The 121,896-nt window shown below is 43.8% G+C and overlaps 1 protein-coding gene across 3 annotated transcripts; it reads right to left on the reverse strand.

Moving 5' to 3' along the window:
* Positions 1–60,888: 60,888 nt before the first annotated feature.
* Positions 60,889–113,905, reverse strand: LOC146191939 (uncharacterized). Of its 3 annotated transcripts, none has more exons than XM_084600011.1 (4): positions 113,806–113,905; positions 76,532–76,577; positions 65,529–65,663; positions 60,889–61,179 (listed from the first exon to the last, which is right to left on the reverse strand). In XM_084600011.1, exons 1-4 carry the CDS (start codon positions 113,886–113,888, stop codon positions 61,138–61,140), a joined length of 306 nt encoding a protein of 101 aa, XP_084456137.1. In that variant the 5' UTR covers positions 113,889–113,905; the 3' UTR covers positions 60,889–61,137. The 3 variants fall into 3 exon arrangements, with proteins under 3 accessions (XP_084456137.1, XP_084456139.1, XP_084456138.1); XM_084600013.1 differs by lacking the exon at positions 113,806–113,905 and adding an exon at positions 99,754–99,987; XM_084600012.1 differs by lacking the exon at positions 113,806–113,905 and adding an exon at positions 93,544–93,625.
* Between the last annotated feature and the right edge of the window lie 7,991 nt (positions 113,906–121,896).

Consider the following 121,896-nt stretch of genomic DNA (forward strand, 5'->3'; position numbering starts at 1 on the left):
GTCGCTTAGGGCAACAAGCTGGATTCCAAGGGAAGGAAAGCGTAACAGGGGTCGGCAGAAAATTAGGTGGGCGGATGAGGTCAAGAAGTTCGCAGGGGTCAAGTGGATGCAGCTCGCACAGGACCGGGTAATTGGTGGAATATGGGACGGGCCTTCGACCTGTAGCGGGTATAGCTAGGCTGAGGAGGATGATAATGATAATGATGAAGAGACCCTCTAATTTTCTTAAGTCGAAAGCCTTTAATGGCTCATACTAGGACCATTTTATTAACCTACACCACCTACACTAGTGTAGCAAATCTCCTATACTTCCAATGGTTTTTGCTACACTAGTGTAGCTGGTGTATGTTAAAAAAAAATTACCCTACTGTCGTCGACAAAAGCTGTCCGCGCGAGCGGCAAACCTGATTGGCCGACAGAGACATGACGTCAGCCGCCGCCAAATTCAAAGCGACCAACCAAAAGCCTCATCTTGTATAGCGTTCCTGCCTTCTGCAATCCCACATTTGAACGCGCGCCAAGGAATGTCCCGCGCCAGGCGGGATGCTATACCGTCCAAACGCATAATTGTCGGAGAAAGTGTGACAGATACTGCGTCATTACTTTGCTGTAAAGCAATTATAATTATATGTAGCGCTGCAACGAAAGTTGATAAAAGGCAAACAATGAGAGGCAAATGATAGGAGGGGAAGGGTAGTCTTTCTTCATTCTCCTTTTAAGAGGCATGTGAGACAATCTAGGTTTTTTATTCCTGTTGTGAAGAAGAGGAAGCAATGTAGCGTAGGTTCACAAGTGCGGTTGTTGTTGTGGCTGCAGGAAGACGGGAAACAAAATGCACGGGCCTGCCACTGGCTCTGCAACTGAGCCACCTCCGCTGCCTAGTGCAGACAGAAGAGCGAATAGAGATGAAAGAAAAAGAAGAGGGAGAGAAAAACGCGAGTCGCAACAGCCATTGTCCACCACCGAAGGGGTGGCGGATGCAATGACGGCCTAGAACCGATGAAATATGGTGGCAGGCTAGCCGCCATCGCAAGCTGCGGTGACCTACCTGTCCTAGCCCCATCAGGGCCAGGATCAGCCACTCTCCCCCGTCCTTCCGCAAGTGCGGTCAACATGAACGACGTATACAAAAAGGAAACAACGCAAATTCAGAGCAATAAACTTTATCCGCTAGGATACGCGAGTTAAACCAGCTCCATTGAAAGGTGAAGGTGAACAAACCTAGCACCAATGCGGTCAACGTGAACGACCTATACCAAAAAGGAAACAACGCAAATTCAGAAGAATGTTTTTCCTCTATGTTCGTTCACCTTTCAATGGAGCTGGTTTAACTCGCGTATTTTAGATGAAACAGCTTGAAGTTCTTCCAATTCACCAGTTATGGCCGAGGCCTCTGAGGTTCGCCCATTGCACGGCGACTTAAAAAGGACCAGTCCAGTGATGGTTCAAATTGAGCTGGATGCTATGAAACCACTGCAAAATAATGTGCTGTGCTCATCATTTGCACTCCGCATTTAAGAAGACAGGCTTAATGTGGAAAAACTGCCACACGTCGAGGTCATTCCAGATGAGCGGATTCGCCTCACGACCGCATTTTGACCCCCAAGAGCTGGCTTCTTAGCCGCCTTGGAATTGTCCACGATAACCGATAGCTTCAGCAATTTTCCCTTGCCCATCGAGCGCGCTTGTGGTGGCACATTATGGTAGATATTCTAGTCCAGGATCACATCCTTAATCGCCTGTCTTAAAAAATGAGCTACAAAGCAATGGTTACCCTAGCCAAACATTGTGTGCCCATTAGCTGCATCAATACACTCCTAACACGGCTACTTTAACGGGTTTCCCGCCCGTGGTCTCATTAGGGTGATAAACGATACTTTGAAACATGAAATATATTTCATATCGAATTCATCTTGCAGCAAGAACAACTGCGCCTGTTTACGTGCGCAAAAAGAATAAATGTATGTTCCCTTTAAGAAGCTATTCAAAGTTATACTCCTGACGACCGTCAAGTTATTGTTCAGCCGTACAGAGATCGTTGCAAATAATGCGCTGCATCGAATTCAGATTTTTTTTTAGGTCCTGTATTGATGTCTTATATGCCTTCACTAATAGAAGTGCTGTTAATCTGGAATCATGCCTGTCCTTGTGTTGAAAATATACGATGAATACCTGAAATATTTCTAGCACACGAAGGCTTAGAATCAGTGGGATGAAAACCATTACATACAGTAGAAAACAAATGATGCTCCAGGTCAGAGTATTATATATGAGGAGCTTGGCATTAAAAACCACAAACCCGTGGTCCGTACTGAGCGTTTGTTCCTAGAAGCAATGGTGTCGAAGGTAAAAAAACTGCATTTACAAAGCTTTACAGATGTAGTCTGCCCTAGTAGATGCCTTCTAAAGTACGAGGACATAGTCTAATGTGCATGTGGGGCCGGCTCAAACCTTTGTACTTTTCTATGTGATACACAAAATGAAACATACCGGCCAAAACTTTCCCCATGCCCTCACTGTAGATTTAGCCACTTCAGGAGCCTGTCCGCCATTTTCATAACCCGTTACGCAAGCTCGATCAGCAGATGTCTCAAGGACAGCGTCTTTAGGAACGTCCCAACATTAGTGCCGCCGTTGCAGTCGCCTTGATGAAGCAATTGTTCTCACAATTAGTTTAAGTCTCCTCCATGTTTTAACAAGAATGATGTCAAAGTAAAAATTATGCACTGGAGCGATTTGAGAAGGCGCTTGGTGGACGCAGGCTAATAGCTATGATTTGCCATTGCGATGCCGTTCGCAACTGCGCGCTACAGATAATCGCATTTCCGTTTCGCCCACTAGGTCCCCCCCTAAGACGGTGCCCGTTTTGCTTTTTAAAATAAGCATAGAAATGTGTGGTAATTCTTTATTTTAAATATGTCATTCTTTATTACTTTTCTGTGGAGCTATATTTTTAAGTTAAAATTCCGAAAAAAACATTTGCTTTTCTTTAGGTGTTTCAAAATTTAGACAAAGGTTTCAAACGACAGTGCCGAAACAGAATTATTAAGAAACTCTTCCTCTCACTTCCGATCATTCCATTCTATCTATTCGGTAATGTAATTATTTCATCGGTTTTAGCGTTGAAAAATACGGTTTTTCTTTACGGTACTTTCTTTATGCAGGACTATGGTTGCTGTGCAGACACTATATATATATATATATATATATATATATATATATATATATATATATATATATATATATATATATATATATATATATATATATATATATATATATAGCTGGCTGTTGGCTTCTTCCCTTCATATATATATATATATATATATATATATATATATGAAGGAAAGAAGCCAACAGTCGGCGAGGCCAAGGAAAGCGTTGGGGATGGTATGTTTATGTCATATTTTTTTTTTTTTTTTTAATGTTTACTTCGATAACCACAGAAATATATATATAGTGGCTGCACAGCAACCATAGTCCTGCATAAAGAAAGTACCGTAAAGAAATATATATATATATATATATATATATATATATATATATATATATATATATATATATATATATATATATATATATATACATATATATATATATATATATATCTTTCAGCCCTTCCAAGTATGGCTCGTCTATCCCCTGATTTCGCAATGCCTGCGAAATCAGGTGATGCCTTATGTTCATGATATTTCCCACAACATCAAAAAGGCTGCTGTGAGGCAAGGTGTCAATGTTGTTTTCTCTGCTCCTTGCAAATTTTCAAACCTTTGATCGCGGGCTACATGTGGTAGTAATAGGCCTACCGTGTGTTCGTCGCGACATGATAATTGCTATGTTCCTTGTGCCACATGTGCCATTTATAAGGTTCCATTTACGCGTCAAAAAGTTTACATTGGCCAAACAGGCCGGTGTATCAGTGAAAGGCTGCGAGAGTACCACAACTCTCTGTCACCCACTAACGAAGCAAATTTGTCTCTCCAATGTCAGGAATGCAGTTGCTATTCGCTGTTTTCTAATGTCACTTGGTAGGGGCAAGGGTAAGGTAGAGTGCGAAGTTCTTGAGGCTTATTATATAGGTATGCAAGGCGATAATTGTATTAGCTCCGCATCCACCTCGTTAATGCTCTCACTGGCTCTAGTGCTTTGGTTATCTCGGAAGGGTCGCTGTTTTAGTGCTTTTGTGCTGCGTGTTGGTCATCGAGCTGCACATGCCTTGTTAGGTTTCTTGTGAAATGTGCTCTTTCCAGTAAAGCACAGTTGTTAGTCCAGCTGCCATGTGTGCCTCTTCTTTCTTCGTCCTCGTTCTTTGGCTGGTTTATTATTCTTAAAGAGTTGGAATTGTACATCAAACAACGGATTCGGAAGGTCTTACTCTTCGATTACGAGGGGCGCCTCTAAACCTCTTAACCGATTCATGAAATATATTTCTGATGGTCTCATTTTGCGAAGCAATGTGTTATTCAATACGATTGGTGTCATAAGCAATCTGAATTTATATGAATATGTTTGAGGCACAGTTCTTAAGGTAAGGTCGCGAGGATTAAGCGTAGAAACTGAGCTAATGGCAAGGCACTCAGTCGTTACCTTCTGAAAAAAGGACTGACAGGAAAACAGAGCATCAAGGACGGGCTAGAAGCGTCGGAAAATAATGTTGCTATTCATACAAATGGTGATTAAGTAGGCTACCGTTGAAGATGCTGCTCTCTGTGGTCGTTCCTCAAGAGCATGCGCAGATGAAAATGTCCAAACAATGGAATATATTGTAGTGCGTGATAAACATATCATACAACAATACAGTGCAAAATGTTTCAGTAATTAAAGAAGTCTGCACATATCGTAACACAGCAGATGAAGTATCCGCCCCGTGGGTGCCTGAACTTTTGAACTTAAGAACAAACGTCTCAGAGGACTTCGCTCAGTGGAAAACGTGCACCTGTTTAAAGATGATGACAAACATTTTCTGCAGATATTGTTTAGAGTCGATGAATTTTATATGCGCCGCGTTTGGCCTGACTGAAAAGACGCCATGAAACAGTGGAAATATACCGACTCCCTCTCCCTAAAATGGCAGAGGGGATTCAATCCACTGAAAAAGTGCTGGAATCAGTGTTCTCGTATTCCAAGGGCGTCTTTCTCCTTGAATGCCAGGAAAAAGGTCCAATAACCAAGGTGGCATATCCTTCTGCTCACAATAATCATCTGATAGCTAGCAATTAAGGAAAAATGAAGAGTTATGCTTCGGAAATGGCATGCGGTTTCAACAGGACAACGTACCAATTCACAGATCGGCTGCTGCAATAGCTGCAACTTACTGATTTGGTTTTAAACTGCTTCAAAGCGTACCATATACTTCTTATTTGTCACCCTCGAGCTACCACCTACTCCAACACATAGAAAAATGCCTTCTTGGCAGTTGTTCTTAGGCTTAAGCTGTCATTGTCGCCGTAAATGACTTTTTAGAGGTACAGGATGGAACGTTCTTTCACAGTGGCTTATTTAAACTCTAAGAGCGATGCCAGACATGCGTAACCTTCCAGGAAGGTTATGTCGAGAACTGACTCAAAACGTTCGACCGATGATCACTGCATATCGGTCCGGCCGCAAACTTTTCAGGCGCTTCTCGTGTAAGCAAAACTAATTCATTTCAGGGTAGTGTATGCAAAATATTATAGGTTAAAAATTTTGATTTTATTGGCTTATAGAATAGGACCAAATAAATACTCTCTACAGAGAAAAAATATGAATTGGCATACGTTTTAGGCCAACACAAATATTCACAGAAATATTATGTAAATTAGTGAGAAGAAAACAAGAAGAGAAGCGAAATTGTCTTGAATTTAGATTCATGCAGCGCTATAGCAAAAGCAGGTCTGAAAAGATACATTTCATCTCAGTTTTAATTCTTTAAACAAGCTCAATATTTGGCGTAAAACGTTTTTGTCTACATAGAGTGCTGTACTAATGTCAATCGAGAGACGTCTAAGAGCAAAACGACTCGCAATACTGTTAAGAGCTAGGAATCATTCAGAACATGTCAAGTGCCTTCAGGAAAATGCGTAAATCAGTGCATCTTTTCGACAACGGCGAATACTAGGGTTACAGATAGGTATCTGTCAATAGTCCCCTCGAAATCGAACTCCTAACTTTATATTATTTCGAGTTCGATTCTTCCTCTTCTCTGCAGATATATGAACCAGCATGGGTACTATATTCGCACCGACGTAGCGCGAATATAACCATGGGAGTTCTAGAGCCTAATATACTAAATTCATTTCCGGAAAGACCACTTTTATACATTCGCTATATTGCTGATATTTTCATGATATGGCAGCATGGATCCGAATCACTCCAGTAGTTCTTCTCGCATGTAAATAATTATTCCTGTAGTATCAAATTCACTTATCAGTAGTCGCAATTCAAATTTCACTTTCTTGACACTACTACAGGCGGCCCGGGCTTAGAAGATTATGTAGCCATGATAATGACTACTTAAACGAACTACATTCCTTGAAAGCAACTCGGATTCAGAAAAACTATCCCTATAACTCATTTAATATAGCCCTCGAAAAAGCAACCAATTTAAACCGCAACGATGCGCTCACTAAACGACCAAAGCCCAACACTGAAAGCCAACCTTGTTTTTGCAACGAAATACTCCAATGCCCTTCCAAACATAAACAATATTCTGCGGAACTACCACTCCATGCTAATATGTAATGAACGCCTAAAGAAAATATTCCCGGAGGCACGAAGGGCAACACGCAAACGTAACACAAACGTCAGAGAGATATTCTAGTGCATTCGAAACTCAACAACAAACATGCAACACAACCACATCATCGCTTATTAGCCAGTTCGACAGCCTAAGTCTGACAAACATTAGCGTCTGGTTCTTAAGGTGCCAAATGCTATCCAAATTTCCTTTGGTGAAGTTAGCGTTCGAAGTTCTGTTTGCTTTATTTTGTCTGTAGTAAAAAGTTCGGGAGCAAAATTGCTGACCGCATAAGATATGGAAGATCGCCTTAATTTTTCCCATTTGCCTTACCTATTTCGCAGAATTCATTACATTCTCTCGAATTATTGCCGAAATGCATTAGAAAGCCTCAGAATTGGTTCTTGGAACTTTCCCTGTGACGCCTTGCATTGGTGTTTTGGTGCTGCATAAAAACAGCCTCTTCTATGCTAGGTAACGCAGCTGCGTTTTGTCTCAAATAAATTCTACAATGTTATACGGCTGGTTTCGTGTTTGCTAACGAACCTCAGTTATAAGAAACTAGGCAATTTGTCAATTAATTTTGAAGGCAGCGCGAAGAACGAGGACCAAGAGTAGAAAGACACAACGCGATCGCTTTTTCAGAACTAAACTTTTTTTTTTGGAAAACATGGAATAATACCCATCTCACGAATTTGCCGACCACGGCGGCTGCGTTTCGTTGGAGGCGAAACGAAGCGGCGTATTCCCTCCCTTGTAGAGTCATGACCCAAGAAAATAAAACTGAATGACTAACAGAATTTTGCAAGCGTCTTATAAATATTGTATATCTCACCACCAATCTCGACATCCCGCTCGAATTGATGATCGTGAGAAGTACTTAATGAATATATAAAATTGTGGGTTACATTCAGTGCTCGTAATACAATATATGTGGGCAAATACGGGGCAGCGCATTATTGTTTAAATGTTTTGTTAATTTGCACTCTCTTTGGATCATAAAGTAAATGTCTATCTGCCAACTCGACGCTCATAATATTATACATTTTGAATACGCAACACGAACCTTGGACTGTTCAGATATCAGAGTTACATGCGAACTTGATTGTAGACTTTTCTTTTTTTTTTTATTCGGCTCTTCATAGAGGCCTGGAAGGCTAAAGCCACACTCTGCCGTTAGGTGACCACGGATGCAGGTTATTACATCTTCGTAGCAAACTCCAGTAGTACTACTGTCCTGTAACCTAGACCGAAATTGGCAGACTAAAATTGCGGGCTGCCATAAAAGCTGCTCAGCGTCATTTACGTTCTCTCGGAGCCTTATTCCTTCACATGTATGACATAACTTGGCCGCAAAATTCGTGATACTGCTTTTAAGCTAGGTTTTTTACTCCGAGGTAACTCCTCAGTGCCGACATTTTTGCATTAAGATGAGAGCTAGGAGAAACAAATACTACTAGAAGGGCACGCGTCAATACATTAGGACTTCGTCTGAGCACACTGCAAATAGCTCACAATAAGCCCCCCCCCCCCCCCCCCCCCTAAGGCTCATATTGGCAAGTTGAGGTGGGGAAAACACTATAATACCCATGAGGGCCCTTATAGGGATCAAGCGAGCAAGCCCAAATAGGACTTGCCCCTATTTATCCCATGTGGGAGTAATACATGCGTTGCAAGGGCTAACTGAGTAAATATTCCGACATATTCCTCGTGGGGAACTTCAGGGAAAATGACATGACAATTTGGGCTTTATGTTGTGGGCTCAGCGGCCTGAGTGTTTCTATCCGTGCGCGCTCTTTTTTTGGGTGGCCCAGATGCCATACATATTCGGCTATCTGAGCCGAATGCACGCAGTCTCATTTGTGCGGCGCACACGGGTACAAATTAAGAGAGATCAAGGCATAAGTGGATAGCCCAAGTGAGGCCCTAGTGGGCACGGGTTGTAAATCCCTCATGCGCCTTCATGCGCAGCCCCGATGGGCCCAGCTCTCGCCCTACTTTATAGCCCACTGGGGGCTACTTCCGCACGCTTCGGAAAAAGTTGGTTTTGTTTTCACAAGCATGTAATAAACCATTGAAATCCGGTTGCATTAAGGTTAGTAGGCTGTCAAGTAAGGCTAGCATCGTAAGATTCAAGTTATGATGCATTACTGTTCGAACCACGGTAGTGGTAAGCACCGGCAGAGCATCATTTCTTGGGCCTTCTTAGATTTTGGATAAAAAAGGCAACAGAGAAACAGAGCAGCTGCCTGCGTCAAGCTGCAGAGATTTCTTTCCACTAACAGCAGCGATTTTGGTGGTATTCTTGATTGTCTCAACTGATAATACACCACGGCAACAATGTAAATTTCACCTTACTACGCTGTGTGCAGCAAAGTTTGATTGTCGTTTTTGTTTCTGGCGCTAAGTATTTAATGTTCTGATATTTATGTATTCTAATATGTGCGCAAAATTATAATATGCGAATAAACGTTTTTGTTCAATTTGATGCTGCCACTATAATATATATGCCTTAGAAGTTTTTAAACATAAGCATTCGAATGGTCTTATTTTTTTTTTCAGTGCAAAGAATAGTTGAGCCAGGTAATACGTATTGTGTGAATAAGAGCAATGAGAGACGATACTTTCTTCCTCCTTTGTCTCTAGTTTTAACGCTGTTATTCCCATCAGAGTGCAAAGTGGAGTTGGCAGTTACGAGGGACCCATTGTGCTTTTTTATTCAGAGTCATACGTACACTTAACTGAACCATGACGCGACCCTATCGTCATATATAGAATACCAATGGTAAACCAGCTGCGGTTATTCAAGCAGAATAATACAATATGACGTTGGTAAAGTAGGTGGAGAGGCCTTATTTAATCTGTAGAGTGACCATAACAATCAGGACGATAACGAAAGAAGCAAAAGGCCATGGCCCCCTCCTATAAAATCTTTCTCGTGCTAGATACACTTGGAAGCTGACCATCGGACCTTCTAGCGAACACGGCGTCCCGCTCATCTTCCTCGGGACCTTTAGAGGAATCGGACGCTTGCAAGAGAGCCTCTCACTCAGTGGCATGCCATCAAAACATATCTATTACACAGACCCATCGTTCGCTGACTGAAAACCTGCGACTACATTTGTAGGCTCCCTGCATAGCATGTTACTCTGTGGAGCCTACTCCTGAAACAGAAGCGATGGTGCGAGCCATTTCATCACATTTAGGAAACCGGCACCACCACAGCGCGCAGGGAAATTCCGAGCAACCACGGATATTGCGCCATCATGCTCGCAGACCTAACCAGTTTCCAGCTGCCAAACTAGCACACCCTTTTAAAATTCGTCGCTTGCCACACAACAATGAAAGGCAATAACTTGAATCTGACCCTCGATAACTAAATGGCTTTGGTTAACGTCGTTCCTCCTACGTTGGAAAATTACACCCCCTGAACGACCCGACCTCTTCATGGATCACTGCCTTGTCGTGGCGGAGGTGCTTGCGAAACTCGATGAAGTCGTGAGCTCTGCTGTGTAGGGCCATCCAAGTTAGACAGGTCACGGCAGAGAGCTCTGACTAAATGTGATTCACTGGAGAAGGTAATGGCAACCCACTCCAGTATTTCCTATCAAGAAAACCATATGGCCAGTCACAATAGCATTAATGATATGGCGCCGGAAGACGAGCCCCCCAGGTTGGAAGGCGTCCCACATGTTACTGGGGATGAACAAAGGGAGATTCTTAGTAGCTCCAGGACGAATAAAGTGGCTTGCTAAAGCCAAAAGGACGCTCAGTTGTGGATGTGTCGGGAAGCGACCGGAAAGTCCGATGTTGCAAGGAGATATATCACATAGCAACATGGAATGTAAGATATATGACGCAAGGTAAACTGGATGTCGTCAAGCGAGACATGGACAGATTGAACATCGATATCTTGGGTACCAGCGAGCTCAAGTGGACCGGAATGGGAGAATTTAACTCCGGCGACCATTATGTCTTTTATTGTGGGCACGAATCCAAGAGTAGGAATGGGGTCGCTCTCATAGTAAACAGAAGAATGGGCAAAGCAGTGCTAGGGTACAACCCCAAAAACGACCGAATGATTTCACTTCGGATCCAAGGTCACCCTTTCAACATAACAGTTATCCAAGTCTATGCACCAACCACTACTGCTGAAGAAGCTGACGTTGAGAGATTTTATGCGGACCTGCAATGCCTTTTAGACCACACTTCATCATCTGACGTCGTTTTTCTCATAGGAGACTGGAATGCTAAGGCGGGGAGTGAAGAAATATCCGGAAACAGGCAAGTTCGGTCTTGGTGAGCCAAATGAAGCTGGGCAGAGGCTAGTAGAGTTTTGTCGAGAAAACAAGCTGACCATAGCGAATACTCATTTTCAACAGCACAAGAGGCGCCTGTACACATGGACTTCACCGGAAGGTCTGTACAGGAATCAGATCGATTATATTCTTTGTTGGCAGAGATAGAGAAGCGCTATACAAGCAGTAAAAACAAGGCCTGGGGCCGATTGTGGCACCGATCATCAGCTTCTTGTTGCCAAAATTAAGCTTCGATTGAGGAAAACGCAGAAAACTAGAAGGCCTTTCAGGTATTATCTGGATCAAATTCCATCAGAATATGCTGTGGAAGCGAGGAATCGATTTCTAGTATTAGATGTAGAAGACAGAGAGCCTGAAGAGATGTGGACTGATGTTCGTGATATAAGACAAGAAGTTGCTACTGAGGTAGTTCCAAAGCAAAATAAATGCAAGAAAGCAAACTGGTTATCTGAAGAGGCTTTGCAAATAGCTGAGGAAAGGAGGATGGCAAAGGTTCTGGGAGAAAGAGAAAGATACAAGGTTCTCAATGCGGATTTTCAAAAAATAGCAAGTGGATAAGAATGCCTTCCTGAACATACAGTGCCAAGCAGTTGAGGACAACAGCCAATTAAGGAACACGAGAGCTCTGCATAGAAAATCAAAGATATCAAAGGAAGCTTCTGTGCTAAGCTGGGTGTGATAAAGGACAAACGAGGCAAGGACCTCACCGAAGCCTCAGACATAAAGATGTGGCAGAAATAAACAGAACTGTACAAGAAGGACCCGGATGTGCAAACCCAACATAAGACGGTTGTAATTACTGATCTCGAGCCGGGCATCCTTAAGAGTGAAGTTGAATGGGCTTTAGCAAGCCTTGCTGAGAACAAACCTAGCGGAATTGATGGAATTCCAGCTGAGTTCAAGACCTCAACCATGATGCTGTTAACACTCTGCATACATTATGTCAGAAGATGTGGCCAACCCTGCAGTGGCCACAGGATTGGAGGAGGTCAGCTTACATCCTCATTCCAAAGAAAGGCAGTGCCAAAGATTGTTCCAACTACCGCAATATCGCGCTTATTTCGCATGCTAGCAAGGTGATGTTGAAAATCCTCCAAGGTAGGCTGCAGCAGTATGTGGATCGGGAGCTTCCGGACGTGCAAGCTGAGTTCCGCAAGGGCAGAGGAACTAGAGACCAGATTGCCAACCTTCGCTGGATCATGGAAAAAGCAAGAGAGTTCCAGAAACCCATCTACTTCTGCTTTATTGATTATGCGAAAGCGTTTGACTGCGTAGGCCACAGCAGATTGTGGCAAGCTCTACAAGAGATGGGAGTTCCAATTCACCTCATCTGTCTCCTCAGGAACCTGTATGAAGGGCAAGAGGCCACAGTCAGAACTGGACATGGTCTTACTGATAGTTTCCAATTGAGAAAGGAGTGAGACAAGGCTGCATACTGTCGTCCCGCCTATTTAACCTATATGCTGAGTGCATCATGAGAAAGGCCGGTCTGGACGAGTCTTCAGCTGGAGTGAAGATTGCTGGGAAAGGTACCAACAACCTTAGATATGCGGATGATACCACTTAATTGGCAGAAAGTGAAGTGGAACTCAAGGGACTTCTGATGAGCGTACAAGAACAGAGTGAGAAGTTTGGGCTTAAATTGAACATTACAAAGACAAAGATCATGGTCTTGCCCTATCACGTCCTGGAGCATCAAGGGACAAGAAGTGGAAGCTGTGACAGATTTTCTCTTCTTGGGCTCCAATATTATTCCGAAAGGAGACTGCAGCCATGAAATTAGGAGACGCCTAGTCATGAAATTAGGAGACGCCTGCTTCTGGGAACGTGAGCCATGGCTAGCCTTTACCGCCTAAAAAAGAGCAGAGACATTACACTGCCAACCAAGATTCGTATAACTCGGGCTATGGCCTTTCCAGTTGTGATGTATGGATGCGAGAGTTAGGCTGTGAAGAAGGCTGACCGCCGAAGAATTGACGCGTTTGAATTGTGGTGCTGGCGAAGACTCTTAAGAGTTCCTTGGACTGCCAGAAGATCAAATCAGTCGATATTGTCGACCATAAACCCTGACTGCTCATTGGGGGGTCAAGTTCTAAAGTTAAAGCTCAGCTACTTTGGTCAATTGTTGAGAAGAAAGGAGTCGCTGGAGAAAGATTTGATGTTGAGGAAGGTTGAGGGTCACCGGAGAAGGGGTAGGAAGCGAACGCGATGGTTAGATGGCATCCTCGAGGCGCTGCAGATGAAGTTATGTGATGTTAGGAAGATAGTGAGAGACCGGAAAGCGTGGCGTGACATGGTCCATAGAGTCACGAACAGTCGGACACGACTGAACGACTGAACTGAACGGAACGACCCGATCATTAATTGCAAATACAGGGCACAGGCTCAAGGATGTACGCCACTACAATCTCTTCCTGCCTCTTTCCTTACGCCTCACATGCCACGAATAGCCAACATATAACCAAGGGACGTGGCCACTCCTTGCCACCGACGCCGGCTTGTTCCCGCATCAGTAGTTCACCGCACTATACATTTCACCATGAGTAAAATTACTATGCAGCAAAGAACCTCGCTCGCGGGAGAGCTAGGCTGCTTACACTGCTGTACTTTGCCGATACCTCTGGTCACTTTTTGAAGTCTGCATCGACCTGGTAATAAAGCTTCCACACCGCACCGCCATGAAACCTCTATATCGAGCAGCCTAGGTAGGAAACCCGAACATGTGATGCACAATATGTTCTACCTTCGTTTAGTAATCTAGAAGACACGATGATCTCCTGTATTTATCATAGAAATTTCACAGGAAGTATTCAAGTATGTCTTTTAGGAGCACTCGGAAACTGTATAGAATAAATTATATACTGGTAATATGCATTGAAGTGATGGCATTGCCTGGCTAATTAACACAGAGGAGGACCTGCGAAGCATCTAATGCTATGTACAGTGCCTATCGCACAAGTTTCCGATTAATAGAACAGACGCCCTTTATTTGCTATAGCAATACCGCGCCAGGTCTCGGCCCGTCGCGTCTTCCCGGGAAGGACCACGTTTACCTCGAACAGCCGCGAAGAAGAAGAAGAAGTAGTAGAGGAAGAAGACGAAGAACGCTCGGTCACCGACAGCTAATGCTTTCTCTCCACATTCGGTTCAGCAGCATTGAAACCTTCTCATTTAATGCGGGCTGGTAGCTTATACTCTTAAAGGATATATAAGCTTAAGTGTCCCAATGGTGTAGTACCTTACTGATAGGGCGTTACAGGGGAATAATGTAGCAGGCAAAGAAGCTTTCGCCGTTGCTATCGCAATTCAACTAGAAATAACCAGAGTTAAGCCATGCCAAACTGTTTTCGCAAGCAATCGCTCCAGCTCTATATTCTCACAGTTCAACGCTCGCTCCCTTGGCAAAAGAAAAGAAACAAAAAATAATTGTAAGTAGAATAGGCGAGTCGCAGCTACAGCACCCGCCCCGAAGTTTGCTGTAGCAGCGGCCGTTCCTGAAAAATAACAGTCTTGTGGTGAGCAAGTTCTCGAAACTTTAGGAAATGGGTGCGTGCTCATGTAACAGTTGAATGTCAGTAAATGGCCAACAACACGCGTCGCTAAAACTAGCTACAGCGTCGTTACCACGAAAACACATGGGGAACAAAAAACATAAAATACATTATACACGAACTATTTTAAGCTGTTAAGAATGCATCTTTACAGTGTCATCCGTTCTGCTGGTGTCATGAGCGTAGCATAGTTATCCATCATTAAAGAAAAGAGGCGCTGGGAGGGTGATGAGGAGAAGCTGTCGCATGCTTCCAGGGCTCACTGCATCTTCCACTTGTGACCACTCCGTCACTAATTTCTCGCAAAACTTGCTGAATAGTTTTCGTCTTGCTTTTTCTATCCTTCCTACTGTCATATTGCGCCTGAAATAAGTAATTTTGAGGGGACTAAAGGCGGAATGTACAACTGTCTGACTTTTCAGCGAGTGTTCCAATTGTGCCGTAAGAAAGGGTATGTGTTGGCGGCACATGCTTCTCGGCCGAAATGAAGGCCGTGGCGTTAGGTTCTGCATTCCTAATTCCATGTCTGCTCAGGGATACAAGCAAGCTTTTCAAAAAAAGAAAAGAAAGGTGCTGACTGCTCATATTGTTTTTTGTTATTTTCTAAAATTTGTTTTCGGCGCTAGAGACGAGATATGCGAAAAACTGGCTTGTTCACGTAATCACTTTTTTTTTACAAATCTATGTTTAACATAACTTAAGGATGGTCACACCAAAAGCGAAAAATCAGAAATTTTAAGCAAAACTATGATAGCAGCCAATGAGCTAGACTTAAAGCAAAAACAAAATACATACACCGAAAAGCCACAAATTTATTTACGTGCGACACGTACTTATCGGAGCCGCACTTTCCTACAGGATCTGCTGGCTTCTTTATTTTCATTAAAGCTGAAAATTACTATGCAGGCGTAACATGCTTTCTCCTCATTAACAGTGCATGCATCCGGCTGCATTAAGAACGATTGCAGTGCGGCGCGTGAGCACACAATTTAGCTGGTACAAGGAAAGTTTAGTGTACGTGAAAACGAAAGAGAAACAATAATTGAGTGTTAGAGGGGGAGATGAGGAAGTGGAGTGACACAACGCCGACAGCTTAACTTCGTGCTTTCAGCAGAAAATAGAATCAATGCGCTGCCAGAAATTTCTAAAGTCACTGAACCATACCCTCAAAGAATGCAATCGGCGACTTCGTCAAAGCTTTTGCTGCGACATTATTCTGCATGCATAATAAACACGTTGAGCGCCCGCGAGAGGAACCAAGGTGAAGGCGAAGGTTATAGATTCCTTCACAGTGTTGGCCCATTTCCTGTTTTGCATAATACAGCGGTGTATTATAATGCCCGAGTCATCCTCCCGTAATTGCCTTGTAAAAAACACGCGACCGTGACAACACACTGTGTCCTCGCTCAAAAAGCGACATTTGTTTTGTTCATATTGCAAGCGCGTTATCTGCCTAGCGATATACTTCCACAGGGCATGTAATAGTCCTAATAGCGGGCCCGGCTGGGCTGCCTCAAGGCAAACATATTTACGCCTTTTACTTTTTTCATTGCAAGCCGTATCTTACGTGCGCAAAAACACCTTCGTGTATTAGGCGGTAATGTGAAATGCACCTATCTACAACCCTATTAAAATTCTACATGTTGCGGGCAACCACACTGAAGTTTCAAAGCGACATTTGGCGCCGAGAAATATTAACCTTTCCGTACGCAAGCCTCCCTGATGAAAGCAACGGCGGTTCCTATTGAAGATTGAAAGGACGCTATGCAAGCCCAAAGTGCCTATTTCGAAGCACTCGTGTCCTTTCTTAGTATGCTGCCCCAAGTCCTTTGCTCTCTTGAAGATGTAGACCACACAGCGCTCTAGTCATATTGTAAGCAAGGGTATTGTTTGTGAAAAAATCAGCACTGCTGTATCCTTCTCACCATAGCGTCTTGCTTACAGACCGGGAAGAAAATGAAGCATAAGAAATGCTGCACGCACCTTTCGTATCAAAGTCTTCATTCATTTGCTTTTTTTATTATTACTTCAAACCTGCACGATATGGGTACATTAATTTGCAAATGAGTGTTTGTATACCGCAATTCTAAGAACCATGAGGTGTCGGTTTGCACTGACGAGAGGAAAGCTTTGCTGCAGAATAATCGTAATGCTCATCGAGGTCTTGACTTATGCCCTATGGCTAAGCGGAATTGGCAGGCCCTTGTACGAGTTGAAATAACCCATGTACATTTAGAAAAAAAAAATCGGGTTTTAATTGCTTCTGTGTTATAACCATTTTGTCACGAATAATCAAAGCAAAGTCGCAGTATATTTGCAGGCAGCTCTCTATTTCTGTCAAGATATGAAATTAAGACATTTCGGGGGATCAAATAGATGACGCTGGTACAGGGCCATTTTAAATATAGGGATATAAGAGAAGCCTTTGCCCTGCACTGGGTATAAACATGCTGATAGTAGTGGCAATGATAATGATTCTTCGTATTTGGCAAAGAAAATTCTCCTGCAATTTCTTGCTCAACTTGGGGCTCATTTTGCTGACAAGAATTTATCTTTTTTTGTGTAAGAAGCAACCAGGATTCGTCTCTACCTTTGGTCTTCAACTTGAGGGCTCATATTTGCGGATCTAATTCCAGTCACTGAGACCATATTTCAGTCGAGGTAAGATACAAAAACAGCCTTGTCTTCTGTGCTCTCAGTCAAGGCTAAACAATCCAAGTAGTTTATAAGACAACCTGACACCCTATGAGGTCCTTCAAAACCACCATATCAATTCTGGGTGTTATAAAGTACAACTCAGCGAAGATATTAATGCATTAGTCCGATCATGAAGCTTAGAGAGCACGTACTAAATGATAAAACGTGAATTCTTCTTCTCCCTCTTATTATTCTTCTTGCAGGGGGGTCCACTGGCCACGGACCACGCGACGAGTGGTTAGACCTGGCATAGCATTGCTTTCGCAATAAAAGCTTGAGCCTTGCGAACACAAGCCGTACCGAGATTCGATAACGTATCCAAACCACAAATTGAAAGACAAAGAAAAGGCCTGAGCAAAAAGCATTTCTAGTACGCAAGTCAACCGAAAAATTAAGCAATTATGATAGCCAGAACAACGAGAGGCGCAGCGATGTCTAATTGCAACGCCCCTGCCTCTCCTTCTCCCATCACCATCGCTGCCCTTGAAATCGCTCTTCTAAAACAATGCATACTATTTCCTCACAACTGAATTCGAAATTCAACACTTTCTCACCGAAAGAAGGAGGGAGGCACGAAGGAGGGAAGGCACGATGACTCCTCTGAATGCGTCTAATTCCCGGGTTTTCCCGGGTATTGATATGCCACCATGGCGCTCAGTCCCCTTAGCGCGCCCCCACCCGCTTCCAAAACCTCGTCTTCCTTCCTCATTATTCTTCTGGCAGATTTCTGTGCGGATCTGAAACACGTCCTGCGCCCTGATGTGAGACGTTTCGAAGCTAGAATGATGTCACCTCAATGGTCTCTGATGACAACCGTGATGAAATCGGTACTAACATCTCACTCGTGAATCTTGTCAGTGATGACATTAGATACGAAAACTGATTTCCAGCTTCCCATCAGGGACACCAATAGTGCAGAACAAGGAGGGGTGTGGCAGCGCAGATTTGAATCTTAAACTGTTGCCCACCCTTTGAGTTCAAGTTCTTTCGAATATGCTTCTACTATGCGGCCAGCAACAGACCGCGCTCCACACTACAACCAGTTCCAGCATCTGCATCTATTTCGTATCGTGGTCCCCTTGGTGTTTCTATTTTCGAGATATAAGATCCTTTCACGATTTATACATAGCCAATGGGGCATCTCGTAAAGGAACTATAAGCTTATCTGAGTATCACATCTGAGGTTCACCATTGTTTTTAAAACCAAGATCGTAGTGACAATTTAAAGCAACGTCGAGCCATAAACGGCAACGCAACATTGCTTCTGGGCGCGTTATCTTACGGGGAAGGCGAAGGCGCAAACCAGGGTCCAGTGCTTTGAGCAAGCGGTCGCAAATCTCCCCCTTGTTCCACGCTAAATGTGTGAGCTCCAGGGCCAGGGAGAGGAGCGCACATGTTGCGTGTCTGGATGTCTGTCGTGGGCAGAACAGGCTCCCTTGTCATCCTTGTTGGTTCCATTGATACTGTAGTGTCCTGGCAGCAACTGAAAAATATCATGACCATTTGATTGTTCGCCGTGGTACGGCCGGCGAATCTCTCCAAAGAGTTGGTCATGTGCACATTGCAGGCTTTGAAGGGCTGCTTTAGAATTGGTTAACACTGGCCATATATAAGCCCGTTATACTTAGTGGCACGGGCAGAGACAAATTATTTTCTATTATTTTTGGGGGGCCTCATCATATTATATCTCCAGTCATGTGGATGCTCTTGGCAATGATTTTAACTGCAGCACATATGGCAGCTAGCTCTGCACCAGGTGAAGAAGTCAGGTATGACGTGGTAACCGTTATCAGAATTGACTTTGGCCGGTATTACCACAGACCCCGCGGAACACGTTGCATGACAGAACGATCTGTGTAGACATGTATACGATGTAGGTGTTTGATGTGAAGATAATCCAAAGTCATTTGTTCAAGAGCAGGCCACGACAAATCGGCTTTCTTCGTAATTCCAGCAAAATAAATTTGTGTGCGAGGTCCATTTAGACTCCATGGTGTTACGGCATGGCGAGCTGCAAAGGAATATAGATGTGATGAGTTTCTATATCTCAGGCAAATACGCCTAGTTACTGGAGGGGTTGTTAGATGATGACTGGGGACCCTTGTTATTTCCTGTATATGGGTTGTTATTGTGTCAAAAGCAATAAGTTTCGTAACTGCCCGTTCTCTGGCGACAAGGACAGTCACTTCTGCCAGCATATATTTGCGTTCGCCCGGATGACGTATGCATGGTTTCTCGTTGTCTCTTTTTAGACGCAAAGCTTTTAAGTTGCCGTTTAATCATGATGAAGGGTTTTTGTCACTGTGTTTACACATGCACTCTTTGTATGTTTGCAATGTCACATGATGGTGATACGGAGACGAAATTCGACTCCGAAAAGACTCTAGCTGAACCTGACAACGAGGCAGGCATATCACAGGTAGAGCAGCTGGCCTGCATACAGAGGGTTGTCGAGGGAATGGATATACTTATCTTCCGTCCAGGGATTGCTCAAAATGACCGTATTGACATTTCATTTCTACCTGATTCCTAGCCATTTGGAATTCCCACCCACGCTATATGGCTGCGCCTTCTATGTGTTTATGCAGTAAGTGTAAACAATCCGCCGAACGAGCAAACACCCTTTGGCGTGCTAAACATACTCCACTTACTCCAAGCATATTCCCTCAGATTACCACGACGTGCCACTCATTACCTAAAGAGGCGCTTCTAAGTAAAAGTTGAAAATATCCTCGCCAATACACTTATAAAGCTATATTTTTTTCTATTGGCATGCTATAATCCTTTGTTTTCAGCCTATTATTCTGTCTATGTACTGTGTGTTATTGAATTGTGCTTTTATTAAAAGTAGTTGATTTCATTATGATCATAATTTGTGAAATATCCTTTGTCCTTTTTGATTGCACTCTAATACTTCCGTAGCATCGCGAAAGACATCAAGAGGACAAAAATGATCACTTCTGCCCAGAGGCATATGGTGAGGCCTCGCTGTTGAGAACACCGAGCATAAGGAATATAGGCGCGAACCTACGTCGCGCAAGGGTGCACTCGCACTCCCATATATACTGCACCATTTCGTTCCTTCGCGTCATCCTCCTCCACGGTGTAGCATTTTCCACTGAGGAGCTAAGATAATTGAAACTCGCTTGTCGAAGTCTGCAAGTGGTAGGATTAAACCAGCGATGCTCATTGTTTTTAAAACCGCCTGCAGAGCGCTCCTACACGCGCTAATTTTTACAGCCAGCGCCTGGGGCATTTCAGGTCATCGGGCGAATTTGGAGGGAGGCAGATAACGACATGCATTTCGTTTTGCTCGTAACTGCTACAAAAATCACAAGAACAGCGTTGATAAAGAAGACGTTTAATGAAAAAGAGAGCACTAAGCCATTCTCCGTTAGATCTCCTTCCACACAAGGTTCCGCGCAGATGGTGTCATTCTGCCTAAAATAGGGCTCACTGCAGTAAATAGGACAGCTGCCGAACTCCGCCTTCTAATTAGAGATGGGTAAGGGTCTGGAGAAAGAGGAGGCTGAGCTCCACCATAGGCACCGCCTTTCGTTCAGTACGTCGAAATATCTGCTAGCCACTGAAGGAAAAATCTAATTGCTTCTTAAGCCTTATTCTCGTCTTTCCCCTCGACTCATATATGCCCGTGTCATCAGCGAGCTATGTGCTGCCATTGCAGGCTTTGTTTTTAACACATAGCATTAAACATCCTTTTTAGCAGGAAATCTGGCGTGTTTGTCGGGGTCGGTCTTGTGAGCGAGATATCACGAGAATGGCGCAGGCAGGCGGCAGCTTTCAGCTTAAATGGCCGCGCATTGACTCCCATTACGCCAAACCTAACATGACGCCACAAGCTACGTTTGGCAGGAGCTGCCATATGGGTGAGGGAAATGATATCAGATTCAGCCTGCCAGGCCTGCTGTATCACCTACTAGCGGCAGGCAGAGGCGGCTATGCACGAATCAGACAGGACAAGAGCTGGCGGAAGACCGAACGAAGTTTATTATCGGCCAGTGCACAAGGAACAAGCATAGAGGATGATATCAACCGTGAGTACGAGGCACTCTTGTGACCGACTGCGCCAGGGTGGGCGCTTCGTATCAAACACAACGCGTTTCGCGGCGAGCACTCCCGAAGGATCGCATGACGGCATGGCAGGCAAAATTATACCACGCACTTTCTACGTCGTAGCCAGCGTTCTCAACTTACACCGCAGCTAGGAGCGATGCATTCACGTTACCCTCTGGCAGGTACCTGCACACGGCTTTGTTAAAGCAGGTCTTTATATATGAGGTGGTAGCTTACGTTATCGCGTCATAGCCTTAAAGCCGAGCTTAAGTGTGTCCCATAATTTATTGTCGTCAACGGTTGTTATTACAGTATTCTATTCAAATCGTAATTTTTTTGTTGTAAAGCATTCCAATGAAGAGGTTTTCTTTTTTGTATGTTCACTACGAACAGGCCTAAAAATTTGCTTCCTAGGCTAAGCGCCTTCAGACTAAAGCCCCGTCGTTCAACGTTACGTGAAGAGCACTCCAGGTCACGGCGCTTCCATCCTATCTTGATCTTCGCCACTTGCTGCACCTTTAATTTGCATGGTCACCGAGTCTACTGTTTGTGCGCGTCAGGAAAAACTGGGATTTAGGAATCAACGAAGTGTTATAAAATACTGCTTCAATTTCTAAGAGGGTGTAAACTGTATTACTAAGCAGGACGTTTGAGTTTGGTTGGTTTGGTTGGTTTGTGTTGTTTTAACGTCCTATGGCGACTCAGGCTTTGAGAGACATCGTAGTGGAGGGCTATGGAATTTTATATTTCTTGAGGTGTTTAACGTGCACTCAGATTGCACAGCCACGGCCGCTATATAGAGGCGCACTTGGGTGCGGCCCGTCGCGTCGCCCAGAAGAGCCGTATTGCGCCTAGTTCTCATCGCCACCGCTGCGGCGCCACCGCTCCGGGACGAGTCTGGGCGGAGAGCTGCGCGCAGCGGCCGTGGCTGTGCTTTCATTTCGGCGTCCGCGTGGTCGGCGCTTGCTCAATTTAGGATTATGAGTGGCGTTTCACACATTATGTGATGCTATGTGCAAGTTTGCTATTGGTAAGGTGATAGCGGCAAGTCATCATCACTAGGCTTTTCCAAGTCATTCGTGGTCTTCCGTTTACAACGAGAACGAGGCAGTCGTGTGCTTCGCTGAGTGGGCACCCATTTAGTTGCGTTTCAACCACTGTAATAACATATTAGATATTGCAATCTTGAAATCGGGACATGGTCTGGGGCCATTTATTCAGCGTGCACTTTTCTGGAGACTTACAATTCAGGACGTAGCGTTCAACATTATTGTTCAGCCTGTTCCTCCGTTTTCACTGGAAATAATATTCAAGTGGGTACCATCACCAAAACATACTATCTAACACAAATTGTTACAAAAGAAACAACACAAGACAGCCAGTTTAACGACACGCCCGCAGGCTCAGGCAATTCTTTTCTCGTTTGATTATGAAGCCGCGTGATGCACAGAAGACACGCTAGCTTATTTTACAAGCAAAGAACTTTTCTCGAAAAAGGTTTACGTGCAAGCGTGATTTTTTCCACTGTCTAATTAATGTTGCCTGTCCAGTTTGTCAGCAGTGGTCTCATTAGTTTGGTTAGGTCCTTAGTGTGACTGCGGTCTTCTCTCTCGCAAATCAACTCCGGAAATTGCACAAAATAGGGAAGAAGGGATGAAACTAACATGTTGCATAGCTTGCTGCTTCTTATGACCTGCGGGCACTTCATCACCTTGCTAACAAAGGTGCATGGTGATTTTCAGATACCTTAGGCGTCCATCATCAAGAATTTTGATAAGTCCAGGGTTTTGCGGGAATCACAAGGCACAAAGTTAATAAATGGATGGGGACTAATAAAATAAAATTATTGACACTCTAAAGTAAGCACTAGAAGTTATTTAAACTTTGGTGATATGTAAATAATGAAAACACGGGCAGGCACTGAAAACAGAATAAATAAAAATGTTTCATGAGATTCTGTAAAAATATTCATACTTTCTCTTCAAATGGACGTGCAAGGTAACCAGCCAAGAATGCAATCAGTGCTAACTCTATGTCAGCTGCTAGTTCACACCACGCATGAATGAATCCAAGCTGACTCGAAAACTCTCTCGCAGCAGACGTGATATGGCAGTTGGCAAGGTACGACTTTCATAATCACGAATGCCAAGTTTTATAGCTGCCTATTGTTGATAGGTGCATTTGCAGACTGATGCTTGCAAGTTGCTAACCTGCACAAAGCATGGCAAAATGTGTATAATCTCAGTCGATATATTTTTTTTTTTCGCTAGTGGTACCTTCAATAGTTTCTCCGAGGTGAAAACGGCAGCCCTTGCGTCAACTTTGTCGTTCCCGCCTTTGAATTGCCTTAGGCTGCTAAAAAGCGATACTATAGACCCGCTTTCGGAGCCTGTTTTAGGGCGTATCGGAAGCTGAAAAATAAGATTCGGTTAAATGCAATGCACTAGTAAGGCACACAGAAGGCATTGTTGTAAGATACTTGATGTGATCAAGAAGGTACTTAATTTGCGCCACTGTGGATCTGGTTGTCATGATTGTTGCTTCGTACGTTTGTTTGGTTAGCCTTTGCTTCGACGTGCCTCGCTTGGACCTGAATGTCTTCGATATGGAAAAGTCCAACTCTAACCAAGAGCGTCGCTCGTCATCTAACAAATAGAGCGGCTCCTCTTGGTGTCTCCATGGCTTCACTTATGCGATGTTGGGCAAGGCATACCATTTTGATATCGTCATAAAAGTGATCGTGGCGCAGCTATCTTGAAACACACATGCTTCAGGATGACACGGGGGGTTGTCCAGGAGGAAATGAAGTGTAGCTATAACAAGTGGGGAAAATAAAGCTATTGACCTGCTCACATTAATTTTTTCGAGGTTGTTTGGCTCAACATGAGCCCGCGTGAGTAACTTAACTTGTAATGTGGGGCAGTTCGGGAACACGGAGGGGACAGCTGAAGGAAGCAGGATCTTCAGTTTTATGTTCTTCCTGTAATCGTCATCTGCGAAGTGCAGTGAGTATACCAGTGACTTGTCACTCGACTCCCACCGGCTTCCTTTTCCATCCTAGCCCTCCCGAGATATGTTTTTCAGCCATGCTGCTCGACGTTGTGAATCGCACGGGAACTCATGGTAACCGATCTTTTCTTGCTTTCGTGGTGCACAGCGGCACACAGCAGTTGCCTGGCATGGTGCTGCATACGCTTAGGACGCTGTTGACACAGGCACCGATGACACGCATGCAGAACTATCAAAACCACGCGGTTATGCTGATTAGTCAAAACGATAACACACGCCAACCCAGCCAGCGCGCTCCTTCCGCGTCGTCTGCTCGTCCGTGCCGGCGGCGCCTTGTCCTGGAGTGGTGGCGCCGCCGCGGAGAATGACGGCGGAAACTGTAACTTCTCCCAATACCCGCTTCCCCAGCCATTGAGGCGCGACGCTACGGGCCGCACCAAGTGCGCCTCCATTGAGCGGCCGTGGCACAGCACACGAGAATCTTGCTTTTCGCCTCCATCGAAAAGAGGCGCCGCGGCCGGGATCCGATCCCGCATTTTTGGGTGCAGTATTCGAGCGCCTTAACCACTGCACCACCACGGCGGGGACCACATTGAGGTTTCAACGCTAGAGGAACTTTTGATTTCATTGGATGATTAGGGTCATGTAGCCATCTTGATCATGTTGGTAACTGTAGTATATCAACTAGTATATCAACGGCAGGAATTTTTACAGTGCCAAAGCACTCGGTCTTAGTTGTCAGATCAGGAACAATGCCTGATAAGATCGCTTTGGAAGCCACACCGAAAACCAGCATTTTACTCATGCAATGGCATCTGCTTCTAACCACGCGAGTGGTTTTGCATTTGGTCTTATTGCGCTCTGAAAATGTTAGGCGACACCTATATTCTTTAAACACAAACTTCAGATCTACTTCATACGCCTAGAACTTAGTCTAGTAGTCTGCGCTATTTAAAAAAGGCATACTGATTTCATAAAATATATTTTACTTTGCTGCTAAAGCGTCTTCATAAGAAGGAACATATTTCACTTTGCCTTATTTTTAACTACTATTTGTTTGTGCCCCACGCAATCTGAGAGCAGTTTTTAATTAATTCAGGAGACCTTTTATAAAGGTTAACCGCAGTAAATGCAGACCTGTTGTAGCATATGAAGTAAGTTCAAGGTTCAAATTGGTCCAGAAGACCTTTCCGTAACATGGATACTGCAGCATCCACCTAAACTATTCATATTAATCTTCCCGCATGAAACCGTATATATAGGGAATATGCCAGGTTTACTGATGCCTCCGATTTTTCGAATGAAGGAAACATTTAATAAAATACAAGAATGTAAATAAAAAGAAGATAAAGGAAAAAAATTAGAAAAAAAAGAGACAAAAGAAACAATTAAAGGTATATGGAAACACAACCAATAAAACAGGAAGGTACCACAAGTTGTGCATTTCCTCAAAAGTGGTCTTTAAGAGGAGAAGTACCCTTTTCAGGATAACTTTCTGCTCCGTGTTTGCCAATTGCGCGCTTAGTACGCTGCAGAGACCTCCCCTATGCATGCATACAGTACTGAAGATTAAACTTTCCCGTGTTGCCAGACGTTACTTCCATCATCATCATCATCATTATCATCATCATCATCGTCATCAGCCTGACTATACCCACTGCAGGGCGAAGGCCTCTCCCATATTTCTCCAATTAACCCGGTTCTGTGCTAGCTGCATCGACTTGACCCCTGCGAACTTCTTAACCTCATTCGCTCACCTAACTTTCTGCCGCCCCCTGCTACGCTTTCCTTTCATTGGAATCCAGTTTGTTACTCTAAGCGGGCATCGGTTATCCTCTCTTCGCACTACATGTTCTGCCCATGCCCATTTCTTCTTCTTAATTTCCACTAGAATGTCAGTAACTCGAGTTATTTCTCTGACCCACTCTGCACGCTTCCTATCTCTTAATGTTACCCCTAAAATTTTACGTTCCATAGCCTTCTGAGTTGTCCTCAACTTAAGTAGAACCCTCTTGGTTAGCCTCCACGTTTCAGCCCCATAGGTGAGTACAGGTAAGATGCAACTATTGTATATTTTCCTCTTGAGCGATACTGGTAAGCTGCTAGTCATAATCTGCGAGTGCTTACCAAATGCGTTCCATCCCAATCTCATTATATGCTTTATCAAGTGTGAAATTCTTCCACAAGATTTTTACATACAGTAAATATTTCACCCTCTTGGCTTCAAATCGTTTTCATTTCGAATTGAGAACATGCTTGAGGACTGTATTTTAAGCAGATAGAACAATTATATTAATAGGAACAAACGTAGAATTTTTCTTGGGGGAAAAAAAAGTGATACATGACCTATTTTGTTTTTAAATAAAATTTAGTTGAAGTATATACGAGGTGTGGGTTTATTGAGGAAGCATTAAAGCCTCCTATTCACGACCCTATTCGGCGTATTGTACCAAGCAATACATGCAATATATGCAAAGTGCAGTTAACACATATGTCTAATATATGTCCAAAAACTTCCACTCAATATTAGACAATAAAGTATGACTGAAATTATCTTTCTGAAAGGAAAGGCCTTCAGCACTCAGGCTCGCGTGTAGGCGTTTCACGAAATTGTTTTTCTCTTTATATCATATAAAAACTTTCTGTGCAAATCTTCAATGCAAAACGTCAAATTATTTAACATTTTTCACCAAACGTTTTTCCAAATACTTCTGATTTCATTACTAACCTAGTCAAAGTAGAAACTAGCAATAAACCTCAGACACCATGCTTCATGCATACAACCTTTCGATGCCGAACAAGTTCATGTGGCCCATATTTGTCCGCACTGCACAATGTTAGTTCGGCTGCTGTGCTGTAATCCATCACGAGTAATCGGTTAACAGTTTCATCTCGTCAAGCGGAAAAGGACACACTCCATTGCACTACATTGCTATTGTACACTTGCACATAAATATGTTCAAAAATGGGAAGAACTTAAAGGGGGTTTCAAAGAAAGGTCCCCTTTCCCAGTTCCCTGGCCGATGTTTTGAACTCTCATAGTGTTTCGGCCTCTACGGATAGAAATAGAGTTGACATAGGGCTGAATATAATACAAGGTGGTATAGTACGTAACAGAGGCAATAAGAACTCTACAAAAAAGGACAGTGTGCTGCGGTATGCGGGCTGGAAGTCAGCATAAAAATTCGCTTCTGTGAGTAATCTGCCTGAAGTACTTGTCGCGTGTGCTAAGCTGATTGTTTCTACGAGCACAGAATCGTTCGGACATATGTATCATGACATGCACCTGGCTTGGTCGTGCGAGGGTATTTCGCGTAACAAATGATCGCAACGGTCTTGTTTAGACCTTTTTTGTATTTCTGATAAGAAGTGCGCATCATTGCGCAATCATTTCTTAAAATGCGTCACAACGTAAGCAGATTCCTAGGTTTGTCATGCTACCTGGAAGTGAATATTCGCGTTTTTTTCTTCTTCCCTTTGCTTGCTTATACTAGCCATTTTGTGTAAGGGGAATGCTGTCCCATTAGTTTGATTTTCTGTTCTAGGTAGTAATTGTGTCATGCGTCGTCCATCACAGGGTAAGGAAGAAACTTTCCAAAGTGCAGCTTCGCGCGCTCCCTGACGAGTTAAAGTGACCATCGTATTTGCTGCGGAAAAGTATCACGTGGACATCAAAAGACTCCTGTTTCTCGAAAGATTTTGTTTTTTTTTTACTGTGTTCTGTGGGGATTCACAATCGCCTGCCTCCATTCTAACGGCCGCGTGTAATTAACACGCGTGAATTCACAAGCTGGTAGAGAGGTTGGCCGAGGAGAGGGCACGTGGACCACCCCCCGCCTCGTCCCGGGTCCTGCGGCGGCGACGCTGCCGCAGGCTTTGCTCTTTCCTGCCGGCGTAACCGGGAGACCTCCTTTCCCATTCCGTGTCGAGGCGCGCGCAGTTCATGATTTCCGCCGAGGAGACCACTGCCGTCCCCGAGAATCGCCCACTAACCGTACGCAACGGGATGTGAGCGAGAAGCCGCACCAGTTGAGCAGACTCTTCCTCTCACCTCTTCCGCGTGCTTCCCCCCTTAGGTGGTTTTATTTTACGCTCTTACACTACGTTCGCTCGCTACATGGTGGTTGTATGTGTGCTGTTGATTTGCCGTGTACAACTGCTCCTGGGGCAAATTAAAGCTTGTTCGAGTGCGCAACAACTCGTTTTTGTCCCCTCTGGCCCGAACCTGCTGCAGTGGCGACGTCTCGCGCCGCGAGTTGAGGGTCTCAGCTCTGTCTGCTAGGGCTGGCACGTAGGCGCTAGAAGGCGACTGTAGCGTCTAGACCCCCGTGGTGCATTCTTGCGAGAATTAACCATCACAGTTCCTACAATACTACCGTCAATGTTATTTGTCAGGAAAATGGGACGCAGTGCTTCATGTGCAATATAGTTTCAAGCTTGTGCGCCGGTAATTTCCAATAATTGTTGTTGGCAGCGCACCTAAGTCAGGATGCCATTTTTAGTCGAAAACCTCTGCCAGGCCCGCACGAAGCTGGGACGCCTGTCGTTCTGAAACCTCCGCTTAGCTGCGGCAAAGCTAAGTCTAACGAGCATGCATGGTATTACAAAGCAACGAGTGCCCGTGGAGGACCATTTCACCACTAACGGCACAATATAACGCACCTCAATCATTTACCTGGACCTTTAGCTGCGTGACCAGCTCTAAGACATTTGTCCTGGGTGTTACCCTTTGGCGTTGGAATCGAAAACCCGCATTTTGCGGCAAAGGTGATGAGTCATGGAATATCTGGCCCACTACACTCAGGAAGAAAGGCGCTTCTTAATATAGACCCACCTAGAGAGGTTTGATGATATTAGTATATAGACACTGACTAGTGGCACGCACTAGCTATGTACCTGCATTAACCTTGCGAAAACGAATCAAGGGTTATTACGAACCCTTACTACCGCTCGACTCCCTCTTGTCAGGACAACTAGAAGCAAGAAAAAACAACGGAAAACTGAAGATTCTCAAGCAGGAATTCTCACACGAGACCTGTTTTGCCTGAAGTTTGGTCCTGGTCACGAAAGCATACCGAAAGCGCCCTTCTTGAGTAGCTTGCTGATTGAGTTTTCTGGTAGAGTTGAAACATGAAAAGAGCGGGTGGGTTCGCTAATTTTTCAGGCGCCGCAGTTAACAAGCCTCAAACACTATTCATAGTTGTTCGTTTATAGGTGAACACTTTTATGTGTTTTTATTTAACGGTCTTTGAAACGGTTATACGAGGCGAATGAGCTCCGTCCTGTTATGTTCCTATGTTTGCACTTGAAGCTTATGTACTTCGGATGACTTCGTGCATGCGGCTACGTGGACTCATGTTTATCTGACCCATCCTACAACGCTCTCTCAGAAATACACCTTCATTTATAAATACCGCCGCTTTTCCTGCACAGCGCTTCATTGTTTTGCTTATTTTGCTTACAGTTATCTGTGGTTTAAACTCGTCTTGATGCTTGCATTTGTACTGTTTTCCTTGAAGAGTTTTGTAATTGGTTTTTGGTTCGAAGAGCTGTATGTTTTCATGAGACAACAGAATATTCTTACGCAACGGTATTTCACGGAGCATTTTTACCACTTTGTGAAGAATCACACCATTACTATAAGATTGCCTTGATTTTACTGTCTCCGTCAGGATCATAACCATGATTCGTTCAAAACACCCCATTGATGTTGCCATACTCAGTTTTCGACACTATTTGCTCAAGAATTGCCTTATACATCAACACCATATATATATATATATGTTTTTCTACAGTTCCTAATGCACTCGACTTCTTTTTTTCATTTGGCAAATTTATTTTCTGTATCGTTTTATTCTTTCAACGAGCGTAGCGTATACCTTAGCTTCGGTAGCCTATTGGGTGAGTAAAGGCGCAATATAGTAAAGCAATGGATAGTCTAGATTTCTATGTGAAAACTGTGTACAGCTTACAGTGGTACAGACATTGAAGTGTTCCTTCCATTAAGAAGCGTCTCGCTATGAATGATTTGAATTTGAACATTGCGATCATAACAATGCCATTTCAACACAGTATTCGTCGAAAGCGGACAAAATGAGCATGACCTATATTAAAGGTGCTCTAGGCCGTGCGATTACTACTAAAGGAAAGGTTTAACATCTAGGTTTGAATGCAGGAAAATAATTTTAAAAAGTTGAGCTAAGTACCGAACTCTGGAACCAATTCGATGAACATGCTCATTCCAGTGTCTCGCCTTATTCCACAATTGCCTCACAAATAAATGAAGTTTTGAAAGCTGGACATTCAAAATGGGCTGGATTTCTGCAAAGGGGAAGTAGCAAATCATCATTCTGTTTGAGGGCAATAACTACATTTGCGCAAAAGGTTAAGTTAAGAAGCACAGTAAATAGTTTATACAAAAGAGAAGGAACGGAACAAGAAAAGCAAAAAAGACCGTTAGAATGGATTACCCTGCCAGACTCGTTCAACCATAAGCAAGGTTACTTCATAATACTACATTCATAGAAGCCAAGAAAAAAACTGCCCTCGATCTCGACGGGAAATCACGCATACCCAGGCATATGGCTGTTTTTGCAGTAGTGAATATATAAATCTATATGAATTGAAACAAGCAGGCCTCGCTAAAGAATTTTACGCTTTCAGCTTTTATTGTGAAGGCTTTGAAATATTTTGGTTCGCTTGTCTCGTGGAGCTCTTCATAACAAGCAACTAAAGGATGTGTAACTCGTTTTCATGAATTTACACTTTTGTTTTCAGCTTTCATTGTCACCCTCCGCGCATCATTCCAGACTCAATTGTACAAAACTAAAGTACGATCTTGTGGACTATGCCCGTCATGGGCATGATCCTGTTTCCTTAAAGCTGGTGGCTTCGAAAGATCTTAGAGCCAAACTTTTTACGGTTGGAGAAGGCCAAAGCAGAGAACTATTTTGGGCAATGCAAAAAGTTTTGTTTGCATAGCATTCTTGAAATCCAAGTGGGAGAACCTTTAATGTTACTAATGGCGGAGTGTCGTCTCTGAATAGCATTTGTAGTACTGATACATACGGATCACTAAATACAATTACTGTCACTAGCAGAATGACTAGTACTGAAAATAATACTGCAGTGCAACTATAACCAGCATCCGGAGTAGAATATAGCGACGCTCAGCCGCGGCGCGGGCGCTTCAGCTAGTGTGTCCGCGAATTGGAGAAGCTGAGCAAAACGAAGCTCCAGATATGCGGCCAAATATCTCTCCGACGGCGCCGGCGTGAGGCTACCTTTACTTCGACCTTTGTACACATTTCAGGAGCGCCATAACATTCAGATATTCCGATAGCTATTAGAGTGGCAGCTTACAGCACCTGTTGTACCTCGACAATGTCGTCTGTCTAAAGGTCACCTGAATTATTCATCTAGCGAATGCCTTTGTGCGAATTAACAAGCATTTGATGAATCGGTTTACACCAACGTCGCCGGGACCATGTTGACACTCCGTAGTAGCATCCAGAATTTGGAATTAAATGAGGAAAAAATAAATAGCTTTTACTCTAAATGAGCCACCTGGTGTTTGCTATTTTTGTTGTGTTCAATGTTTGGGGCGCTCTTTATTTGAGACGTGTTTTTTCTGAGCATTTTTGTGCCTAGTTCCTCGCTCCTTTAATGGAAGCTGCTTAATGCTGGACATAAATTGGTTGGGTTCTCCAAAGTAGTAATAACCTGATGAGGAAAAATTTTAACGAAGAATATATAAGTCGAAAATGATTCATAATTCATCAACTCCAGCGCAGTATTCTTCTACCAAGCTTATATTTTTGTGTCCATATGATTGATGGGTAAGTCCTCAATCCCACATGAGTTTTACGTGTGCCGAATAAACGCATTAAACTTACAGCCTGTACGTACAGTGCACTTAGATCCCCTAGAACTGTCGATAATTTTAACGCTAGGGGCATTACAAATTAAGCAAATATAGGCACATGGGAAAAGCAATAGCGAAACAACTGACAAATGTCTAAATGATGACAACATAGAATACCTGGCAAGTTTTATCGGGATGTGTGGCGGAAACAGGCAATCTAAACTATTTTTTTTTTTTAGGATATCAGCATGCAGGAAGTTTAAGACGTATTTCCCACAAATAAAATTAAGGCAGTTGTCAGATATATTTTGCTTATTGAAATCTCCCATCACATCTGAGGAAATGTCTATAATTCATGGTAAAGAAGTGCGACACAGGACGCGGATGACAAAAAAAATACGGCAACACGATAGAAGCGAATATGACGTGTTTCCCGCTTGTTTACTGTGCATACGTATAATAACTAGCCCAAATTCTCACGTTAGAGTAGATTTGTATGCACTTTAAATCACCTCTCGCTTGCATTTTGCTTGCTATAAGGCAATTGAAATCCTTCAAAAAGATGAAGTTCGTTTCAGTTGCACACACAAAGCAGTTCAGCATCAAGCGCAAGTTTCACATATACAGTAACCTGTGCTATTTGAGTCATGAGGACATTGCAGAGAATTCAGTAAAAGTACCCGCCCAAGAATATGCTTATGGGGTATATATCTTTACCTATAAAGGAACTAAATCCTCGTTTGGCTTCATTTTTGTGTTGAATTCATCACAATGGACTCTGCGTGCAAGGAAAGAAAATTTGTACAAGACTTTGAAAGTCCAAATCAGTCTGTAGGGCAGTAGACAGAGTCTAAGAGCAGACTATCTAAAATAATAAGGTGGGCGCATGGTTTGATGATAGACTGCCTAACTCTAATGTAGTGTTCCTGTTTCACCGCCATAATAGGGGCCATGAAAAAAACAACAGACATTGCGGAGTTATTTGCTCTTGTCGGAGCCAGTTACGGTTCACTCCATACTTTGTAGGCCTCTGGAAGTTATCGCACAGGTGCGCAGGGCGCCAAACGGCACAGGGCTTTTTAACCTAAACGCGTAGCGGCAACACCCATTCTACTAGAGTGGGTCAAAATAACGGCCCAAGCAATCCACTCTGCCGATTGTTAATACATATACCTTATGTTTCGTGCCATTTGCTTTTCTTTGCCTTTAAAATTATTTGCTAAGTCTATTTTTTTTTTCCGTTCGCGTACACTTTCCCACCGGTTGTTTCGTTTTCCATGTGTCATTTTGCTCCCTCTAGGGGCGTTCATTTGCTTTTGTATCACATCTTACATTTATTAGGAGGTCTGGCAGCCCGCCGCTTGCAGATTATTAGTAAAGTTGGCAGCACATCTTTGAAAGACACCAAAATGGGAAAAATGAAAATTAAAGGCTTAGCGGTCCAAACGAGGAACCAAAAGGCCTTGGTTAGCTGCTGCACAAAAGATTTACTTTATCGTGTGTCTTCCCCTCACAGCCTTTTTTTTTTCTTAATGGCATTGTTCCTAGCGAGTTGAGAGACACCGAGAATATGACCAGGATTCTGGATTACGCGAGTTGGTCCACTGCTCCAGGAGCGTTAACTGCCTAGTGTAACATCGAGCTTACTTCTGTGACCTACGCGACACAGACTAATGCGCCCTCATGTCAGCGCAGATGACTAATAGAAGTGAGAAATATAATACAGTGAATAGAAGAAGTGAGAAAACACTTTTAGTAGAATGCTTTCAAGAGACAAAAATAGCACACAGTCACCGGTCATTACGGCAACATTAACCAAGCGGAATACCCAAAGCACCCCAACTCGGCGTCTCAAAAACGTCAGTGATTTGAGAGCAGAAATTTTGTTAGGATTTCGTGGCAGCCTGTGCCACGAAGAGTGTACGGTTCGTTCCCTGAATCAAATGTGCGAGCTAAACGACTTCTTTTTGAGAACGCATGTGTGCCAAGTACCGCAGCGAAAGGGTGCGGAGGACAGCGAAAACAAGTTACCAATACTGAAGTAAGGAACAAGAGGTGGAAAGAGGGCGAGAGTCGTGCCTCTGAGGGTCACGGCTGCTTGAGTCAAGACTGGCAAAGAAATTCGACCCACAAGTTTCCCCGAGAGAGCGCAACGCAGCCGACGACGTCTCGTTTCTTTGCCGCCTCGACAAATGGACCCGGGTTCCGGACTTCAGGGACCCTCTTCGCCGCCTCGCAGGACACGGAAGGGTAAAGAACGAACACGACGTTAACGACTGCTCTGTCGAGCTCCCAAGCGGGGCTCGGAAGAGCTTAGCGCGGGATTCGTAAAAAAAAAAAAAAAAAAAAAAATTGCAAAACCGGGCGGGTGAATCGTGCTTCGGGCACGATTTGGAATCCACAATTTCTGTATGTTTTCATATTTCAGTGTTGCAAAGCTTGCCTTAGAACGATGTGCTTGGCAGCGAAAGCGCCCCAAGTCGTGGGTGCGTAAATTTATGGAGCGTTCAAAATGTTTAATCCCTGCCGCTGCTACTGTGGAGGCTGAGAGATTAAGGGCTTCGTTTGGCACTTCCTGAGTGAAAGCTTCGTAATAGGAGAGGAACTGGCAAGTCTTCTCTTGTTCTTCACATCGGCTCTCTCTTCGCACCCGTCGAGAGTATTAGTGCTCCTTTAAGCCGAAGTTTGGTGGTGAATGAGAATATGACGCAGTATTCGAAAGACTTTCCTTCAGAGCAAACTAAAGTTATTTTCGCTGTTTTGTGTTCTTCTGTTCGTTTACTCTAATAATTCTTTAGCAGAATGAAAATAAAAAGTATGCGTTTGCTGAAAAAAAATAAGGAAAACCTCTTTCCGCTCTTCACCAGAAAGAAGTAGCCCTAAGCAACAACAGCATAAAACAAAACGTTTGAGACCAATGCAGCACCCGCACCGAGGGAATGCGAAAGCACTGTTTGTGAAAGAAATAAGAAAAAAAAGAGGGCTCCGGATTGTAACGTAACAATATGACGTAACACCCATGCAAGATGAATACAATGTGACTCCCCTTGGATTTCGACATTACCCAATTGGCTATTTAGACGCCTGATTGGCCTTATAGGCTGTAATTAATTACCTTAATATTCCATATGTACGAACTTTCTTCCCCAGCAAGTTTTTTAGAGCGCAGCTCTTTGGCGCCCGCTCCTGGATTTCGCGACGGCGTCGGACGCGTCGGCCTCGTAACCAGCTCCACCACCCCCCCTTTCATCCCCCCAGTTCGAGCCGGTGCTTCGGCAACCGGAGCCTCGCAAGAAAAAGGGGAGGGGGTACACTCAGCGGCGAACAATGAGGCAGGAGCGCGCGCAGCAACAGGAGAACACGAGAAAAGAAAGGGGGGGGGGGGCGGGGTCGCCGGAGGCAGTGCTAGCAGCGACTGACTGATGCCGCTGACGCGCTAGCGAGTCAAGACAGCGTGACTGCGTAGAACACCGCATACAGCACCGTCGCCGCCATGCAGAAGGAGGAGAAGGGGGTTCCCCCCTCTTCCTGCGTGACGGCGAGGATGCTCTCAGGTTGCCGAGACGCCGGCTCGCTCTCACTCATTTCACTCGCTAGCGGCTTCAGCGGCATCAGTCAGTCGCTGCTATCTGTTCGTCGCGCAACGTTCTTTTGGCCCACGCGCTGCTTCCCGCAACCTCCCGATAACTCAATTGCTCTCTTCATTTTTCCAAACACAAAGCTTCTTTCATGACAGCCAAGAACTGTTAGCGAAATGTTTCTTGAAGGAACACGCGTGGGAAATTAAATAAACTTGTCTGTAATTGTACATACGTCTCTTGCTCGAAATCTTTGCTTCAATTTATCAAAAAAGTGAAACAGCTGATGAGCTGCGCTCAAATTTCGCATTAGGAAGTAACATAATCGTGGGCATTTTTTTTTTTCATTTTCTATCTAGTGCAGTGATTCGTTTTCGTATAACTTGTTTCGTTCGAAAGTAATCCTGCAGGTAAACTTCTGATGACACTAACTTGAGAACCTATCCGACGACTGGTTTACTTAATTGGTTTTAATTGATGAAGCTTATTCTATATGCCCTACATTTTTTCTCCAGAGAGATTTTTTTACCCTATCTATAGTGCAACTATACGTTTTCTTATCACTTGTTTCGTTCGAACAAAATTCCTCCGACAATCTCTTGGTGGCACGGCCTTGACAATATACCAACTTCATGCTTACACATTAACAAAGAAACATCAAACCTTACGTTCAGCGTCCTGCACTTTCAATTTGAAAACGGCCGCTGTCTTCAAAGCGCAATTGTGTCCGACGCATCTATACAGAGTATATAGAAGCACTTTGACATAAACACAGAGACCTGAAGGCGGTTCCTCGTATGACAATGACCACTCAGCTTCCCTGCGTCTTTGTTAGGACTCAATAAGGCTTTGAAGTAAGCGACCTTGTTCATAATAAACATGAACGACCATTATGTGTTTTTTTTAATTTTTTAAAAACTCTAAAGGCAAGGTCAACTATTGTTTTTTTATATTTCGTTGTGAAGTCAGTCAAAACATTCACGACCAAGTAATGCCGAACTCTGTTGGGGCTAAACATCGGATTGTAATATGCAAGATAACGTAGCACCTGACCCGCTAAACTTTACATAGTCACAATGGGTAATAAAAGAAGTGTCATTTAAACATTGTATTGCCCTCTCTAAGACAGGATTCTAGAGACATTATGCAAAAGAAACTACTGACGATGTACTGAAATTATTTCACGCGTACGCTAGCATGTCCTGGACGTAGAAATTGGTTTGAAAAGGGAGACGGTACGAACGGTCATCAGCGTTAACTGCAGGGTGCCTAGTTAGCATGACAAGAGCAGCTAAGGAGGTCACGCTTCGAATTCGCTGCTTACATTGACCTGAGAGAAGCAACTAGGAGAATACGAGCGGGATGGAGCGCATTTGGCAAGTACTCGCGATTACAACTAGCTGCTTACCGGCATCGCTCCAGAGGAAATATACATGTTGCAGGGTGTCCAAGCTAAATTTAGCAAGGTTGACGACTGGGCACGTTGGTATGGGTTCATACTTAACCAGCCAAAAGACGAGACACAGCAAAGAGGAGGACAGGACAAGGCTGGACTATCAACTGAATGTTTATTGATCAGAAGAAAACAACGAAGACTCCTTCCGAAAAGCTCGCGCACAACCCAACCGGTGGAATGGCAGGAAATTGGGAAGAAGATGAAAAAGAAAATTCAAAGAAGTCAAGGCCTAACTGACGACTTTTCTAATAGATCAAATTCCTTACAATGAAGGCTAACCGACGCCTTAGCCACACACTTGTCCTCGGCTTTAGCAATGTAAAATGCTTCAACCAACTCTCTGCAGAGTTGATTACCATTGCTGTAAACTACACCCGTATTATTGAAGTCAGGCACACAAAGGGACGGGTCATGCTCGGACTTACACTCTCGTAATGCCAGAAAAACCACTTTTATACAGCTGCCCGCCATCTGGAGCACCACAGGCATGTTAAAATTTTGTAATTAACTATTCAGTAATTAAGAATTAGTCTCTTACAATAGCTATTGCTTTTAGACAATAAATGCGATTTGCAAAGTTGGAGAGTACCTTCTGAAACCCCATTCCGTTTATTTCCAATAAAATAACAAAGCCTCCCGTGTATCTCTTTTCCCAGATCTAAAGAAAGCCCGCGAAATACAAAAGTATCGGGTGAGTGGCGCATTCGCGTCCTACGATTGTGCTGCTCTCGACTGGGGCTTCAGTGAACAAAATAAGCTGTGGCCTTGGCACCTCGGCTCCGTTGCAGCAGCAGGCCGATACGTCAGTAATGGCCTCTTTATACCCTTCAGGCATTCGGCGACGTGACGGAGCTAGTTGCAGCGAGCTCACGGCGCTAGCTGCAACCATCGCCAATATATCAGCCTACCGCTGGGACTAGGCTGTTGAGTCACGGCCGCAGCTAATTTCGTTCACTCAAACCACGATTCAGAGCAACACAATCGGGCGCTCGAATGCGTTAGTCAAGTGATATTTTTTTGTGTTTCCCGGCCTTTCTTTACAGCTTGGAAAGCGGTCCACCGGAGGCTTTCTTTATTGGCAAAAAAAAAATGAAGTGGGGGTTATAGAATGTGCTCTTCAAGTTTGCTAGTCACAGTTATTCTCTGAAAGCAGTTTTAGTACATTATAAAAAGTATCCTAATTACTAAAATTATATTAATTACTAAGTAGTTCATGGCAAAATAAAGGATTGCCTGAGGCGCAGCAGATGACTGACAGCTCTATACAAGTGGCTTCTCTGGCCTACATCAAATGTTTTATTTTTAACCCTTGGGTAAACGTAACTTGGAACAATGTATAATTATATATAACCGGTGCTCACCTATGGCGCTAAAACGTGGAGACTAACAAAAAGGGTTGTACTTAACTTCAGGACGACACACAGAGCTATACAATGCATGATGGTAGGTGTCACATTATGAGACAGGAAACGTGCTGAGTAAGTCAGATAAATAACTTGAGCTCAGGACATTCTAGTCAAAATCAACAAGACAAAATTGGCAAGGGCAGTATATGTAGTTGCATAGAGATGATAGCCGATTCGATAATAGCTAAGGGAAACAAACTGAATTCCAAGGGAAGGAAAGCATAGCAGGGAGCAGCTGAGAGTTAGGTGGGCGGATGACGTTAGGAAGTTCGCAGGGGTCCAGTGCACTGCAGCTAACACAAGACCGCGTTATTCAGAGGAATATGGGAGAGACCTTCGCCCTGCAGAAGGTGTATTCTTTCTGATGAGGATGTTGATGACTGATGTCGCAATTTACTGACCTTGTCGTTGTTCTCATGGGTCAAATGAGAAGTGGCCCGCAGCATGTTGGCTCATTTTTCGCCGTCTAAATCGATGAACTTCTCCTTTCCGGCGCAGTTGTTTTCTTCTATGCAACTGTTTTTCTGAACGGTGGCCTCGAACAGCCAAAAAAAATGACGAGGGCTCTTGGCGTGCGGCAGTTTAAGCTGAAGTGGTCAAACAAGACAACAAACGGAGGCGACTGCGGAAGTGTACTATACCATGAACAAATAAACAAGTCAGTAACGAAGGATCCGCCGAGGAACGCTGCACACGATGGAAGCGGCGAAGGTGACAGCTTTGCTCGGCAGCCGTAAATCGCCTATAGGGGGGGTCGAAAATTTATACTTCTGCACAGCAGCCGCCATTTGGATGGCAATATCAAAGGGCGCCTTGCCACCGGATGGTGAAGATGCGTAGTTGGGAAGCGGAGGCTAGGTATTCAATCTGACTGGGAGCAGGGGCAGAAGAAAAAGGAAGAGAGTGAGACCTGAAGAAATCGGTTATAAGGTCTATATATCCTCATATGATCTGCTACAAACACACCGCAGGCCACACAAGCTGTAAACAAGGCTCAGACGAGTAGGGCGTAAAAATACGGACGCCTACTCGGCAACAACCGGGTTTTACTCAATCTAAAATAAAATAAAAAAGCTAGGCGACGGAAGAGAAAGTGCTCGTTTTTTTTTTTTTTTTTTTTTTTTAGGATACAGTGTCGAAGACGAGCTCTTCTGCCAGAGTAAAATGGTAGCTGTTGTGGGAAATGGAAGATATGCGAAGTGCTTGCAGTTCTTTACAACATAAAAAAGCGGAAAAAAAATGGCGCGCAAGAGACGAAACGGCTCACAAAAAAGCACGAGGAGGGACGGTTTCTGGGACATCTCCTGGTGCAGAATAACTATCCCATTGCACGCATGAGACATCGAACTGTTCTTCTTTTTTTTTATGCACTGCGGGTAATATTTTAGGGTTTTTCACAGTTGGTACTTCGCCGCATTGTGTGATGTTGCTGAGTTTTCACACCTACGTCGATCGTTCTTTCTTCGAACGATAATTTGCCACTTTACTTGAGAAGTTAATAATTCGATTTTGATATTTTCTTACCCCTATTTGCATTGATCCGCAGACAATTGTGGCGTATGAGAGATTTAGACGTGGAAGGTGGAGGCCTTTTTTGCTGCATGTACTCCCCCGAGCCAACAAACGGTATCGGTGCTAAGACTCGGAACATTCTCCTGTGATGAAAAGAGCTATTGCCTCTATCTCATTGGAATCTGCGCGTCGAACATCATGTCCTCGGAAAATGTGGGATAGTTTTAAAGCTGAGGCTTCAAGACTCTTAGCAGCAGGCTCCTCCCGTCCGGTCTTATGAACAGTTGTGAAACCCTCGTGCAAAAAACTTAAATCCCCCCCCTCCCCTAAAAAAAATTTAACGCCTTTCTTCAAAGCCGATGGCGGTTTCTTATACCGAACAACTTTCCTATCACCATGTGGTGTTTTCAGCAATGAGTAGCTTACAAACCGTTGCCTTCGAATCATTATTTGTTTTGGCGGGGACAAAAACATCCAAGTTACCTGCGCCACGCGAGTCTTATATGTAGAAAATCAGGACATAAATTCAAATCTCGCCCAGCACTTTCCTTTGCGTGAGAGCTCGTGTTGTGCAATATCTGAGAACACCACGATTGAGGGCAAGAACCGAAATAGTAATGCTAGAGGCTTATCATATTATAATGTTCTGTGATATATTGCGTCAATTTTACGTTTCTGTCTGTATACACTGCTGAATGGGAATTTTCTGAATGCGATTTTCAATTATTGCTGCTTGATTTATGTGCCTTTTCTGTCCTTTTTCCTCGCCTGCTCGCCTTGTTTTTTTCTTTATATATGATGTCTGCGAGGTTATAATTCAACGTGATGGTAGCGCTGGGAAACATCTTATGTGTTCAGCTTCTCATCTGTTATTTTTGTAAAACGCTTTTAACCGTCGTTGGCAATATCTGCCACGTAGTGCAAATAGCTCTGTATCTTGTCGTTCTGTGGGCTGGCTGCTCTACGCTCCATCTCAGAGAAGCTGAGAATGTACCCCAACTAAAATGGTTGTCATACCCGCTGCCCACTCCGAGTCTGTTTGCCAGAGACGCCTTATACCAGGACCTTGATTTCTCCACCGCTTTACAGGCTCTTTAATTTAATCGTGTAAACATAGACAGCCAGCTTCATCAGCGGCTGAATGACATCGGGACTAGATGGCGTTGAGTGCGTGCTGCAATGATTCCTGCATAGAGATATAGCTGAACATCACCGACCTCTGTGCTCCCGCTACCGTGGCGACAGTGGGTCATTTCTTAGCAAGTGCCCCCGAACATCAAACGGTGGCACACAAGCAACACCTCAGTAGGCATGCTTACCTCCCTGGCCAAAAACATGGCAAAATAGTTTAGACACATGCGCCCACCTCCGAGGCCTAGCGTTTGCAGCCATCGCAGGTCTGCATCTATAAACATCTCGGCAACTTATACCGAAATGCATATATGTCAGGAAAACTAAGACAACTGCAGTACTTGCAGTGCTAAATATGCAAAATGCTAGTCTGTTCTTCCATCATGATAACGCTCTGTACAAATCGAGTCCTTGCTGAAATAACAGAGATGCGAAGGCAATTTTGTAGGCCACTTTCATATGACCGAAGACGGATTGGACATAGGGTTCAAAAGCATTGGGGTTCACATATTTTATCCTTTCCTAAAGCGACTGCCAATCGTACGCAATTCTTTTAGGCAGTGCTCTGGTCGATGTTAGTATTGCTACTGACATATACTACTTAACCTTAAATTGACTCAGAGCTGCACACCAAGGGAGCCACTTATATGCATCTCAAAAACGGCGCGTCATTTTAACTATGTCTGCTGATTGGTTTCTAAGGTCCTTTAATCAAATGATCTGCCATCATCGACTGAACGTACACTTTAGTTGTTTTGCACTTAATATTTCGGAACAACCACTCGCTTGAAGTGTTATTTAGCTTGATTCCTGTGTTTCAGTACTTTAGCAGAAGCCGCGGCCACTTAAGGAACGCCACAGATTATATGAACGTGTCATTTCACCTTTAATCTTTGTTATTGCCTGGGCAGCAAAGGTATTCCTCCTCTGCTCAGCCATCGGCGACTTAGATTATTTCGGTGAACATTACTTCACAATATAGTTACACAGCATAAAAAACGTTTCCAGGTCGTATTACATTTTCTGTTGTAAATAAAATACCACAAAATACTCAAAAATAGTGAATTAGTTTTTCCAAGAATTAGCGTAGAACAGAGAGCTTGTTGCTCTTTGAGTTAAAACCATTATTCCTAAAACCCGTACATATCTTCATCTCACACCATGCACCAAAAAATAACAATGACGACAGTATACGAGATAAAATTGCCAGAAAATGAAGCAAGTGAACAAACAAAGGATGTGCACTTGACACGGAAGGAAGGCTGAGAAAACTGCGGACTCGGAAGTGTCAAGTATCTCGCGAGCACAGCAAGGCGCGACTCAAAGCACCGAGGCTTCTCGGCTCACACTCTTGGTTAGAGCGTACGAGCTTCCAATTAGGATAAATTAATTATGCATGCAATGAAAGAACTGCGCTCTCAACTCGACAGAGAGCCGCCTAATGAGCTTAAGGGAGCTGCAATTTGCGACCTTCCGCAGCCGGGCTTACGGCTGCTGTCGCTATATTGTGTTAGCAGGTCAGTGGTGGTGCAGCTTACAGCAGTGAATCGAGACTGCTGCCGCATGTGTTATCCAGGATACCTGTAACACACTCTATGCTATGCAATGAACTTTATTCATAGGTATGCGGATAACAATTGCGATTGCTCATAATCAACCAGCTGTTGGCTTTAAACAAAGGATGTAGTCGACTACGACAACGGTTCTCTCTGGCTGGTGCTCTGAACCTGGTCGCGCATTTTCTGAAGTACGGCCCACATTACTTTAGTAAAAAGCCCCGTTAGAATATATAGGCATACTCGAAATAACTTTACCAATTTCGGTGGCTAAATTCAATTTATAAATTAAGAAAATATTCGCTCGCCCTCTGGATACGCACCGATGGTGGCATTCTTGAGACTGAGAAAAATATTATGAATGCCAAGTATTTGCTACTTAAAATGTTCAGCGAGGCAGCGATTATATTTTTAAACCAGCGCGATGGTTGCTTTTGAACAGTGATCTCTTGTGATTACGAACGGCCAGATGTTTCTCCCCGCACGAAACAATACGGCTAAGAGACAAAAAAAAAACTTCATATGCCGTTAGCGCATGACACTATAAACGTGAATTGTCGACAGTGCAATTGACGCGTGGATGCTTTTTGCCCGAGTGAAAGTGGGAAGTGGTTAAAAGGCACCACGGAAACAAAGGCTGGTGAGCTCTTTTTCATGGCTATATAAAACATTCGTATCCGCATTTTGTTCACGGCAAGCAAGTACGTAAATCATAAGCTAAATATTCTTACTGAACTAGTAAAATTTAAAGAACAAAGCAGTACTGCATACAAGGCCACGTAGCACTCAAGAACCTTCAGTATGTTCTGCAAGGCTGGGCCACACCGTACATTTTGCAACCTTGGTGATAGTTAGCAAGGTGACCCGGTATATGTTTTAAGGGAAGGCCGAATACTCTGCGTTGCCTTCTTGAACACGAGGGCAGGGCCTTCAACGATCAAAGCTTGCGGAAATGATCGCTTTGCGTGACTGTCTCCAACTGAGCATTGGTCATTTTTCAGACTATGTTTTCTACCTGACGCCGCGTCGCAAGGTTGTTTTTGTCTAAGGCGCGTTCGCTTCTTTTTTTTTTCATTTTTCTAGTGGCCGCAGTGCACGAAACAGCCTCAGCCAGCCTCCAGAGCACGTTCCCTTTGAGAGTAAGTATAACGGTGCGCAACACGAAAACGGGGAGACCGATTGCAGTCTGTGCGAGCAAATTACAGTCTTCAGACGACAGACCGACATTCGGAATCCATTTCCTCGGAATCACGCGCACGTAAGAACCACACAAAACAAAATGATCACCCGTTTAGACCGGGTCTTCCTCTGACGTGCTCCAAAAATATCCTCCAGTTACGCTAAGCTCGCCCGAGTTTCGTTGTTTTCTGCACCCTATTGTCTATACATGTTTTCTTTCGGAAGTAAGAATTACATAGTAAGGTGGAGAGCGTGAGCTATTGAAATATATTTGATGTATTATTTCAGGAAAATACGGAAAACATTCAAGATGAGGCAAAGAGTGCTCCTTTCTTAGTGCTTGCTCAAACCCTTCGAGAGCCTGCAATTGGTGTGGGCATTTTAGGAAAACGTAGCGCAAAGAAGACAAGGACAAAAAGAGAAGGAAAAACACACGAGCGCTGGTGTGGGCGCCTGTCCTGTGCATCTTTTGTAGACGTTGTTCCTTTGCAAGTAACCTCTCTGATCGTCTACGCGGTACAAGCGAAGGAGCGAACTTTTTTTTTTTTCTTTCTTTTTGCGATCTACATTCCGGTCAATGCATTCTGGAATCTCTAAGTGGTTGTGATCGGTATTACTAAGCCAACGTAAAGGAAGGCATGCAAGGGATTGGGTAGAGAGCCTGCACTCCTGGTCCGGCTTTCTTGTTTCATCTTTCCTTCACGTACTCGTTCTCTCCATTGTCATTGTTCGGGGTTGGTTGGCGTGACTTCGACGTCTGAAGCAAACGGAGTCAAACCTGCACGCACCAACGAAACGGAATCACGAACCCACCACAATGGAATGATCTGTCTGTTCTAGGCCGCATCAAGCATTCATCGAAGGACACGAAAAGGGCATACAACCTTACAGATTGTTTCCCGAACAATTCGTACATCGCACGATAATCGAGTTCTGCAGCAAAGCGGAAATATCTTTTTACCGTTGATAATAGACATTTTTTAAATTTTCCGCTCACTTTTCTTAAACGTGAATGTTTGCGAGAAATATTGCGGCAAAAATTGCTTTTGAATAAGCTTCCTGAATAGCGTCTTGACCTAAAATCATTTTTAGGAGCAACAGCGTACGCCATTTCTTTGTTATATAATGGCAGCGGCGTGGTTTGAAGCATTCCTGTGGCATAGCAAGTCCTTCAATCTGACGCATTGCATTATTTTTTCTGCTTTGCAATAATATTGCTCATGTTGCGACGTTCAGTGCAAACCTTGAGTTCTCTCAGCTGTTCTCGTCGAAAGAGTAAAGTCACTCGTGACCCTAGTCACGTGACAAATCATAGAGGCTGGCACTCTCGTGTTGAGGCTATCATCCACTTATAAGGAATGTATGGATCGAAATGCTAAGACGTACGCATCATTCACGCGTCATAAAGCTAGAAATTGGGCATTATACATAAAGCATGCTTCTCTGAATTCACCACTTATCACCACCCGTACATTACTGGTTAGCGCTAACATTGGCTAGTAAAAGTTTCACCTATTCTATCATTGGGCGCTTGCGTTTCTTCGAACAGATAACGTTTTGTTATCCGTGGTAATGCCAGCACTAATTGTTTTCAACGCATAATACGGCAGAGACGCGAGACTGCTTACGCGTAGAAATAATTCTTGAATTCCTGCGGGGGAGGGGGGGATGTCCTGCAATGAGATTTTCTGCTTGCGTTAAATTCCTCTTTGCAAGGTTTTGGTTTGTCTTCTATGTAGACTGCCCTGCTGCTTGCTGCGTCGTGAAGCCGTGTTTGCCGACACTTGGGTATTAAATTACAAAATTTGACATACATAGCTTGCCGATTCAAACCTGTCGTAACCTACCACTCAACTTGTTTAGAATGTGTATGCATTGTCAACCAATAAATCTTGTGACATCACTTAGAAGAATGTGGGATTACCGATTGCTTTACAGTTTTGATAAGAATGACGACAAAACTTGTGCCACATGGTTAATATACCGTTTTTTTTTTTTTTTTCAACTGGCCATAATTTAAGGAACTGAAACTTGGGGCCACGGCGTGCCCCATGGAAGAGGTAGAATGCGTTGACAACTTCGCTACGGCATGTCATGTTTGCTGCACTGGATCATACTCGCCAAATAAAAAATGATTTCTGAAATTTTTGTGGAACGCTCTACGAGACGCACTGATTTCACGCTGATAGACCATTTCACATCGTTGCTCCGTAGAGCGTTTCCATCACGCAGCTGGTGTGGCTTGAAGCCCATACTGCCGCGCAGTGGTTTTTTGACACTTTTATTCTGATCGCGGCTTCGCTGAGTGCCACGGCGTCAGTACCCAATCTAATCTGGTCAGAAGGCAACGAAACGGAACAGCCATACGTTCTAGCTGCCAAAGCGTTGTGATGTGAAGACTCTTATCAGGCCAACATTGTAAGCTTTGCAAGGCTCGAGCGCTATATTATTTTGATGAATTTTTTGCGTTGGTGTGCAATTTGGAAGACAAGCTTCAATTTAATTGAGACAACGTGGCCACCAAAACAAAATCATTTAAAATAAATAACGCATTCATTCATATGATGAAATAAGCAGAGTACCCTATTGCAAAAACCAACGTCTCCAGTGCGAAACCAGTAAGATTTTCGCGCTGGTTTTGCACTGGATCTGCTGGGCACGCAGGAGGTCTGCGATATTCACTGGAGCAGTAACGGGAAGACGCTGGCTGCACTGGTGCGATGGAAGAAAAACGCTGGGATTAGCCTTTTGACGTTGGGTGTGTCGCTGGCATTCGCGATGCACTGGGAGAAGCGCTGTATGTGCGCTGGGGCCGCACTGGTCCCAGTGCCCCAGGATAGCCGGTGAGGCCAGCGGCGTCAGCCGGAGTGGCATCCCTCAAGGGCCAACAGGGCAGCAGCGTACTTTCAATCGACCATCGGGGGGCATATGAAAAATATGGTTCAAGCAAGCGCTTTTTGCTGCGAAGTCGTTGCTCATTTGTAAGAAAACAAAGGCAGTATCTTTTTTCTAGAGTTTCCATGCTTCGATAGGTCGTTTCGAGCGTCTAAAGAGAGACCACGACCGCCGCGCCTCTATCTCATGACACACTGATGATTAACGCCTAACTAATGCTGAAATTGAATAATGTGGGCTACTATGCATAACCAACTTCACAGCTGATCTTAAGGGCACTCTAACACAATGATTACTGCCAAAATGTTCAATGCGGGCTCAATCGCAAGCGAGTAGCCTGCACCACGGCCCAGTATAAACAGCAGAAAGAAAAACTAAAACGAGGAAGAGAGTAGTTTACCGAGTGATGGGCCCATGAGAGAAAACAACAACAACAGACAGCGCTTGTAATGCATAATATTTGGCGTGTTTCTCAAGCTTCTGCGCTCCTTCTTACTCTGCCTATGAAGCAGCCGAGCCCTCGGTCATCGCAACGCTTCCTTAAATGTTTACATACAAATAAGGTTTAGTTACACGCAATATAGGGTCATCGCTGCTGCGCTTGCCGGTATTGAAGCTTTGTCGCACTATTTTCCTTGAATGTTTGTACTAAAGCTCCCTGTTCGGCGAAAATTACGCCCACGGTAGCAGAGCACCACCGAAGAGCCGTGTTGGTAAATTTGCCAGCGATGTCAAACTCCACATCTAAAATTATTCCAGTGCACAAAATAGCGCGCATAGGCACCCAGAACATTAGCTGCAAGTCGTGAGAGCAGACAGCAAGCTCCAATGATCAAGAAGTTGTAATTGTTAGAGCGACAGCAATGGCCTGTAGACTGCGAAACATGAACCTTATAAATGCGGTCATGACATAAAATGCAGAAATGTTTCAAAGAAATTCAGTTCTCGGCGTGGTCGAGTTTTTTTTTTTTTAGTTAGCGTGCTGAGCTATTGATTGATATGTGCCTAGAGACTGAGTTCGAAGCGCACTTGGTGCCCTAATTTTTTTTGTTTTTACTTTTTTTATGTACCTAACTTGTTTCGTTACTTTTTACTTTTTAATTTTTATCCCACGCCTTTTTTCTCCGGGCGAACAGTGCCGCCAGTGCGGAGCGTCCCAGTATGCAGCGTCCCAGTGCGCCCAGGTTCCAGCGTTATACTAGGACCACAATCAGTTATGGCGCGGGGGCGCTGGGACCCAGTGGCACTGGTTTTTGCAATAGGGTACTATCCCCTGGGGATCGTCAAGCCCCCAATACAGCCCCATGGCTGAAATGAATTTCAACGAAGTTGGCTTTTATACAATGTTGGGCCCTATAAGAAAAAGAGCCTGATATATTTTCTAATAGCACATATGGAATTCTCTGAAGAGAGGTTGGCCTCGGTTGTGAATGGGTGTGGATGAATCCAAGAATTGCATCGTGGATGCTCGGCTTGCTATGTCTGTCACATGGCCTATAAAGGAGGCTGCCCTGTTTTTCATGCCGTTGTTGGGGCTTTTGTAACGATCTCGCCGGCACAAACAAAGAAAAGCCACTGGCTTAATTGTAGATCCACAGGTATTGCATCCTCGCTGCCTTGCGGCAGGTACGTTCACGAATTCTACCAGTGGAGATGGAAGTTCAAACTGCGGGAACGTCGCCGAAACTTCCGTCATATGTGTACAAAATTTCGTAGAAAGACCACACGTCGTTTCAACATCTTCTGCAGCGGAATATCCTTAAGGTTTTGTGCACGCCACCCCACAAAACGTTTTGTACATAACAAACTATTTATTCTGGTGCTTTATATTGATTAGGAAAAGGCATGTGATCTATATTATTCCACATAGCATACGACGCAATGTGAAATTCTTCTTGAAACAAACCTTGTAACGAACCTAATCTGCTATGACACCTTGAAGGAGCACAAATCACAGATGCTCACAGAAAGCCAGAGTAACATTCTTCAGAAAAATTTCTGACGGCTATCGAAGTTGTAAGCGATTACACAAAAGCTGTGGTGGTCGTATATTATGAACCGAACGCATAGATCATGTTGGATGGGCAATGAATAAAACTCAACAAGGCATCCCAGTAAAGCTCAGACCGATGCCGATCGCTCGTTTCTAGGTGTGGAACAAAAGTCGTCAAAATAGATGAGTTTTGTAAGCTGCACGCTATGCGAATGTGTAGCAAGTTTCGTGGAACGAGGCGTGCTTTACAGGCTATCGCGATTGCGTATATGCCCCAATTTTTATGTTTAGTCCAATTAGCGGGTCATTGTGTAATTTCTCTCGCTACTCTTCGGTATCCGATTGCCAGCGAGGGGACGTCAGCTCTATTTTGATACATCCAGAGCATTTATATGAACGTCGAGAAGTGAAAATGGTATGTTACATAAAAGAGACTTCCGAACGCATGAAAGAAAGGGTGACACATATGAACATATATTTCTTTGCTTTTAGGCATCCGGTGACTGAAACGTACTATTAAAAAACGAAAAAGCTTTTGAAGAAAAATTAAAAGCAGTTTCTTAACGAAGCCAGATTATCTGTTCCATAACAGCTTGCGTTGCTCTACTCATATGAGACATACGAAAACAACAAAGCGACATAACACAATTTTATTTTTAAACAAGCTTTGCAATTTACTTTTCCATTTTGGCACAATACACAACGGCCAACACTTTCATCTATGTTGATACTCCCGCTAGCACGTATTTTTTATTGTTCGCGTAGGTTTCGTGACTGGGCTGTTTTCGACGGGCACTAACGACTCATTATCAGAAGTAACTACGTCAGGATACTTCGGTGCTTTTAATTGACTACATTTATAGGCCTCGATTTTGCCGTTGTCCTTCCTCTCTCTTTTATTAAAGTATATGGAGGGGATGGTTGGTTCTGTAAGTAAACCGCAAACACTGAAAGCACAGCAATGTTTTCTAGTGGCTAGTTTTATTTCATTAACCGAAAAAATGCAGCTGGTCTAAAAAGTATTTTTTTGTTTACGCTGTTCTTTTGAGTGCGGCGGACCTATTTTATCCCCAAGCACAGCGAACCACAAGTTTCAGTCAAAAGGCATTTAAAATATAGCAACAAACAATGTCGCATATGATAAAAAATATGGAAAAATAACAAAGTGTTTTATTACTTTGCATTTACTCAAAAAAGATTATCAAATACCAATCCACAGCTGAAAGCTTACTTTGGTGTATGATGTGGCATGCACAGTGTATATAGAAGTTTAGGTATGCGGCACATGCACATTACAGCTTCGTTTCCCGAAGTGGTATGTAGTTTTTAAGCCTTACATTTTTAATGTACCTTTAATCTTCGTTTTTGCCCAACGTGGAATTTACAAGCTCACAGGGTGCATAAGTAAGTGAAGAGAAGCAAAACACCATCAGTTGAATAGCTACTCTAGTAGCGGGCCAGGCTTGATTTCTTTTGGTGTATTGTATTATTGTTGATAAATCGGTTCGAAAAATTTTACATTAATATTATCAACATCGTTCAACTAGCAAATAACTCGTGATTAACATCGCCTTTTTAATTTTCAGCGCTTCGCTTCGTACTATATGAGCTCCTCTATATAGGAATATATTAAGCAGCGACAAGAATAAATACTCATATGGCTTCAAAATGCAAAAATTTCACCTTTTTCTAAATCGATATAAGTGTAAATACGAGCATACCGTGCGATCGCTGCCATCTTTTTGCCCGAAAACCATTCAGTATCTTGTTTAACCAGCCTTAACTGAAGCCAGCCTTCAGTTAAGGTAGGTGCGGGTGCCACCGGCTGCCTGGATTTTCTTGCGTGAATCTTTCTGAGCTGGAATTTACTCAGCGGCCCTGTTTTCTTTGAAGAAAAGTAGAGAGCATGTTCGCGTTTCTTTTCCCTGCGTTAAACACAATTGAACGCAGCAGCAGCTCATGAGAGAGGGTATCTCCAGCAGCATTACTTTCAGTGAGGCCTATATATGTGCCACAGGCTTTGTACCTTTCCTCTTAATAGCGTAGCGTGCAACATCCGCCTCGCTATTAACAGCATGAGTGCGCAACAACATGTCGAGTATTGAGAGCAAGCGCTGGTAACAGGTATTTCCTGCTTCCTTTCTCTTCAACGCTGATTGAAATGTGCTGCCTTGCGTGCTTATGCTATTGCGCTGACGGAAGTGACAATGCTTGCTTGTGTTATCAACTTCAGCTCTCATTAGATGCAGATAAGAAAGCCGGAGAGGACGCTGTTGACGCACATTTGGAGAAGAGTGAAAGCAAGAACTGCAACTTCACTGAATTGGAATTCAGTGGACACTGGAATACCACCAAAACGTGTTGCCCAAAGTAAACAGCTCTTAGAGTAAACATAGGAGAGCTTAGGTGCAGCGCCACTGCTGCTTTAAGACATTCCGTCATATGTTGTTGATGGTGACACTGATTGTTTATTGAAGAAACGCAGTTTCGCCAAGTGCGAATACACAGTACTTATGATGGTGACACTGGTTGTTTATTGAAGAAGCGCAGTTTCGTCAAGTGCGAATACACAGTACCTATAAAAGAGACAGAACTAGTTTTGGAGGTAAATTGTTCTGAATTGAGGTTTTAGTAACCTAGTTAGATTTAGTAGTCCCTTTCCCATAGTAACGTTGGTTCGCTTGTGAAAAAAACATGGCGGTAAATTAGCGCTGCGCGCTCTAGAAAAATAACCTTCAGCCAAAATACATCGAAGAAACTATGTATTTGTGTCGTTTTTGGACTGGCTACGTAATATATCATCATCATCAGCATCATCATTTATTATACCCTTAAAGGCCCCGGGTGGGGTATTACATAAGGGGGGGGGGGGAGGTAACACATAAAGATAACAACCGTTCATGGTCTAAACATAGGTACAAAAAGCGTTTAAGCCGAAAGTGCACCGCGCCAAGAGTTGCTCGCCTCACAAATGCTCCATTCTGCGGTTTCACACAGCTCCATTCCAAGGAAACACAATTCAGCTGCCAGGGGCGCTACGCGACCGCTACCTGTACACAATTCAGGACCTCTGCAGATCTACCTATTTCTATGCAGGCAGGAAAAACTCGTACTGCTCGCTTGTGGACACTCAAAGGCCTTGGGTTGAACCGGATCGGACAAGCACTGCCGGTGTTGACCCTGTGTGTCAGAATGTTGTCCCTTCCCAGGAGCCTCCGTGCAAACTGTATCGAAGAGCCTCAGCGTCCTCTTCATTCTGCATCTTTCGGGTGATACATCATCGCTCACTCTTGGACTTCGTAAAATCAGGCAACCATTATTCATTCATTTATTCATGAGCTCATTATTCATCTCATACCTTACTGATGCCCTAAGGAAATAAATATAGTTACAAAAAAAAAAACCCGACGTTCTCTAAGCTGCGTTGTATGTTTCAGGGCATTAAATAGAAATGTAAGCGAACGTATCAAATTTGAGTTTCTCTACTTGGTGTTAGCAACTTTAGATAATTTTATTATTGGTTCGTATTTTTTGCTTAAGCTTAGATATGTACGTTTCATTGCGCATGACATGCAGGGGGAGTTAGATAACCCATTTCGACTCCACGATCTGCGGGCCAGTCTGGCCAAAATGAAGAAGGGCACTGCGTCGGGCAGGCACAAGGTGGACAACTAGGCCGAGGTGGACAACTAGGCCATTACGCACCTAACTGCCGCAAACTTGCAACCAACAATCCATCCGCGTGCTGGAAATGCGGACAGAAGGGCCACCAAGCAATGTCGTGCCCCGACGTAGACAAAGCAGCTCGCCAGGCGGCATGTGCAATGTCGGAAAGTCGGAATGTCGGAATGTCGCATAGAGGAAGAAGATTTCGATGACTTTGTTGAGCTGAAGAACGGCAAGGATGATTGATTTATAGGAAGGAAAAGGCGCGGTAACTGTCTGCGTGGTGCACGACCTAGAGGAAGAGGAAGCAGAGAAGGTTATTGATCAAAAGAAGGGCAAGAAAATACGGGTGGCGAACGCCGTAGTGCATGCACAGCCTGGAGACGTGATGAATCGGATGCCGGTTTGGAGGGGAAAAATAGGAGGAAAATCATTTTTCGTGCTGCGTGACACTGGTAGCAGTACCGTTGTTGTTAAACGAAGCTTAGTTCAGGAGAGCAATCTGACTTGTGAGAAAAGCCCCTTGAGGCTAATTGACGACTCGAGTCAACTGCTACCGGAGGCTGATTTGTATGTGGAGACGCCATACTACGAAGGAGAACTGACAGCACTTTGCATGGAACGCGATTTGGTGTTGGGCAACATCAAGGGGGCAAAATTTCCTGACGACCTAAATCGAATTTCCGCACGTGTGTGCTGCAGTGAACCTAAACAGATCAAGGGAAGGCGAGGAAAGCAAGACCATGAGAAGCCGGAGGAAAAGCCTCGAGAAAAGAAAAAGAAAATTAAGCAGCACTGCAAAATCTGCATTAGAGTAATGCGAAAGCACGGATGCGGCTGCTGGTTGCTTCTGATTGCTTCTAGTTGCTTATTCACTTCGTTTGCCCATTTTAGTGATGGTAGTTTCAAACTGCGCGCCAATCCCTTCCTATGCCCTTCATTCAGCTATACTTCCGGTTGCGTGACGTCGCAATCTTGACCATACTCCCTACGGCACCCCTTTCTCTCTTTCCGCTTTCACTCCCAACTTCCTCCCTGCCCTTACGCGCGGGTCAGGTGTCCACAGAACAAGTGTGGCAAATAAGCGCCTTTCCTTTCCTGTGAACCAGTTATTTTATTTAAGTACCTAAAGACCTTATTGGCCTAATTATTTTTCGGCAACAACATTACGTCACCTTCCATCGATTGACAGCATTCATTAACCTCTACCACTTCTTAATTACTCACAACTTCTGCGGACACGATTTTGCGGACACGGCCTGCAGACACGGTCTGCGAACAGAAATCTGTAAACATAGCGAAGTAATGCTTTCGCATTAAAAATCAAACACCTGAGGAGGTAATCGAAAAGAAAGAGATGACACAGGAAATTAAGTCAGGAATGCCTAGGCCGTCGTTGATGCAGGTAGTCCAAGTGTTTCTCGAGCTTATGGGGGCGTTTCTGGGGATATTCAATCTTCCAACAAGAGAATACCGGTGCCCAGGAAAGAGCACTACTGCAGTGATTCTTTTTGTGGGTCTGTGCGCGTTGACGCAGGTTCCCGCGTATCCGTCGGTGCTACTGGTTGTAGGCGCATCTATCGGCACCCATTGGTTGTGTGATCTACAGTGACTATCAGACATGCCTTAAGAAATATTTTTAAAATTAAATTGGTTCACAGGAAGGGAAAGGCGCAGTAACTGTCACACTTGCTCTGTGGACACCCGAACCGCGCCGTAAGGGAAGGGAGGAAGGTGGGAATGAAAGTGGAAAGAGAGAAAGAGGAGCCGTAGTGGAGGGCTACGGAGTAATTTAAGAAATATGCAGTAGCCCGATCTAGGAACATGGAAGCACCTCAATTGCTGGAGCCTAGAGCGAAGACAGAATCCCTGACCGACAGACGTTGTTGTGGCTGTAGGCAGAAAGAAAAGAAAATGCACGGGCCTGCTAGTGGCTGTGTAGCTGCGCCCCCTCCGCCACCTGATTGATTTATAGGAAGGGAAAGGCGCGGTAACTGTCTCACTTTTCTGTGGACACCTCAACCGCGCCGTAAGGGAAGGGAGGAAGGTGGGAGTGAAAGTGGGAAGAGAGAAAGAGGAGCCGTAGTGGAGGGCTACGGTGTAATTTCGACCACCTGGGGATCTTTAACATGCGCTGACATCGCACAGCACACGGACGCCTCTTCGTTTCGCCTCCATCGAAACGCAGCCGCCGAGGTCGGGTTCGAACCCAGGTACTTCGGCACAGTAGTCGGGCGTCTTACCACTGCACCACCCCGGCGGGGCGCAGACAGAAGAGAAAATAGAGAAGAAAGAAAAGGAAGAGGGAAAGAAAGACGCGCGCCGCAACACCGGCCGTCGTCCACCACCGAAGCGGTGGCGGGTGCAATGACGGCCTACTACAGATAAAAATTGGGTGGCAGGCTAGGCCCCGCCGCAAGCGGCGGTGACCTACCTGTCCAAGCCCCGTCAGGGAAGTACCCCTAACAGACAGAAGCGTTTCATGCTCTGATAGCAAGTTGGAATAAAGCTCGGAAAAATGATTTAGTTTTGGACTGGAACCTACGAATGAAGACTGTGCTGTGAAAACCTTGTATGTTATGTCTATTGTACGCTGCCACAAGGCGCATCTAGTGTGGATCAAAGTACAATGATCTGAGCTTGAAACTTTTCATGGTTGAGTTCGTGCGACGTGTAAGAGTGCGTCGCAGTGTTGCCGAGTGTCTGCATATGTTGAATGTATCTGGAGTTAAGTGTCATGTTTATGGCTGGCATGTCACTGTGTTATGTGGTGGAAACAGTTGAGTTCTTGACGCTCTTGTTGACCATGATTGTATGTGCGTTATGTGGACATCTGCCCGTGAAGTTTGTGAGCGCCTGATTGTGCGCGCGATGTTCGTGTGTATTGAGAATATTGTAAGACAATATTCTTTAAGGGAGGGGCAGTGTCACGAAATCGGCGCACATTTTTATTAAGCCGGCGCTAAGCAAAGCCCGCCCGCGTGCCGCCGCATCGGTTTCGTCGACATTCGAGAAACGCCTCCTTCCCCGCGCGAGAGAGTGCTTAGGAAGATGCCAGCCGTATCCAGAAATTTCGAGGGAGCCTAACCAATGACGATGCGCGGCGAGAGTAAAAGGGAACGCTTCAACAAGAGAAGCTAGGTGTGTGTGCACGCTAGCCATGGCGCGTTGTCACAAAAGTGGCAGCATTTATATTTTAATAAAGTTGCAATTAACCATATGTAGTATTCTAGAAGAGTTTATTGATATATTTCAGTGTATTCTGTGTGCCTCTGCCTTGTCGGTAATGTCAAGAGCACGCGTACGTGCACGTTCTCCTCGCGGGGTAGTTTCCGCGCAGTTAGAGAAACCCCCTCGCAGTGCGCGAGCGGGGGCGTCCTCCCAGCTTGTTTTGCAAAGCGACCCCTAGCAGGGCCGAAGTTGTTGGCGTACGTGCATCCTCTTTTGGTTTTGACTACAGTGTTCTAGTTGTGACTTACGTTTTTTCATCCGCAACATGGCGGCAATGCAGTGTGGAAGTTGCGGGGCCTACGTGCCCCTTCCTGCGTGTGCACTTGTGCGTGTTTATTTCTACAGACCCTGACTTGGGGAGGGAACTATTGCGTGGGCGTGTCTTACGCATTGTCAACCGAAGGCTAGAAAAGAAGCCTACTCGGACCCAAATTTGCATGTATCTTGATAGTGAGAATTTTGACTGATGTATTTCTAATTGCTAGTTTTTTCATGTACGCTACCTTAACTGTGTTGTTTTAAATGCCTGTAAATGCTTGCGTCGTATCATCCTGTGTAAAAAGCATTGAAGGACTCTGATAATACTGAGAAGATATAGTTGTTTTTCCATCATTGACTTCGTGGCTCTGTTCTCATTCGCAATGCTGAACATAACCGGCTAACGCTGGGTGTCAAAGTTCCAACTACCTTTGCCTCGGTTCGAGAAGGTGTCTCGCACCCCTTCCGGAGCAGTGACAAATTCTGGCGTCCGCGACAGGTACTTTGACGTAACAAGTGAGCGTTGTGGAAGGAGACCGAGCCTCGAATCATGAAGTGATCTCGAAGAGTGACATTTGAAAAGTGTGCATTGCTGATAGATAGTTTTCGGTTTTTTGGTAGTTCTTATGCACCTGTGAACATGGATCTAGATAAATTAGTATCCATTGGTGGACAGTTAGGTCTCTCAGGAGTGGAACTGAGAAAATGGATAGAGGATGAGCAAGCTCGGGAGAGGGAGGAAAGGTCTCTCGCTAGACAAACCGCGGAACAGGAACGCGTGGCAGCAAAAGAGGCTGGTGAACTTGAAGCCAGGCTTCTACAGCTAGGATTAGCTTCGTCAGGCGGGAGATGAATCCGTAGTAAGGGCTGATGGTCGCGACGTAGTAGCGGAACCCAGTTTCCGACTCAATCCCAGCAGAACTCTTGTTTCCTTTGACGAGAGAAAGGACGACTTAATGCCTATATCAGGCGATTTGAGGGCATAGCCAGTAGCCAGAAGTGGCCTGAAGATCAATGGGTGACAGCGTTAAGCACATGGCTAAGCGGTGAGGCGTTGAACGTTTTCGGGCGACTCACGCTGGAAGACGCCTCCGATTACAAGAAGGTGAAGGCGGCGCTCTTGAAGCGTTTCAGATTTACGGCCGAGGGTTTCCGTGAGAAATTCCGGTGTGGCAAACCAGCCGACGGCGGGACAGCCGCACAATACGCAGCGCGTCTAAGCCATTACTTAGACCGCTGGGTGGAGCTGTCCGAAATCCCCCTAGAGTACAAGTCGCTTCGTGAGCTGTTTATTAAGGAGCAATTTCTGAGCAGTTGTCATACAAGCATGTCGCTGTACTTAAAAGAACGAAAGGCAGAAAAATTGCAAGACATGATAAACCTCGCTGATCAATTTTTGGACGCGCAAGGCGGTGTCAACTTAGCGAGAGGAAGGAAAGAAAGCCTGGAGGAAGCGAACAAAGCGGGAGGCGCCGAAAGGAAGGCCGTCGAGAGGGGAGCGTTGAGATGTTATCTCTGCGGCCGGGCGGGACACAATGCCGCGCACTGCCGGAGCAGCGACTTTGCCAACCATATCCCCCACTACTTCAAATGTGGCCGAAGAGGGCACAGAGCGAATGTGTGTCGGCAAGGGGCGCCTGACAAAACCCAGGCAGCCTGTGTGTATTCCCCTTCGAGGGAAACAGAAGAAAACATTTGCGACGGCTACGTTGAGCTCAAGAATGGTAGCCGTATTCAAGTTGTCAGCGCGGTGCGAACGGCGGGACAAAAGTCTTTGATGGAAGGGTTACCCGTAGTTGTGGGAAGTTTGGACGGGAAAACAATCACTGTGTTGCGTGACACCGGTTGCAACACCGCGATTATCCGGAGAGATTTGGTAGCTGAGGACCAGCTAACGGGGAGTAGTAATCCCGTATACCTGGTGGACGGCACAGTGAAAATGCTCCCAGAAGCGCAGGCGCAGGTCCAGACCCCATATTACAGCGCAAATCTCGTAGCACTGTGCATGCAGAATCCAATATATGACCTGATCCTGGGTAATATAAAGGGTGCCAGGGCTCCTGATGATCCCGTTGAAATACTCAAAAGGACCACTTTGGAAACGTATCTGGTAGCCGAAGCCACCGCTGCCGTAGTGACTCGCGCTCACGCCGCAAAGGGGCCTCAGAAGTCCCAGAAACTTTGCACTCCGGACGCTGAAAAACAATTAGGGGACGAAGAAAGCTATGCGGCCGATCAAGAAAATGATCCATCATTGTAATCGTGTTTCACTCAAATCGGAAAGAATTTAAAGTGTCGGGATGGTGAAAGCAGCATCTTGTTCAAGAAGGAATGCGCTCTTTTGTACCGATGCTACACGCAGAAGGACGGACGGCAGGTGCGACAGCCTTCGCTCCCGAACGGCACCGAGAGACGGTGCTCAAGACGGCGCATGACGGCGTAATGGCAGGACACCTGAGGGCAAAGAAAACAAAAGAGCGAATTTTAGAAGAGTTTTTCTGGCCTGGTATCACGGCGGATGTTGAGAGATTTGTGGCATCATGCGATGTCTGTTGCGTACCACACCGAAGGGGAGAGTGCCACGCGTGCCCCTGGGAAAGGCTCCAGTCATTGACACCCCCCATCAATCGGGTTGCCATTGGCATCGTCGGTCCAATCTACCCCCCGCCTAAACCGGGCAACTGAACTTGCTTTTTTAGGTGTTACTTATTGTATAGTGCATGTCCATGCGTTATATCGGCCTGCGTGCCACGTTTTGTTTGTTTTTAGAATATTATTACATAATATTCTGAAAGTGGGGGACCGTGTCACAAAAGTGGAAGCATTTATATTTTCATAATGTTGCAATTACCCATATGTACTATTCTAGAAGAGTTTATTGATATATTTCAGTGTATTCTGTGTGCCTCTGCCTTGTCGGTAATGTCAAGAGCACGCGTACGCGCGCTTTCTTCTCGCGGGGTAGTTTCCGCGCAGTTAGAGAAACCCCCTCGCAGTGCGCGAGCGGGGGCGTCCTCCCAGCTTGTTTTGCAAAGTGACCCCTAGCAGGGCCGAAGTTGTTGGCGTACGTGCATCCTCTTTTGGTTTTGACTACAGTGTTCTAGTTGTGACTTACGCTTTTTCATCCGCAAAATGGCGGCAATGCAGTGTGGAAGTTGCGGGGCCTACGTGCCCCTTCCTGCGTGTGCATTTGTGCGTGTTTATTTCTACGAACCCTGACTTTGGGAGGGAACTATTGCGTAGGCGTGTCTTACGCATTTTCAACCGAAGGCTAGAAAAGAAGCCTACTCGGATCCAACGGCAGTGCGCCTCTCGCCTCCAAGCACTCCGGGCTCCCCGAACCGCCGCCGCATCGCACCACGAAGACTTCGCCCCAGGGCTCCGGAAGGACCATCGCCTTCAAGAGCTCCCCATCTGCGTCGTCTTTGTGAGTGGAGTGCCGCCGCGCTCGTCGGACAATATGCCCGTTTCCTAATTTCTTCTGAACGTTCTCTACACTCGTCTTATCTTGTTTTAAACATCTGTGTTCAATTTGCATGTATCTTGATAGTGAGAATTTCGACTGATGTACTTCTGATTGCTAGTTTTTTCATGTACGCTACCTTAACTGTGTTGTTTTAAATACCTGTAAATACTTGCGTCGTATCATCCTGTGTATAATACTGAGAATATATAATTGTTTTTCCATCATTGACTTCGTGGCTCTGTTCTCATTCGCAACGCTGAACACCGGCTAATGCTGGGTGTCAAAGTTCCAACTACCTTTGCCTCGGTTCGAGAAGGTGTCTCGCACCGCTTCCGGAGCCGTGACACGCGTCTTAACAGACAGACGCGGGGCGCCCTATTTATGAAGCCCGCGTCGCTTGTGTAGTCAGTCAATGATTGCGGCGTGTTCGCAAGTGCTACAGCTGGACTCCCGGGGTTCACACGCTCCTGGCAAGCCCACAGACCTGCGAGGGAGCTGCGCTCGTCTTGCATGGTGCAACATCGTGACTCTCAAGGCGTCGGACTGCAACAGTCCGCTGAACAATTTGGTGCTTGTTTATTTGACTCTCTCGTGTATTGTTCTGTGTTGTAAAGCCTCTGTGTTATTGAATACCTCTTTAGTAGTATGTCTAGCGTTGTTTTCTGTGAACGTCTCGTCTGTGCATTTTTAGTGTTCTTGTTTATTCTTCTGTATCGTCTCTTGCTGTGTATAAAGTATGTTTCGTTTGTTACTTCTGAATCCAACCCTTACTCTGGCTTGAACCGGCGAAAGCTGGGCACGAAGTGGCCACCTCCTTTTGTCACTACAAGGTAGGTGAATTCCGGCTGAGCTTGCCACGCAGGTCGAAGGCATCTCCTTTGGGACCGGAACACTACCCCTCCTTATTCTAAGGGTCTCTGGGAGTGTGCGCACCATTAATTGCGCATCGCGTTAATAATCCTTCAAATTATTAGCTGGTGACAATGGAACAGACCAAGAAAGCCAGAGAATAGGTTTGTTTGAGTGTCAGGATTCGATCTCTAACATCCTTCAAGTCTGCCTGCTGTTGTTGTTGTTGTCCAAATAACTTATGGCACATACCCACAGAGGGGGATCGGCCAAGAATTGGGTAGCAAAGAATATATATATATATATATATATATATATATATATATATATATATATATATATATATATATATATATATATATATATATATATATATATATTTAAATATACTTGCATAAAAAAATGATTTGAAGGGTAGAGGAAAGGAAACAAAACGGGAAATAAGTGAAATATAAAATGAAAAGTGGTAACACTCACGGGAGATTGACGCTATAATTGTAGAACAAGTGATGTTTAAATATTTAGCAAGGCAAACGATTAGAGTCCAGTAAAACATTTTGCATGGCGGTAATAACAGCTCTGTGACTGTGCCCAAGGATGATGGCGCCAAATGATAACAATGTCGGGCTGCTTAAATTAAGGCCAAGCTGTTGCAATGGCCTTTCCATCAACTGTTTTCTCGACGTAGTAAAGCGGCGGCAAAACAATAAAAAGTGATCTAATGTTTCTTGTTCACCGCAAAATGCGCAGACGGGAGGCAGTGCCAAACCAGACCTGTAAAGATAGAAATTTAAAGGTGGGATACGGCATCGCAGGTTTGTTAGTGAAATCTCAAGTTACCGTGAATGACATAATTTTCTATTCCAAGAATAATTTAGATGCAGGTAGTCATCAGATTTTAAAAGATGTCCATTTTTCATATTTAATAGAACGTTTCTTCGAAACCTCGCTGCGGTGATGTACGCGGTCGCCGGAAGGATAGATAATACGGGGCCATTAAGGGACTCTTTTGCCAAATTGTCAGCATATTCATTTAAAGTCACATTGCTGTGGCCTGGTACCCATACCATATGTACAATTTTCAAATGTCTAGGGATCAGGGAGACAAAGGTTTTTACTATTGCAGAATCCGCCGACGAAGAGAGAGATGAACACAAGGATAGAGAGCCGGAAATTACAGCCACTTTAGAAAAAGAGGAGTCTACTTTCCGTAAAGCGAGTACCACCGCCAGAAACTCCGCTTCAAAAATTGGGGTGAAGTCCGGAAGCCGGACAGAAAAAGACCAGTCTAAATGTGGACAATATATAGCCATACCCGCCTTTTCATTACTTTGAGATGCGTCAGTAGCTACAACTAAATTAGCAGAAAAGCTTCTTAAATGATCTTCTAATAATCCGTTTAGAATAACGAATGATAAGTTTTTAGCATTATTCGGGAATATGTCGTCAAAGACAATTTCAATAGATGAACCGATGGTTTGTATGGGAAGAATACTAGGAAGGGAAACATTTAAAAGGTCCAGCAAATTTTTGACCATAACAACCTGCGGGGTGTGAAATTTAGGCCATTGGACATCGAAAAAGGAGGTCGGTTGACAGCAAAAAATAGACATAGATCGGTGAAACTCTGATTCATATATCCTTAAGCACGTCTGAACGGTTACAATTTGTAATCTATATATCAAGGGTGGAATCCGGGCTTCAAGGTAGAGCACATTGTTGGCAACAAATTTTGGAAGTCCAAGACACAACCGAAGCGCTTCTCGCTCCAAGAGAACAAGCGGTCGAATTTTATAAGCTGCTGATGCAGAAAATAAAACTGAACCGAACTCTAAAATTGGACGCACATACATAACATAAATCATTAAAAGGACATCTCTCCGCATTCCAGACCTGGGACGACTAATTCGGCGCAACATGCCCACGGCCCGAGCCCCTTTCGTAGCAATATGGTTAATGTGGGGCTGCCATGAAAGATCATCATCATAAGTGACCCCTAAATACTTTAATGATTTAACCTGTGATATTATTTGCTGCTGATACATTACAGACAGACTTACAGAATCTTTTATATTGAATACGAGGACTGCGCTTTTGTTCACATTTAATGTGAGACGGAAGCCACACAACCAATTCTCAATAGAGTTTTGGTACGTTTGCAAGTTGAGATAAAGTGATTGAATATCCGATGCAGTTGCAAAAAACGCAATATCATCAGCATATACGTAAGTGCGAACGTCATGATTAACTGGTATTGAGCTGAGTAGTATGTTGAAAAGGACTGGTGAAAGGACTGCTCCTTGCGGCACTCCCCTGGCTTGCTTATATCTGCCAGAATGAACGCCATTTAATGCACAGTAAAACTCTCGGTTTTGGAGGAATTCAGATATCCAGGCTACTAAATAATGTGGAAACTGAAGAGATTTTAATTTTTGCAATAGAATGCTATGCTCAACGCTATCATAGGCCTTGCCTATATCTAGCGTTATCAAAGCAGCGTGCATTTTTTGGCGGCGCGCTAAAAGAACTCGACTCTCGAGATCAGCATGCGCATTCCAGATGGAACACTTTTGACGGAAACCAATTTGGCAAGGGCTGAGGATATTTTCTTTATTCATGAATTCCGAAACACGTATAAGTATGGCTCTTTCAATTAATTTTACAATGTTTGATGTTAATGCAATTGGTCTAATATTATCAATGGACAAGGCACCGCCTTTATTCTTAAGTAAAGGAATTATTTTGGCAAGTTTCCATTCTGGGTGTATTCAAGCATGTTTGATGGAATAATTTACTAGCTCTAATAACGTCTCAGGTGACTCGTCAAAAAGAATTTTTAACACTTTTGAAGTTACTTTATCAGGACCAGGAGCAGCGGCTGGTAATCTCATAACTATAGGAGAAAGCTCAGAAACGGAAATTTGAGGATCATAATTAACTGGTTCCATTGGCATTACAGATATCGAGCCCGAAGGTAGTGCAGACGAAAAACGCTTCTCCAGTCCTTTGGCAATTGTTTCAATTGTGTCTATTGCTTCATGGGGATTCAAAATAAAGGAATGTAGATTTTGTGCTTGCGGAATCTTTTTCCGCGAGCGTAAAAAAACAAAAAGAGCAGTTCGATTGCCAGATTTAGAGAGGAAATAAAAATGCTTAGCATCATACTCGTCCTTCGCTTTTGCAACTGTACGTTTAAAAGTAGCTGCAATGAACTTGTAATCCTGCCAGTTTTTCGGGCACTGGTTGTGGAGAAGCTTTTTCCATGCCGCCTTTCTACGTCTGTAATCTCGGGAACAATCAGCATTCCACCAAACAGCTGAAGTATTCCCCTTTGAGCTCCGTACCAAGATCTCAGACTTCTTACGGCAATCCTCAATCACCGAGCATAAGCGTTTTGATTTTTGTTGTTCATCCGTGTTAGTCAATGACTCAAGATTAGAGCGTAACGTTAACTGAAAGTTATTATAGTTGATAAATGACTTCAACTGAGAAGTCGCTGGAGTTACAGGGCGATTAACCTCAAACGCAATCGGTATGTGGTCACTAGAGGTGCCACAATCAAGTGTCGACCAATTATTAACGAAAAGATTGGGAGAGGTAAAAGTTAAATCTAACACAGATTGACAGATTGACTGTGTTTTCTTATGAAAGTGGCCGAACCGAGAATTTCTGCAGTAAAAGTTATTGTTTGTTATCCAATCCCAAAGGCGCTTGCCACAACTATCTGTCTTGTAGCCCCATGACACATGATGCGAATTAAAATCACCAGCCAGAAGAACTGTTTCGACGATTAACTAATAGCAGATCTAGAGGTTTTGTATCTTGTACACCGCTATAGGGAAATAAGCATTCACTAAGGAAAACGGACAGTGCCCTGGAATTGCAAAGTCTAGGGCCAATAACTCACAATCTATAGAATAGCTGGAAAAAAATCTTAGCACTGTGACAGAATTTTGTACAGACAAATATAATTAAACCTGCTCCTTTTGATTGGCGATCTTGTCGGAATGAATGATAATTTTGTAAATAGAAACGCTTTTCGGCTGTTAGCCGAGTTTCTTGCAAAATAATTATGTGTGGATTATATTGAGAAGAAATGTAAACTAAATCTGTTGAAGCTGTTAGAATTGAACGACAGTTCCACTGGATAACTCTTAGTGCCCCTATGATTGCGAAATCTGGGCGGCCGCAACTGCCTGCCCCAAAATATTATCCTTTGGCTTTGATGTATGCTGATGTTTCTTTGATTTTGGTTGGGACCGCGGAGAAGAATGGTTGGACATGGGAGACCCACACCGTTTTAGAATTCTTACATCTGATTCCACCATCTCTGCGTCATTAATGTTTCCATCGTCATCTGGAGGAGCAGCCCTGTGAGGCGAAGCAACAGTAGCGCTTTCAAGCAGTTGAGAGCTTTCAGAGGGCATGTTTGCTATGAAAGGGGCTGTTCCTGATTGCAGGGCTTGCGTTAGCTGAACTGCCAGAACGTTAGAAAAACACTCTGTGACAGTAGCAACTATTCGGTCGACCATTTTAGTTATTGATGCTTCCACTGCAGTCATTATCTCCTTTGAGATTGATGCATCCAGAGGCACACCTGATCGGGCTGACACACCTGCATAACCGTGTAATCGCTCCTTAACTTCTGTTACAGCGTCACGACGCGAACAGCGTTTTATATCTATTACTTCTAGAATTTGCAGCTCCTGTTTTCGAGATGGACACTCCAAGGAGTTTGCAGCGTGGGCTCCACCGCAAAGGCAGCATTTGTCGTTTTGTTGTAAACATGATGACGAATGATGACCATCGCCACATTTGGAACACCGCACGGAGGACTTACAACCACGAGCACTGTGACCATATCGCCAGAAATTAGTGCACTGCAGTGGCTTAGATTCAAGAGGATTCACACGGAAGATCAATGGCCATGCTTTTATCTCTGACGGGCATGAAGTTCCCGCAAATGTGGCAGTCACCGACTCTGTTGGTACCCGCGTATTATTAACCTCTACCACACCAGCCGCCGAAACAAGGTCGAGGGTCTCAGCTGGAGTTAAAGAAGAGTCTACTCCTCGGACCAATCCTTTTGTGCATGCAAGATGAGTAGGGATAAAGCTGCTCACCTGAAGCGATCCAAATGAATTGCATTTAAGCAGGTCCTTCACGCAATTGAGGTCTGGAGATCGGCACAGTATCCCGCCACGGCCAAACTGCCTCACTTCTGTGATCGAGTCAAACAGGGAAGAGATAAAGTGTGCCTGCAAACACACTTTTGTAAGTAGAGATAAACTAATTACAGAAGTCTTACGAATTTCCTGCAACTTCAAAATAATGTAATGATCATTTAATAAAAGATGCTAAGAATGTCTTGTAAACGCACACTTCTTACCATTAGCTATAAGGTTAACAAACACTCCCCATTGCAGAACTTAGAGACACAAGGGCACCTTTAGCAGGAGTGAGAGCTCTCTGTAGCCACAAAGAACAGAGACAAACAACACGTACGTTATTGACTTCCTACGAAGGCGGAAATATTCAAGAGGTACAAAGAGTTGATTACGGCTTATTATTTAAGTTGTCCGTAACAACGGTCGGAGCAAAGAAGCACTGCCCACCTTCTAGATAATCTAGGCGTGCTCCTCCAATATTTCTTACTTGGCTTCAAAAGGAACTGCCGACAATGCACGTCAACACGGTATTCGCCTACGCAGAGAGGGTGGCAGCTGCGAGTCCCGGTGCATCCAGTGAAGTGGCTGCATTCATCGCAAGCGGGCGCTTTGGACGATGCGGAAGTGCCTGAATGAACACAGCTTCCACAATGAAGGGCGGCGCCTCACAAAGTTTTCCAGCAAGGTGTGCAAGGGAGTTTTTGTTGTTCGCCTGCTGAGGCATATTACTAAAGAGCGGAGGACGCTAAGCTTTATTAAGTTTCTACGCGGTAAAGTCGAGGACTATGTCGCAACCTGCTTTGTTGGGACGAGTTAATTCTGAACACTTTGGAAAGACCCATTGGAAACCTCTGCAAGATCCTTTCCATTCACTCTTTCCTAGCTATATAAGTGGTTAAAGTTAGAGATATGCGCGTCCGCAAATTGCCTGTATTGATTACACATTTGATGTTTGAACTTTAAGTGGGCTGTAAGAGAATACATCGTTCATTGCAGCACTTTTCCTTATGTGGTCTTAGCGCAAGTCGGTGTGCTTTATCATCCCGAAATACCGTCAATCTAACGGAATGATTTCCTTGGTGTGAAAGCAGCCGTCTGAGCAAGAAAGAAAAGTGGAATCCCTTTTTAAATTATGTTTACGTCTCTAGAAAATCCGAGTGCTTGCTGGAATCGGTCTCTGTGAAATTCTTTTCTTTCGGGTTTCATTTGCCTTATATTTGAAATGAAAAACACACATCGTTCAAAGGAGGGTTCTTGCCTTTGGCCCTCTTTCTGTGCAATCTAGTTTATATGTTCCATACACACAGCATCAAGACAAATAAAAATGACATCAAATATTAAAGGCTAGCGCACGGCAAATAAGCTGAATGTCGTAAAAAGGTAAATACTGCTAAAGTCGCACAAAGATACTGATGGTCGGAAGGTAAACGCTTGGGGCACTGTAGCACAGTTTCATGCCTGGGGAGTAGCGATGGTTTTAATGTCCTGAGATTAGTGATCGTAGCATGGGATATCGGTGTCATGCATAAGTAATCGTATACCCTAGAAAGCATTTAGCACGTCTCAGTCCTAACTCGACGTGGTCCTTACCGATATTATTTATTAGAACCTCAAGGGCCCCCAGACGGGACATTACATGAGGGGTAAACTATAGCATAAAACTATAATATTAAGCAAACTATAGCATGACATTATAATTGTTAGCAGGCGAGATTTCGACAACACATATGATGGATTTTAGACATAAGCATTTCTTGCAATTGTTTTCTCATTTCTTAAATTTACCACAAAGTAGCAAGTAATTGGTTCACAGGAAGGGAAAGGCACAGTATCTGTCACACTTGTTTCTGCGGACACCTGTACCGCGCCGTACGGGAAGGAAGGAAGGAGGGAAGGTTGGATGCACCCCGGCGGGACCCTTCTTACAGTCGCAACTACTACAACACTTGCCAGAGAAAGTGTGACAGATACGGCGCATTTGCTTTGCTGTAAACCAATTATAATTATAAGTAGTACAGCAATGAATGCCGATAATAGGCAAACAATACCAGACAAATGATGGCAGTTGAAGGATAGGCTTTCGCGATTCTCCTCTTATGAGACATCTAAGAGAGCCTCAAATTTTTTTTTGAGGGGTGGTGGTGGTAGAAACGTTTTATTGCCATTGAACCAACAGTGGGGGCGAAGCCCCCTGCATGGCACTTGGGTGCTCCCTTACTGTGGGAGACACCCTTATAAACCAAAAGAAAGTCCTTGAAAATGCATTCCTCCTCATAGCACTGGAGATAATCCTCCGTTGCTCTTTACTTGAAGTTCTCTTCCTTAGAGACTCCCAGTAGGACTCTGCGACGTTCGGTGATGGGGGATGAGGAAAGGTGGGGCATGTATGAAGGATGTGTATGAAGTGTCCTGGTTTGCCGCAGAGTCTGCATGATGAGGAAAACTGGACTGGGTATCGGGCATTTAGAGTGTAGGGTATGTAGTCGTCCGAGTCTGCAAGCTTCGCCAGTGTACGGCCTGCGCTATGGTGAGAGAGGGGGCGGGGGGTGTATATTCCCTTCGTTTGTCCCAGTAGTAAAGGAGAATATCACGGAAAAAGAAAAGGCGCTCCCCGGCCTGTAGAGAGGGCTCCGTTTTACTAGCCCGGAATGTAAGACCTTGGGCTAGGGAATTAACCTCTTCGTTGCCAGGGAGGCCGGCATGTGCTGGCGTCCAAATGAGGCTTATGGTGTGCCGTGGCTGCCAGAAGCGTAATATGCGAGCAGCGGTGCGGGATATATAGCCGTTGGCATAATTTAGAATCTCAGATTTGGAGCAAGAAATAATTTTTGTGGCAGATGTAGAGATGAGAGCAAGCGCGATGGCTGCCTCCTCTGCTTCTGTAGTAGAATTGGTGATTATAGAGCTGGAGGTAAGCAGCTTTGCTTGATTGTCGGCTACAGCCAGGACCATACTGGAGCCTGAATTATATTCTGCTGCGTCCACGTAGACCACCTCTTGGTCCTCGCTATATTGTCTGTGAAGGGCATGAGCCCTGGCTATTCTGCGGCCCTGGTCTCGCTCAGGGTGCATGTTTTTAGGAATTGGAGGTACAATGAGATTAGAGCGGAGGTTAGGAGAAAGGGGCACAACGTCAATGGGGTGTGTAACTGGGCTTAGGTTTAAGTGGGATAACAAAGTGCGGCCAGCCGCCGAGTTGGATCGGCGGGCTATTTGTGCCGGTAATGTCGCCTCTCTAAGTTCCTCGAAAGTGTTGTGTACACCGAATTTAAGGAGTCGGGCATTAGATGTGCTGGAGGGAAATCGTAGAGCCGTTTTCGTGCAACTTCGTAGGAGCGCGTTCACCCGGTCTCTCTCCTTTTGTTTGAGGGGGAGGTATGAGAGGGCATATGTGGCGCGGCTTATAGTGTAAAGCCGCGTTCAGACTACGTGCGCAAAGCACGTATCGTTCGTAAGGATCGTAAGTGTAAGCGCAAAAAACGTAACGTCACTGTTCAGACTGCTGTCGTATTGAGCGTAAAATGCGCAACGTACGCAGCCAGCGTGGGCGTAAATGTCGGAGGACCCGCGACTTTTACGACTAGCACAGATACGTCTGTTACGCGCGACCAATGCGCACAGCCGTTTCGGTTTTCCCTTTCCGGTCAAGGGGCTTCCGGTCCTCCCAGATTTCGCGCGCAAACCACTAGTAGGCGACATCATCCAACGCTCCTACTCTGCTGCAGTGTCTCGGCTCGCCGGTGTTATTGGTGTTGTGTCGGTGATTGTGTCTGTGTCCGTGATTGTGTCTGTCCGCAGCTTGATCATGTGCAGTGCGGAATCTTCGCTGTGGAATTATCAGCCTCTCATAAAAAAAGTTCTGCAGAGGCCGGCTCTCTACTACGAGTAGCTGAAATCGCACAGAGAGAAGTGCAAAACGATGCCTGGCTGCAAATTGCCAGTGCGCTGAGTCAAAGTAGTAGGTGGTTTATCAATCCGTTTTTTCATGCGCGAACAAGCTCTCAACAAGCAAATGTTTCCTCTAGTTTAGAAAAGTGAGGTTTGGAGGCGGGGGATGCCCGCTTCATCCCCGTGCATTCTCGCAGCTCATCGGCTCCGTTGACAAGTGAGGAAACAGTTGGCCTGCAGCGAAAGGCCGATGCGGGGCGACGTTGCGGTCGGGCCGCAGAACGGAGCTGGTGCGGACTCGTCGAAGTTTGAAAGAAGCTCACCGTAAAAGAGAAAAAGAAAACAGCATTTTCTGAGGGGGGACGAGGTTCCGCGGACGTTTCCGTGTCTGCCGCGCGCCCCGGCTCATTGTTTGGAGTCAGTAGTACGGCCTTTGAGTCACCACCCCGGCCCGTCTCCAAGATCGCTCCGGGGCACTGGTAAAATCGCAAGAGGGATGCAGGCGGACCGTACGCCTGGTTTGGTGCGAGAGAGTGCGATCACGGGACACTGAGCAGGAGTGTGCGATACGTCGACAATGAGAACGGGCGCGTGAAGAAATGTGCGAAGGAGTGAGCGGTGCGTCAGCACGGTGAGCGGACGTTTGAAAACTATGTGCGAACGTGCGTGTGTGAAACGAAGTGTATTTATAATCGAGTTGTTAATTGTTAATATACCCATTGTTCTTTTTCGTATTTTATTTGTGTGTCCAGTCTTTTCTTTCACATCTCATTTTGAGCTTGAAGAGCCCAGACCTCCGCTATCAGTCGCTTGCTAACCGGAGCCATGTTGAGAGCGCTGATTGGCCGGTCGTAAAGAACGCATCTTACCGAACGGCCCAGTGTGAACATGCGCGGTCGCAAGCTACGTAAACGGGAGTTCCAGCCACTATGCGCACTGCGATAAATACGATACTTACGACGGATGCGCACGTAGCTGAACGCGGCTTTAGCCTGGGTGAGGCGAAGTGTGTTTCGCTCCCGTAGGCGAGCCCGACGGTTGGCTATGCGGCGAATCAGTCGGGTGGTCTGTTGACTTTGTGTATGGAGAGTCTTTATGACTTCTCTGTGCGCACCATGAGAGTGAAGAACTAGACCCAGCACACGGATTGTGGATACTAGTGGGATCAAATGGGCTCCTATCTTGAGGGAAATAGACGGACTGCCTGAATTGTATTGTTTGGGGCGGTAGAGAAAGAGTTCTGATTTTGAAGGAGAGCTAGTGAGGCCACGTTCCCTTACATAGGTGTCGAAGGTGTTAAATGCCAATTGTAGATGTCCCTCTATTTCGGCATCACTGCCGCGGTTAGCCCAGACAGTGATGTCGTCGGCGTAGAGGCTGAAATGAATGTCGGGGATTTGGGCAAATTTTTCGGTAGGTGGAGAAGTGCTATGTTGAATAGTATAGGGGAGAGGACTGCGCCCTGAGGCGTACCTCTTGCACCTAGCGTGATCTCTGGAAGGCAGTGGTCGCTTAAGGTAAGTGTGGCTGTGCGCTGGCTGAGGAAGTCTCGGACGTAATTATACAACTTGGCGCCGACTCCCAGGGTTCTAAGATTGTGAAGGATTGCTGAATGTAAAACATTATCAAATGCTTTGGTAAGATCCACACCTAGGATGGCTTTGAAATCATAGATTTAGATACGTTGTTGTTGTGCTGACGGTTCTACCGTTTGAACAGCTCTCTGAGTTATCCTAGTGTCCACCATCCAGAGTTTAGGTAGAATGAAGCAGGCATTCATTTTGTTGCGAAAGCAATTTTCGTCTCATGAAGCTGACTTCTCCAGAGTGTGTCGGCAGAGAGCGTGGGCGCGAACTGTGAAATATTATTAAGAAAGCAAATACTGGTCGTATCCATGCTGCGCCAAGGTTATTTCAGTGAAGCAATGTATAGTGCTCCTAACGCTTTCTTAGGTGACTGCGCTGTCTGTCATCTTCCGTGGGCTGTGTTTTTGACGGTATTGAGCGGCATTGACGATGGCGCGTTCCAGACACAAGCGCTCCACTTGCGTTTCGTCCAATTGATTGATTGAAAACTTTATTGAGTTCATGGGAGTTCTCGGAGTTGTGGGTGGTCTGCCTATTCCGGCAGCCCAGTGGCCTGCGCCACAGCGTGGGCCCTGCGAACCAGTCCTCGTTGTTGGTCGGGGTCCTCGCTTGTCAGAATGGCCTACCACTGCTCCAAATTGGGATTAGGAAGTTTATCGATAAAGGGATTTAATTGGCATGCCCACACCATGTGAAAAGCCGTAGCTATTTCTTCACAGTGTGGGCACTCTGGTGTGTAAAGTGAGGGGTACCATTGGTGGAGTTTAAATGGTGTAACGAGGGTGTCTGTCTGTATGTTCTTCTGCCTTCTGCCTTGTCTAGAGTTTTGTGAGGTGTGGGGTATATCTGTCTGGCCTTTCTGTAGGCCTGTAGGAGTTCATCAAAGGTGATTATAGGCTGTGGGATATGCTCTTTTTCCTCATCGGCTAAGGGGGGATCCCGGTGTAAGAGAGCTCGGGCGTGCCAGTGGGCCGCGTCATTCCCTCCTGTGTGCTCCGTGTGTCCCAGAAACCATATGATTGAGGCCCGGTTAGGAGGGTGTTTTGCTAATAGTGTCAGATATGGTTGATGGATGAGTACGCTGGTAATATTCCTGCACGAATTTTGGGAGTCGGTGAGTACAATAGCGTTTGGGTTTGTAACCAGCGCTAGTGCAATGGCTGCCTCCTCTGCGTGAGTGGTTTTGGATGTTCGGACTGATGCGCAGCTGACTAATTTGCCCTCGGGATTCGTTATAGCGATGGTCATCCGTCCTTGGAATGGACCGGCTGCATCCACGTAGAGGGTGTCCGGGTGGCCATCCCATTTCTTGTGAAGGCTTTCAGCTCTGGCGTTTCTTAGCTCCGCGTTAAATGTCGGATGCATGTTTTTGGGTATTTGATGGACATAGACCTCACGCTCTGCCAGAGCTTCGAGGAGCTGCGCAAGCAGAGGGTGTTGACGCATCAGCCCCAAGCATAGGTTAAATCTCTCTCCAGAAAGCTGAAAGCTAGCTGCCCTTCTCTTGTGTGTTTTGTTATGCTAGCAGCACTGATAAGTGCTTATTTGCATTTTTCCAGCTTTCTAGCCGCAACGCCTACTGAAGTAATCAGTCCGGCGATTGATTTGAGTGTGAGAAAGAATATAGTCAAAGTTATGAAATGTGGGCGAAAGGTTTCACATTCCCGACACAAAGCATTCAAATCATGAAGGCGCTACCACCCACCTTTTCATGTTATTGGTTTGATTCGTGGGGTTTAACGTCCCAAAGCGACTCAGGCTATGAGAGACGCCGTAGTGGAGGACGCCGGAAATTTCGACCACCTAGGATCACCACAGCACGCGGGCGCATTGCTTTTGCATATTGTAGGATAAGATTCATTCCTGCACTGCCTTGCTTAAATGAACTGATTTTCCTGAGGGAAACGTAACAGTATTCAATTACTTTGTTGACAGCTATGGCATAGAAATAGCCGCATTCTCATTCGTAGTTTCATTTTTGGTCTCCAGGATACTCACACAAAGTGTCTCTAAAATTCTGATACAAGGTGTTTGTTTTATTGTCTCTGTTTGCTTTGTTTATGAGACGCAAACTCCCATTCTTATTTGCTTCTCTTTGTTATATGAGGTCAGAAGGGCTGTCCACAGTGGCGATTAGATTGCCGTCTTCGTACCGGTAGATTCGGGAAGAGCATTTGCAGTAGTCACGATACAAGAATAACTTCAGTGTGTAGCATCATAACTAATAGAGCGTAAAACAGCTACCACCCCTCCCAAGCGCTCGTCATGCCTCTAAGGACGCCTCTTGTGTTTGCGGGTCTGAGCGCTGGTCGTGCCGTATACACACATAATGCTCAGCATAAGAATACCTTAAATATGTACCTTAATCTCGAACGTTACTAACGTGCGTAGTTAACAGCACTGGTGCATGACAACTTCTCTTTATATACCTTGCGCAGTGCCGGCAGACTAGATGGATGATCAGAGAAAAAACCAGCCAAGGGACGAGGACGAAGAAAGACGATGTACACACGGAAGCTGGAACTAACAACTGTGCTTTATTGAAATAATAACGTTTCCCAAGAAACCTTGCAAGGCATGCGCAGCTCGACGTCCAACACACAGCATAAAAGTGACAAACAAAAAGCAACGCTTCGGAGATAGCTAAGATACTAGGGTCTTTGAGATAAATAACTTATTTCTTTCTGCATCAACGATATGGATGCTGTGCTAATACAATTATCTCCTTGCATACTTATGTGATACGCTTCCAGAACTTCGCGCTCTACCTTACCCTTGCCCCTACCAAGAAAGGTGACATTTGAAAACAGCGGATAACAACCGCAATCCCTACAATGGCGAGACAAAGTTTTAGCTCCACTGATGTGTCACAAAGAGTTGTGATGGTCTCGCAGCCTATCATTAATACACCGGCCAGTTTAGCCGATGTAAACTTTTTCGCGTGTTAGAGAGATCTTATAAATAACACGTGTGGCACAAGGAATATAACAATCATCATGTCGCGTCGGGCATAGTGGGGCCTTAGATCTGCCATGAGCAACGCGAGAACAAAGACTTGATAGCTTGCAAGGAGCAGAGAAGACAACTTTAACGCCTTGCCTCGCGGCAACTTTTTTGATATTATGGGAAAGTCCATGCACGTACGGCATCACCTCAAGATTCCTCCATTCAGCTTCAGTAAGCTTGGGCACTTTTTCATTGCCCCTCTTAACTCTTTGTAGCAGCGATTCTGCCACAGCATTCAGAAGTGCATTTGGGAATCCTGCGGCCAGCAGCCGGCCAATCTGGTTGTCAAAGCTACTCTTTATTTGTGGTGGCAACTTTTCTCTAGAGCACTGCGAAAGCAATTCATAACAATACCTCTCTTAACGATTTTAGAGTGAGCGGAGGAGTACGGTAACAACGCTTTCTTGCTTCTCGGTAAAAAACACCAGCAGATATGCCCATCGTCAAGAAAAGTTAGTTGAAGTTCTAAAAATCTTATCTTTTGGTCATTGGGTAGTTCATACGTAACACAAAGGGCGTTAGTGCAAGCCTTAAAGGCCTTCAAGACGTCGTTCACAACCTCATGAAAAGAGTCATTCGGTGGAAGTTTTAAAATAACCAAAAAATCATCAACATATCTAAAAATTTTTCACACGCGTTTGTCAAGAAGAGAGCCTGATAGTAAGTTGTCAAACTTTGCTAAAAAGATGTGGCACAGTACAGGAGCTACACTAGCCCCAATACAAATTCCCTTTTTCTGGATAAACAGAGCGCCCTTAAAAACTACAACGGTGGATGAAAGGTAGACTGTCAGCAGTTCCAAAAACACGTCAACCGAGACACCACATGCATTTTGGAAGGCGATCACACCGTTCTGTTCAATTAGTTCTCGCACTGCAACAAAAAGTTCGTCATGAGGGATGCTATAAAACAGGTCTTCGATATCAATAGAGAAGCCGCAGTTGGTCAGTTCCACTTGGTCAGTTGGTACGCAGTCTCTGACTATGTACCAACTGACCCAGATTTCAACCCTCCTTCTTAGATGGATGAATCAACCACAGACAGAAAACAAAATTTGGTGTGTTTATGAGCGTTAATACAATCACTTGCAAGAGCCAATTCTGCCATGAAGTGCACAAAACAATCAAGCCCAACATCCATGGCTACAATAATGCACACATGTTCAGGATAGAGGGAAGCATCTGAAAAAGTAGTTTCATTCGTAGCGCCCGGAGTGTCGATGGAGCCACCATTTTACTATGCATATGAGAAAGGGCGTGAGAAAGAAAGATAGGACCTTTCTTTGCTCAGGTATATTTGCGGACCTGATGAGCACAGCCACTATTTTGAGACACCAATTTGCTCTTGCCGCCTTCTCTGGTCCTTTACCGACTTTCACTGGATCGCATCCACTGATATGGCGACGCTTTACTGTTCCTCTAATTTTTATCCACCCAGAATGGAAGCCTATTTATCCTGTATTTTTTACCATAATATTTAAAGTTTAGAGATACTTCCAGAAGTTTGCTGTAGTGCTTTAGGTTTAGGCCAATGATTTCCACTTGGTCTTTGATTGGATGACTTCCACTTGGTCGCTGATTATAAATAGTAGGTTCTAATGATTGATGTTTCGAGATAGAGGTCGTCCCAGGGACTGTCGAAGGTCGTACTACTGGCAAACTTTTCACTTGGCGTGCACCATAAGCATTCTTTCGGAAAACAGATTACTTCCGTTTCCCCGCGGCGGAAGGATGAATTCTCGTAACTTGAAAAGGAAAATCTCGAATGCGTTTCTTCAGTGCAATCTCTGTTTCGTACGCACGACTATTTGTTGGCATAAGAATTAAACTTTGCTGTCTTTGCTGTCCGACCAGCCACTAAGCAATACCAGCTTCACACAGTGACATAGAGCTGTATTTCCCCAGATATGCCGATGTTAAAATGGCAACAAGCGAACGAGCAGTGCTTGCCATTGACGTCGACATTCTCAATAACGTGGAAGCGTATGCTTTTAGATTTTATTCTTTCATACCGCACTCATGTTCGGCGCCAATTGCAGCTTAGCATAAAGGTACAAACTGGTTTTTAATTGTCTATTAATCCTTGCGCATTTTCAACATAACTGCGCTGATTGGCTCAATTCAAGGGAATGAAGCGGAGAATCAAGAACATTTTACCTGTAGTGCTTTAACGCAAGAACAGGCAACGTAGTGAATTCGACTAATTCGTTTCACATATATATATAATTACAAATCGTCACAAGCGCATACCATATAAGTACGGAAACATAAACATAAAGGTGTTTTGCTTGAAATATTCGGCAGTATTCAATGCGCTAGGAAGCAACATTTGTTCCTTTAATAGCGCTATGAGAGCTACCGGTTTTTAGTGCTGTACTTCGTTTCCCATGAACTGTCGTTGCCTTGATTTTATAGTATGCAAAAAAGCAGAAAGGTGCACTTTGCACTTAACTTTGCAGTCACAGAAACCGACACTTACCTTGGCATGCTTTTCCATCTTCGAAGCTTTATTACAACTTGATTGCCTATACCAGAAGAAAGTAAGCGGTCTTCTAAAATAGAGGACATTTTAAACTCTACACGTTTGCAATCGTTTCGTGCAAGTTTCTCCAGAGTAATTCTACGTTCGCCTAATTTCCTGTGAACAAAGGCCATGGCAGCCCGGATTAATGATAATATTACGCCCCACAAAAAGTACTAGTTCTGATTAAACGCCCGAACAGGAGTGCCCCTTTCAGCTCTCTTTTCCGGATCACATTAGTGTTACATGATGTATAATTTAAATCACCATAACTGTTCATATGTGTGTTTGTGTGTGTTTAATTAAAGTGTTTTACAAACCTTAGATTTGCAATTTACGCTGTAGTCTTCTCGTAAAACGTTTTATAAAGCAAGCGGCGGCAAACATTGCGTTTACAATTTCAAACAGTTGCATGTTAAGATTCTGCCGGGTAAGAACTAAAATTGCGTGGTAGATCGTTTTTTCCTTATATAATATAAGCGACATTTACATATAGAACGTCTCTAAAAATTTTTTTTTGCCCTAGTTACATAGGAAACACCGCGAACATTGTTTAGCAGCGACGCGCTGCAAAGAAGTCAGTTTCAGCGCTGCATCCTGGCACGATGTGATGAGATGTTCCCCGAACGTTCATCGGTACAGTGCAGTTTACATACTTCATTTCAGGCGAACTTTACGCCTCTGAACAAGTATGTTTTTTTCTTCCCACTGCTTCAAAAACTGCCATAATTGAAAAAAAAAAGACAACATTTAAAAAGAAAACATCGTCAATTTTGAGGATGATTGAAGCTAATACTTCATAACTGTTAGAGCCTAAGAACGTGTTGCACAATATAGTTAAAAATTATGAAAAAATATGTAGAACTGAGTGCATGTGCTTAAGAAGTCAAATTGCAGCCTACAATTTCACACGATGAAATGAAAAGATTTCACTTAAACTTAACTGTGTTACGCAGTTATGTTTTTTTATTTCTGATAAAACTTGTAGCTCTGAAATAGTAAGTTATTCTTCATATTGTTTCAAAATCGGCCGAAAAACAAAAACATCAAAAAGCGCAATAATTTCGATTCGAATTTGAAAATAAAGATATTTGATTTTTATTACAACTAGCCAGAAATAGTCCTGAGTATATCATTAATATCAAATACTAAAACATATTGCATCAGATAGATTAAAAATACAAAACAGCCCATGTTTTTATTCAGGGCAATCGCTTAGGGCGGTCTTTCAGGCGCTGTATTCCTGAGAAGGTTTATTTAGTAATGACTGCACTAGATAAGAGCTTGTGTGAAAATTTTCAAGTTTGTTTTACGCTATAATGCGTCACGAACATCTTGTTTAATGGTCGCCAGGTGAAAACCATACAAGCACCCGGAGTTGTTTTGCGCTTCCGCCGGACCTAGAGTCAGCGTTGGGCAAGTTATTTGTTAAGGCCGGGTGTTTGTTGGAAAGATTCAGGTGTGTAGCTCCATATGGGAGTGAGGAGAAATTCTGGGAGAAAGGATACTGCACCCAGTAACATAGTAGGTTATATGAAAACACAGTTCATACCCAGAAACGCGACAAGAAGGAATAAGACAAATATTAAGCTCAACGAATGAAGCAAATAAAAAATACAAGCGTACATTGCATTGGGGACTGCAATACACGAGATTATAAACTAAACACAAAAAGGAAGAGTTAAGGGCACAGTACACGCACGGGGTCAAGTCGAAAGTTTCAATTCAGATGTGAAGTAATAAAACGACTCTATTCCGTAAAAAAAAAAAAAACATTCCCTCTATTCCGGAGAAAAACAATAGCCCTGTCTACGATTAATCGTCCAAAATTTGAATAGTACCTTGTGAGGCTGCTCTGCGCGAAGTCACGCGACGTCACGAGAAAATAACAAAAGGTGATGTAAGATTAAGTTTTACGCTATAATTATGGTCATCAGATACACTTCTTCGTCGGAATCGTTTCAAGTAGCCCCGTTTATATATAAAAAATGGACTCGCGCTGGTTCGTGCGTGATGACAGTGGCTGCGACTATCCAGGCGCAATCGACAGGCGGATGAAAAGTTCAGGCGCCGCTTTGCACTGAGGGAGGAATCTTCACGAAGGGGCATAAAAGGACGCAAGCGCTTGTTGTGTCCATTCACGTCTCTGCGTCTGCATTTTTTGCGCTCTTGTGATATATTCATATCAACTCACCCAAATATCTCTTTTAAACTACGTGATAACATACCTTGCTAAGGTTGGAAGGTTTGCGTTGTTTCAACAGCCTGCAATATCCCAAGCTATGAAGAGACGCGCATAATTTATCTGACCTAATTTTCATTATTGTTGCGAGTACCTTGACAGGTCTTGTTTATATTTTTGTCAGGGAATAAATAGTGAGCAGACTGCAATACATACGGATCATTTTTTGAAATTAGGTAACGTAGCAATTCCTTAAATGCGACATTGCTACTTGAGACGGTAGTGCGGACTATTGATCCCGTAGTGAAATATTTATTGTTTTTACATTAAACAACGCAGTAATCAAATGCCTTAAACATTTATGCAGGTCAGCAGCTTGGGTCTCATATAGTGGAAGATGTGACCTTTTGGCGAAGGCAGCCAATCACCTATACCATTCCTACAGAATCTGTAGCGAGCACTTCATAGCAAAGGACTTTATGGATACTGGCCACACGCAGCTTATAAAAATGGCCATACCTATTGTGTCCCCAAATATGCAAGGTGAGGAAATCGGAGCTGAAACACTATGTTGTAAACATGTAAACCGTTGTGATGACCTAAGGTCACATGGTTGCCTCAAAAGCGCGCATTCATGTGTAGATTGTATTTGTCCTAACAAAGAAGCCTACTATTGACGCAATTTTATATAACATCAGCATCATTAATTCCTCTTCTAGTAAACCTTTTCACAATACGTCAGAGGACCTCCTTTATCCACAGATGCAAGCTCATATGGCCACTGCGCTCATTTTGCACGTTCCTTACTGACTGCAGTGTTTATGTTGCTTGCTTGCCACCCTGAAAGATGAGGATTTATTCCCAGTGGCATATTAATAGTCGAAATTACTACAGGCCTTGTTTTCTGTGTTATCAGTTCGCAAAACAGCACTCCAGGTGGTCGAAATTCCCAGAGCCCCATCATGTCCTTTCTGGTCTGAATGTAGTTTGAACAACTTTAAATGAAGCAAATATTTCTTTCCTCTCAATTCCTGTAGTGCCGCATTTGTTCCGAGACTACGGCTAAACCACGACAGATATACTTGATTAGCATCTGCTTTCCTGACTGGGCTGAAAGGGAAGTGAGCTCTCAAGGAGCAGACAGAGCTGATTTGTGTTTGTGTTTACTACTTTTAACTTGATAGTATAGTGGTTACAATTTCTGTAAAAACTTTGGTACTGAATGTACCATGTACTCTATCTACTCCATGTGCTGAGTATTGCGTGCTGTACAACTGCTTTATTAGTAGTTTGCAAATGAAAGTGTCTATTCTGGACCACAATTGTTTCACTACATGGTTTGGTGCGCACCCATTTGCAGCGGAAAGAATTTGTTCTCAAATTTTATTTCATGTTCCTTGCTTTTTCTGCAGTGCTGTTACTTCTGCCTATGGACGGGCAACCAGAGCACAGCACATGTGATGGATGACGAGTGTACCGTTCCCGCAAACAGCAACACTCTGGACTGGGCTGAAAGGGGTACGATCTCTCCACACGGAGACTGTGCTGGTGAGTTCTTGCTCTTTAAATGTGTTCAGTACTCTTAAGTTTCATAATGTACAGCACCAGCTGTTGCCAAATCCAAATCTTTTATTCAGCATTTTTTTGTACACAAAAAAACTAGAGCAGGAACTAAAAGCTACTGTACTAGTTGCTTGACGGGGTTCCTGCCCCTGTCTTGTCGGGGGTAGAAGACAAATACAAACAGGCACTTATGTACCAAACAGAATACACAATGCTCTCAGAACACACACACTCAAACAAAACATCGCGTAATTATGCACTTGCTAGGAAAACCAGATTAACAACAGCAATAAAAAAAAGAAAAATACGAGACAGTGAAATGCACACTTTCTACGAAATGATTGTTTGGTATTTACTGTAAAAAAAGAGCTAAAATTGGCAGGTTTATGTGCTTTCTAATATGAGGTGTTCTTTCCATTTTTCTTTGTGATATTATGTATATCGATACTGCGTTCTTATAATAGATTAAGGTATTTCGGCATGTGGTACTGTATTGTGTGCAGGCCATGATTTGTACCTGAAAAGGGATTTACCCACAATTCCCTTCTTCTGAACAAGTAAAATGTTTGTAGTGTTCTTCTAAGATTACACAGGTTTATAAAAGAGTTGTTGTTATGTTTGATAGCTTCCTTGTAATTAATAATGAGGTTGAATTTGGATAGGAAGCACATTAATGTGCTGGATAGGAAGCACATTAAAAGAGGAAACTAGTTCATTAGTATGGGCATCATAAGTAGCAGGTAGCTAGCACGACACCTAGCAGCCTGGCAGTACGCTATCAGAAGGGGCGGAGATTTGATCCTACTCCTTGACTACACATTTTTTCTGTTGAGCGATAGCGGTTTACTTAAGAATATGACTGTGTCGTGACCGCACTCGACAACTTTGCTGTCATGCACACGCTGCTCTTTCCGCCGCTGTTGCAAGGAATGCTGCTTTCCTGTTTCAACTATGATAAGCGCCATTAGTTGCCATGCATGCTGCTGTTCGCCAGTGGCAGAAATCATGTAGAAATCAACGAGATGACATTAAAAGAAGATATAAGTTCACATGCTGCCAAGAGCATGCCCTTCTTTAAACAATTTGTTCTTAATTTGTTTCCTCAATTCTAACTGCGAGGTGGAAATAACGACCAAGGTTTTCGCCATCTTTACCTGCGGAATCGGCTTTGTGCGGTGCAGCAAGAAAATGTAAAGATCGGATAGTAGGAAAAGAAGGACGGCAGGCAGTCTTTATTTTTAATCTTCTCTCTTATTCTTACTTGACTTATAAAGCATTCTTCAATTCCATAGCATTGTCGTATATTAATTAGATAGAAAAAAAAATTCCATGCTGGTGCCGCAATTTGTAAAATCTGGCTCATCGGCCCAATATCGTGAATCGTCTAGTAACTAGATAAAAGGTTTAACAGTACGTTGGAAAGAATTTCGATTGGCTCTTACCCTGTGAGAGCTTAGCACTCACGAGCTAGCATACCAAGATTTAGCTGCTACAATAACAGTCATTTTGTAGGAACAGTGCAATAAATCCTTGTGCGCAGCTAACTGAGGAGTGCCTTTATCCTGTGCCGCCACATCTTCGACAGACTGCTGGACTATCACGCGAAAAATGAATTTTTTGGCACGTTTCAAATGAGCGACCGTGATACAATTAGGCCAGCAAAGCTGCTTGGGAACGGCTTTTACCTCGTCTCCCTCACACCACCTCGTACATTTCTTCACCTATTTAGGGGAAATTAACTCATACTCTTTAAGACATTCATTCAACACTATCCTTCGTTTCTTCATAAGTAGTGCTTTTTGCTGCCTACGACTGGGCTTAGTCATGCGGATTCTAACGGCAATGCTCCAATGTAGCGACACTTCAATAATAAATAGTGACCACTACTCAGGCACATACACTCAATCACACATGATAATTAACCGTCACTCCTGCTGTCACCATTTGGAGTCCAGATCAGTCAAGCAGGAAAGTTCAAAGGAGGCATGAAACCATTCTACAATGCCGGTTTTTTAAGGGCAGACAATGTCCTCAGTGACGTGTGGGAGAGTCCTTTTCTTGAAGAAAACCAATATACTTCTTTCGTTGCTGTATCATGGACACTACACATTGTAATGCTCTTTATATCAGAGCACACGACGTGCAGAACATACAGACAATGTTTGACCCAACTTAAGATCCACGCACAAGTACAAGCAGAGTCCTTACGTATGCTGTGTAGCAAAGCCGATTGAGATCTTTGTAGTACTTCGGTCGCGCATGGCGTGCAGGATGAACCATAAAAAAATTGATTTGTCGGACCTCTGCTTCTCTGAAGAGCATTTTGGCGCCTTGAGGACACTTCTTGATGGAGGACACGCGTGCCAACAACTCACACAAAAAGCCTAAACCAACTAAGCAGGCACCGCTTCAGTCTCCGCCCTGCCAAGGCTCCGATCCACAGTCCGTTATCAGGCTGGCCCGTGCCGCTCGCTGACCTCGCAACCACCCGCTGCAGGGCTCCCGCCGGAATCCCCATTCCTTGCTTCCGGCTTCCTTATCTTCCCTCAATACCGCACCGAGTACATGCCATCAACTCCCCCCTCCATACCACTTCCCCGACTGACAGCTCGCTCAGGCGCATTCTCTCAGCACATGCATGTATCAAGCAAATGTCCTGAACAAGTCGCGCGTAGTTTGAAACAATGAAGGGGCCACAGGGGTCGTACAGTTTGAAACTTTATAAACACGTCGAGCGGTTCAGATTAGTAGTGTATTGGAGAAAAAAGTGCGGATCGTAATATTTACTCTATCCGTGTAAAAGGAAATTCATTTATATTACATCATAAGTCAATGTTATTGCGCGGGTGATGTCCTCATCGCATCATTGCCAAGCAGCCATGTAGGCAAAGAGAAACGTGGTTGAGTCCATAAAGTAACATTTATATCGTTTTATTACTAACACGAAAATTAGGTTTTGAAAGCAGTGTACAAGCAAGATACTTGTACTGCTATTTATTTTATATGTTCTCAACTAAGACACTTTGCCAAGTGAAATAAGGACCCTTGGAGTAACGTTACTCCCTGGGCCATCACCAGTCCAACAGGACCTGGATATCGTATATAGGCTTTTCCTTCGCAATAGAGAGCGCTGGCAGAACACCACAGTAAAAACGTCCCTCGAGAGCTCTTCGCTCAAATGCACAAACCTGTGGTAACTAGCGAAGAAGAGGGAAGAAAGTCAGCTTGTTCAAGACATTCGTGATGTGTTGTGGGAAAGCGACGCGATCGCCGAAAGATGTATGCTGAGGGGATAGGAGAGAGAACGTTAAAGGGGACAACTTCCGTGGCATAGTTTCCACACATTTTGGCAGGAAATATCCGAAGAGCAAAGCAGCGGCGGAAGTGTCCGAAATGGTGCTGGCTGGCGTCAATTCTCGTATATCCCTCCTCCAGGACAGGAAATCGTTTCTTCGTCTTAGGGACACTTGCACAGGACGGGTTTTCTTTCAGGCCGACTAACCCGACTTTGCTAGCACAAGCATTGCGCGTGTTCCTGTGTTTAGAGCCCTGGTATATAGGAAGCCAGCGGGGGCGGGCTCTTCGCGAATGCCATTTACTTAACGTTCGGCTTGCGACTGGTGGCAGTGGGCTCTAGCCTGTTATGCCGTAAATCTCGGCCCAAACGCACTTCAGCGTCGTATAGCAAGCACTGCGGGAGTGGAAAAGTGTCGCATTTGGGCACAAGACCGAAGGAAAGGGTGAGCGTGGTTATAGTGGACGTCGTATACCCGGGGCCTCCTCGCAGAGGGCGATGCGATCGGATGGTCGCAACGCTAAATCCGGCTTCCTTTGGCCGTGTGTTCGGGCGTGCCTGTCTGATAGCTCTGACACGGCTCAACTCACCGCGACTTCTCCTCGACACGCCGCATTCCTGAAAGCTGGGCCCACCGCTTGAGTGGACCTGGTCGTGGAAGCACTGGACTGTCTGACGTTCGCATTTCACTTGCTCTGAACTTTCTGTCGGCTTTTAGGCCAATGGTTTACGAAAAGTTCGGCTCCGCGTAACATGAAAGTGCACTGTAACTGTGACTCATTGTGGAAGTGTCTGGCCCTTTGATGCTCTCAGCTCATGAACAAAGGGCGAAAACTTTGTCGAAAGCACGTGTTCTGGCTGCTAGCTGAACAGATGGAAAACTGTTCTGTTCACTCCGAGTCGGGTTATCCCTGCTCGAAAAAACACTGATAGTTACTGTCATAGTGAGCTTAGATGGATGTCTGTCCCAGAGAATATTACTACATGGCTAGAACCCGCAAATGATATGATGCAGGCATACGTGACCCACCGACTACGGGTCAACCTTCGTAGCCTCAGGTTTACGAACTACTGTGCCGGATATTTATTAAATCTATAAACGTACAAAGCTTATGTTTTTACCCAGTCGCAGGCTGCAGCTAACAGCTTTAACTGAAGAAACGTGTCTTGGCCTTAGGGTCAACATCAATGCTTTCTTGATTAATGGTATGCTTCACGCTCACTCGTCATTTATTTTCAGCCTTGGCTACGTGCACACTTGTACATATACTGGTAAATCCAACCTACGCATGATCATTTATATCACAAAACGTTTTAAATGAATGGATAAATGAAGTTGAACAGGCTACAGATGAAGAGACATTCGTTAGTTTGGTCAGTATAAAATAAAAATGGCCTATCCGCATCGTCTTGCGACACATTGAAGAGACATCAAATATGTTGAGACAACTAAAAACAAAGAATGATAAAATACATCTGCCCGTTTCACTAGGTGTAACAGGCTCAGACTGAAGAGGCAATATTGAAAACCTTTCCCAAAGAAGACGCCCAGGCATTATGCGGAGTGTTTAACGACAGATTGATTCAAACAGCAGATAATTTGCGCAGTGCTGAAGATAAGACGCACAACGAGTACAGGCATCCCTGGTCATGAGCTCAGACAACGTACCTTCCTAATTTAAACGAACCAGAGCTTTGAAAAATTATGAGCAAGATGAAGTTGCTTAAGCCGCTAGTTTTTGATAACATCTGCATGCGTGATCTGTACTACAATTTTACCATACTGACAGATGTGCATCTTGAGAGAATTAACGGAATTCTAGAGGCAGCAACAATATTTAATGAAAAGAAAAAAATCATTTTGAGGCATCTGTAAAAAAAAAAAAATAACAGGAAAGAAAAGTGCCTGTGTTGACTACAGGCTAATTTCTAGTTGATACATATTTTGGATTTGTGATATCGTTTTTCTGCGAGAAATATTCGTCGAACATTGCTGCCGAATATAGCTTCACAAGAGACACAACCTCGCTCTGAACAGATTGCTTGGTTTATGTTACCGGTGCAATTGGAAAGAACCTGCTTACGCTACGACCCCCCCCCCCCCCCCCCCCCAGTTGTACATTTATAAAAAGAAACCGGTACTATTTATCATGCCTTAATGCTACAAAAGCTGAAATACATGGGTTTCAGAGCACTATTTAGCCAGTTTTCAGCGTTATTTCATAGACCAATCGCAGTGTGTTAGAATTGCGGATAAATACAGTGAAATGAAAGAAGTAAAATTCACAAATCTGAAAGAATGTACGCTGGCCATGTACTATTTAATATATATGTCACTGACCAGGCTTTATTGATAGTGGAATCTAAGGTTTTCCAATCTGCATACGACACGGCCCTCGACCTTGAATGCACTGACTTTTCTGACGGATGGAAACACTTGCAACTAAGACATAAGTAACGTAGTTGAAAGGCCGGCACAAAACTCCATAATTTGAATCAAGAAAAAAGTTTACCTGCCTTAGACACTCACATAACGAACTTCCTTAAATGAGTCACTTGTTTGCCTGGCTCCCATTGCAACCCGTTAACTTGCTGCCCCATATCATTTGAACCCGTGGTAAAGTACTTCGGAATAATATTTGGTGAGTATATAACATGGAACAATTCTGTACAGTATACCTGTAAGAGACTTCGACCTATGTCGGCCATGATGTAACACTTGAGGCGTGAAACGACGGGGAACTGAAGGCGAGCCATTTACATTGGTTTGACTTTATCTGTTATCACCAGCGGTATTACACTATATAAAAACTGTTCGAATTACAAAACGAGAGGTATAAATCGCATAATTATAAGTATTTTAAAAGTATTACAAGTATTGTAGTCAGGCAGCCTCGTCTCAGTTTTTTGGGACAACTTCATATATAACATTATTTGCGATTTGATACAGCAGTTTATTTAGCTGAAAAATTCAGAAATTTCTGCAAGAGCCGTACACTGTGAATCTATACCGCTCTACAGATTCACCTAAAGCTCTAAACCCCTTTTACAGCACAGGTAAACCTTACCTTGTACAGGTGGGCTGATACAGTTCGAGGACAATTGACAACATGGTTGATATGTGTATACTGCGACAAATGTTGATCGAAGTAGAGGCCAACGTATTTTGCAGAAGATAAGAATTGCAAAGGCTCACATTGGCATCCACTACACCTAGTCTCATGCAGAACAATCTTTTCACTCAATGATACTTTTTAGCACACAAATTCATGATATTTCCGCCGATACTGATATCAAATACTTAGTGTATGCGGGTTGTATTGCATATTGCGCATCTATAAAATATGTTATTTCAAAATATAAATCTTTTATGTCCACCTGACTACCAGGCGAATTCGGCTTGCTGATGTCAGTCTTAAGAATTTTCATCGCTCGATTAGGATTGCCTTTCACAATTCCTGCCCTCCTTTCCTCTAGAGTGCAACATCAAAGGGCATGCTTTGACGCCTGTGTATGAGTGTATTTCCTATCTATATTATTGAAACTGCAAGATATCTCTGTCAGCGATTCACTGCTTTATTATTCTTTCAAATTTTATTTGCCTAAACATTTTCTCTTTTTTATTACTCGCAGTATTTCACTATTTTTAGAACTATTTGCCATCGACATTGATTCGAATTCCTTATTTAAGTAGGGTTAAACCGCAGTCACGTAGAATCGATCGTTGCTTTTGTTTGCGCTTAACCTTGGTCAATTCTTCAATTTGCGCACTTGCCATGTCATCTGAGGCAGGAAGGTGAAGAATTAAGAACATATGCAGTTTTATAATTTTTATTTCACTAGCCGATTGATTCATATCAGCGGTAATTTTGAAACTTTATGCAATCTTCTAAGATCATACCCGCAATATACAAGGTGCCTCCAGCTCGCCAGACGCGAATATTTAAAACTCAGCTCTTGGAGATATGGAAATAGGTGTTCGGGTAAAGTTGTACCAGTGTGTGCAGGTATAAGAAAACAGAGGAATAATGTAAACTAACAAACAGCTGAATAAATTTTTAATAACTATCTTACCAAGCATCTAACTGCAATTCGAGGAATATAACTGGCCATTACTAGTTGGTACCATCAGTTTTTGCAAATTCGAAAGCGGGATCAGCCATAATGTAGTGGTTCCACCAATTTTGGCTATCGCGCGGCAAACGTGGTTCGAAAGCCCCTCTTTCGAAGTTTCGAATGCCCCACACTTTAAGCATGGCCCCTAGCCCATGAATCAACGTTACAAGCGCCAATCCCATCTGGCCCTAGTGCGCTGGAGTAGCAAGCACTGGCGACATCTGCAGAGCAGGCAGGACAGAGAAGGTTATAGGGTAGTTCGGCGTTTAATTGATGGGTCAGGTGAAGTGCTGAAAGTGTGGGGTTTTTGAAACCAAGGGAATTTGGCACTAGACGGCCAAAATGTGTTCAAGCGCAGCGCGGAGGGTATAGACGCTTTTGGAAATGATAAAATGATGCTTCTATTATAAATGGCCGGTTATAAATATAAGTATATCTACATTTCTAGATATATCTATGTGTATATTTGCATAAATCTAAGTTTTCGGACTATAATACATAATCAAGGCGGTACGTATTTATCCATGTCCTAATTCTGGTTTGTTTTAGGGCGTTAACGGCTATGAGAGGCGCCGTAGTGGAGGACTCAGGAAATTTCAACCCCCTGGTTTTTTTTGAGGTGCACTGGCATTGTACAGCACACGGGCATCTTGCTTTTCGCCTCCATGGAAAAGAGGCCGCCGCGGCGGGGATAGGCTAACTCTCCTGCGCAGCGCGCTCTGTTGTATCGCAGTATAATGTGTGAAAAAGCCACCTTGAAGTACCTTGTAGGTTTCGTCATGCGAAGAACACTTTAGCTGTTCTAAAATATATGTAGCCTCATCCGGCTACCTATATTTTCCCCTAAAATATTCAAAAGAAGTGAAAGCGCACTAATATTTTTGCTCTTATATAATGTCCAGATCAGTGTCAGGTGACACCGGAGTTTGGTCAGAATAACAGTTTAACAGTTTCGCTTCTTTAACAGCAAGAGTTTTAGCAATATTGTAACGATGATGTTATTCAAAAGGAACTAGAAATTAATATTTGAGTGGTTTCAGAAGCAGTCCAGAATAAATGCCAGCTAAGGCACTTGGAAACAAACTGTGTTCTCGGCTGCATCTATTAAGTGCGGACATCCGACGCTCTGCTGGCACCCTACTACTCATCCCTTACAGTTAGTTAGACAAAAAGGAAATGTTCCGAACATTTGCGCCTGTACTTGTCTAAAGGCGGGGGATGGGACGTCCGTATTTTAATCTCTTGTTTCTTTTCTGGTTTGATTTTTGTTTTCTTATTTGCCCTAAAGTCGTTTTGGTAATTTAAGAATACCCCTGAGCAAGTGTTCTAGCATGGTTCATTTGGAGGGAACCAGAAAGCCTTCTCCATTATTGCCTTATCACCATTTGTATAGGTTCGTGCTGATTGCTGCTGCCAAGAACTAGTCTATTGATACCTCAAGTTTATTCTTTATCACAGTTGGCTGTTATTTGTAGATATTGCGCTTTGGGAAGTGTTATGCCCGAGTTGTTATATAGAAGATTGAATTAAACCGCGATGAATATATTACGTCCGGGCCCCTCCAACAATCTTTTTTTTTTCTAGGGCACAAAGATAGAATCAAAAGGTTATACGATGAGGAAAAACGCATGTTAGACTCCGCAATGTCAGCATTGATGTTTGTGCCAGAAATAATAATGAAGACAGTGGACTATTGGGCCTTTAAATGACGAAAAAAAGAAGAAAAAGAGTGCTGTTTAGTTCGGTGCGGCCTGTTTATGAACGCCGGATTCCAGAAAGCACATCAAGTAATTTATATTTTTAAAAACCACAGGATACGAAACGTGTAGTAGGCTGCGGGTAACTATTCGAAAGAGTTGGATGTTTTTGAAAAGTGTGCAATAAATTTAAAGCGGTACTGGTGCGATGTGTACAGAATAAAAAATTATCTCGGACTTAAAATGGTTTGATTCATACCTTTTAATGCAAATTTACCATAGAAAACGTTTCCTGCTTTAGCAACTTTTGAGTGATAGTGATACAGCTGTTCTGAAATATTTATTTACAGCCATTTATCCTGAGTGGAAAATGTGCTCAATGTTTGATTTTCTCAAGCCCCAAGCGAATTAAATATAATGTAAAAACCTGCTCATGATCCCATCAAACACCTAAAGATGTTCTTGGGGAGCATGATGTGGCTAAATAGTGTTTCCCAATACCAAGCGAAGGTCTTCTTGTGCATACTGTCTGTAATCGTATATCATGTTTCTGTCAGGTAAGTAGAAAACCTCTAGAGCATCTTTCATGTGTTGGAAAGAAAATAATTCTACCGCGGTGTTTGGAAAGCGCCGTTTTCAGTTCACGCTTTTCCGTAGGTCTTACCGGATTAAGAGAGGACACGCTCGATCAGTTCATTTTTATTTCGTGAGAGACTAAAGTACAAATATACCGGCTATTTAATACTTAGTAACACCATGTTTCTCCAATGCCCTATCCGAAGCCTTGTTTGGTACCCTCAAACAAAATATTACCGCTAGCGCTGTGAAACATTTGTTGCATTCAAAACGATGCCAATGTCTCTGTGTAGCTGTTGCTTGTAGAGATTAATGGCGCTCAGTTAGACGCCATTGTGTGAAGATATAGTGTGGATTAGATACCCCGATAAGGACCGATTGTTAAATCTAGAGAAAGAGAGGGGAGAGAACTAAGGTTGCATGTCTTCTCTTACACTCATAATGGCGGCTCTATGTACTGTGCAACTATAGAAGAGTTTTTCTAAAAATTGCATTGAGTTTTCGCTCTGCGTTGTAAATGGAATAATTAGAAATATCAGTGATATTCCTCATGGTATCTTGCCGCCTGAAATGCTCTTCAATAAGTGTGTGGTTTTCTGCTCTGGATATTCACATATAGGATATTCGGTCACATATAGTGCACCATATTGATCTCTTCAGATGCAAGAAAGCCACCCTAATGAATCTATAATTTTTGGGTCCTTCTGCTGCAAGGCAAAATTCAGTAGCTGCTTTCAGCAATCATATATATGAAAAAACCTTTCTTTATTCTGGCTTTTCTCTAGCTATTCCTCGTCGCTTCGAAGACATGGCAAGAAAGTGATGGGTAAAAGGTTAATACTCGTTCAACCATTTCAAAGCCCTCAGTTATCGATTATGTGTTTTCATTTAAATACACGAAGGAGATGAAGGGTTAGAAAGAGCGAAAGAATGTGTCGCGAATCGAACGCAAGCAGTGACGGAAGGGGTCAGCGGTCGCGAGAAACGGACAAATGCTTGTGACACTACTCGGAAACATACTTGTTCTTTCCCTAGACTGAACACTCAATGAAAATTTCAGCGATGTTTTTCAGCTAGTAATTCTTTCAGAGAAGAAGGCGTAACATATTCTCCTCCCTTTCATCTCGTTCATATGCACCAGTATGAAAGAGCATTGAACAAAGGTACAGGGGGATGATGGGGAGAGCCTCAGTTCACAATTAGTAGTGAACATTTCGACAAGTGGACATGTCTTTTACTGGGCAGGGCGACCACCATTGGCGGGGGTTTATATATGCTTTTGCTTTCAAAAATAGAAGAGCTACGGAGGGTGGAGGGAAGGTGGTGGATGAGAAGAAAGTAGGTTAAGAAGAGAAAAAAATATTTCTTCGGTATGTATTTCTGAGCCAGGAACCGGCGATCCTGCGGCCTGGAAAATAAAATAAAAAGCGGCAGCAGCAGGAAAAACTACAATGGGGTGTGGTTTGATTAGACAGTACCTAAAGCAGGTTCGGTGTAAACACACCTTTCTCTAATGGGAACAGGCATTCCAAAGGGTCTTGATAAAGAATACATCTGCTGGAGAATAGTGCTCAAAGGCTTTCCGCAAAAAGGGGAGAAGGACATTTTCCTTTGCAAGAAGCAGCACCAGTGGTTATAAAAGACTGTGTACGCAGGTCTTACATCCTATCACTGTTAACAAAAGTGTTTAGATATTTTTAACGACAGTGCGATGTAGTTACATCAAAGCTTTAAAAGATGTCAAGATCGATGGGATTTCTTGGGCACACCTTCTGGAATTCTGAAGAAACTATTCCTTCCTCGAAAACAATTTAGACACGTCACTAAGATCTGAATTTTATGCGTGGTGTTTGCGTATCGATCAAGTCGATCTTGCCGCTAAGTCTAACGGAGCCGCGTTGCTTTTTGTGAAGTAAATTAGGCTGCCGACTAGGGTTACCTCATTATTTCTCTGCAGGTTAACCCACCCTCCAGGCAGTGCTGTCAATGTGTGCGACAGTGTTTGCTGGCACCATCACGCATACGTTTGCTGGTCAAAAGAAGTGACTTGCTTTCTCTTGAACTAATTTGTTATTTTAGGTAGCCCCAAAATGTTCATTTTAACTTCGACATTTAATTTGTATTTGTGGCCTACACAATCTACGTGTACATTGCCTGCCGCCTCTTCTTTCTAAATTACTTCCAGTAATGTTTATAGGAAGGATATGGTTTAACTCTAAATCTTCTATAACAGGTCTGTCATCTGAATTCAAACAATGCTTTGATAAGATTGTACGTAGAGTCATGTTGGCAGATTTGCAAAATGTTTCGATTCTTGAAATGTTTATACTTAAATTAGACGAAACAGCTAAATGTTTCAATGTTTCGAAACAGCTGGAGGGAGATAACCTCAAACCAAGGTTGTCTATCGCTGTCAGCGTTCACAGAAACTCTAAAACGTCCTTCTACTACAACTCCTGCCGAAACGAAACGCTTGCAGGATACAGCGAGACAAGTTCGCGAGACTTGCCTGAGACAACAAAACACGCTTTTCTCTTGAGCGCTTTCTCCGATGAAGCTCTTTGTGCACAGGGCGAAATACATGAGTAAGCAGCTTGTCAAATGTTCGCATTCTTTGAAAGCCGAAAACGGAAGCAGCGTAAATCTTAGCGTAATAAAACATTACCAATAACTGTTATTGTCATGATCTGCAGCGTTTGCTTTGATACCTGTTTCATCAAGATAATAAAGTTTTCTACTCACTCATTTCTCATTAATCAACTCTGAACGATCAACAATTACTGAATAAGGCTGGGTACGTTTATCACAACTGCTATCAGTGAGTAACACCGGGCGAGAAAATGTCGTGTTTATCAAACAATTGTTGAAGTTTAATTAGGACACCAATATTACAAGGTCATTTTAACAAAATTTTAGCCAAATTGGGCCCCTGTCGAGGCCCAATTTTGCTTCAATAGGCATAAAATGTTTAGCATCTTTCGAAAGCGCTCAATCAACACGAACGGAAAAGAAACAGACAGGGACGAGCGCGGTCCCTGTGTGTTCCCTTTCTGTCTGTTTTGATTTAGCGCTTTTGAAAAAATGTCAAACCTGCACGAACTAGCCCGATCCGCCACCTCGTCCTTGCCTGTTTCTTCTATATCTATGTTGTTTTAGCGCTTCATTAAAAAGTCAAGCCTACACCAAATTGCCCGATCCGCCACCCTTAAGAATATTTAAATCACGATAGGAAATCTTTTTGTGTTGTGATATAATTGCTCTGAAGTAGTAAATTCTTTGATTGCGGATCCATGTTTCTGAATCAGCTAGCTTAGAGTGCGTTTTAATATTCATATAACTTATTTTGTTAAGGTTCAAGTCGGCTCACGCTTCGCTACCTTATGTAACACTAAGCTGGCTTTTGAAAAATTCTCGCGTTTTAGGGGTTCATAGCGGGGAAGAAAGGAAGTTGGAAGCAGGTAGGGTAGTGAGGTGCCGTGTGTAAATGCAATGAGGAGCTGGTCAAGGCGATTCTGGTGGTCGAGGGGACTTTTTTTCTTACCTCCTTGGTTTTTGCAAGCGAACCTCCCTGTTACAGCTCTTGATACAAACGCACCTCATTTCATCGATGACACGGCGGAATCCTAGTGTAAAAGTTTTTCGCTGAAATGTTGTTACAGTTGAAGATTTTTTTTTTATTTAAAACTGTGAAATGAGCCAGCAAATAACAGTCGTGATAAATTGCGTACCCGAAAGGCGCGCGAGGAAAGTTTGCAATGATATTCTGTCCTTTAAGAATAGAAGCTGAGTAGTACAGTCATACACTGCCATCGTGCAACTTCGCCAAGCGTTGAAGAAAATGATGGCAGTAACAAGGACAAAAACAGCTATTCGCATCATGTGACAAAAATGCAGCGACAGCGGCTACCTACACGGAAACCACGCAACCTTCAGCCTTCGCGCCTGTTCAGCAATATGGGGCTGGCCACATTTAATCTCCTCGATGTTGCGCAGTCCTTTGGAGTCAGCAAGCGTCCAAATACGTTAATTATTCAAGCAAATACAGCAAGAGTAGTAGCACTTCGCGTGTGCCTTACTAATGAGCTAAAGGCGTCTGGGTTTCTGGCTGAGCTGTCGCCGCTACTCGGCTTGTTGGTTGCGTAAACAAATGTGTTTAGTCGCCGCTTGTCTGCCTCGGCACATGGGTAAAGCTTGAGATGAATGCGCGCGCGAACGAGGTTAGCGCAATCCTAAGTACACGTATAGGCCCTTTAAATAGCTAAGGAAAGGCGCGCGCGTGAATTTAATGAAGAGGCTATCAGGTTAGCACCAATCAGCATACTTCTCAGTCACAATATATTCCTTTTTCTCTATACTTATCGACCGCAAGCACTCCTTAGGATACTGATTATGCGATATAGTAACGGGATAGTGACAAGACCGTAGGCAAAATTCAGGAGACTTAAAATACACTGGAATAAACTTTTTATTGCGCTGACCGGCACACGTTACGAGAACGAAGCACTTCGGCAGCGGCTATAACAACCAGAGTTCTTGGCGAATGTCGAACTACGATAAGCTAGCAGAGTTCGGCAGCGCTCTATTTATAGTCGGCAAAGAACCATCTAAATAACCGCCCGAAAGAACCTGGAAACTTCTGGAATGATACGGAAATCGTTGCGCTTCACGGCGATAATTCGGAAAATATCACGGCACATCTCACGCTACAACGGAAGCGGTAAAGCTGCGTCTCGCGACAATGAGCATGAACAAGATAGTTACGTATGCCATAATCTGTAATAAGGCCACGCGCCGGCGGCAGCTGAAAACCATTCACGGCAATATTTTAAATGCTCCTTCCCATTCAAAACATTCCAAATAGCTACGAATGACGCAGCTGCAGAACTTCTCGCATAAATTTCGGCGCTGTGCTATTCCTTAATTTTCAGTGGTTCGCAGAGCACGTAGGTATTTTTACATGTTGCCTTCATGGAGTATTAATGCAGCGCCAGGAATTAGATTGAAAAGTCTTATTCTCAAGAACGTATGGGATAGCTTCCAAGCTATTGCGCCTGAGATTCTCCTTATTTAGGGCATTAGATGCCATATGCAGAATATATTTATAGTGTTTTCAAAGCCCATAACAGGTAAACCGAAAATGTTTGTGAAACTGAGGTTCGAAAAGCTATTCCTTGCGAAGATTAGGAATGTGTAGTTTATGCAGGTCCCACAACTACCGGACAGAAACGATGATAGCAACATCAAGGCTTAGGTTAATTATTCATGACTGTTATGAAGTGTATAATAACACCTGAAACATATGGGGAAATAATACGAGCATGCAGGGAGAGGCGTAGAAAGCAGCCACTTGCACAAGGCACACTAACTAAGCCAGAGCAAGCAACTACACTTAGGCGCCTGCAGACAAACACATATCCAAACAGAGCCCTGGACCCCAATATATTGCCGACACGATGCAAAAGTAAGTGTGTCTATTACGGAGACTGCTACACTATATTACACAACATGGAGAGGTTGGGCTAGCGCCATACAGCTTGAAAAAGATAGCCCTTGTTTTGAGCAGTGGGCGGACCTTCTAGTCGACTCGTACGCTCAGCATTACATCAGGCTAGCACAGCGAGCCAGAGCCGCTGCTCAGCCCAATAGATTACTGGACCAAGGGCTGCTGATCATTTCTCTCTCCTAATTCATAACCGCTAACCCCCAATTTTACCCAATATATTAATCAATTTATAGCAAGAAATTTTGCCGACAATTACATTACTTCCTGATGTGAAATTGGAGCGCAGCTTATTAGCTGTTACACGTTTTCGATAGATTGAGACAAACATTTCGAACAAAACATGGACTCAAGGGCCTGAAGTAGAACTTGTTGCTGGGCTAGTTGGTTCATGATAGTATGGGGAAAGTAAGCGCAAACAAAGAGACAAACACAAGAGAGGAGACAAGACAACGCGCTACTGGCAACTGATTCTTTTATTGAAATCGACACACAATATATAAGAACATCGTCACACCACCTATCGCCTCCCTACGCGTCAGAAGGCAATATTATCTAACATAAAATTCCATGTTCAACCTAGGTTGATCTAAACCCGATAAAAACACCTTACTCTTTAAAAACAACAAATCGACACGTGGTACGTAAAAGGACAAAGAAAAAAAAAACAAACAAACAAACAATAAGCAATAAATTTCATGTTTACCATAGGGTGGACTAAAACCGATAAAAACACAGATAACTTTAAAAACAAAATGACACGTGGTGTAAAGGGCCAAAGTAACATGATGGAATGAATAAGAAGTGAGCAGTACTTAAAAACAACCCAACCCCCAGAAATCGTGTAACATCCTAAACCTTCTTCAATGTTTTAAGCACTATAAGCACCTTGTGCCACCACAAACAGGCAAACAAAACTTCTATGATGATGGGACCCAGTGAAATGCTGATAAGTGAAGACGACATAAAAAGCACGCGAAAGCATACAACCCAGAACGGACACATGTACCAGCGTAAGCATTCACCAAAGGTTTCGTCTTCTGGATACACACAGTACATATTAGCACACCTCGTATTCTTGTTCTGTTCAGCCACATTTTTCCAAAAAACATTCCTCACTCTTATACAGGGAAACGGGGGCATCGCTAACACAATTTTGGCCTTTCTTTCTAATCCAAAATGCCTCCTTTAGTTCGCGGGCAACACGTTCGCGGCTTTGGTCCAAAACCACCGTTCTTTCTAAAATGGGTTTGCACTGGCGATCACAGTCGTTGCAATGCAGCGGCAGATGGGACCCCATTCCAGTGTTCATTGACCGTTCGTGCTCCCTTCTACAAGTGAGAGGAACCTGATATATAACCCCTTCATTGCACTCTACGTACCTATGCCCATGCTTTGTTCCACATGTTCTGTCTTTCTGTTTTTCTGAGTTTATACGAGGACACAGCGCGGCCAGCTTACAGGGGGCAGAGAAAACTACTGGTACCTTAAACTTGGAGGCTACTTTTTTCAAGTTATGGGCTACCCGATGGCTATAGGGAATAACCACTGGCCTATTTATTTCGGTTTCAGGATTGGACTGTTTGTTTTTCTTTCCCTTTACTTTTCGAAGAAGCGACTCCACTACCCCCGTCATGACTGACTGGGGGAAGCCTGCATTCTCAAGCCTGGCTACCTGTTGCTGGAAACTTGCTTGCATAGTATGGGGACATGACTTTACAATGGCTGCCTCTAGGGCTGATGTTGCAATGGCTCGCTTCACTGTCTTTGAGTGCGCTGATTCATAGGATAAAAATCCTTTCTGCGCACGCGGGTGGTACATCCAGCATAACATATCACCTGCTATAGATAGCTGCAGGTCTAAAAACTGTAACTTATTGCCTTCAGGCTGCTCTTGCGTAAATTCTAATCCTTCTCCAAGCTTACAAAATATTTCAACACTTTCATTAACTGTGCTTAGGTAGGAGCGCTTATCATGCTTACTTAGAATAATCAAAAAATCGTCTACAAATCTGAAAACCTTTAAGACTTTTTGTTTATCTAAATGTTCTTCCACCCTGCGATCAATCATTGAAAGAAAAATGTTACTCAGAACAGGCGCAACGCAAGAGCCAATACATATCCCTTTTCTCTGAATGAAAAACCCGCCTTCGAACTGTACAACTGTAGCGTTTAGGTAAAATTCTAGCAATGACATAAAACTTTCAAGCGAAACACCGGCTGCATTCTGAAAGGGCACGATCCCGTTCTCTTCTATGCATTCGCGAACGGCTAAGAACAATTCTTTATGGGGAATGGAATAAAAAAGATCCTTGGCATCAACAGAAAAGAAATTCCCAGCTTGCTGATTGTTTTGAAGAAACGTAATTATTTCCAAGAAGAAAAACAAACAGTCGAATCCTGAAACCGAAATAAATAGGCCAGTGGGTATTCCCTATAGCCATCGGGTAGCCCATAACTTGAAAAAAAGTAGCCTCCAAGTTTAAGGTACCAGCAGTTTTCTCTGCCCCCTGTTAAGCTGGCCGCGTTGTGTCCTCGTATAAACTCAGAAAAACAGAAAGACAGAACATGTGGAACAAAGCATGGGCATAGGTACGCAGAGTGCAATGAAGGGGTTATATATCAGGTTCCTCTCACTTGTAGAAGGGAGCACGAACGGTCAATGAACACTGGAATGGGGTCCCATCTGCCGCTGCATTGCAACGACTGTGATCGCCAGTGCAAACCCATTTTAGAAAGAACGGTGGTTTTGGACCAAAGCCGCGAACGTGTTGCCCGCGAACTAAAGGAGGCATTTTGGATTAGAAAGAAAGGCCAAAATTGTGTTAGCGATGCCCCGGTTTCCCTGTATAAGAGTGAGGAATGTTTTTTGGAAAAATTTGGCTGAACAGAACAAGAATACGAGGTGTGCTAATATGTAATGTGTGTATCCAGAAGACGAAACCTTTGGTGAATGCTTACGCTGGTACATGTGTCCGTTCTGGGTTGTATGCTTTCGCGTGCTTTTTATGTCGTCTTCACTTATCAGCATTTCACTGGGTCCCATCATCATAGAAGTTTTGTTTGCCTGTTTGTGGTGGCACAAGGTGCTTATAGTGCTTAAAACATTGAAGAAGGTTTAGGATGTTACACGATTTCTGGGGGTTGGGTTGTTTTTAAGTACTGCTCACTTCTTATTCATTCCATCATGTTACTTTGGCCCTTTACACCACGTGTCATTTTGTTTTTAAAGTTATCTGTGTTTTTATCGGTTTTAGTCCACCCTATGGTAAACATGAAATTTATTGCTTATTGTTTTTTTTTTCTTTGTCCTTTTACGTACCACGTGTCGATTTGTTGTTTTTAAAGAGTAAGGTGTTTTTATCGGGTTTAGATCAACCTAGGTTGAACATGGAATTTTATGTTAGATAATATTGCCTTCTGACGCGTAGGGAGCCGACAGGTGGTGTGACGATGTTCTTATATATTGTGTGTCGATTTCAATAAAAAAATCAGTTGCCAGTAGCGCGTTGTCTTGTCTCCTCTCTTGTGTTTGTCTGTTTGTTTGCGCTTACTTTCCCCGTATACTCAAGGGCCTTATCATCGTTCTCTCTTGAACTTTATTAGAACAGCTAACCTTTTTTTTCTTTCATTTAATACCCCCTTTAATTTTTGTACATACTCCATTATGCCTTGAGGCAAAAACAACGCTATTAAAAAAAAGACATGTATATACAATTACACACAACTTTGTTAATTTTTCACACATATTCCTTCAAGGAACACTAAACTAACCGTTCTTGTCTGCCATGAAGGAAGCTTTGTGGTCGAAGAATTGAAGAGAGCAATTAAATTATCGTGAGGTTGCGGAAGTGCGTGATCCCATAGGAACGTTGAGCGGCGAAAAGATAGCAGCGACTGACTGATGCCGCTGATGCCACTAGCGAGTCAAGACAACGGGGCTCTGCGTTTCAGCTTGAGATGCACGCGCCGTGATCCGCTGAGAATCTGAGAGAGATTGAGATTCTTTCTGCACTTCCATTGTTTGGGCATGAGGTGCGAACGTAATAGATGAATGAAAAGCTCCGTTTAAATCAGCCAAAATTTTCCGATCATTTACCATTTCTTAATAATGGGGGACTGATTTTTTATGGCACAAGGGCATCTTGGGTTAAAGAGCGCCAAATACATTCCTAATTCTTCATCCCATATCCCATGAATGTCGAGGCAATAAATATCGTTAAAAAAAAAAAGAAAGCTCCATTTACTCACGCGAAACTAAACGTCGTGCGTACGGTTGTTCCCTCCCGAGCGGCGCGCACTTCGCGGTGACGTCGACACCGTTGAAGTTCTAAACATGACCATTCTCGAACAGCTGGTGTCCTTTCGCCAGTATCGCTGTTCGGAAGTAGCTATATAGATATTTGCTTGCAATAAAACCTCAGAACGTGAGAGCCGACATGCTTCACGCCGTACAACGCGAATGCAACCCGACCGCGCCAGCCGCCGTTGGCGGCTCTGAACGCTGGGAGCCACTAGCGCCGCCTAGCCACTGCAGGTACCTATACCAGACGCGTTATTGATTTATCATGCCTATTGTGCAAAACAGCCATAGATGTCCTGAAAAAGTATTTAAGTTTTAGGCAACATCTCATTTCACGTGTATTAGTCTTTCTTGGCCCGTTTCGTTTCACCAGGCTCGTTCAAAATCCGCCGCAAATATCCCATCAATAACTGATTTTAAGGGGCACATGTAAAAAACACAACTCAATTCCTGTTCGTTCAGCTATGAATATCTAATATAAAATTCAATTTGCACTCGGCATAAATTATTTTCGCATGCTCCTGCATCGACAAAAAACGTTCTTGCAGCAGATAATTTGAATTCATCAAAATCAATTTTCAGTTACACTGAAATATGGGTCATGAATGAAATATTGCTCCCCCTTTGTATCAGTATCTTTTTAACGGTGACATATTGGAAGCTCACTGCTTTTTGCCAACTTCTTATGCAGGCCGCTCTGTTCAGCGGTTATTGAGAGACGCGCGTCAAATTAATTTCCGAGCTGTTATGTGCCCATTCGGTGGTTGAGCTACCTCGTCGTGGCACCGTTTTTGGTGTAACAGAACGAAAGTCACGAGCCAAAGAGAATTTCTCAGAGACAGCGAGAGAGAAATAACATTAATTAACACCCATCAAAAGGTTGGCGAGGATCCGAGGCGCAGCTCGGTCCCAGCCATGTCCTCCCCCTCAGCCGTCGACCTGGATCTCTTGGATCTGAGCAGCGGCCAGGGCGAGACGGATGACTGCACGTTGCTTTTTTTCGTCCTGTTGGAGAAGTAGTGCCACCCAGGACTCATCTGTTCTGTCAGGTTCTCCAAATCTAGGACACTTCCATACCATGTGGATCATGTTCGCTATACCATCGCAACGTTTGCACCTGGGGCTAAAATATTTCCGGGTGCCACTTGCTGTAAAGTTGGGGGTTCGGGAATGCTCCAGCTTGTAGCTTACGCCAGGTAACCTCCTCGTTTTTGGTGAGCTGTTTACACGCTTTTAAGAAATAATGAAGAGGAGCGATCTCGGCGCCGCTCGCTTGTGGCTCTTCTTTCTCTTGTTCTGAGAAATCCCCTTCCGCTCCAGAGAAAATTAAAAGGGGCTTTAACTGCACGTTCATAGACACACGCGTCTCTCATGCTCATATAGCTGCTCTCAATTCCGTATCACGGAGTATCATAATTATCGTCAGTTATTGTTTTCCTAAAAAACGCCAGCGCCATCTTCCGCACACCTATGATTTCTCGTGCCTTTTTGTGGGGTTAATCCATGTTACGGGCTACCGAGCCTCGAGAAATGTATTGTGAGGAATTTGTCCTAACCATGGTTTGCATTCATGTAATTAAGGTACATGCATCTAGGCAGACACTTAATCTAGAAATGATTCAATGTAATTTGTTGTGACTGCTGGAATAAACATTTCCAGGCGTGTTGAAGATATACGCCGCTACCTAAACGCTGAAAGTTGAATACAACTTTGACGAACATTCAATATTTGGTACTAGACCTGTTTTGTGGGCGTATACATGTGCGAACGCATGCACACACTGACACAAAAGAAAACATGTAGCCAGTGGCAGCGAGTGCAATAAGGTATGCATCTCTACACTTTATCGTCTTCCCCGAAAATGCGGACATTTCTTGTTCAGTGTAAGTCAGGAGAAAGAGCAAGGGACAGTATATTTTTGTGACAGAACTAATGCAGTGGAATTTAAAACTTGCAAATCAACACGTCATTGTACCAATTACGCATGCCACGAAGACTCATTTCCTTTGTCCAGATAATGGTAATTTTGAATTGAGCTTCAAAGAAACGATGCTATGTGATCACGCGGCGTCAAACCATCGCTTCAAAAGAGCAAGCGCAAGGTGATTTGCCTGCAATTCTATAGTTAATTTTACCACGGTTCGAAGGAAATGAGAAGCTGCTGCTTTCACTAGGGATATTAATTACCTCTTTAATTTGCATTTCATTGAAGATAAGGCTCGACTACTTACTCGCTGAGCGTTTTAAGAATCCACGTCGATAACAATAACCATAGAAGCAAGCCAGAAGTTTTGGGTTTGGTTAGATTTGATCTGCCGGTACGTTCAATAGCAGAATATCAGCGGCCTTTTGCAGCACCAGCCTAATTTTCATACCGTCTGATTCCTTTAAAAGCTAACGCGGCAGCAATTTGTAGTTTTTTTTTTACTATGAATAAAAGAGAAAATATTTGCCCAATACGGCTAGACCATGACGACGCGGAGTTCATGCAAAATTTAGGGGGCTGGAGGAATTTATTCAACTTTGTAATATTTTGAGAGTACGTATATAGTTGATATATCTATTGCACTTTTGTGTTGCCCTATTGTGCTTGAATGCAGCTTTAATCATCGGCAATTGACCCCAGAGATATTGGAGGCTGCGCACTGTTCAAGCGCTCAAGTTCCTTAGCCAAATCTCGGCGTTAAAGCTATTTCTGGAGAAAATGTGAAAATGTAGAAAGCGCTTAGTACAAATTTGGATCACGGGTATTCCTTGTCAAACAAAAAACTAGACAAACCGTTCTCTGGTGTTATCTCAACATTAGGCCTGCATCAGCGAGAATTTACATGTCCCTGACAGGATGTAGAAGTAGAGCCTCTCAAAAACACACCTCCATTACCTGTCGCTCGCCTAATGGACGTCTCTTGTAGTGAAAACCTAATGGCTCCATTAGCTGTCTCCCGCCTAATGTACACAAAACGCAGACGTCAAGGCAGTCTGCTTTAGGATGGAAACAAGGCTTCATCTAAACTTCGCACCTCATCCCATTAAACATCCCGTACTGTGCAGACTTATTTTCATGTCCTCATTTGCCTCCTAGTTTGCAGACGAAGATGTAAACAAATTTTCCGGCCTTGTCGCTTTCAGGATTCTAAGTACTTCCTTTCAACTTACGAGCGCAGTTATGTAAGACCACACTTTGGGGCGAGAATTATACTGCGGCATCAGTGTCAGTAGGATGGCTCGATGAAGTGAAACAGTCAAAGGCTTCGCGCCTTTGAACCGAACATATAGATGACAGCATAGACAAACAGATACAGGTAGCACTGTATGCCTCAGTATTAAGGTTTGCCTGCTGTTTCGTCTTGTATACAGAGCTTCAGCTGCTATTCGACCAGATCATTTGTATTCATTTCTTGTCAGAATAGTTTTGCGATACTGAGAAAATAAGGTGGATTTTGTGGATAGTGACTTGTGCACCCTGATCGGGGTAGGTGGAGGGCTCTGGAAATTGGAGGTTTGTAAGCGGATAATCGGTAGATTCTAGGCTAAGGGAATGGGTGAGGCGGAATGCAACCGTCCCGGCTTTGAACAACCTGGAAGGTGGACGCTTCATCTGGCAATGCGGTATATTTGGAATAGTGGGCGTTAATCAAAGGCGACACAGTAAAATACCTAATTTCCTTACATATGATGCCGAAACGCTGTAAACATGACCATTATAGCCTGTGTGAACTCCGCGAAAGCGACTGCAAATTGTATTTGGAAAAGGGTGTGTTTTTACCCACATTAGCAGGTCAGGTTATATCAAGCGCCGAAATACAACACTCCATTGCTACATACGGCAGTGAGAGCGGCCTGCTTCGAGTAGTGTGAGAGAGGTCGACTTAGAGCGCGAAGATCGGCCGCATGGCAAGCAACAAGCAACAGCTTGAAGAACCGTTAAGACGAAGAAGTTACACTCCCGTCCCTCCTAACTCCCCAAGAACCCAAACAGCGGCCGAGAGCCATCCCTTCCTTTCAATAAAGGCTTCATTCATTCATTCATTCATTCATATCATTCCGACTGATGCAAATTTTCCTGATTCTGGTTTTATTGCCTGAAATGGCAATTAAGCTCCAAAAATTGTGCGCGCCTGCGCTCCATAACAGGAGTTTAATTTTAGTTGTATGCATTCGGCCTTCTCACGCGTTTTTTTTTTTTTTTTATACTGCTCTGTGACAGATGACTTCGGGTCAACGAACTGTTGATTAACATGTGCTGTTCTAAAGCTGAAGTTTTTTCGTATGCCTATTGACGATATCTGAAGAATCAGTTTTGGACGTTCGAATTATCTTGCGGTAGACCAAATCAAGGGTTGAGTCTTGATACAAGAAATAACCCCACTAACACAAAATTCCGCATGCCGCATGCATGCTTTCTACGGTAGCCCCTCGCTGATCTCGCAGTATACGGCCATTCAGACGAATGAGTAGAGCCGTTCCCTGCGTTCGTCTCGTTGGGGCATCGTTGTTTCCCTCAATATGCTGCCGTCACCACCGGTGGTGGGGCTGCCGCGGTTCCTTTTCGTTCCCGTCCCATTCTTGTGCGCAGATTAGCGTGCACTCCTGACAAGTGCACCTTTCAAAAAACCTCTCTTCTACAGTTTCTTGACTTCTTGGAATTCCGCGCGACAACAATCAGCACGGGCGCCGGCAGATGAGTTTGCCACTACCCATCTATCTCCCTTGTCTGTAGGGCCGGTTCTGTCTACTTTAGTTTTAACGGCGGTGGCCAGTTTCCTAGCCGAACTGAGCGAGTCTGCGTTGTGGCAGATAGAGGAGCGTGCGTGTACGTGCCTTCGTCATCTTTAGCCAAGAACGAGCGCTATTGGGATGGTCGGTGAAAGGCCATCCTTGTGCTGCGCGGAATGTATTATCAGCGAAAGCTCAATGATAGATCAGTTGAAGAGATCGCTGCAAATTTGGATTCGGATTTCTCAGGTGAGCAGGAGTTCCTCGTCCGGGAGTCTTAAGAACTGAGATCAACACAAGAGCAGTGTTGCATTGTTTCTTTGAAGTTCTTTCGCACGCATCGTGTCAGACGTTTCAAAGCGTAACGGGCACGCGCGTTCAATCTCATGTGTATGCGCCGTCCGAGCCAGAATAGATAGCAAAGTTACTGCTGCAGCAGTGGCGCACGAAATGCAGTTGTCCCACACTTCGCTGCCAAACGCACATGCAGCTCGGCATGCAGCGTGGGTGTATCCGATTTACATGGTTGTGTACATACACGCAAGAATCGAGCACAGAAGAGAGCATGTGAGCGGCAGAAAATCTTTGCCAAAATTGTTTTCCTGGGGTTACAAGGAGCTCGCCAACTGTTCACGCAGAAGTTTCCCATCCATGTAGCCGGGTGACAAAGTAGTGTTTCAAGATAATTCGCTTTGAAGCGATGCAGTTGACAACGCCAAGACGATGTCCTCGCCCATGCCCGAACGTACAACTCCGAGTTACTTTTGAAGAACCGCCGCTACGACACGTCGGGTGTTCGACTTCAGCTCGAACGGCGATGAAGACTATCGCACCGCCCGAAGCATAAACGCCGTTGCCGCTGGACCTCGCTGAATGTATCGAAGCAATTCATCCTGCTACTAAACACACGTTCGCGGCGCAACAAGTATTCGGCGAGCTTCTCGGAGCAGACCAAGAGCAGGGCAGCCATGTTGGACTGACTTTAAGATTGGGATAAGACTGCTCGAGGCAGCCTAGGTTCGACTCTTATTCGAGTCTTCAGTTTCTGTCTTATTCCAGTCTAGTTTGTTTCGTGCAAGCGTCTTATCGGCTAGGGAACGTTTAGACTCCAATAAGATTTGATTAAGCCTGATGATCAGAATAACACTGGGCTTAAATTTTTCGTGCAAGCGGTCCCAGAGACCAGCGGCCAAGTTATGACGATGGCCCTGTTCACGCCAGGCGCCAAGTACCGGGTTCTGCAGCCGGCCGCTTCTAGGCATCCCAGTGCTCGTACTGCAGTACTGCGAGTGCCAGGGGTACTGCGGCAGGTCACATCCATGTATTGCAGCGGGTCACGCCCTGGTACTGCGGTGGCACAAGTGCGGCGGTCAGGCGTGATGGTGCAGTCGAGCTGCCTCCGGCAGTTATCTACAGGATGGCGAAGCGTTGTGCCGCACCAGACCCCAGACAAGGTGCCCGGCAGGTGCTGGCAAGCCGGCCATTGACGCCAGACCCACAGCGATAAATTCAACCGCAAGAGATGCTCTGTAACGTCCGTTCCGCTCCCCTGCCTCGAACAAACTCACGCGCATGTATGGGCTCACCCCGCACGCGGCCGCAGTTCATTACTTCTCCACGGGCAACCCGCGCACTCGCACACACGATCACCAACATCACACTGGCATTTAAGCTTTTGCAACTGCTTTCCCATTCAGTAAGGTTCACTGTAGCATATTGTTCTCTTGATACAAACTGCAATCTGATGTTTAAAGACATATGTTTGAAAACCGGTCCAATTATTCCTCATACGGAGCCGATCACGTGTACATTTCACCCCCAATTTTCCACTAGTATCCTCTTCATCAAGATTAGCATAGTTACTCGTAGAAAAGTTAAGTTATTGTACCAGCACAGCAACGTCGCATTTAGCCTTGCAATGTAGATTGGGAGTTTAAATTTTTAGAATTTTTTCTCGCTTTTTTTTTATGCTTGCCACAGGCACAGTGAAGTAATTCTTTAGAACATTTATCAAGCGACCTATTGTGGGCATCAATTATAATAAATTTCATAACTCCTATGCAGTCATAGTTAGGCATAAACAAGTTTGTTTATTGCGCCTGTCATTAGATTGGGTCGAAAAGTGGAGCTCTCCGTAAACTCATTTGATAAGATATCCGCGAAAACTATCACGCCTTAGCGAACACTTACCTAGGTAATAGAGGTCAGTGTGCCTGCGTTAAAACATAACATGAAAGAGACGCGAACAAGGATTAAGGGGGAGCCTCAGCTTGCAAGTAAAGGTATCGTTTTCACAAGGGGAGGTCTATTCTGAGCCGTGAAATCATCACTGGTAGGGTTTATATGCACTGCTGCTTCCGAAGAAGATAAACGGGGGAAGGTGGCTGGGAAGAGGAGAGAGAATTAGGCCATGGAGTGAAAGACTGTGTCTTTGAGTATGAGATCCTATAAACCCTTAAGCGGTGGTCACGTGACCTGAAAAAAGGTAAAAAGCGGTCACAGCAGGGTGAAGTACAATGCGAGTTAGATAATGAGTTAGCATCAAAAACGGGTTCGACGCTGGTACTTGTTTGCTGGAAGAGCTCAGAGCTCAGAGCCAGTAGCCAGTGACGCAAAGGAAAGCATAGGCGATAAGTGAGGGAAAGCAAAGGGACCCTTGTTCGGTTCTCTTTCATACTGAGTAGACATCTTATTGCCCTGGTTCAACCCTGTATTAACATCATTCATTCGTACTTCCAATAGTTCTTTGTGTGCCGCGAGAGTTTGTATTAGGTCCAGTGTCTTTCAGTTTGTGAGTATATGGCATAACTAATATTGAAAGGAGTGTACAGTTTATTACATATGTCGATGACAGTAGGGCAGTACTGTGGTTATATGTGGCACTGATGCTGTTTACCTTGTTTTACATAGTAAAGTACTCTAAAAATGTGTCTCTTGTCTCAGTGAAATCGCACAATGATAAATTTATACCTTATTTCAAGCCCGACAGACGTTTTTTCTAATAATTGCCTCATAATATTCTGATAAAATTATTGGTCTTGTAAAAAGACAAAAGCTCTTATTATGTATTTTTCTTCCCATTTGAAACGGGACACCCATATTGATGCCGTGCATAATATATTTCTTCAGTGTAGCTGTAGCTATTTCTCGATGTCGCAATTTTGCTTCAAAAAGGTAAATTCGACATTTATAAGAATTATTTGCACCTCACATAAGCTACGGAACTTTGTAGAAGGGAATTATCCCTCGAGAAAATATTTACTTAATAATAGTTCTTATATATTAAAGTAAAAGCAATATACAAGAGTATTGAAGATTATTAGACATCTGTTGTCGGAACAATGTTATTATTTTTGGCCGTCCCATGTATATTGGTGCTTGTTTGCTATTTTATTTTTAACACGAATATGCGAACACTCTTTAGTTTCAGACACTCACATTCAGTATAAACTGCAATCCTTAAAGCGTATTTACTGGACTTACAAAGTGAACTCAAACATGTAACCCTCAAAGCGGCAAGAGCCCTACGAATACGTTTTAAAGATTATAGCAATACATCTTTCAGCAGCTCTCTATTTCTGGGTACCTTTTCTACACAGTGTAGTAATTATTTTATTATTCGTCCCCCAACCAAGGTGTACTGCTACCTTGTAAACGACTTTAGGGCCAGCCAAGTTGTTAACTGCAGCTTGTAGTCCTGGAGACTCTCAAGTACTCTGGTGAATGATAAAAAAATAAAAAAAAGAACATCCTGACAAGTTAAAAATATTATCCTGATTCAAGTAAGAACATCTGAGCAAGCGAATGTTGCATCTTAGAACAAAAAAATGTGAATTGAATAGACATTTTAGAACACTATAGGGCATTTGCAAAATTTACATAGCATAATTGTGTGTTCGGTTCATTTTGCTCCCCAGATTTACTGATTTATTCTGTAACGTTTAAGGTTTCAAATTATGCGCAGTTACAATATGACTTCAATCAACCCTGTTCTGTCACATAAAATATTGGTAACTTATATTGTTTCAAAATATGACGGATTCAAGTCGCTTTGCCTCATCTAACTATATTCATGTTGATTTATATTGCTCTCCACTACTCACGCATGCCTCCCTAACTAGTTGCTGTCTTAGGCTCTCGTTGCAATATCCCGCTTTCTATAAAAAGCACGCTACTCAATAAAGCTTCTCAGAGTCTCATTTGTTTTCACCTGACCTAATGCCACACCAAACACGAAGGCGTTTCATTTACTATGCGACCGCAAAAAGCTTGTCTCGAACTTACAACATACAAGACAACATTGGACATCAAAAAACCATTTTCATCTCGTCAGATACCCTGAAAACAAATAATAATTCTTAAAAGTTCATATCAAACACTTTCTGTTCTCATGTTTATTACTAGAGAGCGTTGCAACGTTGTGAGATGCTGTGAATGATTGTCTTTCCTAATTTTCAACTTCTTTTCCGTGGTTAACGATTTAAAGTAGGTTTCCTTCAATCAACAAATCTTCAGTTCCCCGCAAAATGCAGAACGGTTCTCCAGAAATTGCAAGGCGTGCTTCTTATCGAGCTCAGACCGAGTAATGCTCCTGGTTTCACTGTTACCGATGCCAGCATATACAGGCAGTGAGTTGCAGGGTTCCTGTGTTTAGCTGATAATCGTTGTATTCAGTTTTCATTGCTGGCCTCCCGGGGCGGCGGTAAAGGTTTGCTGTTTCCGCGCCTGTCCGGAAGTCTAATCTCGCTTCCTGCCTTTTCTGTACCTTTCCCCATTAAAAAAGGCCTACTGCTAACCGACTATTTGTTTAAGGTAGCCCTACTGTAGTTTTCTTGATCCCTACTTGACCTGCTTGATAAGCAATTGCTTTCCGGCTCCGTTAGTGTAACTAGTGGCTTTATGTCGGGCATTTCTGCGCCCACTGCCCACATCTACCGTGTTGCCATAGCGATTTTCGGGTCAGCTTCATGGCGGTCCACAATTGTAATTTTTATCGGTCGATCGAAATCGAGCATACTACACCCGACACTGAGCGCATTTTCTCCCTTTAGCCTTTGCAATTCTGCAAGCAGCTACTTCAACCGCGCCTTTCCCGCTTCCGAAATTAGCCTTCTATCTATTTCTAGTTCTTTTCCTCGACCGAGGGTTTTTCTTCAACTCAGAAATTATTCATGCGGACCCACGCACCCTTAAAACTGCCCTACCGGCTCGAACGCAGACAGAGACACAAACAATGGGACGGGGGAAACTCGCGGTTTCGATGCGTCGATCCCATTTGAACGCGCTCCAGTGTCGACTGTCCGCCGCTACCTTCAGTGGAGCCTGCGATGCGCGGCCGCTCGCTTCGAGCCTTATGTGTGTTGATGCCTACTTGCGTAGACCCGCCGCTAACCGACGCGCTGCAGTCCCGCGTCCCTGGTCCGTTCTTCTGGTCCTTGCTGCTATGTGTCCTGGTTGCTATGTGTTCTGCTGCTTCTTGCTGCGTGCACCAGGTCCAACCAGGTAGTTGATGTCCTGATTTGCTGCAGTCTTCACTCCTACCTTGGCTGCCTTACTTGTGTCCTACTTGGCCAGTAGAGACAATCCTGTCAGGCTTCGCCATTGGTGTTCCTTTTCACTCGGGGTGCATCGCCAGAGACGGTATACGTGCTGCAGCAGAGGTTCCTTGCGCCAGAGGTGCCCCGTCGGAGACGGTTTGTTGCGAAGACTTGAGTACAGGAGTTGAAGAGAAGAATAACTGAATATTTATACACGCAGTATTTACAACAACATTTACAACAAAGATGCAAGGCGTAACTGGCTAAGATAGGAAATATTCCCACCTCGGCATAGCCAAAGAGGCAGAGCATCTAAACCTAGCCCAGAACGCCGGACTGGGCCCTCGGGCTCGGTTTACCCCCTGAGGGCCAGCCCTAATTTTCCCAACGTCCAGTCACCACAAACATCAACCTGATAGGTTGGTTCCGTCGTCCTTCCGTCACAGGCACAAGTCGTCGGCCTTTTCACAGGAGAACTCATTTGAGTAGCGAGCACCGTGTGTTCAAGCCTGCGGCACTTTGTAATGAACCTTTGTGCTAGTGCTTTTGTGCTTCGTCACTCGCCTGGCTCATTTGTCTTAGTCCCAGTCTCGCAGCGTTGACAACTCAAGAGTGGGTTTTGGTCGGATACTTTTATCGACGTAGGTAATACATTATTCGAGAGAGTCAAATGTTTGAAGCACGTTTTCGGCCAAACGACAATTAGTCACTTTATTCATTCTGGAAAGGTAGTTATAGCTACTCCGGTAAAACGAACTCTCTTTTTCTGTGCCAAGTCATAACCAAAACACTCTCTGTGTAAACTATTACCAAGAATGCCGCTAGGGTGTGCTGCAGACGAGTGCTCAGTTACTTTTTATTTTTTGCAGTTACCTATGGTTGAATCGCTCCTGCACATTGAACTCCTCCGCGAAGTTATAAACACCGTTTGTGAAACATTTTATTGCAAAAGTAACTTTATCAAATGCGATTCGAACAGGCCTGGCGAACCGTTGTCGGGCTTCCGTTCAATCTATTTTCAGGTGAACCTGCTTACGCTGTCAAGTTGCTTACGCAGGCCGGCCGTGCTTGGAGGGCCCATATGAGGGTGTCATTGATCGCAGTTTCAGCGGACATGTTGTGCAGGCATTCTTCGGGCCGTGGCTGCTCAAAAACCAACGTGTAGCCTTAATGTATAGAGATAAACGTAATAAGGGTTTTGAGTGATGTGTTCCTGCTTAGGACAAAGGCTTTGTCGATGTTGATGGCTGAAATATTTAGAACGTTATCTTACTTTGTGAACTTGCCTGGGAGTCCGTTTATGAAGTTTTCTCTGTAGCGATCCTGACATGTTTTTCGATTGAGATCTCACTTGGCTAAACTCTAACAGTAATACCTTCAGACAATCTGACGTACAGCAGACTTACATGCATCGTAAACCAAAGCGAATGAATCTAGAATAAAATAAAAAAATCTCGAAGAAACGATACACCATCTTGAAAAAGCATTGTTGGCTCAGAATAAAATACTGGTCGATTTTGAGGGCCGTGCTCGGCGGAATAACCTTTTGGTGTTTTGCATTAATGAAAGCTCGAATGAAAATAGGCATGATCTAGAAATCAAAGTTGTCCGCCAGGTTTTCGAAGAAAAGCTTGGCGTCATTGTAAGTTCAGTGGAACGCATTCATAGGATTGGCAGGCCACGAAAGGATCATACACAACCTGTGATTGTCCGCCTATACAACCACAATGAAACGTTATCCCTGTTTAAGAACTGTTCAAAAATAAAAAGTTCCGGCATATCAATTCCTGACGTATTTTCTCAGGAAACCTTACGGATAAGAAAGAAACTATGACAGTCCGGATTAGTTGATAGTGGTCCGAATGACGAAATGAAACTTGTTCACGACAAGGTGTTTCTAAACGATGATATATATGTATGGGACGGTGATAAGAACAGCAAAGTTTTGTTTCGCAAAAGTACCAAATCAGATGATCGGCGTTCTCAGGCTAAAGATAAGCCTGCGCAGAAGCTTCTTCGAATTGTTTGTTTGAATGCGCAAAGTGTGCGCAATAAGTCAGGAAAGCTTAAATGTATTTTGCTGTCATATGATCCCCACGTTGCCATCGTCACAGAAACTTGGCTCCCGGATGACTGCGTATTTCCACCTTCCTATATCTGCTATCGAAAAGATTGTGAAACAAAAGGTGGCGGTACTGCAGTCCTTGTGAAACATGGGCTTTCATCATTTGCGTTACCAGAAGTTGACAATGCTCACGAAAGCGTATTTTGTAAAATTAAATTTAACGGCAGCACACTCATTATTGCGGGTGTTTACAGGCCACTGGGATCTACACCAGAATTCTTACTAAAGCTCTACGACCATTTAGAAAAACATCGTGATGAATATATTATAGTGGCTGCAGACTTTAACATTCTAGCTAATTATTGGGTGCAAATGAAGTGTGGATCAGTTCACGCCCACAGTTCTGAAGTGTTGTTTGACATGCTACTTGCATATAACCTCACCGAAATAGTTCTTGCCCCAACACGAGTAACAGATGCTGCCTCCTCAATTTTAGATCTTTTATTTTGTTCTAACATCTTCAGGATCGTTCAACGCAGGTTCATGATGGCATTTTCGACCATAGCCTCATTTACTTTACCTGCGTGTTTCCACGGGGTTCGGGATCTTGCAAGCCGAAAGCTGTTTTTGTGAAGAATTACTCATTTGCTGATGATTTCCAAATTACGCATTATTAAGAGAATTCCCTTTTTTTCGTTTTATGACGATGACATTGAAGCATTATGGACTAAGTTTAAATCCTGTTGTATCTATTGTATAGACAAATTTGTTGCTGATAAATTACAGAAGGTTGGTCGAAGGAGCCCTTGGGCAACCAGAGAGCTGCTCCAGATAAAACGCAGGCTAAAACGCTGTAGAAAATTGAAGCGAATTATTGATGATGTAGTTTCAGAGCTAAAAACAACCCTAGAACATAAAATGCGAGAATCTCGAGAACGCTATTTCACTGAAACTCTTGGCAGGTTCGCTTCAGAAAGCCCCCGAATATTCTGGCAGTTACTTGGGAACAAGGCTCATCGGCGGATTGAGCATGTAGCAGTAGGTGGTAATATGGTTACAGACAGCAGGCGGAGGGCGCAAATATTCAACTATCACTTTCAAAATGTATTTTCAAAGTCAAGCAAGTGTTGCGAAGGTGTTCCCGCCCCTAGTGAATCACGCACTTTGTTCATATCCTTAGAGGGTGTAATTGAACTGCTACTACCACTTGACGCGAAAAAATCAACAGGTCCGGACAAAATTCCCGTCATATTTCTTAAAAGATACGCGGAGCTTATGGGCAGATTTCTCGTCATAATTTTCAATAAATCCTTAGAATGTGGTAAACTACCGACCGATTGACTTCTGGCTGTTGTAATTCCAGTTTTTAAGAAAGGTAGCCTTCTAGAAATCAGTAATTATCGACCTGTTTCACTTACGTGTATTTCTTGCAAGGTGCTAGAGTATATTCTGGTGAAACATCTAAATACTTTCTTGGATAAGCACGGTATTATAAATAAAGCACAACACGGCTTCCGAAGGGGCTTCTTTACTAACACGCAGTTAATTGTAACCATTAATGAATTTGCTAAAATTTTAGATAAAAACGGTCAGGTAGATATAATATTTCTGGACTTTTCAAAGGCTTTTGACAGGGTGTCACATAATAAATTAATCATGAAGATGAAAGCGTTGTGCATACCTCCCGACATAATCAACTGGGTAATATCTTACTTGAGCAACCGAAAGCAGTATGTAGAGGTAGACGGAACGTGCTCTGAACATTTAGACGTTTACTCGGGTGTGTCTTAAGGATCTATACTAGGACCGGTCTTATTTAATATTTACATAACTGACCTTGTCGATTCATTGAATCCAACGGTATCAATTAAGCTGTTCGCTGATGACTGTCATTTTTAAAAACATAAATTCTCTCTCTGATCAACTCGAGCTAAGCGATAATCTAAAATTGCTAGCAGAATGGTGTGACAAATGGGACATGATAATTAATTTTGACAAAGCAGTTCACATGTGCCTTAGCAATAAGAGAAACAGGCTGGAATTTCTTTGCAGCATGGATGGCAAGATAATTAAACAAGCTGCGGAATATAAGTATTTAGGGGTTACAATTACATCCAGGCCTAAATGGACAGCGCACATTGATAACGTGTGTTCTTCAGCTCGTAAAAAACTAGGTTTATTAAAACATAAATTAGGCAGATGAACAGCTGCACTGAGAAACAAGGCGTACAAAGCCACGGTGAGACCCTCTTTGGAGTACGCGAGCATTGTGTGGGACCCTCACACAAAGGTAGAAATAGAAAAACTAGAAAAACTTCAAAGGTTGGCCGTTCGTTTTATTTATAACCGCTATAAACGCCGAGACTCTCCATCTGCTATGTTAAATGACGCAAAAAGCGCCGTGCGACTAAGGCAGTAGCAGAAATGAGGTGATCACGATGCAAGCTTTAAGAGGACGTTTGAGGAATTATAACGCTTGCCCTAAATCTTTGGTAACATTCTAGTTTCCGAGAGTTTAGGGCGGCTTTTCTCGCACTGGTGTTATTGGCAGCCGGGATCGACTAATCTAATGTACCTCAGTTCTTCATTAGTTAACAACGTATAAAAAAGTTTAAAAAATATCTCCCATGGAGAGGATGCCAACCTACAAGTTATTCGAGGAATCAAGTACAGAACTTCATATCCATGGCGGTGCCGTATATGAACGTAAAGTGAACCTAGTGTGAGTCTGCATCCGTGCATACGTGGGTGTGTCCTCAGGTGATGATAGAATTCGAAAAGGAGATAGGGATATAGACGTAAAGAAACATTCTTGACGAAGTGAAGACACGGTATTATTAAAATCAGCGAATGCTGCGGAGTGTTTTAACGTGATGACAGCTAAATCTGTGACGGCGACCAAACTATGGCCTGAATTTAACCTTCTCTCAGTTCAGTCGTTCAGTCGTGTCCGACTCTTCGTGAACCTATGGACCATGTCACGCCACGCTTTCCGGTCTCTCACTATCTTCCTAACATCACATAACTTCATCTGCAGTGCCTCGAGGATGCCATCTAACCATCGCGTTCGCTGCCTGCCCCTTCTCCGGCGACCCTCAACCTTTACCAACATCAAATCTTTCTCCAGCGACTCCTCTCTTCTCATCAGATGACCAAAGTAGCTGAGTTTTAACTTTAGAATTTGACCCTCCAATGAGCAGTCAGGGTTTATGGTCGAAAATATCGACTGAGTTGATCTTCTGGCAGTCCAAGGAACTCTCAAGAGTATTCGCCAGCACCACAATTCAAACGCGTCAATTCTTCGGCGGTCAGCTTTTTTCACAGTCCAACTCTCGCATTCATACATCACAACTGGAAAGACATAGCACGAGTTATACGGATCTTGTTTGGCAGACTAATGTCTCTGCTCTTTACTAGGCGGTCAAGGCTAACCATTGCTCTCTTTCCCAGAAGCAGGCGTCTCCTAAATTCATGGCTGCAGTCTCCTTCCGAGGTAATCTTGGAGCCCAAGAAGAGAAAATCTGTCACAGCTTCCACTTCATGTCCATTGATGCTCCAGGACTTGATAGGGCAAGACGCCATGATCTTTGTCTTTTTAATGTTCAGTTTAAGCCCAAACTTCTCACTCTCTTCTTGTACGCGCATCAGAAGTCTCTTGAGTTCCACTTCACTTTCTGCCATTAAAGTGGTATCATCCGCATATCTAAGGTTGTTGAAACGTTTTCCAGCAATCTTCACTCCAGCTGAAGACTCGTCCAGACCGGCCTTCCTCATGATGCACTCTGCATATAGGTTAAATAGGCAGGGCGACAGTATGCAGCCTTGCCTCACTCCTTTCTTAATCGGAAACCAATCAGTAAGACCATGCCCAGTTCTGACTGTGGCCTCTTGCACTTCATACAGGTTCCTGAGGAGACAGATGAGGTGAATTGGAACTCCCATCTCTTGGAGAGCTTGCCACAATCTGCTGTGATCTACGCAGTCAAACGCTTTCACATAATCAATAAAGCAGAAGTAGATGGTTTTCTGGAACTCTCTTGCTTTTTCCATGATCCAGCGAAGGTTGGCAATTTGGTCTCTAGTTCATCTGCCTTTGCGAAACCCAGCTTGCAAGTCCGGAAGCTCTCGATCTACATACTGCTGCAGCCTATCTTGGAGGATTTTCAACATCACCTTGCTAGCATGCGAAATAAGCGCGATCGTGCGGTAGTTGGAACAATCTTTGGCACTGCCTTTTTTTGTAATGGGGATGTAAACTGACCTCCTCCAATCCTATGTCCACTGCAGGTTTGTCCAAATCTTCTGACATAATGTATGCAGAATGTTAACAGCGTCATGGTTGAGGTTTTGAAGCAACTCAGCTGGAATGCCATCAATTCCTCTAGCTTTGTTCTTAGCAAGGCTAGCTAAGGCCCATTCAACTTCACTCTTCAGGATACCCGGCTCGAGATCAGTAATCACAACCGTCTTATGTTGGGTTTGCACATTCGGGTCCTTCTTGTACAGTTCTTCTGTGTATTCCTGCCACCTCTTCTTTATCTCGGAGGCTCAGTGAGGTCCTTGCCTCGTTTGTCCTTTATCTAGCCCAGCTTAGCACAGAAGCCTCCTTTGATATCTTTGATTGTCTTATACATAGCTCTTGTGTTCCTTAATTGGCTGTTGTCTTCAACTGCTTGGCACTGTGTGTTCAGGAAGGTATTCTTATCTCTCCTTGCTATTTTCTGAAAATCCGCATTGAGAACCTTGTATCTTTCTCTTTCCCCCATAACTTTTGCCATCCTCCTTTCCTCAGCTATTTGCAAAACCTCTTCAGATAACCAGTTTGCTTTCTTGCATTTCTTTTGCTTTGGAACTACCTTAGTAGCAACTTCTTGTATTATATCACAAACATCAGTCCACATCTCTTCGGGCTCTCTGTCTTCTAGATCTAATTCTTGAAATCGATTCCTCACTTCCACAGCATATTCTAATGGAATTTGATCCAGATCAGACCTGAAAGGCCTTCTAGTTTTCTGCGTTTTCCTCAATCGAAGCTTAATTTTGGCAACAAGAAGCTGATGATCGGTGCCACAATCGGCCCCAGGCCTTGTTTTTACTGGTTGTATAGCGCTTCTTCATCTCTGCCGGCAAAGAATGTAATCGATCTGATTCCTGTACAGACCGTCCGGTGAAGTCATGTGTACAGGCGCCTCTTGTGCTGTTGAAAATGAGTATTCGCTATGGTCAGGTTGTTTTCTTGACAAAACTCAACTAGCCTCTGCCCAGCTTCATTTGGCTCGCCAAGACCGAACTTGCCTATAATTCCGGATATTTCTTCACTCCCGAACTTAGCATTCCAGTCTCCTATGAGAAAAACGACGTCTGATGATGGGGTGTGGTCTAAAAGGCATTGTAGGTCCGCATAAAATCTCTCAGCGTCAGCTTCTTCAGCAGTAGTGGTCGGTGCATAGACTTGGATAACTGTTATGTATGTTGAAAGGGTGACCTTGGATCCGAAGTGAAATCATTCGGTCGTTTTTGGGGTTGTACCCTAGCACTGCTTTGCCCATTCTTCTGTTTACTATGAGAGCGACCCCATTCCTTCTCTTGGATTCGTAATTTGACCTTAAAGGCAGCTTAAATTTATCCGAGGGATACTCTCAGTTTGTGCACACTCAGATTTATTCCATTCAATCATCAGTAAATTCGCAGTATGAAAAATTCTTCGCGACAAATAATACAATTGTTTGTTGGCGCCCGCACGTGGATCTGCAGCGGTAGCACCACTGGCGGGGAGTTTTCTATGACGTGTTTTTCAGAGATTTGAAAACCGCCAAGCAGTCGTTCCGTTGTCAACTGCTTCACTGCGCATTCATACCTTGTAATCTGCCGACCAGAAGAGCATTCCTGCTTAGCAATATTAGAAAGCAATCGCTTGTTCGTTTTGGCTTAAATTTTTTTAAAAAGAACGCAAGGGCGTATTCTCTGCCGATAAGCAATATTATTGATTCGTTAATGTGAATGCATTTATCTGAAAAAAAGCTCACAGTAACACCCTGGTAGAAAACGTTTGAATGCCCCAGGAAGGAGTCGACCACATACAATGTCTCTCTAACCTCATTATCGATATCATATATCTATTTAGCACTCTCTGCCGCCATCTCAAAACCCGACAAATCCCTTTCAACCGCGCTCACGCCATATTATAGGGCCTTTATACCCCCCCCCCCCCCCTAACACAAGCAAAGTGGCTTCATTTTGTATTCTTCGAGTAACATGACACTGTCATTCTATGAGGTTCTGCATTAACTTCCCACTACCACTTCTTGGGCTCAAATCAACTGGGACAGATGTTTTCTGTACATTTGTTAAGTGCATTGCTCAATTGTTTACCTGGGAAAAATATCGCGTATTAAAGAACAGGCTCACGACAACTTAGGCATTTTTAAACTGCAACAAAAATATCCACTACGGCAGAGTTCAGTAACGTGCACTGTTTTGACGTGATTGAAATGCACAGCAGTGTGTGAGACCTCTGAAATGCGCGTCATGCTGAGTAAAACCAATATGTATTAAACAGGCTCCCTTCTTAAAGCCCATATCTTAACACAAATGTTTTAGGCGGTACATTCGGCGTGATCGTTCTGATTCACCGTGTGAGAGGAAAACCGAAATCGGTCGAATGGGTCGCGACGTCGAAGCCGCATGAACGCACGCAAGTAATTCCAAAGACCTGAGCGATCGCACAGTACAGCAGTGACGACGTCCCTGAAAAATAATCTTGTGCCGGAAAAGTGAGGAGGTAAGAGGAAATCGAAATTCCTGAATATTCCTTATTTCATGATTTAACCCTCTTTCCCCAATGCATTATACGAGGAAGGGTTACAGTTAAACGAAGAAACATATTTTCGTTTTCAGACCAACCTTGTAATTAAAAAAGATTGCTCCATTGTTGTACAGTTAATTAATAAAATGTCTGACAATGTGCTACTGTACAGCATCAACATTACTTAAAACCATATAATAATGGCAAGAAAAATGTTTCCTCTGCAAATTGAGCTGTCATAGGTATCAACTCGAAAACCTTTGGTACCATGCCTTTGGTACCTATGAGTTATTGAGAGTGTTTGCTAAATTTTCAGTTTACATGGAAATAACTTCAGTGAGGCTATAGTCCCAGTGACAGAACAATAGCCCTGAAGGCGTGAGTCAATACGGAGGCCGCTCTGTATTACAAAAAGATGTTAGTTAACCAAGTCACTAAAAATAAAATCTGTTCAGGTTCCTCGCGTTTAAAATACAACCCTTTTTTTTTACCTAAACTACATTTACAGTCAGGCTTTTCTCACTGGGCAAGCACCCACATTAGAGGGCTTCACAGCCAAGCTTGTTTTTCATAAAATGACGAAGCAAAAAGCATCAAGAACAATTTCCCCCGGCTGGCTCTTCATTATGACAAGCTGGAACTGTATATGGGTAACTTGCAACTCCTTTTCTAAAGCCGACAGCTAGATGCTACTGAGAAATATAGTGTCGCATCATTTTAGCACATTGTGTTCGATGTCTAGCTTAAGGCATGTCAAGCCGTCCTGCAACCGTGGCACAAGGAGACCTTTTTCTTTACACATAATTTAACAGAAAATGTACATGATGAATCAAAACTATTGCTGATTTTTCCCTGCCATATATATTATTTTTTTTTTAAGACACCCTTATTTCCCTGCCACACTATTATGGACTATAAGTTGGAATTGGTAGCATAAGTTAAAGCAAGTATTTGTAGAGATGTTCATGGATCACCACGCTTGGATATTCCAGCGAGACCAATAACCTCAATATGCTAAAAGCCGCCGCAAATTCTTCATGTGTCATATTCGTTAGGTTTTTCTAAAAACAATATCGTTTGTTTCTTCTGATAAACAATAACAGGCGGTTTAGCTTAACGAAGCACAGATATAAATGCAGGGTCATTATTAAACATTCCAATTATTTAGATAAATTTAATTTGCTTAGCTTAGTTTGGCCGCATCTTGCAATGTTCACCTTAGACTTTAGAAATAAAGGGGCCTACTTGACACTTTATTTCAATGTTGTCAGATGAGTTGAAAAAGCAGACAATATCTGAAGTGCGGCGTAGCAGACCGGGAGCCCAGAAGCAAAAGGTCCTGTGTCCGTAAAAATATATGCAAACAGGAGACCAGGTCGCTCACGAGGCTTATTAACGCTATCACGTTGTACCATTTGTGAAATTTAGATGTATCCCGGAATTTCTTCCACAATGTAAAACATGTTCTTAGATTATATTTATCATTGTTACTGGCATTTCACTCTTATTTCTAATGAAGCTTGAGTGATGAAGAGATTTTGTTACGCAAAGTTGTCATTTTCTGATTTCTGCTTCCAACAAACGGCGTGTGCTCTGATTGCCTGCTAATGTGTTATTCGTAGACTGTTACACCACAGTAGCTCAGGAATAATGCGCCAATTACAAGCGCTAGGATTCATGTGTTCTCATTTCATTCTAATAATAGTAATAATAATTGGTTCATAGGAAGGGAAAGCAGCAGTATCGGTTACACTTTTTTCTGTGGATTCCTGAACTGCGCCGTTAGGGAAGGGAGGAAGGTGGAAGTGAAAGTGGAAAGAGAGAAAGGGAAGCCGTAGTGGAGGGCTACGGAGAAAGTTCGACCACCTAGGAATCTTTAACATGCGCTAACATCGCACAGCACACGGATGCCGCTTCGTTTCGCCTCTATCGAAATGCAGCCGCCGCGGTTGGGTTGAAACCCGGGAACTCCGGCACAGTAGTCGGGCGCCTTACCACTCCACCACCAGAAACCGAAATATGACATGAGGCAATCTTTCTACTACAGAAAGTCTTTATTCTCTTCTTACAATTTGATCTTTTAATATGTTTCTTTAAGGAGTAAATTGAAGAAAAAAAAAGTGAAAAACGGCCATGAAGCAAGCAGTGTGTTAAAAAAGCAGTGAAGAAATGGTTAAATAATCACCTAAAAACTTAGCCGCTGTAGCAGTATAAGGTTCCTCAAAGCCATTCTAGGATGAAGCTTTCGCTGGTCATTAATTAATTGAAAGGCAGCACATCTGCGAAAAGAAAAATTCCAAGAACTGCACTGGTGCCAAAAAATACAAAGGTTAAATGCAAATAAACAAAAAGTAATAGAAATGGGTACCTCATAAAAACTACCAAGAAAGATAAAACGAGAAGCAGGATGAGAAAATGGAAAATAAGCAGCGGTAAGGCTGCTCATCTGACAAATTGCCCCTATTCCAAAGTGGTCCTCATTCCTATTCAGGGAAGTTAGCGGCCACCGTTTTGGCATTTACATTGTTTAGGGCGTAATAGGTTCTCGTGTCCAACCAACAATATCTGCCCCCACGCCTTTCGGCGTCTGCTGGGTCGCTCCTCTTTTTTCGTCTCTTTTTCTAGCCTAGTTTCTCTGCTTTCGGACAATTCTGTGGCCGCTTTGTCCCTGTGCCGAGAAACTTCGTCCGTCGCATGGCAATATGGAACGGTTTAATAATGCTGTGCGTGCAAAACTGAAGCGAAGCCCTGTTGGAGTTCTTTTGTAATCACCCGCTCGAAAATGTAATATTCATGGGATGCACAAGAAGGCCTTGTGCTTCGAGTGTGCTTGTAATAAGAGGCGGTTCTGTGCAGCAGTCCTCTTCCTTTTCTATTTGTCAAGGAATAGGAAAAAAGAATAATGTCACAGTTTAGGCTGTGAATTCGTCGAAACACAAAGGAGTGTCTGCGCTCTTAACAGCCTTT

This window comes from Amblyomma maculatum, chromosome 4 (assembly GCF_055883805.1).
Source record: "Amblyomma maculatum isolate TAMU_Amacu chromosome 4, ASM5588380v1, whole genome shotgun sequence".
NCBI classification, from domain to species: domain Eukaryota; kingdom Metazoa; phylum Arthropoda; class Arachnida; order Ixodida; family Ixodidae; genus Amblyomma; species Amblyomma maculatum.

Excerpts from the sequence above, each read along its gene's own strand:
- LOC146191939 (XM_084600011.1), bottom strand. The coding sequence starts at position 113,888 with ATGTTCAGAGCACGTTCCGTCTACCTCTACATACTGCTTTCGGTTGCT. Across the intron at positions 76,578-113,805 it reads CCAGTTGATTATGTCGGGAG|GCAATCAAGTTGTAATAAAG; the intron begins GTATGCACAACG and ends CTTCTGGTATAG. Across the intron at positions 61,180-65,528 it reads ATTCATTTGGATCGCTTCAG|GTCTGGTTTGGCACTGCCTC; the intron begins GTGAGCAGCTTT and ends CTATCTTTACAG.